The sequence below is a fragment of the Ursus americanus genome, chromosome 2 (genome assembly GCF_024610735.1).
Source record: "Ursus americanus isolate L20-20 chromosome 2, mUrsAme1.1.p, whole genome shotgun sequence".
NCBI classification, from domain to species: domain Eukaryota; kingdom Metazoa; phylum Chordata; class Mammalia; order Carnivora; family Ursidae; genus Ursus; species Ursus americanus.
Window position 1 is genome coordinate 39,359,490 of NC_142128.1, and position 126,516 is coordinate 39,486,005.

At 63.6% G+C, this 126,516-nt stretch overlaps 7 protein-coding genes and 2 long non-coding RNA genes across 15 annotated transcripts in view; 5 read left to right on the forward strand and 4 right to left on the reverse strand.

Annotated features, from left to right (window-relative positions):
* The window catches only part of UBE2I (ubiquitin conjugating enzyme E2 I), a 13,364-nt gene extending 7,589 nt beyond the window's left edge, over nucleotides 1–5,775 (reverse strand). The window contains exons 1-3 of one of the 2 annotated variants that reach the window (XM_045784794.2): nucleotides 5,643–5,775; nucleotides 724–800; nucleotides 451–534 (exon numbers count right to left, since the gene is read on the reverse strand). In XM_045784794.2, coding sequence (XP_045640750.1) covers nucleotides 451–534; nucleotides 724–789 — 150 coding nt within the window. In that variant the 5' untranslated portion in view covers nucleotides 790–800; nucleotides 5,643–5,775. Of the gene's footprint in view, nucleotides 1–450; nucleotides 535–723; nucleotides 801–4,942; nucleotides 5,196–5,642 lie in introns of those variants that run through there. The other variant, XM_045784793.2, reaches the window with a different exon arrangement.
* Nucleotides 5,776–11,070: 5,295 nt separating this feature from the next.
* On the reverse strand, nucleotides 11,071–17,304 carry LOC148110551 (uncharacterized). Of its 2 annotated transcripts, none has more exons than XR_015721175.1 (3): nucleotides 16,907–17,304; nucleotides 15,209–15,345; nucleotides 11,071–11,795 (listed from the first exon to the last, which is right to left on the reverse strand). It is a non-coding gene; the product is annotated as an uncharacterized LOC148110551 (long non-coding RNA). The 2 variants fall into 2 exon arrangements; XR_015721176.1 differs by lacking the exon at nucleotides 16,907–17,304 and adding an exon at nucleotides 16,409–16,469.
* Nucleotides 17,305–21,676: 4,372 nt separating this feature from the next.
* Nucleotides 21,677–23,817, forward strand: LOC123783773 (mastin-like). The gene is made up of 5 exons (XM_045784772.1): nucleotides 21,677–21,785; nucleotides 22,128–22,308; nucleotides 22,462–22,736; nucleotides 23,356–23,513; nucleotides 23,627–23,817. Exons 1-5 carry the CDS (start codon nucleotides 21,725–21,727, stop codon nucleotides 23,795–23,797), a joined length of 846 nt encoding a protein of 281 aa, XP_045640728.1. The 5' UTR covers nucleotides 21,677–21,724; the 3' UTR covers nucleotides 23,798–23,817.
* Nucleotides 23,818–24,897: 1,080 nt separating this feature from the next.
* On the forward strand, nucleotides 24,898–28,256 carry LOC123783355 (mastin-like). Its single transcript, XM_087865808.1, has 5 exons — nucleotides 24,898–24,927; nucleotides 26,172–26,353; nucleotides 26,674–26,873; nucleotides 27,867–28,036; nucleotides 28,143–28,256. The coding sequence occupies exons 1-5, from the start codon at nucleotides 24,898–24,900 to the stop codon at nucleotides 28,254–28,256; spliced, it is 696 nt and encodes a 231-aa protein (XP_087721934.1).
* Nucleotides 28,257–33,253: 4,997 nt separating this feature from the next.
* On the reverse strand, nucleotides 33,254–47,293 carry LOC123783750 (uncharacterized). The gene is made up of 5 exons (XM_045784730.2): nucleotides 46,907–47,293; nucleotides 45,861–45,934; nucleotides 42,551–43,152; nucleotides 39,427–39,960; nucleotides 33,254–37,801 (listed from the first exon to the last, which is right to left on the reverse strand). The coding sequence occupies exons 4-5, from the start codon at nucleotides 39,487–39,489 to the stop codon at nucleotides 36,560–36,562; spliced, it is 1,305 nt and encodes a 434-aa protein (XP_045640686.2). The 5' UTR covers nucleotides 39,490–39,960; nucleotides 42,551–43,152; nucleotides 45,861–45,934; nucleotides 46,907–47,293; the 3' UTR covers nucleotides 33,254–36,559.
* On the forward strand, nucleotides 41,477–44,983 carry LOC123783803 (tryptase gamma-like). Its single transcript, XM_087865812.1, has 5 exons — nucleotides 41,477–41,682; nucleotides 41,963–42,011; nucleotides 42,790–42,949; nucleotides 44,832–44,909; nucleotides 44,962–44,983. The coding sequence occupies exons 2-5, from the start codon at nucleotides 41,963–41,965 to the stop codon at nucleotides 44,981–44,983; spliced, it is 309 nt and encodes a 102-aa protein (XP_087721938.1). The 5' UTR covers nucleotides 41,477–41,682.
* Nucleotides 45,067–46,534, forward strand: LOC148110552 (uncharacterized). The gene is made up of 3 exons (XR_015721189.1): nucleotides 45,067–45,106; nucleotides 45,431–45,576; nucleotides 46,429–46,534. It is a non-coding gene; the product is annotated as an uncharacterized LOC148110552 (long non-coding RNA).
* Nucleotides 47,294–50,392: 3,099 nt separating the features above from the next.
* On the forward strand, nucleotides 50,393–52,100 carry LOC123783776 (tryptase-like). Its single transcript, XM_045784775.2, has 6 exons — nucleotides 50,393–50,413; nucleotides 50,615–50,675; nucleotides 50,839–51,010; nucleotides 51,121–51,386; nucleotides 51,544–51,707; nucleotides 51,781–52,100. Exons 2-6 carry the CDS (start codon nucleotides 50,615–50,617, stop codon nucleotides 51,943–51,945), a joined length of 828 nt encoding a protein of 275 aa, XP_045640731.1. The 5' UTR covers nucleotides 50,393–50,413; the 3' UTR covers nucleotides 51,946–52,100.
* Nucleotides 52,101–53,610: 1,510 nt separating this feature from the next.
* On the reverse strand, nucleotides 53,611–116,273 carry CACNA1H (calcium voltage-gated channel subunit alpha1 H). 5 transcript variants are annotated; one of them, XM_087853911.1, is made up of 35 exons: nucleotides 116,040–116,273; nucleotides 115,432–115,757; nucleotides 80,227–80,338; nucleotides 79,991–80,124; nucleotides 79,512–79,609; nucleotides 77,351–77,510; nucleotides 76,323–76,641; nucleotides 76,107–76,199; nucleotides 74,318–75,137; nucleotides 72,811–73,253; nucleotides 71,207–71,358; nucleotides 70,426–70,611; nucleotides 69,693–69,810; nucleotides 69,327–69,482; nucleotides 69,051–69,141; nucleotides 68,705–68,913; nucleotides 67,119–67,529; nucleotides 66,597–66,697; nucleotides 66,362–66,485; nucleotides 66,202–66,270; nucleotides 65,913–66,097; nucleotides 65,681–65,807; nucleotides 65,400–65,525; nucleotides 65,159–65,248; nucleotides 64,780–64,972; nucleotides 64,261–64,278; nucleotides 62,765–62,916; nucleotides 62,023–62,132; nucleotides 61,761–61,894; nucleotides 61,478–61,552; nucleotides 60,250–60,324; nucleotides 59,181–59,302; nucleotides 58,681–59,098; nucleotides 58,415–58,578; nucleotides 53,611–57,883 (listed from the first exon to the last, which is right to left on the reverse strand). In XM_087853911.1, exons 2-35 carry the CDS (start codon nucleotides 115,737–115,739, stop codon nucleotides 56,876–56,878), a joined length of 7,101 nt encoding a protein of 2,366 aa, XP_087710037.1. In that variant the 5' UTR covers nucleotides 115,740–115,757; nucleotides 116,040–116,273; the 3' UTR covers nucleotides 53,611–56,875. The 5 variants fall into 5 exon arrangements, with proteins under 5 accessions (XP_087710037.1, XP_087710035.1, XP_087710030.1 ...); XM_087853909.1 differs by having other exon boundaries at nucleotides 115,432–115,825; XM_087853904.1 differs by lacking the exon at nucleotides 116,040–116,273 and having other exon boundaries at nucleotides 74,318–75,110; nucleotides 115,432–115,754.
* Nucleotides 116,274–126,516: the final 10,243 nt, after the last annotated feature.

Here is a 126,516-nt window from a genome sequence, read left to right on the forward strand (position 1 = left end):
CCTCAGGGGCCTCCTCTTTCCTTTGGGGTCACCCAGGAAGAGCTGGATGCGGGGTTGCTGGAGACCCTCATTCCCAAATGCTTCAAATATGCTGGTCCTAACTGGTCCCGGCATGCTCAGGCCACACACGGCTTTTCCAGGTGGCCTTTGTGGGGCGTCCGCATCTGAGGGTCAGCAGCCGCCCCAGGTTCAAAGACCGCCAGGACCAGCATCACAAGATCGGGGCTGCTTCAGCCGCCACACGTCCTGAAGGACAAACGCGAAGGCCCTCAAGGCTCCTCATGCCCCAGAGCTGCAGCAGGGTCTGGCCCCCAGGCTTGGTGGGGGTGCTGTATCCACCCCCTTCCGCAGCCCAGCTCCCCCTTCTGATTTAAAACTGCCCTGGGGGTGGGACTGGGGCCCGTGAGGCCGGCACAGGGGCAGGCAGGCCAGCGGCGTGGCGCCTCTTACCCCTTTCTTCCCTGGAATGGCGCACTCCCAGTTCATGAGGTTCATCGTGCCGTCGGGGTTCTTTGTCGGGACAGCCACAAAGCCCTGAGAACACAACCACACAAGCACATCAGCGCCGCGCATCTCGTCTCACCCGCTCGCAGAGCCATCCTGTGACCCCCAGGGGCCCTCGGCACAGGGCACGCGACAGGCCCGGGCTGGACGGGGACTTCACGGTTTCCACCCAGGCAAACGGATCCACTCTGCTGCGCGCAGAAATAAAGCTTTCCTTACAAACGGGTGGTCCTTTCTCCAGGCTTTCCTCTCCTGGGCGAGTCTGCTGAGGGCGATCCCCGACATGTTCAATGTCCCTGGAAGAGACCGGGCAGAGCGTGCGGTTAGGAGAGGCAGACCTCGGCCTCTTCCTGCCCCTTTGCTCTCACACCTCACCCCACACAGACATGCTCTCAGCGAGCCACCCAGCTTGGAAGCTGCCCAGGCATCATCACCCCGCAGTGGCAACCCAGCCTCCCCTCACCCCCAGGGCCCCAGGGCACACACTGCGGCCTCCACGTCACAGTGACCCCGAGGTGCAGGGAGGCGAAGGCACCGGCCTGGGACACACAGCTGTCAGGTTCACACAGGCGGGGCTTGCCAAGGGTTCCCTGCAGACGCCGCACCCCCGTCCTGCCCTCCTCGATCCCACAGCGCCAGCCTAGAGTGACAGGGATCCCAACCCTCCTGTCAAGACTGTAGTAAACGCAAGGACAAGGTGGGGCTGTCCAGAGCACTGCCTGAAGACAGAGAGGGAGGGGGGCCGTGATCTTGACAGGGTGCTCCCCTTTGCCGGTGCAGAGATGGGGGCGGGGTGCTATCAGACCCCAACTTACAATTTAGATTCGGGTCTGGCCAGGAGAATAACCCTTATTCTTGAAGGCAACTGAGTAGAAAAGTGCCCCAGTGTGGACAGCAGTTCAACCGCATCATGGACAAGTGCCTGGACCACACCCAGCCTGCAGTACCCAAGAGACCCCTTTCTTTCCAGGGCCCCAGGCACGGTCCTCTGTCCCCTCCACTTTCACATCCCACAGCCTCTGCCTCCCCATCCCCTGGCAAGCCATGAACAATGAATGGATCAAGGCCTGCCTCCCATTTACTCTGGGAGAGTCAGCAGTAGGTGGGGTGGCCAGCAGGGAGCACCAGGCAAGCCTGGGGAAGACACCTCTACAGGCCCGCAGAAGGGCCAGCCCGCAGCCCGCCTGCTGTGTCCGCCTATCCTGTGAGCATGCTGTGGGAGAGGGCTGCTCAAAGCCCTGCTGCTCCTCCCCGCACCCCCAGACCTCAGCCCCCAAGGCCTGGTGCCTTCAGCCGTGCACAGCAGGGGCCTGCAGCCCACTGGGCACGGCCTCAGGCTGCCTGCACGCAGAGCAGACGCTCCAGGCTGCTGCTTACCCAGCAGAGCCCAACAGGCTGGCGCCCCCAGCTGCCCTCAGAGAATTTGACCCCAAGTCTGTTTGTTGATCTTCAAAGTCCATGGAAACATTGAAGATACCCAGAATCCAGCATTTACCATAAACAAGGCCTTGGTGTCTCCTGGAAGGGGATGACCAGCAGCCTGCCCCAACCCTTCAGACTTCCATGGAGAGCTGGCAACAGGTCTCCTCTCTGCTCTTGTGGGGAAAGAGGTCCAACACCCCACATTCCTGAGTACAACATGGGGTTCTCCACAACCACAAGGGTTCTCAGCCGGGTTCAGAAGAACCTCCCAGCCATGTTTCCTGGCTCAGGCTCACCTACCTCTGTCCCCAGCCAGGCTCAATGCAGACCTGGGAACAACTAGAAGGGAGACCCAAAAGGTTACTTGCTGGCTAAGCGTGGAGCCTCAACTCAAATCCAGTTCATGCCCCACCCCCGACCCCTCCCGTTACTACTCCTGTGCAACACCCCCAACCCGACTCAGGCTGACCCTTTCCTGCCCCTCAGCAATCCAACCGAAATCACACTCTCTGCCCCAGCATCCGCCTGCCCCCCATTCCCGGTCCCAGAGCAACAGAGACCCTGCCCAGAGCCCACACCACCGCGCAGCAGGGGTGAGTCCAACAACTCAGCAGAGACGGGCCCTGGACTCCCCAAGTGTGGCCCTGGGTGCTCGTCAGACATGCACGTCCCCCAGGGCCCCTGTGGCCATAAGTCAGGAACTCCGGGTGGGGCCCAGTACTCAGGGTTCGGGAGGTTCTTGGACAACTCTTTTCCCAAGAAGTCAGCCAAGTGGGAGGAGGGGTCTGGGAGTCACCGTCACAGAAAACCACTGCAGTCCCTGGTGCAGTGCAAGAGCCCAGGTCTCAGGAAGCCAGCTGAGTTATGATAGCACCGCACCTACCAGATGGGGTCCCAGTTTAAAAACCCGTGTACTGAGATTATCTTAAGAAAAAGTCAAAAGTCAAAGCCCTCCACTCAGGAAGCACAGCCGTCAGGATGATGTGACAGATCTGACCCCAGAACATACCTTACAATACGCTCCAGCTTTACCAGACCTCAAAATTACCTCCCTCCAAACTGTAAGCACCACGCTGGGACCAAAACAGAATTCCAGGTCCCCACCACATGATCCCAACCTTCTGGTCTGACCCTTCGTCCCCATCCCTGTGCAGACCTGACCACCAGGAACATGATGCCATGGGGTGTTTGGGACTGCCAAGGCACACACCTGCCCAGGATCTCCTTCACAGGACAACACACCTGTCTGCAATATTTGTTTGGGCACAGGCGGGGCCCAGGGAGTGCAACAAGGGTGGGCCCTGATCTTGAGGGTGAGGACCTGGGCTTGCAGGAGGCGGGCGGGGAGCCTGCAGGCCGGGTCGCATGTTCTCTGGTCAGAACCAGGCAGTTACCCTGATGCCTGAAAATCCTTCACCTCCACACGTTTCTCAAACCCTTGACCCAACACCAACCCCAGGGTCAGTGGAAATGCCCTTCCCTGCAGGAGACTTGAGGGCACAGCACACTCTAGCTTCGGAAGTGCTCCTGCCCCCTAGCACCCCGCCCTGCTCCCCCTCCCCCCAAAGCAACAGCGCAAGTTGGCAGGACGCTTCTGCTGAAGAAACCAGCACGGAGGGTCAACGACCAAAGACAAACAGCCTGGTAAGCAGTTCTTTAAGTGAGATACAAGGTCCCCAGGGAGTCTGAGCTCAGCCAGGCATCAAAACAAGTTCCTGAAGCCCCAAAGCCCCAGGCTCGCCCACAGCTCGGGAAAGGCCGGCAGGTGATCCTGAGTGCTGTCTGCTTGCTGACCATGTGTCACAACCCTGCCACAGGCCACCTCTTCTGCCCTGAAGACCAGAAAGAGCCGCCTCTGGAGGCCCTGTCCCGGCGCCTAGCTGTGTGAGGTTGTCCCAGCTCGTGGGAGGTAATGAAGGGTAGTCCCGTGAGAGTTCCTGCAGCCCCATCCTCAGGAGTGCTGATGGGCGAGCCTGGGCACCAAAGTGGGTTTCTGCCATCAGGGCAAAGAGCCACAGGTGCACACCTGCCCAGTCTCAAGCAGACACCTGGTCTCTATGACATGCTTCCACTCCCACTGGCCTCCTGCCCTCCAGGACAAAGCAGCCAATTTGTTACATTTTAACTACAACTTGGAAACACTCATTCAGAATCCCACTTAAAACCCAATCTCCCTTTCCCAAACTGACAGAGAGGCACTTAGGGAGCAGTTAAGTGTTACTAGATGCTACAGGGCAGCAGTGATGAGATGCAGACAACACATCTCTGAACGGCGAGAGCCAGCAGGCAGGACAGGAGTGGGGCTGCCCAGCCAGAGCGGGAGGCCTGCCCACCACCTCCCTCCAGGGCTCCCACACTGGGCTGTACTTGGAGGTGCTCTTCTCAGATTGCACTCAGCGACCTGAGGGCACAAACCTCAGAGCCACTTCCTGGCCGCCTGGGTGTGGGCAAGGTGCTTCTCTCCTCCTTCAAGTTTCTCATCTGTAAAATGGGTGATGGCAGTGACCCCAGAGGCTTGCCCAGGAGGAAATACATTATGGATGGGAAGCCGTGGACCACCCTTTCCCACCAAAAGGCAAACTCCCCAGGGCGAAGGCATTTCTGCACCTGACAAAGGCACTTGCCCCAGGAGGCAAAACCCCCAGGAGCCCAGGCTGTTTCTGAAGCAAGGTCCCTAACCTGAGGACTCACCAAAGGTCCAAGAGCAGGCACAAGTCACCCCTAACCACCCCCGCCCCCTAAAAAAGCTGTAAGCAACGCAGGAGAAAGTTAGGATCCATCCCGATTTCCTATGGAGTGGGTTCTCTACCCAAAAGCAGTGCTTCCTTTAATAGCGAGAAACATTTAGGGCTACAGGCTTCAAAAGGAAACAAGCCACAGGCCAACTGTGCAAACCCAGGAACGAAATACATTTTCAAACTACACCACGCGAACCAGGTACTGCCGTGATTTCGGGGAAACGGCAGGCCGGCATCGTGAGCCCGGCTAATCCTTCCCTTTCCTCCCTCCTACTCACGTTAACTACCAATTCCGACCTCCGTTCAATCGGTACAAAGCAACCTCCTAAGAAACTCTCCCTCCAGCGCAGCGCTCGCGTTCGGGGTCCCACCAAGTGCCAGCGGCACTCTTTAGAGGTATGAGCAAACTCAGACTGTTTTGGTTTCTAGACCCCCCGCCAGACGAGCCAGCGCTGTTGCAATCCGCCACTCTCAACTCTCTGGGCCGTGCACGCTCTCCCCGGCTGGCAAGCGCCACAGGTCTGTGTGCAGCCCGTGACCCCGGAAACGAATTTCCCTGGGGCGGAGGAGAGCCCCGGCGGCGGGGCGGCCCAGGCTCGCGTCCCTGTCAACAGCGGCCGCAGCCAGCAGCACCTCGGGGACGCCGCCGAGCACGCGCCAGGGGGCCGTTCTCCCCGCTCCCGAACGGGCGCGCGGAGGGCTCGAGGGGCCGGCCGGCCGCGACCCCAGAAAGGCCCGGCGGGGGCGGGCCCGAGGCCGGCGGGCCCCGGGATGGTGGGGGGCAGCCGCACGGCCGCGGCTCGGAGACGGACTGGGGCGCGGGGGCCCGGCCCGGAGCGGGGGTGCGTGGGGCGGGCGGGAGGTCGGGGGTGAGGAGGCGCCCGCCCGGCCCGGGCCCGACGGCGGCAGAGGCCCCCGCGCCCCGAGGCCGGCCCCCGCCCGCGCCCCCCGCCGCCCGCCCGCGTCCCCCGCGCTCACCTCGGGCGGCCGCGGCCCGGCGAGCGAGGCGGACGAGGAGGCGGCGGCGGCGGCGGCGGCGGCGCTCCCTTTGTCTCGGGACTTCCCTCCCGAGCCCGCTCCGCGCGCAGCCCGAGCGCTCCGAGGACCCCGGCGGGCGGGGCGGGGCGGGGCCTGCGAGGGCTGCCCGCCGCGCGCCTGCCCCGCGCGCCGCCGACGCCACTCCGCGTCCCGCGCTACCCACGCCGCCGCGCGCCGTCCGCTGCCCGCGCCCTGCTGCCGCGCGCCTGCGCCCCGGGCCCGGCCCGGGAGCCTGGTCCGTGTGCGGCTTTCCAGTCAGGCGGTGCCGTGGACACCTGCGCCCTTAAAGGAGCCGCGTCCCCGATCGGAGGGAGCGTCTGCAAACTCCCCCTCGCGATGCGTGCGTCCACTCGAGGACACGCCGGCGGGCAGCTGGGAGAGGGGGAGGCCGAGATCTCCAAGGGCTCCCCGGATGCCGCGCGGGCAGCTCTTCAGGCACGGGTCCCGGAGGTCTCCTTGGGGCTGGGGCTAGGGGCCGGGGGCAAAAGACCACTGAGGCCTAAGGATCCCCTGAAGCGTCGCAGCACGGTGACGGTCCCCGGAGCACGGCGCCCTGTGAAACCCCTTGCTATTGGCCAGTTCGAGGCCCTGGGCGGTGCGTCCGTCGAAGCCGCCCAATGAGTTGACCCGGTACAGGAGGCCGAGTGCTGGCCCGACCGACGGGAGGAGAAGTGCGGACGCTCCCTAACCCGGGGGCTGGCCGGGGGTGGGGGCGGGGCGCCGGGGCTGCGGGCGAGTGGGGGAGGGGAACGAGGGGAGGGGCGGGCCGGCGCGGAACGAACGCTGGGCCCTCTAGGCCTCTCCGGGCACCTCCCCGTCGGGCCCGCCTCGCTGCCCAAACTCCTGCTCACGGTGGGGAGCGGGCGCCTTCCAAGGTCAGCCTGCTCCGCCCGTGGGCGCTTTGGGGTTAGGCAGCGGTAGCTGCCCCCCTGCCCCCCCCCCGCCCCGGGGCAGCAGTCAGTGGAGGGTACCGTGGCCCCAGGCTTGGGGTGGGGAGCGCTGGACTGCCGAAGCAACTTGCATCCATTCACCCCTTCTTCCCCGCCCCCCCCCCCCCCCCGCCCAGAGCCCCTAGTTGGAACTGCTGAGGCTGCTGGCTTCCCCACTGGCAGGAACCACAGGTCCGGCGTGCAGCGGCTGCCCGGTGCATGCATTCCGTGTGCTCCCAGCCGTCCTGTGACTTGGGGGAGTAAAACGAGGGTGGCTCACTAGCCTCGAGATGGGGGAGGGGGTCTCCTGGGTGCAGTGACTGGGCTGGATTGGGGAGGGGGTTCTGCCTAGGTTACCTCCTGGTCAGCAGTGGCCCTTGGGGCTTAGCTATAGTGACCGCGGTTCCAGGTGACAAAGGCCAGAGCGCCTGGCCCCCTTGAGCAGAATATGAGCATTCCAGGTCTCTGCCGACCTCTGAACTGCAGAGGGGCTGCCCGCTCCCGGATCCCCACAGTGACCCAGCTTGGGCCTGACCTGGGGATGCTGCCACCCTCGCCCCCCCCCCCCCCCCCCCCGCCCAGGCAGCTGCAGTTCTCCACCTCCGGGTGCCAGGCCCATCAGGGGCTTATCTGAGACACCTGTTCTCTGGGCCCCCAACCCAGATTCACCAGTGCTGAGTGGTCCTGGGAGTGGGAGGCTGTGTTTTAGCAAGAACCCCAGGTGAGCCACAGGGCACATGGCTGCTGAGGACTCTAATGAACTGGCTTCCTGGAGGGGAGCGTGGGCTTGGGTTCCAGCTTTCTCCTGCAAATGCCAGGTTTGCACAGGGCTGTGTGGGGAAGGCACTGAAAGGTGGCGGCCACTGCTGGAGAAAGAGAGGAGAACCAGGGGCTCATGTGGGCTCCGCGCAGATGGGGCAGAGAGAGAGCAGGGCTGGCTACATGGGGGGTGGCCTGGGAGTGTAGTTTGGGGAGGCGGCCAATATGTGTGGCCTGGGCCTGGCCCTGTGGGCCATGGGGAGCCATGGAAGGTTGTGGAGGAGGAGACCAGGACCTGTCTTTATGTGTGGTGAAGGGATACCTGGAGATGGGGAGGTGGGGCCCCTTGGCCTTGGTTGCCAAGTTCCAAAAAGCAGGAAGAACTGGCCTCCTAGGGGAAAGTGGCTCTCATGCTGGGAAGAGAGTTAAGATTGGTGGAGGAAAACAGGGCATTTAGCTGGAGGATAGGTTGGAGGGCGCTGGGTGAGCAGAAGGCTACCTCCCATCTGGTACCCTCAGCCCAAAGCCTCCTTGAGCTCACACCTTGGCACACACATGTGCGGTGACGGCCTCCTGGCTGTCCATTCATCGGTCAACTCACACACATGTACCCAGCACTGACTGGCCTTGAGGAAGCACACGGGCATGGTATAACATGGCAGGTAGGAACCAATGGGATGGCCTCTAAGACCTGAGAATGCCACCCACCCACCCACCCCCGACAGCCTCAGGCCTTCAATAGCTGGGGGCTGAATGCTGCCAACCAGCAGTGAGTTCACAGGAAGGTGCCCAGCCTCAGATGAGAGCGGGAGACTGAGCAGGGCCTCACCAAGCCCGGATCCCCATGCACAGAGAGTGAGATAAGACAAGTGCCTTGTTGAAGGCCCCTAGGCATTCAGGGAGTTGTCCTGCAGCTAAGGAACTCCGCTGGTTTAGACAGTGCGTCAGGGAGGTCTCTGATGAGGTCACGTCCAAACAGCCCTGAAGGAGGACCGGGGCCCAGCTGTGGGGAAGCTGGGGGAAGATCCTTCCTGGCAGAAGGAATGGGAGGTGGTGTGGATGCAGAAAAGCCTCTGTGGCTGGGGCAGAGTGAGAGGGGGAGGGCAGCATGGGGTGAGTTTGGACCAGGCAGTTGGACGGGACCTCGCGTGACATTTCCAGGGTGCTGGGGACTCTGCTTTGTGTTCAGAGTGCAGCAGGAGAGATGGCATTTGACTGGGTCCAGGTCCCTCGGTACAAAGGAGAAACTGAGGCTTGGAGAGGGTGAGAATTTGTGCAGTCAGTGAATATAAGACCCAGACAAGGAAGAATGCTGGCCAGTCGCGGCAGGTCTTATGCCCACCCTGTGAGGAGGGGGCGGTGTGCCTGGGAGCTGCCTGGAGTAGGGGCAATACCCTCTGCTCCCCTGGGTGCCCGTTGGAGGCCAGGCTGTGGGCATGCAGCAGGTCTGTGTTCAGGGCCACTGCTCCAGGGGCTGCGCTGAGAAGCACATCCACATGCAAAGAGATGAAGTTGGACCCCTTACCTCACACCACATGCAAAACTAACTCAAAGACCTAACTAAACATAAGAGCTAAAACTGTAAGATACTTAGGAAAAAGTGCAGGCGGAGACCCTCACAATATTGGATTTGGCAATCGTTTCTTGGATAGGACACCAAAACCACCACAGGCAAGTAAAGAAAAAAATAGGTACATCAGGCTTCATCCACGTTAAGAACTTTTGCATGTCAAAGACAACTAAAGGAGAAAAGACTCCCTGGAAGGAGGAAGGCCTGGGCTGGACCTGCCTTCCTGAGCTGGGGACCTGTCCCTGGAGGAGGAAGAGCCTCGTTCCAGCTCTGGGGGACGCATGCGGATATCCAAGGGGGTCCCTGCATCCCCCTCTCCTCCACCCCAGGCTGGCGTTCTCCGCTTCCTCCTCTTGGCTCTGCTGTCATGCTGTCCCTGGGCTTCCTGGTTCCATCAAGGACACACCCTGCGTCTCTGAGGGTGGGGGTACAGGGGTGGGTGGGTGGAAAGGGTCTCCTTGCCGGGCCAAGCCTTTCCCAGGATGTTCTAGGTAGAAGTGACCTGGCTGGGACATTGGTCCTACTGCCTCCCCCCTTCAGGGGCCTCCCTTCGCAAGCTCCTCAAAGGGCGGGGTCATCCCTTGGATCCCCCTGCCCCCTCCAGGCTCCTCAGTCCCTGGCCTGACTACAGAGGGCACCTTCTAGCGGTCCCAAGCCGGGTCCTGGGGCCACATGAAGGTGTCACGCACCCCTTTGCATCTGGGCCGTGGTCCCCAAGCTTGCTCATCCCCGTCCACTGGATGGTTTGTACATGAGAAAAGGAGGAGCAGTCTGGGGACTTAGCTGGCCTGTGCCGAGACCTGTGGGTTTGGTGGCATCTTCCTGCCCCAAACAAGAAAGGAAGATGGTCATTGGATGCCCACCACGGCAAACCACCAAATCGCCACGTCCCCTTAGACACCGAGAACAGGCTCGGCAGGGGGCAAAGCTCCTGCCGTGCGTCCCTGGGTCTCTCTGCTCCAACCTGGCCAGTGAGGAGTGGAGTGACCAGTGTGGAAAACAGCCGATTGTCATGCGCGCCGTGAGGAGTAGAGGATAAAGGGACGGGTTGGTGGGCCGGGCGTCCCCACCACTGTGCAGAAGGAATCTGGCACCACAGAGTTTGGCCCCCAGCTTCCAGAAACCCACAGACGAGGCCGTGGGGTGGGGTGCACGGGGTCACGCGGGCGTTCATTCCTTCCCGGTGTATCGAGCACAGGGCCAAGGATAGGTTGGCCATTTCTGTCTGTCTCATGGGAAAACACATTTGCTACCGCTAGAGACCAGGGCGCTCCCTCAGCGGGACACACCACCGAGGTCCCTGGCTCCACGTGCTGGCAGGTGCACACACCCGTGGCACCATTTCCAGAGCCCTCGCTCAGCCTGTCGCCTGCATCTAAACGAGGGAGGGGTTCTGAGGACCCCAGAGCCGCGGCCAGTGTGCGTCCTTCCCACCTGGGCCGCTCAGGCCTGACCCTCTCCGTCTTCGACCACAGCCAGCCCTGCCTCAAACCTGGAGACTGAGAGCCCCAGCCCCCAGCCCCGGCCCCAGCCCACCACCTCCCACACCCCTGCACCACTTCCGGACCCCCACGCCTCAGAGCAGGTGACTCCCTCCTACCTCCCCTCCTCCCTGCTCTAAACACAGCCCCTCCGCTGCCTCCCTCAGCACCTGGAAGGCTCTCTCCCGGTTGTGTTACAACTGTCTGGCCCTCTGTCTCCCAACCCGCACCCAGGTGGGGAAGTTCAAGATACGCCGGGGAAGAAGGCAGGAACAGCTCACTCACACGGCTGGGGCTACTCCAACGTGGCTCCCTGGGGCCCAGGCGCCCCCAGGTCCACGCCCCCTTGGCAGTGGCAGGCAAGGCAGGTCTGGCCCCGGCCCGCAGAGCCACGGGCGCCCTCTGACCTGGCTGTTCCTGCGTCTGCTCACCCGTCCAGGTAACTAGGCGTGTGTTGAGAGGGGGCTTTCTGCCCCTGTGCCCTGCACCCCAGGAATGCAGCACAGACCTGGCCACGCTCTTCGCTCACAGCTGGATAGCTACCTGCCAAGATTCTGGGTGCACAGGTCCTTTCTCGAAGGGGATGGGCATGGGGAGGGGGGCTGCCAGGGCGCAGAGAGAGGGCACAGTAGCCACAGGGGCCCAGAGGGGGGCCCTTCTCTCATTTTATTCAGGATGATCTCACCCGGAGCCCGAATGCCTCCTTCATGCTGCAGTTCTGCAGTATCGAATTCAAGCTCCTCGAAGCCTGAGAGCCGCCTGTGCACTCACGTTCTCTGCGCCCCCACTCTGACCTCCTGTGAGGACACCCACGTGCTCCAAGGCCGTTGTCACATGTCCACTCCGTGTCCTGGGGCTCCGTCTCCACACGCCCAGCACCAGGTCCTGGGGATGGTCAGGACCAAGGACGTGCGTCCCGCAGGGAGCTGGGTCTCGGTCGCTGGCGGCCTATCCCTGAGGAGGGGTGCAGCCTCAGAGGAGCAAGACGCGCTGCCCAGAGCCCCGAGGCAGGGAGGGCCGCTCAGCCACAGCGCCACCACCGCTGTGCTCCCCGTTCCCAGGGGCCTGTCCACCAGGGCCTCTCCCAGGGCCTGACAGCCACGGCCACCACTTCCCCGGCCCACCCGCCAGCTCCCCCGCCCCCCAGTAGGCTGTGAGGCTGACTCACCGCAGGTGTGCCTGCTCCGGGGGAATGAGCTCAAGGTCCTGAGGTGCCTCCACCGCCAGGTATTCTCTGGCACCTTCGACACAGGGATGCTTACTGACTGTGCGCTCATGCTGGGGGCACAGCTGGGGACGGGGTATCAGGGGCCACGAGTGCCTCTGGGGCTTACAGTCCAGAGAGGAGATGGCTCTGCAAATGAGATACGCACACCTGGGCCAGAGAGGAAGGGCCCTTGGCTTTCTCACAAGTCACGGCAGCCTTCCTGGAGGAGGCAACATCTCGGCCAGTGCTGGGAGGGTCTGGAGGGTGATGGCAAAGGACGCAGTTAGGGAGGTGGGGTGGGAGTGATTAGGAAGGGCTGGAGTGGGAGGACCAGGAAGGGGGTGTGGCAAGGAATTCTTTATCCTGCGGGAAGGGGGAAATGGGAAGTGTCTTAGTAACACGGGTGGGCTTGCATACTAGGTAGGTCACAAGTTGTGCACAACAGTTTGGAGATGGCAGGACCAACAGGGAGACCAGCTCGCTGGCTCCTGGCACAATCTGGGGGGAAGGAATTTGGTGGTCTGGTCATGGAAGGGGAGAGGGGCTGGCAGGGAGTGGGATGTCTGGGACTCGTGCTCGGGAGTGGGAAGAACGGGGCAGGTCAAGGGTAACACCCCGGCTTCGGGACTGGGTAGCCGGCAACTGGCAGTTCCACTGGGGACGCGAGGGGTCTGCAGGTCCGTGGGATCAGGGGGTGGGCAGGAGCCCAGTTTGGGTCCCGCTGGGTTCCGGGTGCCATGAGACCACCCCAGAGGTGCAGATCCGGGCGTCGTCATGTGCAGGGATATTGAAGCCCAGGGATGGCGGAGGCAACCCAGGAGAGGGGCACCCAGGGGGCAAGGCCTGCATCGGGTGTGGATGCTGGCACTTAGAGCCTGTGGCCAGGGGTTCTATGGAGGAGCTGGCAGAGAGGGGGGCGTGCAGAGGGGTGTCGGGGAGAGCCAGAGTGCCACCGCAGGGTGAAGGCTGCTGGCAGGTCAGGCGATACGAGGGTGGCCCCCGTGTCCCCGTTTGGGTTTAGCATTGAAAGCCCCTTCCTGCAAGACCCAGAGGTTCCACTCCGAGGCGCAGACTCCAAAGAACTGAAACCAGGCGCTCCTACACCAGCAGGCCGCACGCGCTCACGCGACTGTTCCCGACAGGCAGAACGTGGGGACTACGCACAGGTCGTCAGCACAGATGCAGACACGTGGACGGGTCCGGCCAGAGGGCGGACAGCCGCGAGGCCACACGGGGGCCTGAAGCCCTGATGCCCGCCGCGACCAGGATAGACCTCGAGAGTGTGCGGAGGGAGAGAAGCCAGGCACAGAGCCCGCGCGGGGTGGGATTCCACGCGTGTGAAACATTCAGAGACACACACGGGCCCGCGGTCCTGGGGGGCTGGGGGTGGGGCGTGCGTGCTTTGTGAGCACAACTTCCTTTGGGGGGAAGCCCGTGTTCTGGAACCCCCCAGCGCTGCAGGCACACCGAATGCCGCTGAGCTCTTCACCTGAAACCGGTTACAGTGGCAAGTTTAGGTTATTATGTATTTTTACCGCGATGATAATAATAATACCACAAAAGGCCTGAATTCTTGCCAGGACGGTGGGTCAGGACCACCCGGTGGAGGTTGCTGGTGACTTGAGGAAACCAGCCGCAGGGCTGTGGGGTGCCGGTGTGGTGGGAGGACCAGAAACCGGTCCTGGAGACCAGAGCCACTCGCTAGGGAGCAGGGGAACAGGGTCGAGGAGGGAGTTCTGTCTGGTTTTTAGATGGGAGCCGTCGGACGTGTGTTTAGCTGCTGATGACCGGGTCACCAGACGCAATGCGGTAAAACCCCACATTTCTGGGGCGCCTGGACGGCTCAGTCAGTAGAGCATGTGACTTGATCTCGGGGTTGAGTTCGAGCCCCATGTTGGGTGTGGAGGTTACTTAAAAGTACAATCTCAAAAAAAAGAAAAGGAAAAGCTAAGTAAGCTTAATAAATAAAGCACTCACCACCACCAAGTAGAAAAACAGCAAAGCCTGAAAAGCCGGTTGGCCGAGGAAGACCAGAGACCAGTGACTCACAGAAGAGGGATCAAGATCAGGGATAAACAGAGGGGGAAACTGAGGCCCATGCAGGGTGAGATGGAGACTGTGGGCGTGGGGGGGCAGGGCAGGGCATGTGCCGGGAGTTTGGGGAGCAGACCTAACCCCGCTGCCCCGAGCACTCGCCTGCCCAGGTTCCGTGGTGGGTCAGGGCGTGTGTGGCCCCGCTGGGTTCTCACAGCTTCTGCGTGGGGTTAAACTGCGTCCCCCAAATCCATGTGTTCAGGCCCTGACCCCCAGTGCCACTGTATTTGGCGTAGGGCTTTCAGGAGGTCGTGAGGTTAAGTGCGGTCGCGGGGGGGCCCCAATCCTGCTAAGAAGAGGAAGAGAGGGGTCGCTGTCTCTCTCCTCCGTGTGAACACGGCATCTGCAGGCCAGGAAAGGACTCACCAGAACCCAACCACCAGGGCAACTTGACCTCAGACTTCGAGCCCCAGGACTCTGAGGACTGTCTGTTGCTTAAGCCCCGGGCTGCGGCTTTGTTGTGACGGCCCGGCAGACTGAGACACCCTCCCCACGGCTCCGAGGCCTCGGAAGGTGCTCGTCCCTGACGGTCATGGTGCGTGCCTGCATCCAGCCTGGTGGTGCCCACCGTGGGGCTACCATCTAAACAGTGCCCTCTGGCGGCCATGGTGGGAGAGCAAGGGGCTGGGAGCGGAGGGCTGGATGGCAACCCTGAGAAGGAGGGCGGTCAGGGGGCCGAGGGGCCCCACCCGGGGCAGGGGCAACGTCTTATTCAGGTTGCAGTTCGGGTGCTTAGGAATCAGCATGAGCCTTAGGGCAGGTGTGCTGAGTGAGCGCAGGCTGTGGGGTTCTCGGACCAGGGTGCTCTACCTGACAGGGCTCAGAGCCAGGGGAGCCCAGCTGATTGGCTGCCTCATCCTCCAGGAAGGCACAGGTTCCCAGAGCCGGTGGAGGAAGCTACGGGAAGCAGGAATGTTCTGCAGGAGCCGGATGCCCGAGGCTGAGAGCCAGCAGTGGGAGGGCCCCTGCGTGGCTAGGGACAGGTCTCCTGGTTGAAGTAAGGGTGTGGGGTAGGGAAGGGAGAAAGCCCAGACTGTGCTCCAGCCCTAGAGATCCTGCATGCTGAATGTTCAGGCAGTCTGGGTGGGCCACAAGCCACAGAGTACAGAGTTCTAGGGCCAAGTCTACCCTGACTGGCCGTGAGGCCCTGGTAAGATCATGACCTTCATGGTGCCAAGTCATCTAGCCTGGGCATTGGGGTCACTGGTGCTGGCCCGGGTCTGCTGCAAATTCTTGTCCTGGGCTGCCCTCGAAATCAGCAGGTGATATATGCGTTGTCGCTTGATAACTGGGTCGGACTATGGAGTATACTGCCTCCCAAACCCAAAGACACCTCTATTTTGGTGGCAGGACGTGCAACATATAAGTTGTCCTTCGTCCTGGAAGGGATGTCTCAACGTGCCCCAAAGCACCATATCCTAAAATCTTCACGCACGAATCGCGCCCCTGGCTGGCGTGTGTCTTACCGATGCGTGCGCTCCAGTCCAACAATCTTGATGTCACCAGTGTAGAGGACCAATGGGATGTGCTGCAGGACGGCCACGTGATCGCCGGCAAGGCCACAGGTGCGCACCGCTGTCCTTCCCCATGGGCCTTCTCCTTTCTGACGTTCGGAAAGAACACATTCGCCACATTAACAGCCACATTCCAAGTGCCCAGGGAGGTTGATCTGTCCTAGTAAAGACACCAGCACAGCATCCAGACACCCACCAGGACCCGTGTGGTTCCTGCAGGGACTAGACCGGTAAATCCAGTCAGGGCGTGAGGAGGCTGACCACCCCGTGTCACTGAAGGCTGTGAGCATGACCCTAACTCTGCCCCTCCCTGGGATGTGCCCCTGCCTCTGATTTATTGACTCAGACCAGAGCCCAGCAGAGGCATTGCCACGGGCTTCTGCTTTGCCTGGCCCAGCATCATGGCTCCCAGTGCATCCGAGAGTTCCCTCTGGGAAATCCAGAGGCTCGCTGGTCTCCCCTCCTTCCAGAGTGCTGGGATGGAGGGGCCTCAGTTTCCCCCCGACAGCAGTATGTAGTCAGTCTAGCTGCAACACCTGCTTTTCACCTCACTTTTGGTGGGGTTTCTATTTGTGACCGGGGGCCCTGGTCTTGCATTTCTGCTGGTGCTCTGAGGACGCTGATTTCAGCCCAGGTCCTAACTAAACATCTGATCACATTTAAAGAAAACACGTGGAGCCCCGGAACCAGGGGCAGCAGGGTCTGGGACCCTTCGGGTCAGAACCTTCCAGGAGCAGTGCTCTCTGCCGCCCCCTTCCGGCCGCGTCCTGCAAGCCTGGAGCCCTCACTCGGGGGAGCGGGGGACAGTCTTCTGTTCACCTTGGTGGGGGGCCCACACGGAGTGCCCAGTCTGCAGCAGGCGCCAGCTCCGCCCACGCCCCCGCCGGTCCAGAGTCGAACCAGAGACACAGCCCTGCCCTCCAAGGGCTCCTGGAAAGGCTGGTGCTTTGGGGGAACAGCAATGCAGCTGCCCCCAGGCTGGGCACAGTGGGGGACCAGTGGGGCCGCCCCCAGGGCACCGGGGGCTTGAGCCCAGAGCCGCGTCTGCAGGTGAGCTGTGGAGTGTGGGGACATGGGAACAAGCTTCTGCCAGGACTGTGGGGTGCTGACCTCCGCACCCTGACCTGTGCGCCCTGACCCCAGCACACTGACCTCCGTGCCCGGACCTGCGCACCCTGATCTCCACGCCCTGACTTCTGCTCCTTGACCTGCGTGCCCCGCCCCGAGCTGCGCGCACTGACCTGTGCCCCTGACCTCTGCTCTCTGACCTGTACGCACTGATCTCGGCGCCCTGACCTCTGCTCCCTGACCTGCGCACCCTGACCCCAGCTCACTGACCTCCGCTGCGGGACATGCGCGCACACTGACCTGTTACGGCTTAAAACGACAGGCCTGCAGTACCTCCTTGTGGCCACACGAGGGCGGCAGGGCCTGCGCGCCCGGGGCAGGAGGGGCGTGGCCAAGGCGGCTGCAGGTGGGACCAGGTCCCCTAACACCTGGCCGGGGTGCCCCTAGCGGCAGGGCTCCGGGACTCCCAGGGTGGCGATGGACAGGCGCTGTAAACGCCATCCACCGCCAACTGGAGCTTTCCCGTCGGCCTTGAGGGCCTCCAGAAGCTGCTTACGTTTGTGCTCGGGGAGGCACGCTCACCTGGTGTAAGACGTTCTTGGAGCGTAAAACTCCCACAGCACTGGTCAACCTTTGGGAGGTACAGCAAAGGAGGTGAGGCAACCTGTCCCACACTAGACGTTCCACACTCCACGAGCCCAGGGACGTCTGTCTGTCTGTGGCTACATTCTCCCAGGGTCTAGGACAGTGTCTTGCGGGGGCTGGCTCCACAGCGAGCGTCTAAGGGATGAAGGAGGGAGTCCCCCAAACCCTTGCTGAAAGGTCTGCACTGAGAGCTGAATCAACAGACCAGGACAGGAGCGGCGAAGGTTCCACCTTTGCACCCGTGGTTCTCACCGACACCTGTAGTCCAAGCTGTGCTGCTGGTCACGGTGGCGCCGGTGGCTCTGGCGCTCCGATCCTCCTCCCACCCCGGAAGGGGATGGTCAAGGCCCAGAGGAAAAGACCAAAGGCCTCTGCTCCTTGTGCTGGGTTTTAAGTGCTGGACTTTGTTTATTTGAATACTTTATTTATTTAAGAGAGAGAGAGAATGCACAAAGTGGGAGGGGCAGAGGGAGCAGCAGACTCCCCACTGAACAGGGAGCCCCATGTGGGACTCGATCCCAGAACAAAGGACCTGAGCCAGGCAGACGCTTCGCCCACTGGGCCACCCAGGCGTCCCCGTGTTGGACTTTATATTCCCCAGTGGTGTTAGATGCGCCCAGATATCCCCATCTTCCTCAGCTCGCCCCTGGTGGGCTCTGTGCTGTTGGTGCTGGGGCAGGAGGTCCTGCCTGCCCGCCTCCCCACCTCCCTCCCCGCCTCCCGCCTGCCTGCCCCGCCCCAGCTGTTTGCTCTGGGTCCTTGTCTTGGGTCAAATTCCCTCCAAGCAGAGCTCCAGTTGGTTGGTCGGGGATTCTGCGTTCGGGGATCCCCCTTTCACTGAACACGGTGCCTTTGGGGTCCAGCTATGTGGCTGAGTGAAACCTGCTTTTTTGCTTCCTCTTCTCTCGGGGGCTCCCCTGTTTTGATGATCCAGGGTCTTACCCTCCGTGTAAGAACCTTCCTGGGCTCTTGCGCCGGGAGCCAAGGTCAGGCCAGAGCACAGGGCCCTCTCACTTCACCAGGCCCTCTCACCGCACTGGAGCAGTGTGAACCGTGTCTGTATCCCAATCTCTGGGAGTGGCAGGAAGGGCGTCATACGGCAAACCACGTGATGAAGGGTCTTGCGAGGGTCTGGATTATCCCGTGGGCCCTAGAGAAGACAAGATCTTTAAAGATTTAAAGATTGTTTTAAAGATTTCGTTATTTATTTGAGAGAGAGAGAGTGATGGGAGGGGCAGAGGGAGAGGGAGAATCCCAAGCAGATCTTTTCCTTTCTAATAGTGACTCTGGTCTGGTGGTGACATTGGCTTCTTAGGACAAGGTGTGTGGGTTTCACTCTTTGCCTCTTTTTGGGGGAAGATCTTGTTTAAAACGGGGCTGATATATGGCTTAAAATTTTTATAGAACCCATCTTTAAAATATCCATGCCTGGTGCTTTTCTTTAAAATAATTTTAATGGTCCTATTTTTCATGATGATTTCCACAATTGTTATTTCCATGTTCCCTCTGTAGCACCAGGTTTACGAGGTATAATCTACATCAGTAAAATCCAGCCATTTTACTGTGTGGGTCTAGGCGCTCAGAGAAACGCACAGACCCGGGGAACAATCACTTCACTCAGACTTCCCCTGTGCCCCTTTGTGGCCGAGCCCTCTGTCACCCTGGCCTCTGGCAGCTGATGACGTGTTTTCTGCCTTATAATCATACCTTTTCCAGAACGTCATGTACATGGGACCACACGGCGTTTGCAGTCCGGGCTCCTTGCTTCACATCACGCCTTTGAGGTTTATTCGTATCGCTCTGCCCAGACTCGCTCTCTTCCGTCCATTCCGTGGATGCACTGATTGTGCACCTGTGCTTTTTTTTGTTTTGTTTTAATTTGAAGGGCTTTTGTTGTTGTTTTCCCACAAATTCCCTGTTGCAGGTTTTGGGTGACTTTGCATAGAGCCAACCTGCATGTTTGCACAGGGTCTCTCTGTGAATGCAAGCTTTCACCTCCCTCGCTCACGGCCCGTCCCTGCTTAACTTCACCCTCACCAGCCTTTGGCTTGATCAGCTTTGTAAAATACTGTTTTCATAGGTGCATTTGTCCTAACTTGCATTTTCCTAATGACGAATTACATTGAGCACTTTTCTACACTCCTGTTTGACATTCACGTGGCTCCTTCTGTGAAGTGTGTAAATCTTTTCAGGATTTCTTTCCTTGGGTTTTGTTTTCTCATTGTGGAATTTGGACAATGCTTCTACGTTCTGCGTGCAAGTATTTCATCTTCTGCAAATGTCTCCCCTCCTGCGACTTCCCTCTTCTGTTTCCATGGAGTGTTTTTTTTTTTTAAAGATTTTATTTATTTATTCGACAGAGAAAGACAGCCAGCGAGAGAGGGAACACAAGCAGGGGGAGTGGGAGAGGAAGAAGCAGGCCCATAGCGGAAGAGCCTGATGTGGGACTCGATCCCGTAATGCCGGGATCATGCCCTGAGCCGAAGGCAGACGATCAACCGCTGTGCCACCCAGGCGCCCCTCCATGGAGTGTTTTTTAATGAGCATTTTTTAAATTTGGACCAAGTCCAACTTATCAAAAGAACTTCGTAACGAATCATGCTATCTTTTGTCTAGCATTTGCCTGCAATACCCTTTCTACCCTCTTCCCTTCAACTTTTGCTTCTGTCTTGCAAGCAGTGAGTATCTGGATGTGTTTTATATCCACCTCCGATACCGGTGTTTTTTCCAGTAAGTTCGCTCGCTCTGTGTTTATTACAATGGCCAATATGCTCAGACTGATTCCTACCACCTTAATTCATTATTTTGTATTGTTCAACTATCCCCGTTTCTTTTTCTCCCTTTCTTGCCTGTTTTCTAGAATAAGTGTCCACGGGAGGGGGGACCGAGCCCGTGCCTCCTGCCTCCTGGTCTGAATTTGCTAATTCTGTCACCTGCTCGATATCATCTGGACTGTTGGTCCCAGGTTACCTTGGACCTATCTTCTCTTTGTCTTTGATACTATCTTTTAAAAAAAAGATAACAGTAACCTTAATCATGATACTTGATTTCTTTTGCTGAATATCTCTCTTGCAACATTTTCCTTGAACAGTTTTATCTAAACTGTTTCAAAGGCTGGCAAAGGTTTGCGAGGCGATGCAGTTCCTGAGGATATACTTACGTGGCTCTTAAAGGGACGTTTGCTCTTAAAGGGACGTTCTAAATGATTTCTGTTCCCCTCGAGCGACATGCAGAATGGCGAGCGTATGCATGTGTGTGTCTTGGTGCTGGCCTGCGCCTGGCCGCGGGCCTCCCTCAGCCTGTTGGAGAGGCTGGAATTCCCCATGACCAGAGCCCACTGCCTCCTCGAGGGCTGAGCTTTTTCACATTCTCACATTGAATCATGAAACATGTCCCCTGGGGCTCAAACTGGGACTATCCAGACAGACGGGGTCTCCTCAAAAGATGCCTGCATTCTGAGGGAAGACCCTGTTTGCATTTCTAGGCTTTGCATCCGGCTGCGCCTGTGGGAGGCCCCCCACCCCAGGCAACTGCTGGCACGAGGCCCAAGGCCTTTTCCAGTGCCTCCTGCCCCATTCGGGGGTGGGGGCTGCTGAAGGGAGCAGAGAGCCAGGGCCTGACAGAGGACAGGAGTGGGCCCATCACCCAGTACTCTCCTGCCCTGCCCTGGGGCTCCCCAGTACCCTACCCCATGCTGTGCGCCCTGGCCCTATTTGTCTAAAACCAGCAGGAGCAGAAAAGACCTGGGCTCCCGTCTCCTGCCCTGAGGTTGGGACTGGGGTTCTTACCCCTTCTTCTGGGCAGTGTGGGACCTCCTGGCATCTCCCTGTCCTCCCTGGGGCAGGGGGCTCCTTGGCTCAGCTGCGGTGCGGCCTGGGCTGGGCCAAGGGCCCGGGGGTCATGCCCCGTTGCCTAAGCTCTTCTTGTGACACAGTGGTGCCTCAGGGAGTGGCTGAGGCCAATGGAGTATGGGTCTCCCAGAGGGTCTCAGACAAGTTTCCTGGCAGCTTGAGGACCCTGGGCCCTGGACGCCCCCTCATTTCCCCTCTCTTGTGTGAGCACAGGAGGCCAAGACACTCTCCATGAAAGAAAGATAAAGTACAACCTGGTAGGACATTCAAGCCTGGCTCGGGCACCACCCATGAATCCCAGACAGAATGGAACAATGCCCATTGCAAGGAACTCCAGAAATTCCGGTCCTGAGATGTCCCAGCTTAGCCTCGATGTCTGATGGGAAGCAGGGCATGGAACGTGCTAGTCTGCTCAGAAGTCCCCGACCCCCAGGAGTGACTGGGGCCCAGAAAGCAGGACCGTGGGCCAGCAGGATGACACCAGGGCCAAGGGCAGACGGCTCCAAGTTCATCTCTGCCACAGCCTGAAGTCGCTTCCCTGAGACAGCAGCCAGGTCGGGCCCCCTTTTCACCAAATTTCTCACTCTCTGCAGACATCAAGCTCATGACTGTGTCCTTCATGATGGGACCCACTCCCAAAGTGCGGCCCCGGGAGCTTTCCTCCTCTGCCTGCCCAGGGTCCAGCCGGCCCGCCTGGCAGAGGACAGCAAGGCTGGGCCCTGTCACCACCGGCCCCACGGAAGGAGGAGCCCTGTTGGCTGCAGTGTGTCCCCCCGAGAAGCCTGACCCACCCTGGCCACTTCCTGTGTTAGTAGGATAAATGGGGGCCCTGGAGGGACGGCCTGGGAAGGAACTGCTGTGGAGAAAGCTAGTGTTGGGGTCTGAGCTCTCCCCCACCCTGCAGATGCTGTGGCTGCTGGTTCTGACCTCCCCCTGGCTGGGGGGCTCTGTGCCTGTGACCCCCGGTGAGTCTGATCCCCTCCAATGTGCTTGGGGCCCCTGGGACTCACCCAGGAGGAATGGGGACTGTCCCCCCCTTTTTTTTTTTAAGATTTTATTTATTTATTTGACAGAGAGAGACAGCCAGTGAGAGAGGGAACACAAGCAGGGGGAGTGGGAGAGGGAGAAGCAGGCTCCCAGCGGAGGAGCCTGATGTGGGGCTGGATCCCAGAACGCTGGGATCACGCTCTGAGCCGAAGGCAGACGCTTAACGACTGCATCACCCAGGCGCCCCTCCCTTGTCCCTCCCTGAGCTCCGGGAAGGTCATCGTCTGGGCCCCTGATGGCCCCTGAACTTGCTTCCGCAGACTCCGGCCCAGGGCATGAGCTGGTGGGCATCGTGGGGGGCTGCGATGTCTCAGCCCGGAGGTATCCATGGCAGGTCAGCCTGAGGTTCTATCGTATGGACCACGGCCTGTGGCAGCACAGCTGCGGGGGCTCCCTCATCCACGCCCAGTGGGTGCTGACGGCTGCCCATTGTGTTGAGCCGTGAGTAGTGCCGCCCCCTTCCCGGGGCTGTGCGTGCTTGTGTGCACGCGTGTGCGTGTGCGTGGTCCTTCTGCGGGAGGCGAGCTTCCTGGCCCCCCAGCTCTCAGTGCCCCCCAGCCTGCCCTGAGAAGCCCTGGCTCCCCTCTCCCCCAGGGAGGACCTGGAGGCTGGCACCTTCAGGGTCCAGGTCGGCCAGCTGAGGCTCTATGACCACGACCAGCTGCACAGGGTGGCCGAGATCATCCGCCACCCCAAGTTCAACGCGAGCCTGTCTGCAGAGGGAGGCGCAGACATTGCCCTGCTCAGACTGGAGGACCCCCTGACTCTCTCTGAGGATGTCAACCTGGTCTCCCTCCCGGTGGCCTCCCTGAGGGTCCCCTGGAGGAAGATGTGCTGGGTGACCGGCTGGGGTGACATCGCGGATGACGGTAGGTAGTAGGGAGCCTAGGAAGGATGGGGGGGGCTGGGCCCTTATAGAAAGCGGCTTACCGCATGCACCTTCTGGGATCCCCAGGGTGGGCTGTGATGCCAGGGTTTGGACAGGAAGTTTCTGGAACAGACCTCAGGAACCGGGAACTTGCTCTGGGCAGGCATGTCCCCCCACCAGATGCCACCTGGACTCTGGCCACCACAGTCAGAGGGCAGCTGGGGGCCGTCGTGTCATGGGGAAGAAATCCAGGCTCACTAGTTTGGGTGACCCACCAAGGTCACGGCTCCTCTGCTGCTGAGGCAGAATTTTCCCGGGGGGCCTGCGGGTCCTGCTGTGGACACTGCACGGGAGCCCAGACTCTGGCGAGGGAGTCCCGCATCCTGGAGCTGGAGGGGCATCCGGACCTTTAGGTGCCGTGCGGCCAGTCCTGAGCATGGTGGACGTGGGGAAACAGTACCAGGTCTGGTGCTGGACCCCAGGGTGAGGACTGGCAATGGGAGGTGCCCGTGCCCCCCACCCCGATGGGCAGGGGAGACCCCACACAAGTGGAAGGCGTATGTGTGCGATGGGAAGAAGGGGAGACCCTGGTTCTCACACAGTGGCTCCCCCCTCCCCAGTGCCGCTGCCCCCTCCCTACCACCTGCAGGAGGTGGAAGTTCCCATCGTGGGCAACAGGGAGTGTAATTACCGCTATCAGAACTCTTCTGACAGCCACGATCAGATCATCAAGGGTGACATGCTGTGTGCTGGGAGCAAGGGCCGGGACTCCTGCCAGGTGAGGCCCCAGGCGGCCCTGGCCACTTCCTCTGTCCCTTTCTAGCCCAGGAGTGTGGGACCTTTGCCACGGGGACATGAGAAGCTCTCGCTGAGGGCATCCTCTCCCCACAGATGGACTCTGGGGGCCCCCTGGTGTGCCGCTGGAATTGCACCTGGATCCAGGTCGGAATCGTGAGCTGGGGCCAGGGGTGTGGTCACCGCGACTTCCCCGGGGTGTATACCCGCGTCATGAGCTACGTGTCCTGGATCTGCCGGCACGTCCCTCTGTTCCTCGGACCCTAGGAGGGACGACGCCCCATCCTCCTTGTCTCAGCACCATGTGCTCCCTGCGGGGGGCAGGGGAGCAGGGGCGAGGCCCCCCGCAGGGAGGACAGGGTGGGGAAAGCCCAGGAATTGTGCTGGGAATTGGATTCTTATTAAACGTGGTGGGAAAACCTCCCAAGGCTGCGCCCATGCTTGACTCTGGTGCGTCTGGGGGCTCAGGGAGTCGGCTGGCCGGGCCTGCCTGTTGGGGTCCCTGGTGCAGCATCTCCAGGCCAGGCAGAGAGGAGAGGGAAGGGCTCCGGGGGCAGGTTTCTGTGCTTCTCTCCCCGAAAGAACGAAAGAAGTTGGCTGGGATAGGTGCTATTCTCAGCCCTAGGTTCCCCTCCCTCCTCTCCTCCCTCCTCCCCATCTCCCTCAGGCCCCACTTAAGTCACAGCTGAGACAAGGCTCTGGATCCAGGGGAGACCCATGGGGCCCTCCCCACTGTGGTGCAGAACCCCCCTCACCCCCGCTCCTGCACAGTGTGGCAGGCCGGTTCCACAGACCATTCCCTCCCTTTCCCCAGCTCCTTTTCTGGACGTTAAAAGTCCCGTCCGACAAGCCAAAATGTTCCTGGTTCATTCCGAAAACGTGTCCTGCAAGCCTTGGCCCCCTAAGGTCCTTCCTGTGAACAAGGACAACTTCACCAGGAAAACAGGGTCCCCTTTGGCACCTCTGCATTTTCTGGCTGTTATGGTGACGTGGCAGCCAGTCCTTCACGCCACACAGCTCTCCATCACAGTCTAGAACGATCAGACCTACCGCACTCAAGTTCCGTATCAGGGCGACCAGGCCACTCCCCACCCTGCTCCTGACCGCTCAGAAACCAGGAATCTCGGCTCGGCCCCTCCCCTCCGACCCCTGCCACCTTCACAAAAACCAGATAAACATTAAACTGAAAGAACGCTACCAGAGCCCACGGCTTTCATGCTCCTGATTCATTTGCAGCCCACAGATCAGGACACGAGAGCCTGGAGACCCCTGCATCGGCAAACAGGCTGGGGTCTCCTGCGTGTCCCTGCACTGGGGACATGGGGGTCTGAAAGCAGGACCATCCAGGTGGGGGCCCTCTCTGCAGGATGTTGGGAAACCCCTTCTTAGGGATCCAGGTGGGTCCAGGGGTCCCATGTCCTCGGTGTGGGCTGGCTGAGCCGCGGCAGGGGCCGGGAGCAGCGTGCTGGGAGCAGGGCTGCTGAGGGCAGACGAGGTGGGGGGGTCGGCTGTGGGGGTCGGTGGGGGTCAGCGGCAGCCATGTGGGTGCCTCAGCGACAGTGTGGTGAGACAGCTCCTGGTGCCCGGGAGCACCCTCCTGCCCTCTCATCCCTCACCTTGCAAGCTTCAGGACGGAGCAGGGACCCACCTGGGGTCCGTGACAACTGGACCCTTCCCCAGACACAGCACCCTCACCTCAAAAACCTCAGCGAACCCAGCACTCAGACTGGAAAGCCTTCTCCCCATGCTGGCCAAGGGGGTGTCCAGTCCCAGGAGGAGGGAGGGGGACTCCGTGCAGACCATGCTGGGTCCCCACAGAGGTCCCTACACCCTGGCCCTTGCTGGCTCAGGCCAGGTTCCCAGAACTCTTGTGAGGCTGCCTGGGGGAGTTGGTGATCCCACGGGGGCTGCCCTCCTCCCCAGGTGGGTCCAGAGGAGAGGTGTGGACCCAGGGCCTGGGGCTGGGGAACCCGGCTCAGCTCTTATCCTGAGGTCTGCACTCTGACGAGGCTCCCGGGACAGGCCTTTCCTGACCATGGGCACCTCCTGTCTTCACTGCACTCAGTACCACAGAGATGCATGGTTCACCCCAGGACGGGCACCTGTCCACTGTGTTCCCAGCACCCAACCCTGGGCTAGCCACAACATGTTCTCTGCAAATGCCAATGCACTGACCGCTTGTGCAGGGGAAGCCCTGCCCCAGAGACCCCCAGCTCTCGCCCCACCCACTTCCTGGGCAGGGAGGATAAAGGGGCTCAGAGGCCCCAGGAGCAGAAGGCAGAGGACCTGGAGTGGTAAGGACCCCGCTCAGACTCCTGCCGTCTCCGTTCCCAGACGTCCTGGCCCTGGTGTCCTGACTCCAGCCCTTCCCTCTCCCCACGCACATGCTGTGGCTCTGTTCCTGACCCTCCCTTGCCCGGGGGGCTCAGTGCCCAGGACCCCAGGTGAGTTCTAGCCCTGAGTAATGACCTTGCTGTCCTGAAACCCACTGGTGGTCTTGAGCCTGCCCTGACCTGGGGTGGGACAGGGTGGCGACCTCCACATCAGGACGGACCGGGGGAGAGACTAAGTGTGGGAGGCTGTGCTGGGCTCCAGGCAGCGGTATCTGGGTCCCTGAGGGCTCCTCACTGTGCTTCCCCAGACCCTGGCCTGGGGACTGAGCCAGGGGGGTCTCGTGGGGGAGCATGACGTCCCTGCCGGGAAGTGGCCACGGCAGGTCAGCCTGAGGGTCTTCCACAAACGGTGTGCCCAGTGGCAGCATGAATGTGGGGGCTCCCTCATTCACCCCCAGTGGGTGCTGACCGCTGCCCACTGTGCTGGACCGTGAGTGATTCACGTGGCTGCCCCCTTGGCGGGGCGGGTGGCTGCGGAACAAGCCGGGGGGCAACGCAATGTGGGGAGACAGTGTCCCGGGCTGGGTGCAGGAGACCCGGGGTTCGTGCAGCTCCGAAGGTGTCAGGGGAGCCTTCAGGCTCCGAGCCCCTAGAGACATTCCTGCTGCCGGGGTGGGGGGACCAGGTGCCTGCCCCCTCAGCCTCCTCGAGCAGCACCTGGCCTCTCTCTCCCAGGAACGTGCTAGAGCCGCAGAAATACGGGGTCCAGGTCGGGTAGCGGAGGCTCTATGACCACGACCAGCTGCACAGGGTGGCCGAGATCATCCACCACCCCAAGTTCAACGCGAGCCTGTCGGCCATGGGGGGCGCGGACATCGCCCTGCTCAGACTGGAGGTCCCCGTGACACTCTCCAGGCTCGTGAGCCCTGTCACCCTTGCTCCCGAGTCACTGGTGCTCATCCCCGTAAAGAAGTGCTGGGGGACTGGCTGGGGCACCTTTGAGGTCCACGGTACGATCGGGGGACCCAGAGGGTGTACAAGGAAGAGGACGTGGGCGGAGCGCGTGGGGACCACATGGCCGATGGCTTCAGGAGCGGGAGGGTGAGGGGACGTGCCTGGGTCACAGATGCACTGCGGGACTACGGGCCACCCGCCCCCAGCCGGGCTCTGCAACGCATCTGAAAACACTCTTTTTTAAACTGGGACAACATCCCAGGAGCAAGCGGTCATTTCTGTTTGCCGCTGGGGAAGACAGTCACCCGGGACTTGGTCTCAGGAGAGCGGCTTTATTCCTGTGTTTTCCCAGCAAAAATTGCTGGGGGAGAACAGATTCCCTTGCTTCCCTGACCTTATTTACCCAGGCTGTGTGCCCACCAGGGGTTAAGGTGGGGAGACTGAGGCCCGGGCTCAGGATCACACGTGGTCCGGGAGAGGCTCCTTCCCCCCCTCGGCTCCCGGCTCCAGAGCTGGTACCGCTGGCCGTGGGGCACCCCCCACCCCAGATCAGAGCCTGCGGGATGCACGGAAGCATGCGGCTCCTCCTCCCGCGTGGCCCCGCATGCTGGTTATCAGATGCCAGGGAGCCGCACGCTCCAGACGCCAAAGGTCGCCCGAAGCCAGTCCCAGCTCTTCCAGGGCTCTGGCTTTGAGGGGCCTCTCCTGGCGCGACCCCGCTCTCCTGCCGCTCTGCTTCGTGGCTCTTCTCAAGTAGCAACACCTTCGGAAAACCGACCACACGACGGTCAGCCCGACACGAGAGGCGCTCTGCTGTGGCTGTTTTTTCTACATGGCTTTTCTCCTATTTATTCAAGCCTGGCCTTTACTGCCACGGACTAGCTTTCAGAGACACGACACTGAATGGGCCAAGATTCCCTTCCTTTCTCCATCCAAGCTACGGTATGACGTGGGAGTCTGAGAGGTGCCGCCAGGGCTGGCATGACCTGGGGCCGGCTGCAGGGCCACGAGCCCCTGGAGCAGCCCACACTCCCCCTCCCCTCCCGCAGTGCCACCATTGCCGGCCCGCCACCTGCAGGAGGCAGAGGTCCCCATCGTGGGCAACCAGGTCTGCGAGAAGATCTTCCACCACTACCCGCCCCCCTCCGCAGGAGGCAAAGGCAGCATCATCAAGGACGACATGCTGTGTGCAGGGAGGAAGGGGCAGGGCTCCCGCCAGGTGAGAAGCATGCCCCGCCCTCTGCCTGCGGTTCAGGGCTTCCCAGAGTGGCAGTGGGGCCACCACAGCGCCCTGTGGCCAACTGACCCGTGACCGCCCTTTACAGGGTAATGCCGGGGGTCCCCTGGTCTGTTACTGGCTGGACATGTGGGTCCAAGTTGTAGTGCTGAGCTGGGGTGCGGCCTCTGGGCACATCGACTACCCTGGGGTCTACACCTGAGTGACCACCTACGCGTCCTGGATCCACCAGCACGTCCCCTTGGAGCCTTGATGGGCCTGTGTGGGCCAAGGAACAATGCACCCCCACTGCTTCCCCGTTCAGCAGCACTGTCTCCTCAGTGCCCTGTCCTTCCCTGACTCTGGGGCCCGGGAGGCAGAGAAGGGGCTCAGAGGCTGGTGACTCCCTGACAGTGGGCGGTTGGCTAAGAAGTGCCAGGGACCTCGCCTCCTACCCGCTCCCCGCCGTCCTATTAAACTGTGTGCAAAGCAGCCTCCAGGATTTCTGCGTGTACTTGACCGTGGGGGGGGGGTGCTTCCTGGTGGGGGTTCCAAGGCTCTGAAATCTTCAGGGGCTGCATCTGCTGGCAGGGCCGGCTGGCTGAGCCGGGGAGGCCCTGCTGCGGGTGGGACTGTTTTCAGCAGGCCACATTCTAGGCTCCTCCCACAGCTCAGCCTCCCTCCCCAGCCTTTCCCCCAAACCCCAAGGACGAGACAAATGTCCTCTCCCAGTAGTCCTTCCCCTGATTTGGACAGTGAGCGGCTTCATTACCTCAGGTCCCCTATCTGCACCATCAAACCCAGTTTCCCCTGGGGCCAGACACCAAGGAAAGGTGAAAGGTGGTTCTATGCCCAGCGCCAGGATGTGTCCTTCTCTAGGAAAGTGGCGGTTCACTCCTGCCCCCCCCCCCCCGCCCCGACATCCTGGACCATTGTCTGCCTACGTGGGGCCCCGGGAGGCACCAGCCGTGTGGGGCAGTGCATACACAACGTAACTAAGAGTGAATGAAGTGTGAACTCCTGTCCTGAGTCTCACAAGCGACATGCACTGGGTAGTAGATACAGAGACACAGTCCATTGTCCTGGAAAGTTCCATTGGGCAGTTCTGTTCACAGTTCAGAAAGTTGACCGTAGCCAATATAATTCAGAGACGGAGGTGGGAGAAGAACCCGCCCAGCTCCCGCGAGCACAGCTCCCTCCCTGCCCCAGTCTCCCTGCTCTCTCCTCCTTCTAACACCCGGCTCTTCCCTGCCCCTCCACCCCACAGGGTCCTCAGTCCATCCACCTGATGGACGCTGCTCCCGCCCCCTTACACTGGGAAGGAGAGAAAGAGAAGCTGCTTTGAAGGAGGGTGTGGTTAGGAATGGAGGGGTCTGGGACCGCATCTCAGTTTTGTTTCATTGAATGGTTAGCAAAGCAAGACAGAAAGTGCCCTGTGGTTTCTTGGGTGTGGGTTAGGCTGAGAGTGGTCCAGTGACCCGGGGCTTCCTGATGGGGGTCCATCTGCTCTGAGAGTTGGGTTGGAGAAATTTTTGCTCCAGGCCAAGCACTGACTAGGGGTGGTGGTGGGGATAGAAGGATGGAAGGGGTGGCAAGAGGTAGGGGGGATATTCTCAGTGACTATTCCACACCTGGGGCCCCTGCTCACAGCCCACCCTGCACTAGGCCAGCCTCATCTCAAGATTGCAACCATCCATCCACACATCCACCCACTGATCCATCCATCCACCGATCCATCCATCCACACGTCCACCAAAACACACGTCCACCCATCCACACATCCGTCTGTCCGTCCGTCCATCCGTCCGTCCATCCATCCATCCATCCATCCATCCATCCATCCATCCATCCATCCATCCTGAAATGCTATTTGGCAGACCCCGGGGTGCCTCTGGAAGACACAGATATGAATAAAACATGACCTCTGCCTTCCTCAGTCCTCCAGTCTAGCAGGAGACCACCTGTTCAACAGAGAATGCGTACAGGGCTGGCATAAAAGTGGCAGCCCAGAGGCAGAGTCGGTGGCCATGCTGACAACCTGAGCAAGCCCTCCAGAGCTGTCAGGGGAAATGCTCCAAGGAGGAGATGCCTGACTGGCTCTCAAGGACAGTTAGCGTGTCCTTGATGGACACGATAAGGCGTGATCCCCACGGGCCGATGCAGGGGGGCGTGAGTGGGTACAGACTCCCAGCAGGTGTGCACACAGTGTCAGCTCAAGGCAGGATCTGCGAGGCCCACGGGAGAGGGCACAGCAGGGGCCAAACATGAAATGCCACGAATCTAGATGGAGCCCATTTGAGGCTGTCCCTCCACCGAACACCACCTGAGTCACTCGAGGGCTTTGTCAGGTACGTATGGCTATGTCTCCTCTGCCCTCCCCCTGACTTGCAAGGAGGCTTCTGGAGTGTGCGGCCTCTCGGACTGCTTGCCAGGGGGCACAAGGCTGTTTGGCACCACAATGGACGATGGGCACCTGTGCCCAGCCCAGGACTTGGTGCTGGGCTAAGAGGCTGCTGGGGACACGCGGAGCACTGGGCAGCCTCACCTGGAGGCACCAGCATCTCCTTCTGCTTCTTTCTCTTGCAGCCATCATGAGGCGATAGCCGGACAGGAGGCCGAGAAGGTCCCTGAGCGCCCCAGAAGGGCTGGTTTACACTCACTTGCTGGAGAAGGTCAGGTGCGGGGAAGGGCCCTTCTCACTCTCCCCATGAATGAGGCAGGGAGGACCATACTCTTCCCTAGAAAGTCGCTCCCGCCCACCCAGACAGGATCTCTGTGCCGCAGGCAGGGTGAGGGCGGGAGGGGCCGAGATAGGGGTGGAGGCGCAGGGTGAGGGGCGGGGGTTCAGGGGACAGGATCGAACCTGGGGCTGTGCCGAGCTCCGACAAGCGGAAGACTGAGGGCAGGATGCTTGGGCTCGCGGTGCGGGCTGGGCGAACGGCACCTGCCCCTTATCTAACAGACCCCTTTGGCAACGATGTTGTGGGGGGTGGACCCAGGGGGGTGGGGCTGCAGGTGTTGTGGTGACAGCCACGCATGAGCGTTCTCCAGGGCCCCGTGTGCCCCACGGGGCCTGGGGTCCTGGGTCTGGGTCTGGGGATGTCTTCCTGAGGCCTTCATCTATGTCACTCCTGTCCGCTGGCTGTCTCCTGGCTCCACCAAGCCTGGGGACCAATGCGGCCACAGGGACAACGGAACTCCCACCCTGCTCACAGGGACGCAGCCCGCCGACAGGTCCTACCCCAACCCCACCTGCCCGCTGCCCTGCTCTGCATTACCGCACATCCTCTCCTGAATCCAACGGCCTTTGGCTGACTTCCAGGCTGAGCCCGACTCCACGTGATGGCTGAGGGGTGGTGGGGACAGTCACCGCGTTGTCTACTGCTTTCCCAGGAACCCATTTCCACGATGGCTGTCCTCTCACCCAGCCCTCTGCCCTGGACACTAAGGTGCCAGCTGTAACCCCGGGCCTGTCCTGGCCTCCACTGTGACCTTGTTTCCTGCAGCAGAGCTGCCTTTGGGTCCTCTGATCGCGTCTTCCGCCTGCCTGCTCTGTACGCTGTCCACTGTCCCTACCCCTGGAGACCCAGGCCCCCTGTCCTGGCCACCCTGTCCTGTCCATCCTGCCCTGGACCCCTGTCCTGGCCACCCTGCCCTGGCCCCCTGTCCTAGCCACCCTGCCCTGGCCCCCTGCTCTGGCCTCCGTCCTGGCCCCCTGTCCTGTCCACCCTGCCCTGGCCCCCTGTCCTGGCCGCCCTGCCCTGGCCCCCTGTCCTGGCCTCCCTGCCCTGGCTGGGCTCTACGGGGTCCGCAGTCTTGACTGCCAAGTGCCTGTGCTCCCCAGCGCTTGCCTGATGGTCATCCTGCCAAACCCGCTGCCCTGTGGGACACCCGCAATGTCTGGTTCTGTTTGTTGGTTTGTTTTCCCCTGAGGTCGTTCAGTTTCCCCAGAAGAAACTTCCGGCTGCTTCCCCTGGCTCCAGGGCAGGCTTGGGGGAGGGAGGCTGGAGGCCCCACCACGTGCTTGCAGATGTCGCCCTGGGCCCTGTTCTAGTCCCAGGCGGGTCTCCCTGCACCGGGAGCCTCCCAGGGCTGCCCTCCCCACGCACCCGTCACTGGGCTGTGGGATTGGGAAGGTCCAAACGCCTCCAGCAGAAATGAAATGTCTGGCCACACGAGAGATCTGCACAAACAGGTCGCAGCTGAACACGTGCGGTGAGGCAACTTCACCAGACTCGTGGCTGTCCGAATTTCCAAGGGAGGGTCCTGGGGTGTCTGATCACCCTCAGTGACTACCCAGCCTGCTTTCTGCTCTCGAGCTCACTTTCAGTTACCTTGTGTTCAAACCAAGACGGGGCTACGTTGTTATTTTAGACCTGCTCGATCTCCTATCAGATTGTGGGCGCAAACTCTCCTGCACGTGCAAACCTAAAGATACACTTCCAAAAATTCTCAGGTCGGGGCGCCCGGGTGGCTCAGTCAGTGAAGCGGCTGCCTTCGGCTCAGGTCATGACCCCAGGGTCCTGGGATCGAGCCCCGAGTCGAGCTCCCTGCACCGCGGGGAGCCTGCTTCTCCCTCTGCCTCTGCCCCTCCCTCAGCTTGTGCTTTCTCTCTCTCTTTCTCTCTCAAATAAATAAATATACAAATAAAATCTTTTTAAAAAGTAAGTAAAAGAAACACATGAAACAGACCATAAAGAAATGACAGGGCTGCAAAGCCACCAGTCGGGTCCTGGACCTGAAGCGGGAGGCAGAGCTGCAGGGCGGTGAATCGGGCAGGAGGCCAACGTCAGGAACAGGACGGGGGTGAACACACACTCGACCGGCTGTGAACCCCGAGTTTGCCGTCAGATGCAATGGGCACCGTGAGGGCAGGCACAGCTCAGCACGACTCGGGAGGACGAGGGACGCCCGGACAGACGTGTGACCACCGAGGAGCCGCGTGTGGGCAGCGGACAATCGCCCCAGACGACGGAGTACAAGTTAACACACCAGTCCCGCGTGGTTTCCCGGAAGAACGACACTCAGCCCTCCAGGGCCAGACCACCCCCACGTCGTGCAAACCCCCTAGGCAATGGAAGGAAGAGGAGGGATCCCCGGCGAGTTCTGTGAGATTCGTGTCGCCCCGAGAACAGCGCCGTGCACGTGGAATAAGGGACATGTTCAGACCACGTTCAATGATGAACGTCGATTCAAGATCCAAGAGAAAACGTGAACAACCTGACCCAATACCATCTTTAAAATGTCACAATAAGACGGAAGAGGGTCCAAGCCAGGATGGTCTAACGCCAGAAAAATCTACTGGTACAACCGGCCACCTTCACAGAGCAAGATGAACAACCTGGTAGTAATCTCAACAGATAAGGGAAACCCGTTTGATTCTTTTGGCTGATAAATTCAACCACCGCTTGTGATAAAACTCTCAGCAAACTTGGGCCGAGGGGGACTTCATAGATTCGGTAAGGAGGAATCTCGCCAGGGCCTGCAGCAAAGGTCCTGCCAAGTGCAGAGGGACCCGGGAGCCCTCCTCCGTGTGCACACGGGCCCCTCGGGAGCCTCCGGGTGTCATCTGAAACCGGCCGCACACGTGGAAGGCCGGCAGAGACTGAAGGAAGAGGCAGGCCACTCCACGGGGGTAGGTGGCAGGGTTCCTAAGCAGTGGAAACTTGTGTCCCTGTACCCGCCCGCCAGGGCCTGAGAGGTGGTGTCGGGAGAGGCCTTCCCTGGGCTCAGTCCCCATGCAGGTGTTCCCAGCACCACCTCCCTATCTCAGGGCTGTGTCCTTGGAGCAGCATCTGGGAGTGAAAAGGCCAGTGGAACCCACATCCCAAGGACAGGGGAGGGGGAGAGGAGCCTCCCGTTGTCCAGATCCAGCTCCCGGGGCAGCGGGCGGTCTCGTCGCTTCCCGTCCGGACAGAAGCCCGTGAGCAGAGCCGGCTCTCCCGTTTCCCCTCCCGGCCCCTGACAACCTCAGATCCACTTTCTACGTCCACGGCTCTGCCTGTCCCGCACATCTCTACACACAGAACAAGACTGGGTGGCCCCTCCGTGCAGCTGAGTCACTGAGCATCAGGCTTGGGACCAACAAATCCCCTTAAAAAGTTACAAAGTTCCTCACGTGCAGGCGCTTGTGTGGTTGAGTCGGTGAAGCGTCTGCCTTCGGCTCAGGTCATCATCCCGAGGTCCTGGGATCGAGTCCCGCATCGGGCTCCCTGCTCAGCAGGGAGTCTGCTTGTCCCTCTCCCCTCCCCCAGCACCAGTGCACCTGGGTCTCTCTCTCTCAAATAAATAGGTTTTCTCACGTAGATGCTGTGTGGGTCACTGGCTCCCGTGGTTCCGAAGGGCCCCTGCCTGCCGGTCCCTCCGCCACCTGCCTCTTCCTACTTGTTTGAACTCTCACTTGCGGCCGCACAGCAGGCGCTCTCGGCCCTTCCGTGCTCTGGTGTTGGGTCCGGGGGGGAAAGGTTCAAGGGGTGGTGGCCAGCCCGTCGTGGGCACCCAGGGGACTGGCACACGAGGAAGACGCACACGCATGGCCGTCCTTTTAGCTCGCAGCCCCTCCCAGCAAGAGACGTGGGGGTGCCTTACCTTGCCCGCTGCTTCCTGCCTCCTGCCAAGTTTCAGGGTCCCTTTCGACCGGAAATTCCATTCCAGCCAGGAGCACACCTGTTTGCAATGAACACTTTATCTGAACCCAACAGTTAGAGCCACGGCTGTCTTTGCTCCTTCTCCACACCTGTGCTAGCTTCCTGGGCTGCAGGTCAGCGTGGGGTCAAATCCCAGACGCCCCTCCACGTCCCGGCAGATCTGGGTGGGGCGGGGTGGCTCCCCCTACAGGCCCTGGGGGCGGCGGGAAGCCCAGGGCATCCGGGGCTCACGGCCGCATGACTCCAGCCTGGTCTCCGAAGCCTGGCCGCCTCCTCTCCGGAGTCTCCTTGTCTCAAACCCCCTCTCCTTTGTCTTCTAAGGATGCCCGTCTCTGGATGTAGGGTCTACCTTAAATCCAAGACGACCTCATCTTAAGATCCTCAACTCACAACCACGAAGACCCTGTTTCCAAATAAGGTCAGGTTCACAGGTGCCCAGGGTCAGGAAGATGACACTGTTCAGGCCACCACCCTGCTACTTCCTCCAGGGTTCATCGGAGCTTCTCCTTCAGTCGTACACCCTGTGGGACACCGAGCCAGCCAACCTCCCCGGCCTGGTCCTGGCAAAAATGCCCCATTGACCCAGACCTCACACCTGACTCCAGGTAGGCACCCCGTAAAGATAAAAGAATGCAGGCTACTCCCGTCCCATAATGACAGGACCGGCTCAGACTCCCAGACCTTGAAGTCACCTGGGCCCAGGGCTCCTCCCGCCTTCGCAGGTGTCGAGGTGCCCAGGACACTACAGGTCCCACATCTGGCCACGGCGGCCCATGGCCACTCCCAAGGGGCGGTGTTCCCGCGTCCTGCTCTCTGCACAGGCCCTTGTCCTAACCTTTCCAGGACACCCTGCGCGTCTGCGCTCCAGGCCAGTGCGGGCGGGAGGTCTGGGGTGGAGGCTCAGGGCACGTTGTGCACCCCGCCTGACACACTGCCCGCGCCGCACCACCTTCTCCCGTGTCTCTGGCCAGAGGGGTCGCCAAGGACTAAGGCTCCCTGTCTGTGTGTGTCTCCCGAGTCTCCTCTCGAGCAGGAAGGGGGCCGGGCTGGCGCTCCGTGGGCATCGGGGCACAGGGGCTCCGGGAGCTGCGGGGCCAGCCTCCCCACCTGCCTCCTCCCTCAGGGGACCCTGTGCCCCCGAGAGGCTCTGTTGGATCCGGAGCCAGGGCTGCGCAGGGAGAGCTGCTCTTTCTGGCACATCCACATGCTCATGCGCAGACTCCCACACTCATGCTTGCACACACACCCACACACATGCTGTCACACGCTCCCACACTCTGACACAGGCTCCCACACTCATGCTTACACGCACAGGCACACTCACACACACGTTACAAGCCCCACAGAAAGTAAGACTCTTGCTCTAGAGAGGTGTGCTAGCCTCCCTCCCTGGGCCCCTCGGCCCCCAGATGCGATGGGGGCAGGGAGGCAGGCGGCGGCGGTGGGGGGCCTGGCTGTCTTTGGGAGGCAGTTCCCAGCTGTCTGAGATCCCGTGGACAGTGGACTCTCTCCCTGCATGCAGCCAACGTTCGGTACACAGTATAAAAAGGGCATCCCGGCACCCAGGTGGGAACTCTGCTCTGGTGGGTGAACAGCCCCGGGCTCTGGGCTGCTGCGATGGGCTGTGGTTTCTGCACCCGCCAAGGGGAGACGAGTGCCAGGCATCCCCTTGTGGAGAATGGGTTTCTCTAGCTGCCGAGGTCTGCTGTCACCAGAATGGCCGTGCCTGGACTACAGCCATTTCAACCGGGGCACTAGACTTGAGGGCCAGAAGACCTTCTGCTGCGGGCTGCCCTGTGCAATGGAGGGCACTTAGCCGTGTCCCCAGTCTCCATGTTGGAAGGACCCCACAGTCTGGCACCCAAAACTGTCTCCAGACTTACACGATCGCCCCGACTGGGACATGTGGGTCTGGACAGGCCATCCAGCTGGTCCGTTGTGTCTCCCCCGGGAGCTGCTCTGGGCCCAGCGGGGGATGGACGGGGCTAGAGGTGCAGCCGAGCTTGGCACCATGTCCCCAACCCGGGGGGGAGGAAAGTCTGACCAGACCGCACCCACTTCCTTGGAAAGAAAGATAAAAAGACTCCCAGGGAGGGCCAGGGAGGGAGGCTGTGTGTCCATCACAGTGAGGAAGCCGACTGACTGTCAGACCCCTGAGGCTGGCTTCCCAGACCCTGGGATCTTGCCCTGGTCTCCTGACAGTGGCCGTCCCCCTCCTCCCTGCAGATGCTGTGGCTGCTGCTCCAGACCCTCTCCCTCCTGGGGGACTCCGTGCCCGCTGAGATCCCGGGTGAGTCCTAGCCCTGCACAGTGTCCCCCGCCCCGGGACCCCAGACCTGCCCTCAGGCCAGCCAGCCCTCTGACCTAGGCGAGAACGGCCCAGAATCTCTGGCTCTGCGGGACGGCATGGCCAAGTCCCTGTCCCCTGCACATTGTCCCCCCAGCATCCGTCCCTGAGAGGGAGTTGACCAGTATCGTGGGGGGCCACAGTGCCCCCCAGGGGAGGTGGCCGTGGCAGGTCAGGCTGAGAATCTACGATTACTACTGGGCCTCCCGGAAGCACATCTGTGGGGGCTCCCTCATCCCCGCCCAGTGGGTGCTGACCGCCGCCCACTGCCTTTTCCCCTGCTGCCCAGCTCTGGGTGGGACGTGGCGGGGAATCAGGAGGTATAAAATCTGGGCTCACGGGAGGATTCTCTCTGGAATTGCCAAGGCCATCCCCGCGGTGCCCAGAGGGCTGCCCTAGGAGGACCCACCGCTGTGGCTTCTTTTTGACCCCAGGAAGGATGCCGACCCCGCAGCCTACCGCATCCATGCGGGGGACGTGTATCTCTCCAGGGGCAGGAGGCTGCTGGACGTGAGCCGTGTTGTCGTCCTTGCCAGCTACATCGACGCCAGTCTGGGCGTGGACATCGCCCTGCTCCGGCTGTCGGACTCTGTGGAGAGCACTGCTGACGTCAAGCCGGTCAGGCTCTTGTAGGCCCAGCGTGAGGTCACCCCGGAGCACCAGTGCTGGGTGACTGGCTGGGGCGCCATCAGGATGCACGGTGTGTATGGGGCAGGGGCTGGGCAGGGCCTGTCCCAAGCCTGTCGTCCCCCCGAACTCCTGGTGGGCGGGTGGCTGCAGGTTCCAGAAAGGAAAGAGAAGGGGCTGCTCGCACACTGGTGGCGCCTCCGGCTTCACCTCCCGCCACCCCATGTGCTCCACTCGGGAGGGAGGTCCGGCCCCCGAGGCTGGAGGGTTCTGTGACCGGCTGACAGCTGGACTGGGCTCAGTCCTGGTATGGGGAAATGCAAACGCTTATTTTTTTCCACAGTAAAAGAAGATATTTTGGGGGGAAAACCCAGAAAAACCCGCTGCTGTTTTCTTTCTGGTCCTTCCCTAGGCAGAGTTTTGGGACTTTAGAGGTGGGCAGAGTCTCCTCCGTCCTGGGGCCCCCACAGTGGTCCGCCAGTCCCTGGTCGCCTCTCCCCCCGAGTTGCTGCCTCTGCCTTACCGCCCGCAGCAGGTGAGGGCACAGGTGGTGGACGGCGCCCTGTGCGACCAGCTGTACCACCAGCAGGGAAGATCACGAAGATCGTGGGGGACGACAGGCTGTGCGCAGGGACTGAGGGCCTGGACCCCTGCTACATGAGTCCCGCCCTGTCTCCACCCCCTGCCCCGCCCCGGCGGCCACACAGCCCTCCCTCTCCCCCTGCAGGGCGACTCCGGAGGTCCTCTGGTCTGCGAGGTGATGGGCGCTTGGTACTTGGTGGGAGCGGTCAGCTGGGGCTACAGCTGTGCCTGCGTGACCTTCCCAGGGTCCACGCGCACGTCCAGACCTACGTGCCCTGGATCAGGCAGGTCTGGAGGTACCCCTGACCAGCAGGGAGCAGCGGCACCTGCCTCCTCCCAGGGCTGCTGCTCCAGCCTCAGCCCCCTCACGCTGGCCTGGTCTCCACCTTTTCTTCTGGCCATCTCAGTGCCCAGGGGCTTCCCCGACCGCTGGTGACAGAGCAGGGAGATGCTGGGGAGCAGGGTGAGAGGCCCCTGGGGTAGAGGCTGCCTCCCTGTGCTGTCTCTGTCAGATTAAAGAGTTTGAGGAGTGACCAGAGTGTGGCCAGAGTATTTGTGGGATGGGCTGAGCACGGGCAACATGGCTTTCCGTGGGCATGCGTCCCCCCAGGCTTGGAAAGGGCGAGCAAGCATCTCAGTGTTGGCTCCACTCTGGGGTCACAGCCCACAGCTCTGTCCTGCACCGGAGCTCACCATATGGTATTGCGGGTGGTCGTAAAGGGGGCTGATCTGAGTCCCAGGATTAAATCCACCCACTCACCCACCCAACCATCCATCCGTCCGTCCATCCATCCATCTGTCCGTTTGTCCATCCAACTTCTCTTGGAAGGTCTGTTCTCTGAATTAACCAATTGCCATGCCAAATTGACCTGGATATGATGTGGCTATTTCTCCCCGTCCAGGGAGATGTTTGCTTCTCTGGCTATCACTTAGCTGAGACCCTGACCCTCTCAGGTTGCCCTCGCTGGTTGGCTATGAGTTCCAGATGCTGGGCACAGCCAGGGAGAGATGCCCATCGGCAGCTGGGCGTGGGGCTGGAGGCTGAGAAAGGGATCAGGGAGCTGGCTCAACAGAGCTGATGCTCGGGCCACAGGGAGTGGGGGCCAGAGGAGGCCAAAACGTGGGCGTGCTTTCTTGGGCTGCCCCAGAGCGGGTAGCAGGGCCACGATGGAGGAGCTCCGGGCACTCACCTTGGGAGGGGTGTCGGGAGCCGGCCCTGGGGGGGTCACACCCTCGCGGGCCTTGCCCACCATCCTGAGTAACTAGTGACCTCTGTCCTATGCATCTGTAAAGCTCACGGCTCTAGGCATCCGGCAGAACTAGGAAGATTTTTCACACAGATGGACGAACAAGTCAAGTATGAGTCCGTGCCCAGGAGGAAATGGGAACAGCTGGAGGTCTCCCTCGCTGGGGGAGGGCCGTGCAGATGTGCTCCGGGAACCCCGTGTGAGAGGAGCCCGGGGTCTGGGGTGATGAGAAGAGGCGAGAACCCGTGGCCCCAACAGGGTGACATCGGTCAGCACCTGGCAGCTTCTCCAGGCCAGAAACTCCTGGGCCTGGGTCGTGTGGATCTGCCAGCCGGCCGGGGGAGGTGCGCGGTGTTCATGACAGCCGATTACAGTGCAGAGGCTGGGGCCTTGGTGGGCAGCACGGCTGGTAGGATCTGGGGGGGGGGGGGGTCTTACTTCTTGCCCGTGACCTTCCAAACATCTGCATCTTCTGTTCTGAAACATAACATGTTTGTAACCAGAAAAAAAAAAAAGTTATGCTTTTTATCATGACGACAAGAGGGAAATTTTCTGGTTGGGTTTTTAAACCATGTAAGTGCGAGCCTGTGCCACCCCAGTAAAGCGCTCCGTGCAAAGGCCCTGGGGCTGGGGAGGGGGCGGCTGAGCGGGGCTTAGTGGGGCTAACACATCCCGGAGCTCGATGGCAGTGGGGGGGCGGCACTGGGAACGTGTTACGTGGCACCGAGCTGTGCACTTACACTGCTCACAGGGGTGGAATCGATGTTACGTGTACGTGAACATGATCAAACACCCAAAGTCCCCAGCACATGTTCCTGCATTTACGGGGGGCCCAGCGAGGCCCGGGGCCAAGGGCACAGCCTGAGCCGGACGGAGGGCCGCCCCCCAGTACGGGACGCTCTGTGAAGGGACAGACCTCTTGCCCCATGGCTAACCCGCCGGGGCTGGCCCCTTGGCCTCTGCAGGCCCCAACCTTCCACCACCCACCAGCTCCCTGGAAGGACGGAGTTTGCTGGAAGCCCAGAGGCCACGTGGGGCAGGGGCAGGAAGGGGAGTGACTGCCTGAGATAAAACAGCTCCGGTGTCTCCAGCCTCGCCAGAGTCAACAGGGACACGGCTCCCCGGGGCTGGCAGCTCGTGGAACCTCCCGGTCCTTCCTGCTCCATGTTTGTTCTGCACCCGGACCAGACAGATGCTGAAGGTCACTCTGCCCGGGCTTCTCACCTCAGATCCCACCCCACTCCGGGAAGCCTGACCCCGGACCACCGGTGTGGCCTTGCCTTGCTGGCGCGGCCTTGTCCCGGAGCCTGGGGCTGAGCCCGGGAGGGCGAGGGAGGGACCAGACCCTCTTCCCTGCATGCAGGGCAGAAGGGGACAGAGCTAACAGCATGACAGCAGAACCCCCGAGGGGCCCGGCTGGGAGGGGCAGCTATGTGATGGCTGTTGCCCACCAGTGGGTCCCAGCCTGCGGCCACAAAGGGGAGAGGCTCCAGAGAGGATGCCCATGGTGTCAGGGACAGTAACTTACTCTCAGGGGGGTCCTGTGGTCACTTCCTGGCAGAGGGGACAGGGCTCTGGCCTGATGGGTTCTCCAGCCAGAGCAGGAGGAATTTACCCCCAGCTGCTCTGAGCACGGGAGCACAGGAGCACGGGAGCATGGGGAGCACGAGAGCACGGCGAGCACGAGAACATGGCAGGTGGAGCACCCCCCCCCCCCCCACCGCCGGAAGCAGGGCTGGAGGAGGCAGCTCTGTGTCGGGAGCGGATCCCATCCCCGCCTGGGGCCTGGGCCACACAGGGCTCTCAGCTACAGCAGGGCCCACGTGACAGGGGCGGCTGACCTTTCTTATCCGCACCTGGCCAGGCACGGAGGGAGTGAAGAGCTCTCCCAGGCACATCAGGAACCAACCAGTCACCTTCGCTGGCTGCCAGCACCTGGGGAACCCCAGATCCCTGTGCCCCCAATCCCTCTGCCTGACCCCCACCCTGACACCCTGACGTGGCCCCCACACCAGCAGCCAGTAGTTTCCTTCCCTGCCCCTATGCTTCCAGGACTGCCAGGGACAGGGAAGAGGTGGGAGGCCAAGGGGGAGGGGCTGGGTGTAGCTCCAGGCCAGGGTGACATTACGCCAGAGTCAGATGTCACCGAGCCTCACGGAGAACCTGGAGTCCCCGCTGGGCCCTCGGTAGTCTGTCCAGGTAAGGAGGGGGGTCTCCCGAGAGCAAAAGGGGGAGGCTTCACCTCTCCAGCCCCAGCCCCCATCTCTTCCTGTGGTCATTCCTGGGACTGGGGTGGTGTGGACCCCCACAAGGCCAGAGTCACAGGGGCGATGCTGGCATAGGACATGCTAGCGGCCACCTGCTTCGTCCACTCTCTGGAGCCCCTGGTCTTTGCAGTGGGGAGACCTGTGGGGAGGCCGGTCCTGCAGCCCCAGTGCTGGCTGGGGCCCAACACCCTCCATCCTGCCTCTGCTTGCAGATGTGGCTCCTTCCAGTACTCCTCGGGCTCCCCATCCTCGGAGAAAGGGGTGAGTCCCAAGGCCAGAGTGCCCAGCTACCTGCAACCCGGACCTCTGACCCTGGGGACCCAGTCCGTGGCTCCTCCGAGCCCGGGGCCTTCTCCAGCCACACACACCCTCCACGGTCCCTCCTGGGCTCCTTTCTTCCCAGCTCCCCGGGAGACGGCATGGGGTGGGGTACACATTCAACCCAAACTGTCCTTGGGGCTGCAGAGCATGTGCCCAGCTGGTCTGTGTGCGAGAACCCTCATGCATGCGTGCCCTTCTGTAACCTTCAACTCTCAGAGCCCGTTCCCTTGGATCAGCTCCTCTGCAAAGGACTCCAGAGGAAGTTGAGGCACAGAATGGAAAACCGAGGCTTCCTGGTGGCCCTCCCCCGCCCCCGGTGCCAGAACCACAGACAGGGCTTTCCCCGACTTGTGCATTTAAGCTTCACAATCACAGCCGTGCAAATGCTGCCCACAGGCAGGCAGACTGGAGGTCGGCCTCCTTCTCCAGCCCCGGGGCCACCAGCCACCCTGGGGGCTGCTGATGTCTACATTACTTACAATTAAGATGAAAAATTCAGCTCCTCGGTCCCAGGGCACACGTCCTTCCCATGCCCAGGGGACTGGACTGCACTGGACCGCTGTAGAAAGTTCCGCTGGGCAGGGCTGTTTGTGATTCAGAAAGCTGACTGCGGGCTACTGAGTCCAAGCTGGAGGTGGGAGGAGGGCCCAGCTCTCCGGCCCCGACCTGGGCCCTGTTTTCCCAGAGGAGGCCGTGGGTGACCCTGTCTCTCCACCAGGGAGCAGCTTCTCCCCGGAGGCCCGCATCGTTGGGGGCGTGGCAGCGGCGCCCCGGCAGTGGCCCTGGCAGGTCAGCCTCCGAGACCGGGGCCAGCACATCTGCGGAGGGAGTCTCATCAGCCCCTGGTGGGTGCTGACTGCTGCCCACTGCATCTCCAGGTGAGTGCTGCCTCCCCCAGGGCTGCGGCCGGCAGTCACGTGGGGAAGGGCATCTGTGGATCTGGAACAGCAGGCCGGCCCCCAGGGCTCCCGGGCCTTTTCCGCTGCTGGCAGGTGGCTCGGAGCCCTGTGGGCTGGCCTGGCGCCTGCAGCTGGGTCTCCCCTTCAGGTGTGTGCCTCAGACGCTGGCCATTCCCTTCAAACTAGGAAAGAAAACAAATTTTAATTATTTGACAATACTTATAAGTCAGGAGCTTTTTTTCCAGTTTTTGCAACTCTGGTTAAATGCACAAAAAAAATTAATCATTTCAATCCTTTCTTGGTGCACAGTTCACACTGTTGAATGACCACCCCACCGCCCACCCCAGAACTGCTCCGTCTTCCCAAACTGAAGCTCTGTCCCCACTAAGCACTCACGCCCGCCCTCCCCAGCTTGGCGCCGGTCCTCCACTTCCTGTCTCCGTGGTTCTAACGACCGACCGCAGGGACCGCATGGGAGCCGAATACGACAATGTGTATTCTCTGGGGTCAGGCCGGTTGCACCGAGGAGAAGGTCTCGTGGGTCGTCCAACGGCATTACACGTGTCAGAAATTCCCTCCTCTTTATTGCTGGACACTAGCCCACTGTGAGGATGGGCTGTATTTCGTCCATTCAGTGCCCTCCCCCCCGTTTCAGCAGTTGTGAACCCCACTGCTCAGCACGGGTGTAGGAGAAAGTAGAGAATGTTTCAAGAGCCAGAAGCCCTTTGACGATACTTGAAAACGAAAAACAAAACCAAACTGTCATAAAGCAATCAGGTACCGAATTCTATATAAAGAGAATTCACAATCAAGGTCGGTCTCTCCCAAAGCCGAGGTATCGTGTCAGCTTAACCTCAGCAGATGTGATAATTAAGATAGAATCGGCTGGTCCAAGTGTCATTTTGGGGTAAATAAGCCTTTTAGGATTCTGTCGGTGCTGGGGCCTTTCCTGGAATGTCCTCGGTAGACGTCAAGTCCTGGAAATACTGACTGAGGTTACTGGGGGCTTCCCGCCCCAGAGCACTGTCCCTGAGCACACGCGTGACAACCGCAATTTGCTTAAGATGGTATGATAAGCAAGAGGCCGAAGCGGGGTATGGACCCAGTGAAAAGGGACATTGGAGTCAGGGGCAGTCCTGCTGGGACAACTCAGCCCTCCGGCCGGCACAGGCATCAGGCAGAGAGAGAGCGGCTCCCGGAGGAGCTCAAAACACTTTCATCAACAAGTTCGTGTCTCCTCCATGCTTTCGAATGGGCCCTCCCTGTGGGAGAGCCCCTTCCTGCAGCCCCTTCTAGGTCACTGCCCTCCCGCTGTCCTCAGATGCTGGGGAGGGGGCCTGCTGACGGGCTCCGTCAGTTCCGCAGCCCCCCAAACTCAGCTCCCCCAACTGGCACCCCCGCCCTCTCTATGGGGCCCTCACCCCAGCCCCTGCCGAGAACATTATCTCCCTGCCCACCACTCCAGTGCAGCCCGACCTGCTCCCCCAGGCCCCCTTGGCCATCTTGGCGCTGTGCCCCAGCTGCCCGTCTGGCCCAGGAAGAGCAGGGCTGTGTCCACTCTGTCCCCCCCAGTAGAGGCCCTGCCTCACAGAGGGTTCTCCACAGTCAAAGGCTGAACCGCCGTGTCACCTGGAGCTGGAGTTGACACGGGAGTCTCTCCCTGCAGGACAGGGTCTCTCAGGGACAAGAGCCCAGAGGCTGTGCCCTGTGTTCCTCACGCCTGGATCTGACACAGAGGGCCAGGGTAGAGCAGAGGGTCCGTCAGCACCATGCCCTCTCCGCCTCAGAGCTAGCTGGGCGAAGCCAAAGCCACCAGCGCATGTCCTCAGAGCCCACCATGTCCTTTCTGCTCCTTGCCCAGCTTCGCGAACCCGCAGGACCTGAGGATCCAGCTGGGAGAGGCTGTTCTGTACACCAGTCCCCGGGACTCCATCTCCGCGTCTGTCGTCCGCATCATCCAGCACCCCTCCTTCAACGGGGACGCCCTCCAGGGTGGCGACGTGGCTCTGCTGAAGCTGGCGCGCCCCGTGCCCTTCTCCAGCGCCATCAGACCCATCCCTCTGGCTCCACCGGGCTCCGACTTCCCCGCAGGCACCCTCTGCTGGGTGACGGGCTGGGGGGACATCCGGCAGGACGGTGGGTGAGGGGCACAGGGCTGGGGGCTGGGGCCACAGGGAGCCGCCCTGAGATGAAGGCATTGCGAGGGTGCAGTGAGTCACCCCAGTCTTCTCTCTGCCCCTCACCCACCACAGAGGCCAGCCCAGGCCTCATCCTGCGCTGCTCGGCCCTGCTTCGGTCCGGCACCTGCCTCCCCCGCCCACATGATAGGAACGTCAGCCCTGCGGAGAGGACCCGTGGAGACGCTGCTCTTAGCTCTTCCCGGAGAGCAGGCTGGGGGCTCGGTGGCACACCACGCCGCGGTCCAAGGGCCCCTAAGCCGCTGTCCCCTGTGTCCCGCAGTGGCCCTGCCTGAGCCCCATAGGCTGCGGGAGGTGGACGTGTGCATCGTTGGCCTGGAGAGCTGCCGCAGGCTCTACCACCCGGAGCCCATCACCAAGGAGATGCTCTGTGCTGGCTCCGTGCAGGGCCGAAAGGGATTCTGTGAGGTCAGTCCCCTCTGGCCCGTGTTCCTGCCCCTGACCCACCGCAGGTCTGGGAGAGTCACTGGACACCTGCAGGCCTCAGTTTCCCCATGCGTGCAGTGGGAGTGAGGGAGTGGAGCCCCCTCTTTCTCAGGGAATCTGTGACGCACCTCCTCCGTGCTTAGCAAAAGGTTCTCCCAGGTCACCTCTCTAATCCTAAGTGACCCCGGAAAGCAGGCTGGGTCCTGGACGTGGGGCAGGGGTGGCATCTTACGATCTAGCTCCACGAAGTTGGGGACTTTGCTCACCCAAAGTGGAACCGCATCTGGCTTGGAGCTGGAACTTGACAAATATTTCTTGTAAGAATGCGTCCGGGGCCATCCTGACAATAAAAAGCAGAAAGTGTGGGATCCAGCTGTCACAGGGCTGTGAGCAGGTGCTGCAGGGGCTAGAGGGAAGGGGTCCAGGCCCAGAGACGCCCTGCGCCTTGTAAGGGAGGCAGTGTGCCCTGGAAGAAGCAGGCAGGCTTGGGAATAATAATGATGAAGACTGCATCTCAGCACTGCTCTTACGAGCTGTGCAACCTTCAGCAAGTCGCCTGACCTCCCTGAACCTCAGGGTCCTCAACTGTTAAAAAGGAGGCAGCTAGAGCTGATACGGCAGCTGCCGGGAGGAACAGCTCAAAGATGGAAACTCAGGGTACCGCACCTGCTACCTGGAGCCCCAAGGGGGCTTGCCCTGTGCGTCCTCCCCTTGCCTCGGGCATCCGGCCCCTTCCAACAGGCTCCCTGATGTTAGCCTCAGTCTGGGAGCTCCCATCCCTGCTGCACAGACCTGAGTCCCACGGGACCTGTTTGTTATCCTTGCTTCTTTCAGGGCGACTCCGGGGGCCCCCTGGTCTGTCAGCTCAGGGACAGGCGCTGGGTGCAGGCAGCCGTGGTGAGCTTCAGCCGGGGCTGTGCTGAGCCCGGACTCCCGGGGGTGTACGCCAGGGTCTCTGCCTACCGGGCCTGGATCCAGCGCCACCTGCGCCCGCGGAGGAACTTCCGCAGGGGCTGACCCCGCCCCATCTGTCTGCCGTTCTTACGTCTCTCTCCCACGTTCCTGTGCACACCTTCTCCCTTCTGTCCCTGACTCTCGCACTCATCCATCACCCCCACCCCGCTCTGTGCCCCCTGTTCCCACCCACCCCCATGTGGCCAGCTGACCACGGGAGCCCAAGTCCTGGCTCTAGAGGAGAGAACGGGGAAGTGGGGCTGGCAGTTTGCCTTGCACCTGTTTGAAGCAAAGAGCCAGGACCAGGATGGAAGCACAGGTTGGGGGTGGGGGATCCCTGGGGGCTGCTAGCACCCACCTGCAAGGAATAAATGCTTGGTAACCTGCTCTTCTGGCCGGTTCTTCCAAATGTCGCGGAGAGGGGCAAGACCCACGCTTGTCCCAGGCAGAAGACCACAAGGGAGCCCTGCGTGCTGGTGGTCGTCTGGGGGGCAGGTGTGGGCGGGGCCGGCCCTCAGAGGAGAGGCCTAGGTCTCCCCCTCGGCAGGGGCGGCTACGAATTTGTAAGACCCCTTTTTAAAAGAAAACAACTATTTTCCGTTCTTTCGGAGTCTCTCTTCAAAAGTTTTCGATTTGCTATTTAACGCCTGGCTCCCCGAGACCTGGGGACCCCCGCCAAGTGAATGCAGACCCCAGGAACGCGGTGCGTAACCGGGAGGGCCGCACGCCGCTCTCCGCAGCCCCGCCCCACGGCGCGCCCAGGAACCCCGACCCCGCGGCGCCCCGCCCCCGACGCGTCCTGTCCCGCCCCCTCCCCGCAGCCCCGCCCCGCTCCCCGCAGCTCCGCCCCCCGCGGCGCCCTCACCGACCCCCGCTCCCCCCGCGGGCCCAGGACTCCCCACCCCTCGCGGCGCCCCGCCCCCCACTTCCAGGAAGCCGTCGCCAGAGTCCCTGTCCTCACAGCCATCCCGTGTTCCCGTGGTCTCCACCACAGATCAGATGGGCACGGCGCCCACCTGCCCGGCTCTTCGGTCCTTCCTAACGGTCCTCTGTGTGGCCAGGGCCTCATGACGAAGCCGATTAGGGGCCCTGCGACGGGCCCGACTTGCCTGCACCCGCCCTGGCTTGAGAAAGAAACTCCAAAGACCATCTGTGTGGCCCCTCCACGTCTCTGATACCGTGCCCTTTCTGTCCCCTTCGACAGGAGGGCAACCTGAGGCCCAGGAAGGGGTGTTCTGTCCCGGCATACCTCCCTGCCCTGGCCCCCCAATGCCCTCCTGGCCCCGTGGGGTCTCCTGTAGCCCAGTGAAGGGGGTTCATGGGCGCCTGTGTGGTTATGGTTTTCGGGGGTACAGGGACACCCCAAGTGTAGGCTCACCCGCTGCCCTGCCCCCCTCCCGGGCCCCAGGCCTGCTCCGGTCTGCAGCTGTGGGCTTAGAGGAGCCTAATTCTGTCTTTCCACCCCCACCCTGTCCCCACTGAGCCACTCTTGGTGAAATACCCCTCCCTCCACACTTCATCCAGCCCAAGGCCTATAGAGAGAGGCCTAAGAAAATTCTAGAAGTCATCACCCCAACTATGGACAATGATTACCCCTGGGTGGGATGGGAGAAGGAGGAAGGAAGACGGATTTCTCATTTTCTTGTCTTGGCATGTCTGTATCCATCATGAGTCTGCAGTGGGCGTGTACTACATTTGTAATTAAAAATAACTTCTAAATTACGTGGGAAAAGGAGCAGCCTGTGTGCCTCCCCATAAGAGGTTTCCTGTCAGTGGGCAGTCGAGGGGAGAGTCTGACTGTGCAGAGCCAGGGCCCCGGGTGTCCTGTGCTTTGCGGGGTGGACTCCCGGTGCCGCTCTCTCCCCCTCCCTTGGTGGGCTGCAGGGACAGGAGGCGTTGGGGATAAGGAGAGGCTTGGATGTGCAAAGGTGAAGAGGGCTCCTGTCTCGGCCGTCCTAGAGCCTCCCGTGACATGGAGATCAGTTCTAGAAGGATTAGAGGTAAAGCTTGTGTGTACACGTAAAGGAATAATAATTAAACCTTCAGTCTATAAACACAAACACCTCCAACTTCAAAAAGCAGACAAAACAGTGTTCAGCAACTGTGAAAAACAAAGTGTAAATGCATTCATTTAGTTTAAAATCTCCGGATGATGAAAAGAAGCCTAGAGCTCAAATGACAAAGGAGGGGCAGAGCTGCTAGAGGAGGCCAGCCACCGGCGACACAGGGAAGCTTCTAGCTCCCCCAGAAGTGAGGTGAGCACAGCCCTCAAACAGAAACAGCCCAAGGGTGCAACCTGTTACCAAAAACTTCAAAAACGGAGCATCTCGGGGTGCCTGGCTGGTTCAGTGGGTGGAGTGTGTGACTCTTTTTTTTTTTTTTTAAAGATTTTATTTATTTATTTAACAGAGATAGAGACAGCCAGCGAGAGAGGGAACACAAGCAGGGGGAGTGGGAGAGGAAGAAGCAGGCTCCTAGCGGAGGAGCCCGATGTGGGGCTCGATCCCATAACGCCGGGATCATGCCCTGAGCTGAAGGCAGACGCTTAACGACTGCGCCACCCAGGCGCCCCTGGAGTGTGTGACTCTTAATCTCAGGGCTGCGAGTTTGAGCCCCAGGCGGGGCGTGGAGCCTACTGAAAAATTTTTTTTAAAATAAAAAATACATTAAAAAATTGAGAATCTGTTGTGCTTTTCTCCCATAATGTAGCGAATAACACCTCTATTGTACTATGTCTTCCCGATCCCATGTATTATGTTACCTGTCGCAGATCCTGGGTTACAGTTGGCTCGAGTCAGAGTTAACGCGGAGAGAGCACACGTTCCTCAGAACCACGGCAGCAAGTGCAGAGCTGGACTCCGTTCTGAGCAAAGCAGAGACAGGTGGGGATTGACAGCCAAGGCACAGGGGTTTCCGAACGGGCACTTACACGAGAAGACATCTGGGGAATTCCGGCTGAACCAGCCTGTGGGGCTCCTGCACGGCCAGCGAGGACCAGGCTGGGGAGGGAAGGACCGTCATAAGATGTGGATGGTGACCAGGTGCCAAAGGCAGGGACTCCTGCTAAACTGGAGTTTGCAAGGAAGTGTGCAGATAGGCCCAGGAGAAGTTTTGACGGAGCAAAGGTTCCTGGTCGTTGGCCATTGATGGAGGGAGCACTGGGGTCAAGGACTTCAGGGAGGAGAAACTGGAGTGGCCTTCCTAGAAATAACGTGGCATAGCCACCAGGGGTTCTCTGGGAATCCGATCCAGGTCACCATCTCAGACCGTCCCTGGGGGCCTCCCTCCTCCTCTGAGGGTGGCCCACGGACATGAACTTCCTTAGGGGAGACAGGGCACACAGTGAGGACGGCACCACCGTCCCTGGGGGCAGCCATACCCGAAGGCCTCCCGAGGGCATCCTTGCTCTACATCTGGGCAGGGGAGATGAGCAGCTGCAAGGAGAGCTGCCTCAGGGCCAGGGACCGGCCTGCCGAGAAAGGGAGGGACCCTCCAACATCCAGGTCCCAGTCCACGCAGGACTGGAGCCCCGATCCACTGAGGGGAGACGGCAGGCCCTGCATGCAGACTGGAGCCTCTCTTGCCCCCACCCCAGCTCGTTTGGGATAGGTCCCTTAGCCATCCAGAGCCTAGGAAGCCATGCCCCCCTCGGGAGGTGACTCGTCCTCTGCTTGGCGGTATGCCCACCCTTGGTGTCTGGATGGTGGGGACACATGCCACATGACAGCCTTTATCATCTGAATCATCCACTTCCTTCACCCTGGACTGGAGGACGCAAGGCCCCTCCTCTGACCACATCCTGGCCAGGAAGGATAAATGGGTCAGGGACAGTGGGCTGGGTTCACAGCAGCAGTGGTCAGCCAAGGTAAGTCCCCCACCCTGAGTCCCTGACATCTGGGTGTTGCTGTGGAACAGAGCGGAGGAGCCCGAGATCCAGAGTATCGAGACCCAGCCGCCCAGGCCTTGACTGATCCAATGATCCCGGGGCGGGGGACGCGTCCTCTGCACACCGTCCCCTGCCGACCCCCAGCCCGGCCCTGCTGCCCTCCCACCTTGCTCCTTTCAGATGCCGAGTCTGCCAGTGCTAGTGCTGCCCCTCCTGGGGAGCCTGGTCCTCGCGTCCCCCGGTGAGTCCTGATGGTGAGCCTGCCCTGTCCCTGCCCCCTCACCCCACATGCCCAGTGACGATTGGGTGGTTGGGTGCAGGGAAGCCCAGGGTTGTGAGGGCACAGGGAACAGCTGAGCCTGGGGCCAGGCTGTGACCTGTGCTGACGGCGCTTCCGACCCCAGTTTCAGAGCAGGCGCTGGAGCGAGCGGGCATCGTGGGGGGGCACGAGGCCCCTGGGAACAGGTGGCCCTGGCAGGTGAGCCTGAGAGCTCACCTCGGGTACTGGCAGCACTTCTGCGGGGGCTCCCTCATCCACCCGCAGTGGGTGCTGACTGCCGCGCACTGTGTGGGACCGTGAGTGGCCGTGGGGCGTGGTGGGGCGGGGGCGGGGCTGGGCTCTACCCGCACCCCCAGGGGTCCAGCAGCCTGCTCAGACCCCCTGAGCGGCCGCCTGCTCTCCCCAGCGGTGTCATGTATCCTGAGGAAATCAGGGTGCAGCTGCGGGAGCAGCACCTCTACTACCAGGACAGGCTGCTGCCTGTCCACCGGGTCATCATGCACCCCGACTACTACATAATCGGGAACGGGGCAGATATCGCCCTGCTGGAGCTCGAGGACCCCGTCAACATGTCCGCCCACGTCCAGCTGGTCACCCTGCCCCCTGCCTCGGAGACCTTCCCCACGGGGACACCGTGCTGGGTGACAGGCTGGGGTTATGTGAGCGATGGAAGTGAGCATCGGGGACAGTGGGAGGGCTGGGTGAGCAGGGCAGGTCACATCCTTGACCCAGCCTCTGGGACCCCCCGGGGGCGTCAGGGTCCCGAGGGACCGGCTCAGGGCAGGGGTGGCTTTCCCTCCTGACGCCGCGTGCTCGCCTCTGCCCCCAGCGCCCCTCCCGCCGCCATTCCCCCTGAAGCAGGTCAAGGTGCCCATCGTGGAAAACAGCATTTGTAATATGCAGTACCACCTCGGCGTCAACACGGGGGATGGCGTGCAGATCGTCCGTGAGGACATGCTGTGCGCTGGGAACAGCAAGAAGGACTCCTGCCAGGTGGGTCCGCGAGTCCTCCCCCAGCCCCCACCCTCCCTGCCTCGCGAGCCCCACTGACCCGACCCCTCCCCAGGGCGACTCCGGAGGGCCGCTGGTCTGCAAGGTGAGGGGCGCCTGGCTGCAGGCGGGCGTGGTCAGCTGGGGCGAAGGCTGCGCTCACCCCAACAGGCCCGGCATCTACACCCGCGTCACCTACTACCTGGACTGGATCCGCCAGTACGTCCCCGAAGAGCCCTGAGCCCGGCCCCAGAGCTGCCACGCGGATGGGTGGAGAAGCCAGCCCGACACTGCCCCACGCCACTGCCCAGGCGGCGTCCTTCTGCCCACCTTCCCTGGGCCGTGTCCAGGGAGCCCCGGGGGGCGCGAATGCTCATTAAAGTGCATGACGGTAGACATGCTGTCACTGCGGCTCTGGGGTGCGGGTCACCGAGGGAGAGGGAAGGACTCCGGCACAGCCAGGGGCAGCTGCTGTCACCATGGGACCTGAGCACGGGCGGCGGGTGCTGTGAGATGCCCCCTGCCCAGCCCCTTGGACGAGGGCCCATTCTCAGCTCACGGCTCGCGCCTCTTGAGGAGTGACAGCATGCGTTTGGGATGGGGAGAGCAACACGGACCACTGAAGAGATGTTTCTAGGGACACCCAGGCACTGCGATGGGGTTGGGGGGGCACCTCCCCGACACGCCCTGTCCCGGCTCTTCCCGCGCCCCGTCATGCCCCTGCCTCTCTCCCCGCGGACACCTTGCATCCGAGTGGAAGGTGGGGCGCTTGGCCTCACGCTCACCTTTGGCTGAGTGTAATCAGCGAGCGTGACGCCCCCGGAGCCTCGCTTTCCCGGCACGCGGTCACGTCTCACGGCCGCGCCACTCCTGCCGTGCCCAGTGTGCGTGCTGCTACGGGCAGTCGGGCTGTCTGCGCTCGGGGTCTCAGGACCAGGTGGCTGTGGCCGGTCCTGTGCGCACCCCCAGTGTCCGCGGCGCATGTGGGGCAGGGGCTGCTGAGGTCTGGCGCCTGCGCGTCCTCCGCGCGCTACACGAGGCCACGGGCTTTCGCACGTGCCCCCGCCCCCGCCACACGCAGTCGCCCCACCTGGGGACAATCCAGGAGGACGCTGGCCGTTCCCGGGTTGCTGCTCACGCCCGCGGGTGGGCGTGTGTTGTGTGTGGAGCTGCTGCGCACTTAGGATTGCTCCTTGGCAATTGCTCCCAGGTGGGAGGCACACTGCCCGCCAGGCCCGCTGGGAATTGACAGCCGCTTGTGCAAACCGTTCCTGTTCTCCGCCAATTGGGAAATTCGGAGTTGCAGATTTGTCATTCATTTTTGGGTCCTTCTATAAAGTAGGGTGTTCTCCTGGCCTCTGCTTTTCTGTTTAGACACAATCATGCACATAAATGTATGGAGAACTAAATCAACACCATCTTTTTGGGAGTATTCTGGGTTCTTCAGGCCAGAAAGAACTTTCTAGATCCACATTGACCTCTCTCCTCCCAGTGATCAGATGCAAAGGTACCCATTCAATCCTCGGCATCTCTAGATAATCTCTGTCCTTAGTGGGGAGATTCTGAAAGGATCCACCAGTTTCCTCCTCCAGCCCTGACTTCTGCGTCTGCAGCCTGCCCAAAGTGGGGGGCAGAGGGTGCCAGGAGCCATCCCAGGTCACAGGAAGGCACTAGGGCCTGGTCTGCACGGTCTGACGCCCATGGAGCCCCCCACTTTGATGTAACAGCCGTGACAGAGAAGGCGCTCAGCCTCTTCTAGCTTCGATTTAAGCACAGCCGTATACACGCCCATCCCAAGACTGTGAAAAAGAACCTGGAAACCTCCCCCTTTCCCGCCCCACCCCCAATCTCACACCCTTGGGGTCACGCTCCCTTGATTGCCAGCCTCATATATGTACACTCAGACTTTTATTTTTTAAAGATTGATTTATTTGAGAGAGAGAGGGAGAGAAAGAGCGGGGGAGGGGCAGAGGGACAGAGAGGCCCTCAAGCGGACTCCCTGCTGAGGAGCTCAATCTCATGACCCTGAGATCAGGACACGAACTGACACCAAGAGTGGGGGGCTCAACCGACTGTGCCCCCCAGGCACCCCCCCCAGACTTTCTTAAGAGCAGGTTGTGAGAGGAGAGAGCAAGGGGCGAGATCCGGAAGCCCCTAGAATTCCTTGAGATGGGGGTGAGGGCCCCAACCTGGGGCGTGGGGAGGGGGCCTCGGACCCGCGGCTTTCCCTGTCTGGCCCAGGGGGCTGAGGATCGCAGCCCTGCTCGAGCAGGGGCGGTTATCAGGGAAGTCAGGCTCCTCTACAGGGGCAGGCTGAGCCCGAAGGGGCCCCGGGGGGTCTACCCTCCCACGGTGCTGGCGGGGGTCCTTCGGAGGGGTCACCACCTTCACTGGGCGACAGGAGACCCCGCCGTGCTGGGAGGGCATCCCCAGGGCCAGGGGAGGGGGCACCTTGGGACAGGACACCCCTCGAGAGCTGAGTGAGTGGGTACAGGTGTGGAGAAGGGTCCGCACTAGGGAAGGTGCGTTGATTCAGGACAGGTGAGGGCCCTGAAGTCCTGCTTTTAGGGACCCAGGGATGACACTGGGGGTTCAGGAGTTGGGGGCCTGGGCTCCTCCAGACCTGCCCTGTGGCCTGACACTGGGGGACATCGGGCTTCCTGGGCCCAGGAGGGGCGGCCTGGGCCTAACGCTGCTGCCACCCCAACCAGGCTGACAGGGGCAGGTACCCCCTTCCCCGAGGCCCACCCTCCAGGTGTGGGGCTGTCATGGGCTCAGCCCAGGCCCCGCACATGGAGGTGACGCCACTGTTGTCCTTCATCATCAGGACAAATGCTCAACTCGCCTTTTGAGCCTCAGCTCTGGGCAGGAGGGGGACAAGTCTGTGCCCCAAGAAGCCACATCCCGGAAGGTCGTCAGGCAACCACCCTGTGCCTCGGTCTCCCACCCGTAAAAGGGGATCACTGACCTAGAGGGTCTCGGAGGGACCCTGCCCACCTGGCCTGTGACCTGGAGCTGGGCAGGGAGCCAGGGCGGGTGCAGGCAAGTACGGCCCCTCCCAGGGCCCCTAATCCACTGGGTCATGAGGCCCTGGCCACACAGAAGACCGTTAGGAAGGGCCTGCCCTGAGCCAGGCAGCTGGGAACTGTGCCCATCGATCTGTAGTGGAGACCACGGGAACCCGGGATGGGTGTGGGGACAGGGACTCTGGGGACGGCTTCCCTGCCTGGACAAGGAGAGAACATGGATTTGCCCACAGGGCACCTTGGTTCTGACGCCCCACAGCCGGCCACTTACTGCCAGGTGACAGCGTGCAAGGGTGGACAAAGGGAGGTGAAGCCCCCGGCTTCAGGGTGCGCTGAAGGAGCAGGTGGGGCCTGCAAGCAGCGTCTGCCCCTCAGCACCCCCCACCCCCGCACAGCAGGCGTATGGCCCTCTCTGCCCCACCCCGGCCGAGCACATGCAGGGCTCAGGGCAGCCCCCCAACCCTGCAGAATGCAGACATCACGGGCTTGGGACACTGGCCACCTACTTAGCGGGCTGAGCCTGGTGGGGACCCAGTGAGCGGCTGGGGAGAGGGCAGGGGGCGTCTGCCAACTCTGTGGGCCTCTGGTTGGAATCACTTTTCCTATCAGTCCCGGAGCTGGGGCTTCTCAGCCAGACACCCTGGCCCCAGGGAAGCTGTGGGCCGAGATTGGGGTGAACCTAGGGGCTGAGACGAGAGAGAGACCCCGTGGGCCTTGGCGTTTGCCGTGCCCACTGGGGTCAGAGCAGAGGAGCTCTGGCCTCAGCCAGGTGGGGCCTCCCACCACCCAGACCACCCCAGAGGCAGCTGTGGTGGGCCACAGTGGGCTCCTGCTTTGCTGTGTGGCTGGAAGGACCTGGACCCCACCCTGGAGCTGGTCTGCACTGGGCTCAGCTGTCAGCCAGCAAGGTCACAGCCATTGCCGGCGGGACTCTCGAGGGATCCCAAGTCCTACCCTGTCTGGCCTTGTCTGTACTTCTTCTCATGCCTCACAGGAGCCCTGGACCCCGAGAGCCCAGCAGGGCACTGGACGGGTCAGAGGTCAGGGCCAGAGCCTGCAGGGCAGGGAGAGGGCTGAGCAGACAACTTGCACAACCCCAGGCAGAGGCCACCCGCTCTGCCCCCCAGCACCCATTCGCGCCGGGAGCCCTGGCAAAAACTTGCCTTGTGTTTTCCCAGAGTGTGAATGGTGACCTGTGAACTGGGCTCCACCCTCCGCCACCAGAGGGGACAGGCCGAACCTCTGTGGGAGCTGGAGTCGGCTGCAGGTCCGCAACACTCAGCCCCACTCCCGGCAAGGCAACCGGCTAGCCACACTCCCACGTGGTGGGTACGGATCCTGCCGGTGGTAATCCAATGTGTTTCTTAAATAAGTTAATATTTATTCTGCTTTGCTTTGCCCCCCACCCCCGCTTCCCCTTCCCTTAAGAAGCCAAATTTCCTGTATCGGATTATTGCAACATTTAACCTGAATTTATAAAAGAAAGGTCCACGAAACGCAAGGGCATCGGCGGACACCTCTCAGCCCGGGGCCCAGGCGGGGCCGCCAGCAGCGGTGGGGGCTTTATTGCACGGACCCCACAGCCCCCGCGACGCGGGTGTGTCTGGAACACCCGAGGGCAGAATGGTGGGGTGTGGGCCCAGGAGGGGAGCTGGGGAGACGGTGACAAGGAGTGGGGACGGACAGGTGAGCACTCAGACTGAGTCAGCGTGGCTGTGGCAGCCTCGGGGACCAAGCTGCCACCCGGGAGGGCACAGGTGGCCCCAAGCACGTGTTCCCTAGAAAAGTGGGCGTGAGAACGGGGCTCTGCTGGGCAGCCTCAGACTGCCTCCTTCTGGTTGTTTCCTGATCTTTGTCACGGGGACACAGCAGCTGTCAGGGGACCCCCGACCGGGCACCGGCAAGGCCTTAGACCACGGTTGTGAAACTCGGAAAAACCCAAACCTGAACCCACGGGATGCAGGCTCGCAGGCGGGGGGCTCCTCCTGATTCTGCTTTGCCCAGACCCAGCGCCTGCTTCCCTCCCCAGGCGGACGGCCTCGTGGGGCCTGCGCTGGGATCTACGCACAGCTCTGCCCGGGGCCACCACCCCGCTGGGGGCAGCCCAACCCCACTGCTAACACCTGTGTGGCGACATGCCCTGAGCTACACAGGCCTGTCTACGCTGTCATCTGGGGTGGGGGTGGCTGGGGGAGACCCCACTTTCTTTGGGGGGGTCTGGAGAACTTTGAGGTGCAGCCCCCGTCCCTTCTCTGGGGGATCATTGGGGGGCACGGGAGGCTCTGTTTTGTGGGGTTCAGGAGGTGCCACAGCCCCCGAAAAGGAAGCTCTGGGTTCTGGGGCCACACCGTGGCCACCGTCCAAAAACAGGTCTCCACCAGGGCCCCCCGCATCCAGCGGCTCAAAGGCAAAGTTGGGGACGGTCAGGTGTTCTGCACGGCAGGGGGCCTGGGCCCGACGCTCCCCCTTGGCGGCAGGGTCCACCCCTGCCCCCTCCATGGGCTCCAGGGAGTCCCTGTGTGGCGTGGCCTCACAGGACGGGGTTCGCCGCCGCAGAGTGGTGCTGCTGCCCTCGGCCGCCGGGGGCCGGGCCGTGCCCTCGTCCTCCACTGGGGGGTCTACGGAGATGCAGGGCGGGCTCATCTTCTTCTTCCTGCGTGCCCCCAAGGCTGGCTCGGCCTCCGGGGCCCGAGCCTTCACCTCCCTGGCCTCCGGGTGGCCATCCCCGCCCCCCTGCTCCCCGGAGGACCGCCTCTGCTCATCTGTCTGGTTGGGCTGGTCCAGGAAGCCCTGGGAGTCCACGCTGTACAGCCTACGCAGGTCTGGTTCACCGCCTCCCACTCCTCGGGCAGCGGGCGAGGCTGAGGGGCTTCGGGCCGAGCTGGTGATATGGCTGACCTCCTCGTCGGCAGGATCTGGGGTCTCGGCCTCCTCCCCTCCGGGGGCCGGGGGCCTGCTGGAGGCGCAGCGCTGCCCAAAAGTGTGCTTGCGGGTGCGGATGCTGCTGGGCCGCGGGGACCGGGGTGGGGACCGTATGGAGGTCCCCAGGGACACCTGCCTCACGGGGGTCTTTCCGCCAGGCTCCCCCCAGCCTGGGCCACTGTCCCTGGGGCTGTCAACGTGTCCTTCCAGCGAGTCGGTGAGCATGGCCTCCTGCAAGGAAGGACACGGGAGCCGATGAGGAACGAGGCCACGCATAGCCCTGTCGGCAGGCAGAGATGCAGAAACCGGGCTCCCCAGAGAAGCCCCAGATTGGGCTTATGACCCCCGAGACTAGCGATCAGCGATCAGGCTGAGATGTGGCTGGGGGCCACCCGTGCTGAATACACTGCTGGGGACCAGCCGGCATGCGGGTGCTCCCCACCGGCCCTGGTTGTGCTGGTGGGACCGTGAGGACAGGGCTGGGGTCCTGAACTCCTGTGGGCAGAGCCCCACCCTGCCCACCACCACCCCAAGGACAGGGGGTGGGGGGCAGAGGGTCCGAGGCTGTGGGGCTGGAAGGTAGTCTGTGGGTACAGGCGAGGCTTGGGGCGCTGCCTGAGGAGATGTGGTCCCCAGGGCCCTGAACCTTGCCTCAGGCTCCAGGGACGCACTCACTCTCCCTTCTCCGGGGTCCCTGTCCCTCACACTTTGGATGGGAGGGAACCACGGAGGAACCCCCAGGCCTGGGGCAGCTTCTCCTACCTGTCTGCAGAGCAGGCGGCTGAGGCTGGGGGAGCGGGCCGTGCCCCGAGGGGACAGGGCATGGAGTGTGTCGCTGTCCCTGGCCGGGGAGACCGTGGCCGTCGCCGAGACCTGGAGAGAGGTGCAGGGCTCCACAGGTGGGGAGTGCGCCGAGGTCGCTGGGTCTGGGGCAGGAAAGCAAGCGCCTGCAGCCGCCACCACCATGCCTGAGGCCCTGGCGCCCAGCCTGCCCGCCCGTGTCCCTGGGCCGCCTCGAGGGGCCTTACCGGCAGCGGCCGCGCCGGAGCCCGGCTCCACGTCTGCTTCCCGCAGCGGGTGGGGGTGCGGGGCCGAGGCGGGCGCCACGGGCCGGAACATGTAACTGTCATTGGGCAGGGACAGCATCCTGGACACGGACACCTTGCGCACGACCAGGAGGCCGGGGGCGTCTGGGCTGCGCGGGGCCGCGGGCCGGGGGCAGGCGGGCGGCCCCCGCGGCACCTCCAGCTCCAGCTCGGCGTCCAGCTCGGCGTCCTCGCGTGCCTCCTTGTTGCTCTCTTCCAGGTGCTTCATGAGCACAGCCACCACCACGTTGACCAGCACGAACTGGGCCACCAGCACGAAGGTGACGAAGTAGATGGGCGAGATGGCCGGCAGATAGCTGAGGCAGTGCTTGTCCTCGCGGGCGCACTCCCGCAGCGTGTCCTGAGGGGCGGGCCGGCGGCTGAGGGGCGGCCCAGCACCCGCCTCCCCGCCCGCAGGGGCGCCCACCGCGCTTGGCTGGTACCTTCATGATCCCGTTCCAGTTGTCCCCCGTGGACACGCGGAACAGCGTGAGAAAGGCCATGCCGAAGTTGGAGAAGGTGGCATGCCGACTCAGGCCCTCACAGGGGTTGTCCTCACTGCACTCTGCCAGGGAGACCCTCGCCCCGTCAGCTGTGTGTGCGGCAGCGGCGGTGTACGCCCGGGGCCCCAGGGACCACACCGACCCGCTCTGGGCCCTGCCCTCTGTGCAGACCACGTCCTTCCAAGGTGAGGTGGGGTGGGGTGGGGACAGGAGCTGTGGAGGCTGCCTTTGGGCCTGGCCTGGGGCCCTGGCCTCAGACCTGGAGCTTCCCCGCCGGACACCGTCTCCGTGGGTACACAGGCCGAGCCCCCTGCGGTAGCTGGCTCTGGCTCTGGCTCAGGCCCAGCGGATGGCACCCATGCTCCCCAGGCCTGTCTGCAGGGTCAGCACGCCCTCGGGCCTCAGCAGCAGGACAGGGATGCCTTGGGGTGGGAGGCACCGTGGATGACGGGCCTGCCCAGAATTCATCGGGTCTGGGGCACCCACCAGCTGCCGAGTCCCAGGACCCCATGCGGGCAGACCTGAGCTGGGACGGCCACGTTGGCCACCTCCTGGCCCGGCCAGGCCCGGGGGCTGTTCAGTTAGACCAGGGGTTCAGGAGATGCCACCGGGACTGGGCTATCACAGGAAGCCCCACGTGCTGCCGGCCCAGAGCCTCAGGCCTGGGGGTGAGGGAAACCCTTCACGACAATTAGGGGAACAGACGGCAGTATCTGTACCCTGGGGAGCACATGACGCTCAGGGAGCCTCGGGCATGTGTTCGTGGGTGCATATGGCGTGCTCACATGTAGCTCTGTGCTCCTGGCTGGGGCGTGAGCCCTTGTATGTGCGTGTGTGTGCACGTGTGCAGACGCTCCTGTGTGCGTCTGCTGTCCGTGCTGGGCGTGGGCAGTGGAGGGCTGACGGGGCTGGGGCCAGGGGAGGATGTGGCAGGAGGCCAGTGGCCCTGAGTCAGCCTGCCCGGCGACCCGAGGGCCTCACGCTTGTGGGCGAAGCTGTGCACACTCACCGAGCCTCCCGAACAGCTCCACCCCCAGGGCAGCATAGATAAAAAACAGGAGCATGAAAAGTAGGCCGAGGTTCCCTACCTACACGAGGAAAGAAGCAGAATGAGGTCAGGGGCCGCCTCAGCCCCCACCCGCTGGGCACTTTGCGCCTGGCGCCCCACCTCGCTGCCCTCACCCACATTCCCGGCCAGGCTCCCAGACATTGCCTCGGAGCCCTGTTCTGGACCCATCCCTCCCGGCGCTGGAGCTCTGTGACCCCCAAGGACTCCTGTTCCGCCTGACACCCAAAGCCCCCCTACCTCTGTCCCCGCTCAGCTGCTCATACCCGCCCTGCACCCTGGGCCACAGACCCCGCTGCCTACAGCTCCTCTGCTCTTCAGAGCCCCAGGGGCCTCCTGTGGGCACCAGCGGACCCTGCACGGGGCCTGTCTCCAGCCTCAGGACCCCATGGGGGACCAGCTGAGCAGACAGACCCCTGGACCCCTGCCTGCTCGTGGCTCTTGCCAGCCCATCCTCTTGCTGCACTCGGCGGGGTGCCCCAGCCTCTCCAGCACCTGTCCCCCTACTCCTCCCTTCCTGTCGCTCCCACAGACATGGGCTGAAGGGGCCACTGAGGGCATGGGTGGGGGCCGGTGAAGGGGGGAGGGTGTTAGGTGCGTGGGGGTGAGCAAGTGGCTGGACGGGGGACAGACGACTGGCTAGCAGGGCTGGATGTACAGACAGATGGACACAAAGGTGGGTGGACGGACAGATGGCAGGGCAGGTTGACAGAGGGACTGGGCACGGCATAAACGGGACCGTGAGTCTCTCTCAGCTGAAGAGGCCACAGACAGTCAGGGTCGGGCTGCAAGTGCAGGAAGTGAGGCTGTGGGGCCTGAGTTGGCTCCAAAGAGGAGCGGGACCCGCGGCCAACACGGGGTCCCCTGAAGTCCGATAAGCCCATCGGGGCCACGTCCTCTGCCCACCGCATCCAGAACCAGACGGGGGGGCGGGGCACCGGTCTCCAGTCTTCCCCAGAGGAGCGGAGGCCCGGGAAGCGCGCGGCCCTCTGTCTACCCGTGCAGGTGAGTTACTCCCCGCACACGCGGGCTGACTGCCGCGCTCTGTGCAGACCGAGGCGGACGCAAGCCAGCGACTGACCGAGGGAGGCCCTCCCGCGTCCTGTGGTCCTGGGGGCGTCCGTAACGTGCCCTTGGGGCAGTGACGCCAGACGGGGCCGGGGCTGCTGACCTACCTGGGGCAGGGCCTGTACCACCGTGTCCAGCAGAGCCCGCATGCCTGTGGCCATCTTGAGCAGCTTCAGGACTAGAGCCAGGAGCCGAGCATCAGTAGGGCGCGTGGCCCTGGGCCGGACCGACCCTCCCTTGCTGGGGGAAACCCTGGGCCACCCCCAACCCTTACCCCCCGCCCCCCACACGGTCCCCAGGCGGACGCTGCAGGGTGCACGGAGGCAGGGTACTGGGCCTGGGCCCTGGAGCCCGGCGGCAGCGGGGAAGGACGGGCGGGCGCCTACCGCGGGCGATGCGGAGCACACGCATGATGCGGATGATGGTGGGGTTGATGGGCAAGGCCGCGTTCATCTCGATCTCCTCCAGCGTGATGCCCATGATGGACAGCAGCACGATGGCCAGGTCCAGCTGGTTCCACCTGGGGGTGGCAGGCGGGCTGAGCGCCCCGGGGCACGCCCCACGCAGGCCCGCCCCAGGGGAGGAGGGCTGCGGCGCTCACCCACCCTGCCCCGAGGGTCCTCCGCGCCCTGCGTCCGCCCCGCGCACCTGTCCCTGAAGAACCTCCGGAACCCAAAAGCCACCAGCTTCAGCGCAGCCTCGAAGACGAAGACGACGGTGAACACGTAGTTACAGTACTTGAGCGCCTCGTCCAGAGACTGTGAGCAGACCGTCAAGCTGCGGGGGCCGCCCGCAGCGCCCGCCCCGCCTCCCTGCTGCACGCGGCGCCGTGCCAGGCCTGCAAGGAGCGGCCTGGGGGTACCTGGTGGTGCTCTGAGCCCTCAGTGGGGGGCACCTGACCCCCACCCACAGCCCGGGGGGGGGCCACACCAGACCCGGCTGAAACCACTCCCTTCCTCTGCGGGGGGACAAGGGCGTCCCTTCTCCAAAACACGGTGGGTGTGCAGATACAAGGGGAGCAAGATACAACGCGAACCACCTTCCACCTGCCCGCCTCCAGCCCAGCTTGCTCCTGGGCAGCTGAACGCACGGATGTTCCCGCCGCCAGGGTTTCCAGACTGAACCACTGTGGGGAGGGCTCTCCAGGCCAGGGAGCCCTGGGAGTTCCACCCGTTTTAAAAAAAAAAAGGTTGCTTTGCTCAAACCGCGCCTCCACGTACCCTGTAAACCCCAGTGAAGGCTCGGACCAGGCCGCAGACCCGGGATCCCCCAGCTCTGATCCGGGCCACCCCGCAGAGTGCCAGACCCCACCTAGGGCCCTCCGGAGCTTGTGTCCCCGTAGCCCGTCCTGGAGGCAGGCTGGGCGGGCATCCCGGGTGCTGAGCCCCACCTTGGGCTGGTTGTAGTGCTCCATGGACATGGTGATGACATTGAGGCCGATGATAAAGGTGATGAAGAGGTCCAGGTAGTGGCTGGTGCACAGTGAGTGGATGGAGCGGCGGGTGGGCGAGTAGTCTGCGTAGTAGGGCCGGCGCTGGGCCTCTGCAGGGAGAGGGGGTCCGTGAGCTGGGGCGGGGGCTGCCTGTGCCCTGGGGGCACTGGGATGTCTCTGTTCGTCTGCCGGGAGGCTGCAGCATGGGGACTGCTGGGGGAGGGCCCTGGGCTCAGACACGGGGTGTTCGCCGGAGCCTGGAGGAAAGAATTTCTCCCAGGAAGTGGGGGGGAGGCAGCTCCCTGTGAGTCCAGCTCCTACTGCTGGCTGGAACCACAGGCTGGGGGGTGGGGGCAGGTCGTAGGAGCAGATTGCCATCTGATCTCCTGGGGGCCCTGACCCCAGGGCAGGTCTAAGCATAGGCCAGGCAGCTGAGAACCACCTGGGCTCTGCTCGGTCCCCATCCTGACCCACCCAAGCTGGCCCTTGTGGTCCACTGTCCCGGGCTCACGTCAGGGTGCAGACACCTTGATGATGAAAACGGAGCAGATGGGGGCCTTCCTGGGGGCAGGACCAGTCCTGTCCCTAGCCCCAGCGGTCACAGGGCAGGCGGGCACTCCCCCTGCTCCATCTCAGTCTGGACATGAGCTGCCCCCGGTCACCAAGCCCACAGTGTCTCCCCTCCTTGTCCTCCAAGGAGCCAGTGGCCACTGCCCATTGTCGGGGCTCTGCCGGACCTCCATCCAACTGACACTGATGGCCATGACCCAGAGAGGTTCTGTGCCCCCCAATAGTTCTTCCTGCACTAAACGTTCTGTCTGCAGTAACCCCTCTAGAGCTTGTGAAAGTCCACTGAGCACTGGGTGAAGGCACAGCTACCACCACTGGACACAGGAAAACGCCTGGGCCACAGAAGCCCACGTAGGCAGTGCCCAGGGTGGCAAGAGCTATGGCTGCCCCGGATGGATGGCCCAGGGCCTGGGAGGGCAGGGGCTGATGGGAACCGACCCCTCCCTGGGACCCTCATGCCCCTGGGCTGGCGTGCAGTCACTAGAGAGCTTGGCTCAGCTCGTAAAGCCAAAGCGGCAGTCAGGCCAGAGCTGAGGACGCGGAGCAGCCACAAACGAGGTGTCCCAGAACGCAGCAGCCATGCACGCAGCCGCCATGCACGCAGCCAGGCAGAGGGACACACCCGAGCTTGGAGGCAGCAGCACTGACACCTGGCAGGGGAGCCAGCAAATCCTCTCCCCTCCCACAGACGCCTGGTGCCCCCCGCCCCCAGCCGACCCGTGCCCACCCGGCAAGGGACCCCAGCAGGCCTGGCACCAGCCTGCAACGTCCACCCCGCCCCACGGCAGCCACAGAGGAACCGAGGCCTGGCCAGCCCACAACCCCATGCGCTGGCTGGCAGAAGCGGGGGGCTAAGACATGCAGGGCGGGGGTGGGGCAGATACCTGGGCTGGGGAAAGTGCCTGGAAAGACAAGGAGATGATCTGAGCTGGCCTCGGTGGGGTGGGGCGAGAACACTCCACGCGGGGCAGGGTGGGTGGGGACGCTTGGCACGCCCCCTCCTGGAAGGAGCCCTGTCTAACTCTGACGGTTTTGCTTGCTCTTCCCGAGGTCTGAGAACTCTCACGGGGGTGAACCTGACCCTACAGCGGTGGGCGGTGAAAACTGGGGGTCTCGTTCGCGTCCTGTGCTGCTTGGGAGGAGACCCCCACCTCCTGCCACGCGGCCCTCCCCTGTCCTGGCCCCTCCTCGGGAGGCCCGGCCCCTGTGCAGGCCGCCTGGGACGGGCTGGAGGCAGGGGACTCCACCCCGCCGCACACGGAGGTGCTGCCTGGGCGCCCACCACACCCGCGGGCGAGGGAGACCGGAGCCAGATGCCTCTGGGCTGCCGCCCGGGTCCCACAGGCATGGCTCGCACAGATGGAAGGGGCCGCCCGCCACCGCCGCCACCGGGAGCGCCTTACTCCTGCGTTTTCGCTCCAGCCTGCGCTGCCGCTTCTCCTCGCGTCGCCGCGCCTCCTCGGCCTCCTGGTGCTGCCGGCACTTGTGGAAATTCTCCACCACCACGCCCACAAACATGTTGAGCACGAAGAAGCTGACGATGAGCAGGAAGGAGATGAAGTACAGCAGCATCCAGGGGTTGTGGTTGGGCACGGGCTGCGGGACACAAGCGACACGTGGGTCCCCGCCCCGCCTCTTCCAAGAACGCTGCGCTCCGGGCTCGGAGCCCGGCTGGAGATTCTGAGGCCGCAACAGCCTCTTGGGCAGAGGTCCCTTGAGACGTCCTGCGGGCAGGGCATGGTGGGTCCCTGCGGGGGGCCGGGGCTGCCCCCACCCCCGTACCTGCTGGTCTACGCCCACGGCGTCCAGCCCGTCGTACATGATGTTCACCCAGCCGTCCTTGGATGACAGCACGAACAGGGACATGAGTGCCTGCAGGGTCAGAACACGGCCGGTCACCCAACGGCTCCGTCCACCCAGAGGCACCCGGGGGCCCGCACGACCCCCGCTGAAGACCGGGTTCCCGTTTCCCCAGAGGAGGGGCGCCAGCTGGCCCGCCCGCCCCCTCCCCCGCCACGCCCACCTGGCCCAGGTTGTCGAAGTTGTACTTGCGCCGCACCCAGCGGTAGTGCGCCGCCCGGCACTCGGCCTTGGTGGAGATGTTCCTGGTGTCCGCGCCTTCGCAGTAATAAAACTTCCCTTTGAAAAGCTGACCAGGACGCGGAGGTCACCCCGCGGGCCCGGGGCTGTGCCCCCGGCCCACCAGACCCGTCCCCGCACGACCCTCTCCGGGCTGCCGGGCTGCTGCAGACCGCAGACCACCGGGCGGCGGCCGGGACACCGGCGGGCAAGCGGGGCGCGCACCTGCACCCCCAGGATGCCGAAGATGATGAAGAAGGCGCAGCAAATGAGGACGATGTTCCCGATGGGCCTGAGCGACGAGATCAGGGTCTCCACCACCAACTTGAGGCCCGGAGCGCGGCTGATGACCCTGGACGCGGAGCACAGGCACGTCCCTGATCCCAGCCCGGCCCGCCCAGGCCCCACCTCCGCCGCCCCGCCCCTGCACGACCCCGCCCCGCCCCGCCCCGCCCACCGCAGGGGCCGTAGCGTCCGCAGCAGCCGCAGCACGCGCAGGATGCCCAGGATCTTGGCGCCCCCGGCTGAGGCCATGGCAACGACGATGTCGACCAGGGACACCAGGACCAGCAGCCCGTCCAGCACATTCCAGCTGCTCTGCAGGTAGGCGTGATCGCCAGAGACCAGGCCCAGAGCCACCACCTGGGAGGCGCAGAGGGGAGGAGCCCAGATGGGTGGGGGTGGGGCAGGCACAGGAGGTAGGGGCTGCCGGGTGGGACGGGGCTGCTCCCGGGCCTGCCAGTTACCTTCACCATCATCTCGGCCACGAAGATCGCCGTGAAGATGTAGTTGGACACGCTGAGGAAGACGCGCTCCTGCAAGCACAGGGCGGTGGGAGGGGCCGGCCGCGCCCCTTGACCCGCCCCCGCGCCCCGCCCCCCGCCCCGGGGCGAAAGGGCGCCTCACGGTGCTGCCCGGGTCGATGTCGGGCCTCTCCAGTGCGATGGTGATGCAGTTGAGGAAGATGAAGACCAGGACCACATGATCGAACATCTTGTGAGCGATGACCTTCCGGCAGGAGACCCGGAACCTGGACGGCGGGGTGGGGCGCGGGGACACTGACCACCGGCGCTGAACGCAGGGGCTCGGAGGGCAGAGTAGGCCCCATGCAGGCCCGCTCCCTGCCCGGGGTGCCCCTCACCTGTTCTGCGGAGAGAAGAGGTACAGGGCCCAGGGCTCGCGGCTGCGACACCACGCGGGCTTGTAGGGTTCCAGCACCTTGCGCAGCCGCAGACAGCAACTCTGAGAAGGGAGGGTCAGTGCAGGTCCTCAGGGCCCCTCCGGGCCACCCAGCCCTGGGACTCCCAGCCGTCCCAGCCTCAGCCTCCCCACCCTGGCACTGACAAAGACCCATCCTGGGAGTCCATGGGGACACCCCCCCTCCCCAAGCCAACCCCCCTTGTGCAGAGCTGCCCTGTCCTGCCCTCCTCTCCACGGAGGAGCTCCCCCGGCCAGAGGCTGGGTCCACCCTGGGGCTAACTGGCTCCGGCACTCCCCGTGGATGAGCTAGGGCCACGTGGCCTGTGGCTCAGCCTGTCCTGCTGCCCCCGGCAAGGGATGCAGGAGACCCCACACATGACATGGCCCCAGTCCCTGCCTCCGGTTCTGCTATGGGGGCCGAGTCCACGCCAGGAAGGAGGCCCAGGGATGGGCCTGCACTCACATCCTCCATGTCGTCGTCAAACTCGGCCAGGTCCTCCTTGTGGCTGTCGATGCGCAAGAAGAACTCGGGGGGCAGGGCCAGCACCTGCCCGTTGCAGTCATGGAACTTGGCCGGCAGCAGGGCGGCCGGCCGCGGGGGACGCAGGTCCAGGGCGCCACGGTGGTCCAGGGACTCGGCACGCTGCAGTGGGACCGGGCGTGGCCCCAGCGAGGCCCCTGACCCGGGCCTGCCGTCCTCCGCCTCCTCGTCTGTGCTACCCTTGCCCTCCCCGGACAGCAGAGACTCACGCTCCCCGCACTGGCTCCGCCGCTTGAGGCTGGGTGCGCGGCCCAGGCTGTTCCAGCTTGAGCGCCGGCTGCTCCAGGCACTGTTGGGGCCCCAGTGGGCACACGGCGAGCTTCGGAGGCTGGACTGTGTGGGGGGTGAGGAGTGAGCAGAGCCAGCCCCCAAGGGCCCCCAGGTGCCCTTCCTGACCAGTGGCATGGCTGTGGACACCGTGGGCGGCATGTGCATGGGACACCTCCTTCACTGGGCAGACAAGCCTACTAGGGAGCGGCCAGCGACAGGGCACTTCTGCGGCGCGCCTGGGGCACCAAGCCCGTCCCCAGCAAGTTAGAGACGCAGGCAGCGAGTGTCCGAGGGCCGAGCTGGGCTGCGGCCGGTCACCCATGGCCACTGTGGGCTGGAGGGCAGACACGGGTGCTTATCCACAAGCCTGGGGCAGGCTTGGGCCAGGCGTCCTCAGATCCCAGTCTAGCGGCTCAGGTCCTAACTGGCAGCGTCTAGCACTGGCAAAGACAAACCGAGCTGCTGTCTCAGGAGAGCGATTTGTCTCTGTGGCCTCGTTCTCTAGGCTGTCACTCACTCGGCCTTTTGGGGCCAGCATGGCTGGGCTTCCCCCCGCTACACTGCCCGTCCCCCCTCGGTCTCCAGAAGCCGGCCTGGATGCATCTGGTTGCCACACTGCTCGGCCGTGGCTTCTCTGGTACAGACACACGGCGCCCCGCGTCCCTGTCTGCACCCCCCGCCCACCCCAGCTTCCCCTCGGCGGTGAGCTTCTCCCACTCGGCCCACTGTCCCCGCTTTCGGAAGTGGCCGCGGGCCATGCCATGGGGACACCCCCCCTCCCCAAGCCAACCCCCCTTGTGCAGAGCTGCCCTGCCCTGCAAGCAGCATCTCCCGGGTCCGCGCGGAAAGCCCCGTGGCTCCCGCTTTGTGGGACGCCCGCCCGGCTTCTGTCGTGGGTCACCTTTCCGCCGTCCCTTTTGTTTCTCCTTTGATGTACGCTCTGTGCTCTGCCAGCTTTTACCTTTTATTTCCATTTGGAAGACAGACCCCCTGCCTGACGTTCCGCTGGAGAGGCAGGGGCCACGCGCTCCCACGTCTGCTCTACTTAAGCTTCTCCTGCAAGAGCAGCTGCTCCCAACTCCGCTTACGGAAACCCAGAGCGCTGTCTCCTGCACTTGGGGACGGGGATGTGTGTGGTGTGACTGGGGAGCGTGCAGAACCCACACTCGTCCTTGGAGAGGCCACAAGTACCCGGGAAAGTGAGGTGCCCTGAGGCCGGTGCAGGGAAGGGTTCTTACCAGCGACTTCTGGTCGCCCAGCTGGGGGTCCACAGAGCTGCTGCTGCCACGCCGCGAGTCCAGGAGGCCCGGGGCCGGGTCCAGGTGTGGGGAGCTCTTGGGGGTGGGCATGGGCGTGGCCGCCGTGCGCATGATGAGGGGAGGGGGCAGGCTGCCTCGGCCCTCCAGGTGCCCGTTGGGCGTCACCGCCAGTGAGTACATCTTCATTTCTGGAGGCAGAAGGGGGAGGCTGCACCTGCATGGCTTCGGGGAAGGGAATCCGCTGGCCCGGAACCTCCCCACGGGAGTCCAAGCTGTCCCAAGGCGGGGCGGTCAGCACCACCGCCAGCCCCACGGCCTTGCTCACCTGTGGCCCGGAGATCTCGGAACTTGTCAAAATCCTCCTCCAAGCGCGTGGATGCCTTGTCTTCGTCCGTGTCGGATCTGGTGGCATCCCCCTGTGCCCCGCAGGGCAGGAGACACGCTTGAGGCTCCCCCAGGCGGGAGCCATCTGTACCCAGGCCCCCGGCAGCCTCCCCAGGGAGGCTCGGCCTCGAAGTTACCGCCAGGGGCAGGGGCGGTGGCTGCAGGATGGAGGAACCCACCCTCCGTGTGGCAGTCTGGGCGGGACCCCATCTCTCACCTCTGCCTGGAAGCCCTCCACCAGGATGGCCACCAGCAGGTTGAAGAGCACGTAGTTGCCGAAGGTCATCAGCGCCACGAAGTAGAGGGCGGCCCAGGATGAGGTGGAGGCCATGCCGTTGTAGAGCACGACATTCCAGTCCTCCTGGGTGAGGATCTGGGGAGACGGGCCGTGAGGCAGAGCGTGCCCCAGACCGGGGGAGAGGGGGCGCCGGCCAGCCCGGGGCGGGGCAGGGGCTCTGCCTCACGGCCTCTCCACCCCATTGGCCTCAGACAGGACGAGGCACACACTCTGGGGCTTCTTGGAGCAGGACGGTGGTTCTCCAGGGACCGCCATGCCCATCGGGGGATGCCTGCCAGGCTGTACCTGGAACACGGTGACGATGGCCCACAGCAAGGAGTCAAAATTCTTCCTGTCGGGGACCGTGTCTCCGGTGTCTGTCGTCAGGCTGAACTTGCAGCCAAACAGGTGCATGCCCAGGATGCTGAGGACAGGGCAGGAGTGCGTGAATTCGGGGAGGGGTGCAGGGAAGCGGGCAGCAGGTCACCTCCCACAGACAGCTCTACCATGGCTTCCCCACTGGCCCGGACCGCAGCCTTCCGGTTTACGGGGTCTGCTCCTGCCGCCCACGGCCCAGCTTTCCAAATGGTCGGTGGCAAGACTGAGGCTGGGGTGGGAGGGACCCGGGGTGCCTGTGTCACTCGGCTTCCCTGGGCCGTCCTCTGCCCCAGCCCATCCTTGAGGCTTGACCCCAGGCCAGGCTGGCTACCAGCAGGCACTCGGCACATTCCAGCTGAAGCTGTGGACCCGGGCCTGGCTGCCCCCACCCCTGCTCTGTTCTCCTCGGGGCACCGTCCCTGACCCATCCATCTGGGGGCCCGTCCCATCTCCCCATTCAGCTGTAAGCCTGCAGGGCAGAGACCGGCCTGGAGTCCTGGCACCTGGCCTGGAGTGCGGACGGTGCCAGCCAGTGACACGAGGGCCGTCCGAGCTGCAGCCTCTGCAGACGCCTGGGGGCCCACAACCCCAGCCCCGGAGGACGGGGCGGGCAGCGGGAGGGGCCCTCCTCTGCCCGAGGGCAGGCAGCAGCCGCGCCCACCTGAAGATGAAGATGAAGAGCATGAGCAGCATGCAGAAGGTGGCCACGTTGTCCATGGTCTTCATGAGCACCACGAGCTGGCGGCGGAGCGCGGGCATGAAACGCACCAGCTTCAGCACCCGCAGCAGCCGGAAGGTCCGCAGCACCGACAGCCCGCCGTCCGCCTGCCCGATGATCTCCCAGACGCTGCAGGCCGGGCCGGGCGTCAGCAGGGGCTGTCCTCCTCCCAAAGCGGGGGTGCGGCCGGAGCCACCGCGGCCCGCCTCGACCCCGTGGCCATGTCCAGGCACCCAGGGGGCTGAGGAGCAAGGCGGTACCGCCAAAGCCTCCCAGTTAACCACTGTCCCCCAGAAGCTGCCGGAATGTGGGCTCTGGCCTTCCCTGTGCCTTTTGGGGATGGCTGTGCCTACCCTCCTCCCTGCCTGGGGGGATGGGCGGACTCCGAGGGCCCTGCTTCCTCCCCGGGGACAGTGACCCCAGATTCTCCTATTCCCTCCTGTGTTGATTTGGCCACAGCAGACACCCCAGAGGCGAGCTGGCCTTCCTCGCAGGGGCTGAGGCCTAAGCGACCTCCAGCCAGTGACTGGGTGCCTACTCTGTTCCTGCAGGGAACAGCTCCCCTGTGTTCTAGAAACTTCTGAGATGCAGTGGACTGCAAGTAGCTGGGAGAGGGGAGGGACCGGGTCCCAGTGACAGCCTGTCTCTGACTGGGGCTCAGCTCTCTGGGGGGCGTCGGCCTGACCCTGGAGCCCCCCAGGCCCCGCGGGAGACGGTGGACCACCTGATGACCACGATGATGCCGTCGAAGATGTTGTAGGGGTTGCGGATGTAGCCCAGCGGGCCACAGGCCAGCAGCTTCAACAGCATCTCCAGGGCAAACATGCTGGTGAACACGATGTTGCTGATCTCCAGGGCGCTGGTCAGCTCGTCCGGCTGCGGGCGGCGGGGAGGCCGTCAGTGCCCCCTGCGGCTCCACCCCGCCAGGGACGCAGGCTCACTGCCCCGGGGAATCCAAGAGCAGATAAGGCTACACGGAGGCAGCCACTCAGAAGCGACCTAACCGGCTGCCATCTGGAGGAGACGGACCACAGCCCGCCCGGCGCTCCCGCCCTGGCTGTCCCCGGCTCCCCGGCCCTGCCAGACTCGCCCAGCAGCACGTCTGAGCACCGCGGCCAGTGCAAGCCACGGGAACTGGGCCTGGAGCATTTGCTCCCGGATTCCAGGGTGGGCACGGGGGAGCCCGGGGTGCAGATGGCCCAGGTGCCGCCTCTGATCCCTGCTGGCCTCACCCGCCCCTTCCTGGTGGCAGAGGTTCCAGGGGATTTCTTACTGGGGATATGCTGACTCACCCGTGTGTGTCTGCACGTGTGCACACCCATGCTAGTGTAACATTTCCCCATGCGTGTGCACACCCGAGCGCTTGCCAACATGTGACATGCTGTGTGCACACGTGTGTTCCTGTCCACGCGCACGCATGCCAGCACGTGCGCACCTGCGTTGGCAAGCTTTTCACGTATGCACACGTACGTGACAGTACATGAGAACGTGTGTGCGTGCACACGTGTGTATGTGTGCGGCAGCTCTTCCTCACCAGGGACTCCCCTGAAGCCTCCCCATGTCCCTGCCCGGGCTCCCCCCCGAGAAAGAGACTCCCCACACAGGGTCTGCTGAGGCTACCACTGCTCGGATTTTCCCCCGATTCTTTAAGAATAAAAAAATTGCTTATCGGCCAGAAAAGCACCAAGAGTGGGACACCAAAAACTCCCATTTGGTCACCAAAAGTGAGCTGGCCTGGTCCCTGGAGAGGACCCCTCTCCTTGCCAAATCTGGCTGCTGCCCTCCCTGCTGTGGTCCCAGTCCAGGGCAGGGGCCGAGGAGGCCCCGTGTGCACAGTCGACAGCTTCCACGGCTGCTGGGGGACCGGACACGACACCACTGCCTCCTCCTGGAGGCCACTCCCCACTCCAGCCTTTTGTGGCCACCAAGGAGCATCCAGTGGACACGACCAGTGGTCCTGGCTCTTGTAAAGGAAGCCTCCTCTGTAAGAGTTAAGCCAGGGGCGTCCCACCCTCAGAAGCGCCACTGGGGGGCCTGGTGGATGCCCTCGGCCCCTGCTGCCTCTAGATCCCTGCTGGCCGCCTCGGACCCCACATGGGGGAAGAGCCTTCCCACGGGAAGCACGGCGTGTGTCTGTGTTCACTACCTGACAGACACCAGCCCAAGGAGGAGACTCGAGCATCTGCTGAGCGACGTACAAAATCCTCCCGCGGCAGACCGCATGCACTCCGCCCCCGCCCCTGGCCCCACCCCCCAGGAGCCCATCAGCGGGGCCCCACGGGAGGACGGGCTCCCAGAGGGTCGTGCTGGCCCCGCCCCCGCCCTCACCTGCTCATGGTACTCGACGCCCATGCTCAGCGTGTTGGTGAGGATGGCCACCATGATGCCGCGGTTGAAGTACTTGCTGTCCACGATCCGGCACAGCTTGCCACTGAAGGTGGCCCAGACGTGGCCGAGCCCACCCTGCTCGCCCAGGGCCGCCCGCCGCTGCGCCCGTGGCCGTGCACCGCCCTGGCCTGCCGTGTCTGCCGCCGGGGGGGACCGCATGGTGTCGCGGCGGTCCCCGTGCCGCACGTCCTGTGTGAACTCATACACCGCGTTGCCTTCCGAGCCTCCGCTCTCGGAGTCGCTGAGCTCGAAGTCAGGGTCGTCCAGGGCGCTGGCGCAATACGGACAGTTCTTCAGCTCGCAGGTCAGCGTGCCCGCCTGGGGGCTGGGAAGGGGGCAGGGCACGCTCAGGCCCGACAGGCGGCTGGGGGCCCGGCCCAGTCCTGCAGGGAGAAGGGCACAGGCGGGGTCAGGCCACAGCCCAGCGGAGGCTCCCGTGGGGTAAACGGTGCTCGCCGCGCACGCGGGGCAGACACACGTCATCTGCCCGCAGCTGCGCCATCCCCGGACACGGAACGCGAGCCCCTTTCTCGTACCCACGTTCGACAGGTGGAACTAACTTCGACGTTCTACCTGATCCCATGTGTTTGAACCATCATCGCTCTGACACGAGAGAGACACAAAAATCACCCAGGAACCACCATACACCGTTCTCTCGTGCGCAGTCTCTGGAGCCAGAGGCGTGTCTCACACCAACAGCACGCCGTGGCCTCAGCGCGCCACAGCTCCAGGGCCCTACGGAGCAGGCCGGGCTGGACATGCACACTCATGGTGTGCCGGCTCACACACACCCCAGACACGCCGTGGCCCGCGCCCCTGCACACAGCAGCTGGGAAGGCCTCACGGTCTGCGTGGGACCCAGCGTCCCTGACTGCCTGTCTGAGGGGGTGCAGCTGAGTCCCAGCTGGGAGGGACCATGAGTACATCGGGGAACACCCTGGCCCTTTCCAGACCCTCAGGGGCTCTGTGACCTCAGTTTTACTCTCCCCACCTCCTGCCCCAGCATCCCCACCTAGAAAGGGGACCAGCCAGTCCACCAAAGTAGCCAGTCACAGACGTGGCCGTGTAGTCTCTCTCAGGGCCAGGTGGGGCAACGGGACACAAGCCTAGAGATCACGGGGCTCGTTGGTCTTGGAATTCTCGTGTCCTAGCTGGCAGAGGCGTGGGTTGCCCTTGCACTGGGGCTGCTTGGGGCTTGCTAGAGGGTGAAAGGAGCCCCAAAGCCCTCTCTCCGGGCTGGCACCGCCAGAGCCCAAGATGCCCGGGCCCCTCCCACTTCCTTCTTATGGGGCTCAAAAGGAGACAGGAAAAAGCTGGGCTCATCAAAGTACCCAGGGCCTCCTTGGGGAACACACAGGCGGCAAAGACATCCCAAGAGTCCTGTTTCTTCATGGCTCACCCAGCCCAGGTCCCACCTCCTCTCCACGGGTGGGGGCAGGGTTCTTACCGTGTTCCCCGACCAAATGCTGGATCTTTTCGTAGGGGTCAGCGCCCCTCAGGCTCAGGGGGCTGTGCTCTCCGGCGCCTGGAGGCCCGCTGGCCCGCTTCCCCTTGGGCCCGGGGCTGGTGCCGCCTTTGCTGCCCCCTGCGGACGAGGGCAGGATGGTGGGGTAGTTCATGGCACCCAGCCCCGCGGCCAGTTTGAGGCTGGCGGCAGCCGCGGCCGCGGTGTGTGCCACCCGGGCCCTCTCCTGCGGCCCCTCCACGTGGCAGTCTGCGTGGTACACGCTGTGCACCGACTCGGCATCAGGGGGCTCACGGCCTGGCAAGGGTGGCGAGGGCAAGGTCCCGGCCCGCACCAGCCTGGTGTCCCCGGGGCCGGGCTCGGGGCCGGGCCGGCGCGGGCTGCCATGGCTGAAATGGTAGTGGTGGTGGTGGTGGTGGTGGTGGTGGTAGACCAGGTGGTGGACGGAGGCGGCGTGCCTCCCCGCCCGCCTCGGCCGGCGCCCGGGGCCCTGGCCGTGCAGGGCGCCGCTGGGGTCCACCTTCTTGCGCCAACGGCTCTGCCAGCGCGCGTAGAGGCGCAGGCTCCGCCTCTTGACCTTGCGGCAGATGTGGCCCATGTACTTGAGCAGCTCCTCGTAGCAGCTGCCCGGCTCCGAGAAGCTGGCCAGCGTGCTGTCGTTGGACAGGTAGCGCGCGCGCTGCTCCCGCATGAGCTGGTTCTCGCGCTGCTTGGTCTCCGAGAACTGCGTGGCGATCACCACCAGGCACAGGTTGATCATGAAGAAGGAGCCCACCTGCGGCGGGCGGGCAGCGGTGACCTCCTGCGGCCGGCCGCGACCGGGGAGGCAGGGAAGAGGGGCGCGGGCTGTCAGGGTTGGGTAGGGCAGGCAGCCAGGGCAGGGGGCGGCTTCTACACGTCAGTGACCGCCTCCCCGAGGGAGCACTGAGCCCTCCTACGTGCTGCCTGCTCTCGGGGCCACGGACACAGCCAGGATGCAGCCGGTGTGGGCACCCCATGACGGTGGGATCCCCGCGACGCCGAGCCCCAGCACCCGCCCCGGGCGGCTCGGAGCAAGTGCTCCCTGTCCATCTGGACGGCCCACGTGGGGACGGGTGGGGTCACGTGGGGCGGGGGTTGCGGGAAGACCCGCCTCCATCATCTGCACAGCTCACCCCCTCCTTGCAGGGCAGACCTTCCCAAACCCCTCAGCTTCATTTCCTCCAAGCGGGGTCACCACACAGCACACTGCTCTGCTCCGTGCTGTGGTCAGAGACGAGGAGGCAGGACGCCCGCCTGTCTCTGTTCACAGCAGGGTCCACGCAGACCCTGCCCGTGACACCCCCATGTCTGGAGGCCTACGTGCACTGTGGAGGGCTGTGCCTGGTGGGGACACCTACACTAGAGAGAGCCGTGCCTTTGGAGCAACCTGTTCCGAGGACGGCTGTGTCCGCAGGCCCGGGAACACTGGGGGGGGCTGGGCCGTCAGAGGGCCTGGGGTGCTGCCCGAGGCCTCCTGGAGGTGGGCTCCCCCCACCTACCTCCCGCTAGGGGCCTGGCTCCGCCCCCTGCCCCCCACGGGCAGCCCTGGCTCTCTGCTGCTCAGCACTGCAGCTCAGCCAGCAGCGGAGGCTGGGACGATGTGGTGTCGGGGGGCAGGACGACGCCCACCGACAGGGACTCTCGGGGTCTGCGGCGGGCTGTTGCGCCGTCAGCGCACCTCCACCCACAAGCACTGGTGGCCGTGAACGCCCCACCCAGCCCCCGGGACTGGCCCGGCGCCCACACTCACGATGATGAGCAGGATGAAGTAGATGAAGTTGTAGAAAGAATGGGCGTCCATGACGTAGTACATTATATCCACCCAGCCCTCCAGCGTGATCACCTGGGGGGGCAGGCGGCTGCACACACGACGGCCCCGGGAGGGCACAGGGGCCTCCTCGCCCGTGCCCCCCGCTCCCCTGCGCACGCAGTGCCCCGAGCCCTCAGCCGGAGGCCCGGGACCCACCTGGAAAATGGCGATCCAGGCGTAACCGATGTTGTCGAAGCTGATGGCGCCGTTGTGGGGGTTGGAGCCGCCCGAGCGGCACACATTGTAATACTGGTTCCAGTTGATGCAGGCGTTGCGGGCGGCGCCTACTGTGCCGTCAGCCTGCGGCTGCCCGTAAGCCTCCCAGCCCAGCGTGCACTCCACGCGCAGCTCCCGGCGGCTGGGGATGTGCGAGCACTTCTGCATGCCGTTGTCTCGGCGCGAAGAGCAGATGAAGGGGTTCTCCTCGCCCTCCTCCGTCTGGTAGTACGGCCGCAGGAAGGTGAGGTTGTTATTTCTGTGGGCGGCCGGGCGGCAGACCGGAGAAACAAAGAAAGTGTGAGATACGGGGTTGGGACAGAGGAACACAAGGAGAAAAACGGGTGGACAGAGACAGTGAAGTGGACATTCACAGAAAGAGAGACAAAAGCACACATCAAAACAAAGATGAGAAACGGAACAGACCCAAGACAGATCCCCAGCTAGGAATATTCTAAGACGGGTGTGTCCCCAGAAGTAGGGCGGGAAGAAGAGAAGCCGGCGGGGGTGGGGCCGGAGGAGAGGAGCCTGGTGGGGGCGGAGCATCTGGGGTGGGGGTGCTGGAGGGGAAGAGCCAGCTGGGGGCGGAGCATCTACGGGCTAGGCTAGAGGGGTGGAGCCTGGTGGGGGCGAGGGGAGAAGCCTGGTGGGGGTGGGGCTGGAAGGGAAGAGCGGGCTGGGGACAGAGCATCTGGGGTGGGGGTGCTGGAGGGGAGAAGCCAGCTGGCGGCGGAGCATCTAGGGGCTGGGCTGGAGGGGTGGAGCCTGGTGGGGGTGGGGGCGGAGGGGAGGAGCCTCCTGGAGGCAGACCAGCTGGGGGCAGAGCAGCTAGGGGCTGGGTTGGAGGGGAGGAGTCTGATGGGGGCGGAGCACCTAGGGGCGGGGCTGGAGGGGTGGAGCCTGGTGAGGACACGCAGGCCGCAAGACCCCTTAGGTGCCCCCCCCCGCCCCGCCCCACTCCCCCGCACCTGGCAAAGGTGCTGTCCAGGAAGCAGCGGTTACGAAGCAGGCCGGCCCACAGCTGTACGCCCACGATGCCGAAGATGAAGAAGACGAAGAAGCAGAGCAGGAGAACATTCCCCAGCATGGGCAACGTGTCCAGCAGCAACGTGACCAAGATCCGCATGCCTGCAGGGCCGGGGAAGAAGTCAGCTCAGCGGAGCCCTCCCAGGGCCTCCTCTAGCCCCCCACCCCACTGGTGGGCCCTGAGCCCTCCCGTGTTCTGGCTATCAGCAACTCTGGGGGGACCTGCACTGGGTCCCCACACATTCGGCAGGCCCTGAGGGCCAGTGACGCCTGTGGACCAGACCTACATAAAGGAGAGCAAGACTGTGGGCCTAGAAGGTCTCTGGGCTGGTGGAGTCCAACAGCCCCAGCCTCAGGGCCCTCCAGGAGCTCAGGCTTTGGGTGGGGGTTCAGGGAGCATTTCTCCCCATGCCCTGCATGAATCACACTGGAGAGCCCTGCACTGGAGGGAGGGACCCCCAGGAAGGGGGCGGTTTTCTGAGAAACACTTTTGAAGCCCTGTGCCTGGGGGCTGGATGAACGCAAATTAATGTGGGAGTGGGTCAGCCAAGCCCTATGTGGCCCCCACTGACCTAGGCCTATCCCCTCCCAGACCTCAGCAAGGATGCCTCCTTTCCCCAAACAAGCAAGAGCAGGGCTAAGGCAGCAAACTGCACGCTGGGCCAGGGGGTAGGGGGCAGGTGCCGAGGCCTCTGGGAGCAGTGCCCCGGGCAAATGGCAGAACAGGCCCCTGGGGTCACAGGGGGCGAGCCACAGCCAGGAGCGGCACTGAAGTGTCAGAAATGGCCAAGAGGAAGATTCATGAGGAATGCACGGATCAGGAAACCCTTGCCCGGGACAGATATCGGCTGGCTCAAAGGGTCAGACACGACCCAGGGGTCAGAGTGAGCCCCAGGCATCCAGGGAGATGCAACCCTAAATGTGACCATTTGGGGTTCCTTACAAGGAACATTCAGGCCTGTCCAGGGCAGACTCCCTGTTTGGGATGGCGGGTGTCCCCAGAGGAGGCCAGGCTGCTGGCGGCAATGCGGGCCACTGCAGACATTTAGGCTGAAAAGTGAACATCTATGGAGATGGGCTGCGTTGCCACCACACTGCGCTCACAGGTGGGCCCAGGTGGGCAGGCAGTGTGTGCGGTGGGGACCGGGCACCGCTGGGAGCCGCACACACCACCTCACCTCACGCGGCCTCTCTGAGGTACCACTAATGAGCGGCTGTGACAGGTGGGAAAATGGAGGCTCAGAGAGGCTCGGTAACTTCCCCAGGCTCACACAGCATCTGAGGCCCGTCTGACCCCTGAGCACAGAGCCAGGTGGGCAGATGGAAAAAAGGCCCAGGGGTCCCACAGCACAGCACACCTCCATGACACCCGCCCTCTGGTGGGGCTGACAAGCCCAGGGAAGAAGTACCTGTCCCTAACGGTGTGCAACTTCTTAGGGGGAGCCGTGGGATGAGCGCTGACTGCTCGGGCCTGGTGCTGAGGACACCAGGACTCGGGCCCAGTGGCTGGGGAGGCTGTGCGCACACGTACGTGGTATCGACACGCGGTACATGCAGACCCGTGCACACACGTGGACGCGGCCCTTAGGAGGTACCACGGGCACTGCCCTCCCGCCCAGGAAAACTAACAGCAGTGAATACTCTGACGATGGAAAAATCCTAAACCAAACCCCGTGTGAGGACAGGCCGCTCTCCAAACACGCAGCCACGGGACTTTCCGGAAGCTTCTCTAGGCTTCCCGGAAGCATCAGATCCCTCTGGAAGAGTTAGGGCCTGAGGTTCCCCAGCATCTGTCAGACAATGAAGCCCCGGGGCCCGTGCAGCCCCCCGTGTTCCCCCCAAATGCTGTGTAGATGGGGAGTCTGAGGTTAGCCCAGCGCACGGGGCGGGGGGGAGCCCAGACCCCGCACAGCCTGCCTGTCACACCCCAACGTGGTCTGGCTTTGCTGTGTGCTCTCCGGAAAAGAAGTGGCCAATCTGCAGGGGCCCGTGGTGAGCGGCAGCAGGCCTGCCCCCCTCCCCCAGGGCTGGGGTCTGGGCTGGGGAGTCCGGAGAGCTCTCCGTAGGGCCGGCAGGACACATCCTGGGGCAGAGGTCACTCACTGGGCACACGGTTGATGGCGCGGAGGGGCCGCAGCACACGCACCGTCCGGATGGCCGAGAGGCTCACGCTGTGTCCGTCCAGCGAGTATTCCATCATGCTGGGGGAGGGGCGGAGGCGTGGAGAAGCTCAGGGGCCGGGCACCGGCCTTCTCCAGGGCACCTTGCCAGCCAAGGCCGGGAGGCCCGGTCCGCGGGCCTCCCTGGGGAACCCCTGGGGCCCCTCCCCGCTCACGGGCCATCTGTGTCTGTCCCGCCACCCCCACCACTGCTGGGCGGTGTCCCGTTCCCCTGCAGAGGCCGCACCGGCACCCCACCCCAGCCGCTTCCCAACGTTGGTTCCAGCGGACCCCTGCCGAGTGCACCCCCGTTCCTCTCCCTGAGGGGGGCAGGGCTCCCGGCCAGGCTTGGTCAGATAGCTGCCACTGCGGGTACGAGGGTCTCCCGGGCCAGCCCCGGCGCTGGGGGCCAGGGGTTCATACCCCGCCATGACGATAAAGAAATCCAGCCTGTTCCACGTGTCACCCAGGTAGCACCTCTGCCCAAAGAGCCCCAGGGCAATCATCTTGACAATCATCTCCACCGCGAAGAAGGCGAAGATGAAGTCGTCGAAGGCCTGGCAGGAGACAGGGCCTGAGAGCCAGTCCTGCCGGCCGGTCCCCCAGGGGCTGGCCACGGCCAGCAGGCCATCCGCTGCCCCGGCCGCGCCCGGGCCCACCTCCAGGATGCTGCAGCGCTCCGACTGGCACCCGACGTCCTCGCAGGGCCGGAACATGCCCAGGGTCACACAGTTGAGCATGATGACCAGCATGCTGATGTGCTCGAACCACGTGCGGCGGGCGCCGAGTTAAGGGTCAACACTGGAGGCTGAGACGCGGGTGCGGGGGAGCGGCAGCCTGGGACCCACCCCCAGCACCCGGTCAGCTGGGCCTGAAGAGGCAGAGCTGCGACCCTGGCCTCTGTGTGCAGCATCCGCATGCCCCCGCGCGGGCCCCCATACAGGGGCTGGAGGACAGCCCATGCCCCTCTGCCAGGCTCCCCCCAACACTGGTGCCCCAAGCTGAGGTCGGACACCCAGGGAGCCATCTCACGGGCTCCGTCCAGCTGGGCTCCAGCATGTGCCACAGACGCGCACGCAGTGTGAGGGACTGTGAGGATGGCCCCGCGCTAACCCCCACGTGACTCCAGCAGAACGAGGGTGCCCCGACCACAGCTACGGGGATGAGGGACGAGAACTTCCGATCGGCTCAGCAGCTGGGCGTGGGGACCCGCAGCCCTCCTGAGCACCCATACCAGTAGGGACCCAGGAGGACCCATCCTCGCCCCTCCCCAGCCTCCCAGTGCCAGAGCGGAAGCTGTCCATGGTAACGGCCCCGTCCAGGCATCTCCGGCTGGCGAGAGGGTGTCCGGGGGGTTGGGAGCCCCGGGAGCCGGCTCGGCAGGGAGCGCTGCAGTCCCACACACTGTGCCTCAGGGTCCCTGGTATGGGGACCAGAGCCCACCTCGGACCTCCCGGGAGCAGCCACCAGGTGGCGCCGGGGCTCCACGCAGGGTACATGGCGGCCCGGCCCAGGGTGGCGGTCTCTGCAAAGGGGTGCACCTCATGTCCGCACCCTGCTTGGTTCACTAGGGACTCGGGGAGCTCTGTGCTGGGCCGGCTGGGTCAGGCATGAAGAAGGGCCAGGCTGCGTGGGGCAGCTGGGGCTCCATGCAGACCCTGTCATGCCGATAGGTACCCCTCACAGCCTGGACGGCTTGGGGGCATTCTGTGCACCCCACACGCCATCCCCAAGTCAGGATCCCTGGACCCGTGCCCACCTGTGAGGTGGGCTTTCTGTGGGGCTGCCTGGGCTGCAGAACAGGCAGGAGCCCCAGAATCTGGGGCTGTGGTCAGGGTGCGGGTGAGGCCTGGAAGGCGAATAGGCTCAGAGACAAGGGGCAGGAGGAAGGTTGGGCCCCGTCCTTCGTCCTTCGTCCTTCGCAGGGGTGGGGGCAGGGCCAGCGGCACACAGTACAGCCCGGTGCCAGGCCGCCACCACCATTACGTTCCCGCCCAGAGAGCCGTAATCATGGTGAATGGGGTTGGCCGTAACAAGTGCCTGTGCCGTGGTCTGGTGGCGGGGAAACAGACACCAGCTTCCAGCTACAGCAGCACCCGGACCCCAGGCCCCACCCGCAGCGGCCTGGCACACGCGCCTGCTCAGGGGCTGGCTGGGACCGGGGCACCCCCGTGGGGTGGGCGGTGGGGGGCCAGAGAGCTGTGGCTGACGGCTGCACGCACTTGTCCTAGCACGGCTCTATCGGGGCATCTTGGGGGACCCTGCACAGACCCAGTCCCAGGCTGTGTCATGGGAAGCCTCCTGACCTGTGTGTCCCTTAAGTCCTGCAGTGATACCTCTAAGGAGAGAGGTCCGTGCGTGTCACCGCGGGTGGGGTGTTTCCAGTTAAACAGAATGGCTCAGCAGACCCCCCTGCAGGAGACGAACCCCCCACATCCCTACGAGGCACAGCAGGGGAGCAGGAAGTTCCAGATGGGTGACAGTCGGAGGGCAGGTGATGGTCAGACAGTATGAGGGGGGGCATCCCACCCCTGACCCAGACGGACGCAGGTGCATGCTCCCCCATCCCCCGCAGGGAGGCAGCGCACACCCGCCTGGGGCCCCCAGTGTGTGCACCCAGCCAGTGGGGGTGTGGGGGCTGTCTGCCCCTCTCTGTCCCAGCACACCGAGGTCTCCCTGGACTCTGAGTGCTCCCCTCTTCCACTCCTGCAGACGTCCTGCCCCTGCAGGAGTTCTCCAGCCCAGTCGAGCCCTGGCCCCCAGCCCCTCCTGTCCACCGGTATCATTCACACCCACCTGGGACTCTTGTCTCTCCAGCCGGCCGCCCTATTTCTCCCCAGCCTGTGCCCATGCTCACTCAGATTGCCCAGACCAGGGAGAGTGGCCTGGAAAGAAGCCCACCAGCTGCCCTTGAGCCCCAACCATCACTGCTACCTCCCCCACTACTTCAAGACACTGAGCCACGCCGTGGTGTGGCCCGTTCTGGGCAGAGCTGGGGGGATGAAAGGGGCAGGTACAGGTATCTCCTGGTCTGGGGGATTCTTGCAGGGCACCTGCCCCAGACCTCAGAGCTGGCATCAGACAAAGCTGAGGACCTCCACCCTCAACAGTGCAGCAGACCTGTCTAAGCCCTGGGCTCCCCCAGGCCAGGATCCACGACACTATTCAGGTCAGGGGCTGGCGGGGGACCCTCACTCCCCAGGACAAGCCATAAACCAGGCCCCCAGCAACTGGAAAGACAGCCCTGCTCGGGGTCCCTGAGCTGGGGTCCTATCTCTACATCTTCCCACACTGCTGACAAGCAGCGCCCACCCACCAACCTTGGCTTCCTCCTGACTGTGCTGGTCCTATGGGCCATGGCCTGCCTGCCCCACCCCTGAGACACGCCCGGCAGACTCAGACCCCCATGGGGCAGAAGCCCAGCCGGGAGGGCATGAACACAGGTTCATCCAAGAAGTGGGGACACTACTGGGGTGGCTGGGATAACCAAGCTGGTCAGCATGACCCCAGCACCTAGGAAGTTCTCCATCCGTTCCCAAGAGCCCTCGCCCACTGGAGTTACTATCCTAATGATACAGCGTCTCTCCCCCCCTCCACCCCAGACACACACCTGGGAGGAAAAGATCCTGGGGTCCTGCACCCGGGCCCCAAGACCCTGCCTTAGTCTGTGTAAAGGTGCTCACGAGTACACACGGACACCCCCGGAGCCGCCCCGCACCTCCTGTCCTGGCCAGGAGCTGCGGAAGCACGGGGCTCCAGCGGCCCTGCAGATGACCAGGGGGCTCTCCAGAGACAGGGCCGGCCGGCCCGGGGTCACAGGGCTGGAGCAGGCCCCTCCCATCCCACCTTAGCGGGCACCTGAGGACAGGCCGGGCCAACCAGCTCCTCACCCAGAGCTCAGTGACTTCCGGAGACTTAATTACACACATGGATTTTTGGGTTTTAATTAAAAATCCTTTAGGTTTTGAACTGACTTCTACAAATGAGAGTCGATTTCCACGGTGGGTCCAAGGAAGCCGAGGTCTCATGCAGCCAGGACGCAGCAGCCATGCTGGCACGGGGAAGAGCCATGGTGCCGTGCAGGGCCCGAGTCCAACGCTGAGTGACGTGGCCTCTGCCACAGGACCCCAGAGCCCCGGCAGGCTGTCTGGCCGCGAGCCCCCTGACCCACATCTTTGACTACCCTGACCCCAGATGATCAAGCTCCTGGAACCTCCCGGGGCCATGGCTGGGCCTGCCCCACCACCCAGGCTGGTGGGGGGGGGCCTCATAAATGACAGCCCCACAGAGGCTTGAGGACAGGTCCCAGAGTCTCCCTCAGCACTGGGAGCAAAGGCGTCTGTTGGGGGACCTCTCCGGCGCCATGCCCACCCTTCCAGCATATTCCCCCCAGCCTGGCCCGATGCCAGCCCCTCCCAACGCCCCCCTCCCCTTCAGGTCTTTCCAGGCCTGGTGGGGCTAGCAAGTGCCGAGCCAACGGCGCACCACCTTCCCACTACTGCAGCGACGGCCAGGCCTCCCCCAGCCAGGCTGGAGGAGCGGCCCAGTCCTGTCTTGACGCTCTCGGGGCCAGATTCATGGCCTCTCAGACAAGGGCTCCAGTGCACCCCACACAGACACCTCAATGCCAGGCCAGCGGGCGAGGAGGTGGAGTCAGGGGCAGCGCCAGGTGACCGCTGTCCATGGTGCTGAAGACGCCCTGCCCCGGCGCACGCTCAGGGCTGGGAAGGAGGCTCTGGACAGGACACTCGCTGAGCATCCCTGGGGTGCTGGTCACCCTGACCTGGCTTTACTGGAAACCACCCTCTCATTCTCAGACTCCCAGCTGGTTAAGCCAAGCACACTGACGGAGGCTTCGAAAACGATGCTGGCCTGAGAGCGCCATCTCGCGCTGTCCCTGACTGTGGGCACTGGGTGGGGACGGCCTGCAAGTGGGGGTGACCAGGGCAGGCACGGTCATCTCTGCACGAAGACACCATCCGCTGGGAACAACAGAGGCTGCTGGGACTGGGCCTGGAAGCCCAAAGGGGCTCATGGCCACTCAGCCCACATTTCGGGGGCTGTCGGCCCCTCACCGGCAGCTGTGCCAACAGGGGACCCTGACACTCTGTAACCCTGCCTCTCACCAGTGACAGTGGCTTCCGGAGTCCTGGAACGCGGTGGGGGTCCCCACAGTGGTGGGGGTCCTCACAGACTGTGTGACCCGAAGGGTGGTCCTGGACCTCCGAACCAAATCCTCTTTGTTACAGGCAGGTCCCCACGGCCACCCAGTCCTGCTGGCTCAGGGCCCCCCAAACCATGGAGTGGGACATTTCTCCCCTTGCCCAGCTCGGAGCCAGAGGACGTGAGCCTGATCCTGGACAACAGCACTATCCACCGCTCACGCTGAGCCTGTTTCCCCAGCCATACAATGGGCGTGATGGCGGTCATCTTTCAGGTGCTGAGAGACGCGCCCAGCAAGCTCTGCGTCCCCTGTCCCCTCCCTCATCCTGACGATGCCACTTCAGCTCCTCTGGCTGGCCGCAGACACGGAGGGAGGGGACACTGTGTTTTTGCTAGGGGGGCACAGACGGGAGAGCCCGACACCCCTTGCTGAGAGATGCAGACTGATGGGGGACATGGAGACTGGAAGGCTGCGGGGAGTGGCCACGATGCAGGCTTCGTGGGGACCAGGCTCTGACCCCCCACGTGGGCTCCCTGAGGGGCTGTAGTGAGATCACGTGGACAGAGCTGCAAAGCTCTGACTCTGGAAGATGCGAAAGCCCGAGCAGGCCAGCCCCACCTGCCACCCCCCAGAGCAATGTACTCCGCCAGCGAAACTCCATTAGACCAAATCCACAACTGTTTGGCCTGACTGTCCCCGTGCCCGGGAAGGCAGCGGGAAGGAGGCGGCACAGGGTGGGATGGCCCAGAGCCTCCAAACTCTCAGGCTGGCATCTGTCTCCTCTTCCTCACGGCCTTGGTCTGGGTCAGGCCAGCAGCCTCCCGCACCTCTCCGCCGTCCGTCCTATGCCCATGGCAGCCACCATCCCCTGGCCCCCGCCAGGATCTCCTGATTTGGGACATGGACGAGAGGCAGCCCTGGGCCATCCTGATGCACTGCCCATCAGGAATACTGAGCCCAGACCCCCACTCCAGGCCCTCAGGGACCAGCCTCTGACCTTGGTGGGGCCTACAGTCTTCCTGTGTGCCGACAGGCAGGGGAGGTGTAGGGATGAGCTCAGCTAGTCCAGGGGCTCCACATGCACGCGCCCCTGCCCCCATACACACAGTGGCCGACCGACGCCCAGTACTCTGTGCCAAGTGCCCCCCCCCAGCGGACGCTGGTGGGCAAACCCTTCCTTGCCCTGGGGGAGGCGGGACGAGCCCTTCCCTGCCGCTGTGCACACGGCCTGCTGCGCCCTCCTCGGGCCCCCCAGCCTTAATTCTCTTGAGCACTCAACCTTGCTTCTGCAATTTGTTCAAGGAGAAAAGCCTATGTTTATTCGTGGGGGAGAAAGCCCACCCTGCAGGAGAATTCAATCCCGGGCCACTAACGAGAAGACGTCTGCAGTACCCCACACAGCTGAGTGGGCGGCTGGAGACAGAACTGCTCTGGGGCGGGAAGAGATGCCCCACATGGGACCCAGCCAGCCGCAGACCAGATCCCGGGGCCCACTGGGCAGCATGGGAGACCCCCAGACCCAGCCCACCTCTCAAAGCACAGCGCGGCCTTCCCCAGCCCCTCCCTTCCCCAGCCTCTGCACGACCGCTGAGGCCAGGGCAGCTCCAGGGAGCCAGGGAGGCCGCCCAGGGGGTGCGTGCGGCCAGGCTGGTAAGCCAGGAAACAGTGCTGGTAACTGCGGAAGACTGAACACCATAACGTCTCTACGGACAGGGTGTGAGGCCGCAGGGAAGGCCCTGAGATTAGCACAGAAACCCATCCTAGGTGGACGGAGCAGAACACAGCAGCAGTGGGAGACCGTTCATGAAGACAGCCACCGTGCAGAGGTCCCCTTCCCCAGAACACAGGTGGACGTACGCGCACGAGGAGGCACGAGGAAGTGCTGGGAGAAGCCGTCGTGCGGGGAGCCAAGGCTTGGTGTGGGGAGCGGGCGAGATGGGGCCCGGGCTGTCCCCCGCCTCTGCCCCCCTGGGCCTCCGCAGGGCGCGTGTGACGGCAACAGTGAAGCGTCTGGAAGCCCAGGCCCGTCCGCATGGGCTGTCAGCACAGGGGAGGCCTGGGGAAGGGCCCCTGCCCGCCAGGACAGACACTCAGCCCCTTGCTCACAGTGGCAAGAGTCCACGGGCCTTCTGCTCCGCGCCCAGCTGGCGAGCCCACCTCCCGAGGTTACCAGAGCAACAGACTCGCCACAGCCTCCTTCCCGGCCCGGCATCCAAACAGAAAGCTGCGTGTTTCTATCAGAGACGCACACCATTAATGGCATGGCTTCTCCCAGACCAGCCTCGGCGCAGGACCTACTCCTCTGCACCACCGTGGACCCGACCGGGCCTCAGTGAGCACCTCCAGGGGCCCTCAAGGGGGGCATGCAAGATGGACCACGGCTGAGCTGGGCAGTGGGGCCCTCTCTGGACAGGGGGGTCTGCATGCAACTCCGATGGCTCCTGGCAGCTCCCACCCAGGGGCAGGTTCCAGCCCACTCTGCAAACTCCTCCAACTGTCCACCCTGACGTTCGCACACGGCTCGGCAGCGCCGCCCTGAGCACACCCAGAAGTGAAAACGGATCCTCGGACACACACGCACGCATGCACACACGTGTTCCCAGCAGCAGGGCACGAGATAACCAAAAGGTGGAAACCACCCCAATGTCCACTAACGCACAAAAGCACATGGCCCATCTGTGCGAGTGATCCCGCCCAGCCCACACTGACACCTGCTACAGCCCGGCTGAACCTTGAAAACGGGACACTCAGTGAGAAGCCCGATGCACGGACAGGGACTGTCGGACTCTGTCGACGACACACAACAAACGTGGACAGACCGGGGACCGGTGCCTGCCAGGGGCTGGGGAGTGAGAGCTAATGGGGACAGGCTCCCTTTGGGGTGATGGAATGTTCTGGAATAAGGGAGGGCTGGAGCTGGCACCACACTGTGAATGCACTAAACTCCCCAAGACTGCCACACTTCAAGACGGTGAATTTTACGGTACGTGTAACCGTAACAATCTGTGTATTTGGGGTTTTTCTTTTCAACGACCCCATCTTGCTGGAGTCCCAAACCCATCACTGCTGTCACTAACTCACAGGGCGGAGACTCAGACCCAGCACCAGACCTCCTCCCGGCTCCCCTGCCTCGCAGGCCCCCTGCAGGGCACAGCCACCCCCCGACTCGGGGCAGACGTGCTCCCCAGCACTCCTCATCTTCCTGGTGGCCCCCCATCGTAGGTCCAACTGCCCACGGGGAGGGCATCCGAGGACGCCTCCCAGAGCTCCCCAGTGGCCGGGGTGACGTGATCGGGGCGTAAGGGGCGGCTGGGGCCGGGGTGGCAGCAGACACCCACCAGGCAGCCACAGCAGAGCCTTCGAAGGCAGAGCAGCAGCTGCAGGCCGGGTGCTAAGGCACTGCCACTTGCCATCCACCCTGGGCCCAGTAACACCCGTGACCCACAAACCGGGCCTGGCCCCACAGGGCACCCCGGTCCTGGCAGGGTCCAGGGCTCCGGCCCACACCGCAGGGCCTCAGGAGGTCCACACCTGTGCGTTTGCCAATGATGCCCCAAGCCTAAGGGCACCCAGGCCCCGGCTGGAGCCTCAGGCAGGGGTCCGCTCCCCGGGGTCGGGGCCCCGGCGGGGACCCCGCTCTCGTGGCAGCCTGGCCTCCTGGCACTGACTCCATCCCCAGAGCACGGAGGCCCCTTAGGCAGAAGGTGTGGAGCGGAGACCTCTGTGGATCCCGCCCATGACCCGGCCGCCAGCCTCCACCTCGCTGTCCGTGGGTCCCCCGAGGGGGGAAACGTGCCACATTTCTGCCCCGGCCTGGGGGTTGGGCACAGCCCCTCAGGACAGATGGACCTTCCCTTGTTACTAGGAACACAACACTCCTGCTTACGTAATGAGTGATACAGCTGACGGATTAAGGCTGTTTCTGTACTGACGTGTTCCCCTACAGACCAGGAGCCTGGGGGCGGTGGGACGGGTGTCTGGCACAGGTGTGTACGCACCTGCTCACACACCTGGTCCCCAGGGAGCAGCTGAACGCTGCTGTGGCCTCCCTGTCACATGGGACCCCAGCCGGCGGGTCTTGGGACCACGGACCGCTGCGGTGAGCGGTGACACCAGCACGGCCGAGGTAGGCGGTGTGGGGGGGGCGTTCTCACGGCAGCTGCACTGGGTCCACCGGGAGCCCCCAAGCAGGCACAGACGTCTCTGCGGCCACACCCCACAGCGGCAGCATGGTGGGGAGTCCCCTTTCCCTGCCCAGGCCGCCCACAGGGACGTGGGGGTGAAGCCTCTGATGCGGACACTGTGCCAAGTCCCCTGACGTGGGGGATGTGATGCTGGGGCCTGGGGTGAAGCAGGCATCCTCCCCAGAGCTCTGCGCAAAGCCAGCCACCTGGGACCTGCCACTGTGGGAGCAGCAAGCCTCCTCCGACAGCGGTGGGGACAGACGGTGCCCGTGGAGCTGCCGGAACGGGACCTCTGTGCTGCCAACCCTGATGCCAGGCGGCCACTCCATGGCACGATAGAAGGAAGCTCCTCTCCTTCCCGAGGTTGTTGCCTTGATGACCAGCTGCTGGAAGGTGAGGAGGGGACTCTGGGAGGGGGACCCCCAGCTTACGCCGTCCAGCAGCCCCACAGCTCAGCCCAGAAGATCCCATAAGTGTCTGGGAAGAAGGCGAGGACGGCAGCGGGGTCTGGAGGGCCAGGGGTTCCTGCCAGGTGCAGATGCCGTTAGAATGAAAGGCTTTCTCGGCGTCTCCCCACCACACACGCTGGCTCTGCACAGGGAAGGGCCTTGGTCCTCTGCGGCCAGCTCCATCCATCCCCACCTGTGGGGACACAGGAACGCTGCCCCCAGGGGGCTGCCCACCTGTCAAGAACTCCCTGGACATGGCTCCCCGAGCATCGTGGTGACAGGACCTGCCACCGCCCCTGTGGGGTCCAGGGGGACCCCGTCCCCTCCCCACTCTGGCACAGGGGCCAGCGTCTGTGCCCAGTCTATGCCTCACAGCCTCTGCTGAACGATTCCCTCGGCTCCGAGCCCCAGCCTCCCGCCTGCTTCCACTCTGGCCGGACTCCTGACGCAGGGAGCCCTTCTCCCCGACTGTGTCCCCGTCCCTGTCCCCCACCCACAGCCTAGGCCTGCATGACTCATGCTCGCTCAGCTCGGCCGGGGTGGGGAGTCGGGATTGCTGGCCAAACATGGAGCTGTTTGTTCTCGGCCAGCGGCTCAGGGTCACACGGGGGGGGGGGGCGGAGTTCAGGGGGACTGGGCTGTTCCTGGGAGAGCACCTCCCCTGGGAAGCTGAGAGGCTGCAAGCCCACTCCCCACTGGAGCTGGCCTCCCCACGTGCGGCTTCCAGAGCTGTGCCCAGGGGCTCCCTAGGCAGCCAGCTCTGACCCCGACGTGCAAGGAACCCGCTCCCCAGACCCCTGGGCACCCCTGCGTCCCACCCAGCAGAGCCCAGCGCCTGGATATGTTGTTCTCAGCGGCTTGTGCCACAGAGGCCCCTCCTGCCTGTGTCATTTCCGAGCTAACCCGGGCACGGCATTGTCCCGGCCCTAGTGGCACCCATGCCCCTCTGCCACAGGAGGGAGGGGGCACGGAGGGTGGGCAGCCCCGTTGACCCCAGCCAGGCAGGGCCTTGGCCACCCAGACCCCAGCACCAGCGTGAGCCTGGGGCATGTCCAGGCGCGTGCGTGCCCACTTGCGTGCATACTCCTTTGTCCCTGTGTGCCGTGCACGCCCCGTACACACGGGTCTGAGGAGGACTGCGTGTGCACACGTGCTCTCACGGTCACACACACGCACTCAACGCTCACAGCTTCAAGGTGCTCGCCTTGAGAGGAGAGGGGCCCGTGTCTGGCTTTTCTCCGGAAGGAAGAGCCCCCCCCAGACAAAATGAAATACTCAGACACCATGGAGCCTGAGCACATGCCCCCAGTTCCCTCTAATTGCACACCATCTTGAATACCACGCTAATTAGAAAGAGCGCTAACGTCTCTGCTTAGCTCTTAATAAAGAGCCTGACTTAGGATTTTTTTTTTTTTTTTTCAAAAATAATTGAGTGGAAAAGCACCTCATCTCCACCTCCAATCACTGTACCTGCAGGGGGCCTGCCTGTGCTGGCCACGGACCCTCATGGAGACCCTGCCAGGACTTGGTGGTGGCATGCAAAAGGGCCTTGGGGGCCCCCGACACCCCCCTGGGGATTTTCCTGTCTGAAAATGGAGCTAGCCCTCTGCCCGGTTTCTTTCCCACAGCTCAGGCTCTCCTGAAAGGTCCCCAGGTCACGGCCCTGGCCTGGCTCCTGCCAGAGCAGCTGAGGGCTTACAGTGCTCCTAGGACCTGGCCGCCCCCTCGGGCTTTGTCCTGGATGCAGGAGGGACCAGCCTTGCCAGGAGAAGCCTCCTCCCCAGCGACAGTCCTCAGCTCCCACTGGCCCCCTGTCAGGGGTCTCTGCAGAGCCCCCAGACCCTGGAAGGGAAAGGCGTGGGCAGGGGGCACAGAGCCAGGAGGGCCCCTGGGGAAGATGACAGACCGCCCATGGGGACAGGCCTTCGGGGCCTGCTCTGGGCAGGAATTCTCCAGGCCAGAAATAGCTGTCTCAGCGCCACCGCACAGCTGCCCAAGGCCCGAATTAGCGACCCCGGGGGACTGGACGCTCCCTGCATGGGAACTCGGCCTGGAGGACGCCGTCTGCTCCAACCCCCCCCCCCCAAAACAGGCTGCCCGACACCATGGCCCAGGGTCCACAGGAAGCTGAAGGAGGTTCCCTCCGGCTAGAGAACCAGCCCAGAACATCTGGCCACAGCCCCCAGCAGCGTCTGACCCCGTGGCTGGGAGCCTGTGGCTGGGGCCCCCCGCAGTGCCGGACCCACAGTCTCACACACACCAGGACACGCGGTGACCACGGCAGGAACACGTACCACGGGCAGACACACCGCTCTGCATGTGCGTGAGCCCGACTCACCCCACGTATAGGCAAAGGGGCCCCACAGCGGGGCTGTCCCCACACCCTCCGCCCACACTGGCCGGACCCTCCCTGGAAATCCCAGCCTCCCCACAAGCGTCGCCTGGCAACTGGGTATTAAAGGAGGACGGGTCTTGGGGCCGCACCTGCCCACCTGCTCTCGCATGGCCCAGGGGGCACCCCAGCCCCAGGGCTGCACCAACCAGGGCCTCCCACTCCCAAACCTCTTAGCTGAGGTCAGGGACCCAGGAGTCCAAGCCCCACCCACACAGATGACAGACACCCACGGGGAACCTTCCCAAACTTGCTGGTGGTCAAGAATCCCCAGGGTGGGGGCGCCTGGGTGGCACAGCGGTTAAGCGTCTGCCTTCGGCTCAGGGCGTGATCCCGGCGTTGTGGGATCGAGCCCCACGTCAGGCTCCTCCACTATGAGCCTGCTTCTTCCTCTCCCACTCCCCCTGCTTGTGTTCCCTCTCTCGCTGGCTGTCTCTATCCTGTCGAATAAATAAATAAAATCTTAAAAAAAAAAAAAAAAGAATCCCCAGGGTGTTGGGTAAAAATGCAGCCCCCCCTCCCCGTACAGGACAGCCGGCTGGGGGCCTACAGGGCAGGGTGCTCTGACCACCCGGCAGGTGTGGGAAGTAGCCTGCCAGCAGGGGGCCCCGTGCCCTCCACAGCCTGCTGCCCGCTAACTCTTCCACTGCCACCATGGGGCACTGCTGTCCCGCCAGGACCCTGATGCAGCGGCTGTCCTGTCGGATGGGGCCTGCCCTCCTGCAGGCCGCGAGCTGCTCGTCAGGGGCCCCGGGGCTGCCCCAAAGAGGACACTTGAGCAGAGTGCAAGGCTGGGTGGGTGTAGGCCCGGCCACTGGGGGCAGCACCTAGAACCTTCCAGAGGAGCCCAGGGCACTGGGGGCCCCCAGAGCAGCTCCAGCCCCTGCTGGCCCCAGACGGATGAACACCCAACAGATGCTAGTCACGGGGGCTGCGGTCCTGGGGGCCCCTGCCAGCACGATGTCTCCCGCAGTGATACCCCCTGCTGTGGGAATCCTCCCCGAGCAGGGCAGAGGTTCGGGCTGACCAGGAACTCCGCGGGGTGCCCACCTACCAGAGATGCAGGCGGGGCCGCCTTCTGCTCTGAGAAGCAACAGCCGGGGACACTCTGGGGGGTCTTGTGGTGGAAGGGAACACAGGGCTTTCGGCCGTCTGCGCTGGGGCTGGGGGAGGTGGCAGCAGAGGCGAGGACCACGTGCCCCCCCCCGACCTTCCCCTGCAGGCTGGCAGGTGCCCCACACAGGCCCCTCGAAGCCCCAGCGGCCCCATCTCCGGGTTCGGATTCTGCCTCAGCTTTGTCCTTCCTCCCCGCAAGGACGCCGGCTGGCCAGACCGGCGGGCAGTCCAGACCCGCCCGTAAGGCAGCCAGAGGAGGCCCTGGAAAGGCTCCGGAACCCACGGAGGCCGACGTCCCCCGTGTTACAGACAGGACACCGGAAGCCCCGGGAGAAGCAAGCTCCCACTCGGGCACTAAGCTCAAGGCCCACTGGACACCTCTTTCAGCCCTTGGAGAGTCCCCCGCACCCGAACAGACCCCGACCTGTGCCACCGAGCCCAGCCCCTTGGGAAGGCCTGGGCAGCCCTCCTCACGCCTCACAGGGAGCCGCCTCTCCCAGCCCCCCGGCCTGCTCGGGACCCCAGAGGCCCTCTGGCCCCACCCCCAGGTTATTAATAGTGGTGACATTTGAAAAGGATGGCCCAGAACCTCAGATCACAGCTTTCAACCTAAAACCACAGAACTGAGCTCGGCACCCTGGTGCTGCTGTCCACAGTGCCTCCAGGGCACCCGGGACCCTAGCCGAGCCCAGCCCAACACCTGGCCCTGACATTTACACACAGCCGCCACCACCAGCGTCCTCGGAACGCCCGCCCAAAGCTCAGGGCCAACGTTCCTCTGAGTGCAGCGGACAGAACACAGCACAGCTCCGACCATGGCTCTGGGTCACCCACATTCATCTCCAGTACGCGTCATGTCCCGGCCCGGGCTGAGGCGGGGACAGGTCACGCTCATTTGAGGAATCCCGGGGTCCAGGTGCAGAGTCCCCAGTGCCAGACCCGAGGGGATTTTAGCCCCAGCACCCTGCGCCCAGGCCACAGCACCTTCCCTCCCAGCCCTGTTCCCCAGCCCTCCCTGCCACGGGCTGAACTGTGTCCCCTCCAAATTCCCATATAGGAGCCCTAATGCCCAGGACCTCAGAACGTGAGTGCATTTGCAAATGGGTCTTTAAGGAGGCAATTTAGGTAAACTGAGGTCAGTAGGGTGGGTCCCAATCCCATCTGACTAGTGTCCTTACAAGGAGAAGAACGCAGGACACACACGGGGACGACCACGTGAGAAGGCGGCTGTCTGCATGCCTCAGAGGAGCCAGCCCTGGCCACGCCTGGGCTTGGGCCTTGCGGCCTCCAGCCCTACGAGGAACCCTTGTGCTCGGGGGTTTCTGTTACAGAAGCCGTGCGCGGACACATACAGCCCCTCAGGTGCCATCACAGCCCTGGGGCAGCTGTGGCCCTGACACCCCATCCCCACTGAGCTCTAGAAATCGGAGCAAAGAGACACTGGGGGTGACGGCGGGGGTCCTGCTGCCCAGACAGATGGACGGTCGGGACACCTCAGTCTGACTTGCTGCAAATGCTTCCCAGACACACAGGCTTGGCCCTGTCTGTCCCGAGGTGGGGCCGCCCCAGCAGCAGCCTGCTTCTACCGGTCGGGCGTGGTCTGAACAGCTCCCCCACCTGCCACTGGGGGCCACGGACCCAGCGGCTTGAGTTGTGCCCACAAGGGGAAGACTCCCTGTGCTGCGTGACGGCAGGGGTAGCTGGCCGCCAACTCTGTGGGGACAGGCCCCCAGCCCCAGCCAGGAGGGCTGCACGCACGGCCGGGCCCTCAGAGCTTCCGTAAGACTCACCAGTGTAGGAGGCCGGGACAGGAACCACTTCTTCCCATGGACCAGGCCGAGGAGGTTCTCAAATGCCAGCAGCCGTACTTGGCCCCCAGCAAGGGACGGCCACGTTCCCACAGGGGACAGCAGCTCCAGCCAGGCACTAACCAGAGTTCTGGGCACCGGCCCGCACAACACCCACATTTCACACGACACGGTGGCCATCCCAGGCTGAAATTCTCTACGCTGAGAACCCAGCTGAGCCATGAAACCAGTCAATTTGCAGAGAAGTTGAGAGCACCACACGCAGAGCCCGGGGCAGCCCCTGTGGCTGGAGAGGGGGGCCCAGCCACAGGGGCACCACCCCCCAGATGGCCACCAGGATGTCCCCAAAGCGTGGCGGCCCCAGGCCACGTGCAGAGGATGCGGAGGCAGCGCCCAGGCTGTCAGGGGTGGTGAGGGTGGGAGGACCTGGCGGGACACGGGGGCCCAGCGGCTGCTGACACAGGCGTGGGGCAATGGAGCATGCCTGCCTGATGAGGCCGCCTGGGTCTAGTCCTGACGGGCCAGCCGTCTACACTGCACCATCTACCTTCTGCCTGCGAAGGCTTCTAGTCATGTCTCAAAACCCACACTCAGGGCTCCTCCTTCAGGAAGCCTCCTGACCTGGCCTGGGGCTCCTCGACCGCACTCGTTTGCTGAGCACCTACTGTGTGCTGGGACTGCTCCAGGGCCCTGGACGAAAGGGAGCAGTCCAGGGCCAGCCTTTGTGGAGCCAGCCTGAGGTGGGTAAGGAACAGGTGACGTGTCCAGTAAGGACGTCAGTGCGGTGAGGACTGCTCCAGGCCTATACGAGGGGAAAGGCTGAGCCTCCAGCCTGTGCCCTGGCCCAGCAGTGCGAGCCGGGGGGTGACGGCAGAGCAGCAGGGACAGGACGACCTGTGGGTGGGCAGAGCCGGGGCCAGCGACACGGCAGTGTCCTGAGTTCATCAGCCCCCACTCCTCACCCCTGCACGGCACTGGACAGTGAGGACAAGGTCCTGTGGGACCCCCTGCCCCACACTGGGGGCCTCCTGAGAGCACACCCTGCTCGACCCTCACGGAAGAACAGAGCCTCAGGAAGACCCTGCACACAGCAGACTTTGCTTAGTAGGTACGCCGGTGCACACACAGTAGGCTCTCAAATTAGAGTGGGGCTTGGGTCTGTGTACACGGCGGGACCTCACTCAGTGGATCACACACACAGTAGGGCGTCACCCCGGCTGGGGCCGTGGACACAGTCTTCTGTACACAGTAGGGTCTCACCTTCCAGGAGTCACACCCCCAGTAAAGCCTCCTGGGAAGGACGCACCTGTGTCCCTGGTGCCCTGTGACCCAGCCTCCCCCCACACAGCCGACGGCCGGCCCCGCTGCCCAGCAGCCCCAACCACAGGCCGGCCCTGGGGAGTCTCGCAGCCATGCGGCGTGCTGTCCGGCCGAGCCTGGCTCTCCTCCAGCCACCCGAGTCCGAGCTGATCCCCTAATAACTCGATCCATTATGACAGAGTGGAGTTCCTGGAAACCGGCAGGAAAGGGAAGGCTTCTGTGAATCATCTGAGCCATTTTTTTTTAACCCAACAACGGGGTGCCTCTCCCCTCCCCAGGGCAAGGGCTGGAGGCACTGGGCACCCTGAGGGGTGGGGGCCAGAAGCACCGCCGGACCCTCGCGGCCTGGGCAGAGCAGTGTCTTCCCTCCCAGCGCTCAGGGCCTCGTCCCTCCCTCCTCCAGCTTGGCCAACGCACGGCTTCCCCCCGCCCCGAGGTCAGCCTGGCTGGGGCTCAAGCTGCCCCCCAGTGGAGGGATCTGCGTGCCAGCAGCCCCCCCACCCAAGGAGGCACACAGTGGTGTTTGACACGGAGCAAAATTCACATCCAGCTGCCCACGAGTGCTACTCCCGCGTCCTGTGGTCCAGTCCCCCCCGAGGGCATGCCCCAGGAAGGAACGGGGCCCAAAGCAGGGCCGGGCGGTGGCTGCGCAGCCGAGTGACCCCCTCCAGACCCACAAGCATGACCGCTCACTGACAGGATGAACACAGGGCGTTCAGTGCCCAGTCTGGGGCGGGCGGGCAGGCCCCGCGAACTCCGTGCTCGTGTTCTCAAGGACGCGGACGCCCTTCCTCTGGATGATGGGGACCCACCCATCGCGGCCGCCCCAGGAGGCGCGGTCCGGGAAGGTGAGCACCGCTGTTCCAGGCAGACGGGGTCCTCCTCACGTCCGTCCCGCCCCAGGGGGCCTCCCCCGGCTTCCTGACCTGACCCCACAGCGGCAGGAAGGGTCCGACTCCTCCGTGGAAGCGGGCAGTGGAGACTCACAAAACCTCGAAACGCTTCTGTCTCCCTCGGCCTCTGTGTTCCCACAGGAGAAGCGCCCCGTGAACGCGTAAGGGGCTCGTCACTGTTCTGAACGGATTACCACCCGACGACATCCTGCTCTGCCGTTTCCAACTGTAACAGGATAAACGGCAAGACGAGCTCCTGGGGCCCAGTCCGTCTGCAGACCCCGCCGCTTGGGGACTCCCGTCTCCAGGGTGCCAGACACGGCGGCTTGAGGGTCGCCAGCAAACACGCACCAGCATCTGGGCGCAAGTCACTGCGAGCCGGGGGCTCCCGTGTGCCGAAGGACGTCCCCCGTTGCCCAGGGATGCCCCCCGATGGCACACAGCCCCCACACGGCCCACCCCGAGTGCTGACTGGCTTCCAGAACCAACGGGCTGTGATATGCCTCCAACACGCCCAGGGACACAAGCGTTTCTGGGCCCTTCCAGCCACACGGATGAGTGCTCCCACACACGAAGGGGTCTCCATGCCCCCTCCACGGGCAGGAACCCTGCAGCCCACCCCCGTCCCTGCCTCAAGGGCTGGCTGCCGGCAGAGGGCCGCAGTGTGTCTCCGTGGCTGTTGGAAGCCGGCACGGAGGAAGCTGGCGCTTTCATAATAAATCCCATAATTAGGGAATCCCCGAGCTCTGAGGAGCGCGGGCATGTGGTCGCGTGCTGTGCCCACGTCTCGGGGTTCCCTCCGCCTGTCGCGGGGCCTGCTTCCCCGGGGGGATGTGGGCCAGGACATGTTAGTGGGAGAGGGGCTTGGAGGGCGGGAAGCAGGCAGAACCTGGGGCCGCCGAGCTCTGTAGGAAACCCAAGGACTGTTCACCCTCGGACACGGAATGCACGTTTTGAAGGAACCTGACACTCCCCCGCCACCCCTGCACATTTCTGGAAGCTCCCATGAGGCTGAGGCTCAGGAGTGTGAGGGTCTGCAACATGGCTGCTGGCTCCATGTGGGGCGGAGGCCCCGGGGAGGCTGGGCCTCGGGACGGCAGCCAGCAGGTGGGCTGAGGCAAGGGGGTCGCCGTGGGGTCTGGAAAGCTTCAGGCAGGCCTGGCCGGCCCACACAGCCTGGCCGGCTTTTGTAGGGACAGTGTCACCACCCCCTATCTTGGTTTTGGCCTGGCCTTCGTACCTCCCTGGGAGGCCCCCCACGGCTGCAGGTCTCCGGACCTCCAGGGGCTCCAGCCCCAATGAGTGGGGCTGCCCAGGAGGCATCCGCAAGGAAGGGGCCGCAGGGGAACATGGTGACCCCCACCCCGAGTGCACTGTGTGAGAATGGGGGGGGCGTGAACCAGTGTGGGTGGGAGGCTCAGAGTGACACAGGCCTGGGCTGGGAGCACGACAGCTGGGTCGGGGTGATGGGGTGAGGAGGGCCGGGGCAGGGGGTGGGGGGCAGAGCTGGACTTGGGGACCTGGGCAGCACAGCCTGCTGGCCCCTGGGCTTGGGCCAGTCTCCCTAACCCCAAAATGCAGCTTCCCAGCCGAGAACGACGGCATGCGGTGTTGTCACAGTGCTGTGAGGGACCCCTCAGCCCCACGCCCTCGGGCTGTGAGTTACGACAGGGACACCCCACAGGCAAGGAGCCGAGGGGCAGGCCCACACAGGAAACAGGAGAGGGAGGTGTCTGCCTCAGCCCCGCCCGCCTAGCACTCCTGCAGAACAGGTGCCAGGAGGGGGCACCGGGAGGGGTGCAAGCCCGGTTGGCATGGCAACCAGGAAGCCAGCCGGGGTCTCAAGAAACGCATCTTTCCTAATTAAAGTTGAAGAGCGACATTGATCCTAGGGCAGCCGTGGGTGGGTGACGTGGGGGAGCTCTGCTCAGGGGAGCGGTTTAGACGCTTTTAATGACCTGGTCCCCACCCCCGCCCTCCCTGTCTCTCTTACGGTAAAACTCCCAACCTCACCACAGGCCACAGCAGAGCAGCCTGGCTGCCAGATTCCTCAGAACTCCCAGGTCCCACGAGCCCGCACCCCCCCAGCCCTGCTCCTGGACTGCGGGCCACGGGCCCTGAAAAGGCCGGAGAGTGTGGGGAGGGGTCTCCCCTCTTAGGGGGCAGGTGGCACCGGGCTGACCACACAGAGACACACGGGGGGCGGGGGGCTGGCTGGGGGGCTGGATCTCGAGGCAAGGCCCCCCTCCCGGTGCCCACCAGGCAGCTGGAGTGAGCTGGAGGCGGGAGGCGCCCTCGGAGGGGGGGGCACCGTCTCTTCCCGCCTGGCCTCCAGAGCTCTGCAGATAAACAGTCTAAATTAGGAATTAAAACATCCCTTGTTCCCACCAGCCGGCAGGCCGTATTTCAAACGTGCAGGAAACACGCCTGCTGCTGCCACGAGCCCCGAACTTCCCAACGTGATTCCGCAGGATCTCCCAAGCACAGGGGAAGGGGCCTGGACGGGGTCCCGCACCCCCACTCACACGGTGGGCGAGCCGCCCTGCCTAGACCTGTGGTCAGCCCCCAAGAAGACAGGAGGGAGTACAGAGCCCCACAGCGGGGCTCCTCCAGCTGCCCCCCCCCGCGAGGTCCTGGGGGCCACACAGCAGGCGTGGGGAGCCCCAAAGCCATCTATGGAGGGTAGAGCCCTGGGAACGCACACCCTCCCGACTGCCCCCACTCCCTGCCCAGAGGAGGCCCGGGTGGACATGGGGCAAAGACTCCCACCCTCGGGCACTGCCTGGGACGGGTTGCGGGGAGCCCCTTCCTCCCTGAGCTCCAGTCCAGGGCTCCCCCCCGCCGAGGCTTCCTGCCCACCCTGCTCCCCGTGGGACCTGCAGGGGTCCTGCCTGGAACAGGGTGCAGCTCTGGGACAGAGGGAGCTCTGTGGCGGAATTCCAGGCATCAGTCAGCAGAACGGAGGGGCTCATCCAGAATTCCAGACGCCTGGTCCAGGGCTGGGGGCTGTCTGCTCTGCCAGGGATCAGTGGCTGGGCCTCGGCACAGGGGAGGGTCACTGGAGCTAGTCCAGGGGATGCCACCTTCACAGGGGTGGACCTGGGCAAAGACTTGGGGCCAAGGCAGAAGCGGGAGAAGGTGGCATGTCAGGAACAGGGAGGACAGTCGGGGGGGGGGGGGCGGTGAGGCTACACCAGAGGACGGGTCCCTCTCAGAGCCCCCTGCGCAACACAGCCACTGCCTGAGTCTCCCCAGGACCGGGAGAAGGAGCTGCTCTCTGGTGTCTGCTCCAATCTCTTCCCAGCACCCCATGCAGGGGACCAGCCAGACATGCAGCCCTGGGGCCCCATCCCTCTTGGGCTGTCCCCCACCCCCCACACGAGTCAATCCCAGCCACGATGAGCACGACGACTGTGAGAGGGACGCGGTCTGACCCACAGAACCCCGAAGATCGGAGTGGACACCAGGGCTCTGGCTCCAAACACCACCCAGCTGCCTCAGGCTGGGAGGGTCTTAGAGCCCCAGAAGACACCCCGTTCACAGGGCCTCTCACCAACTGTCCACTTAGACACCCAGCCACAGAGGAGTCACGGCTGGCCAGCCTCTTCCGCGTGTGATCAACGTCTCCGTGAGCAAGCTGAGGCTGACGTTCCTTCAGGAAGGAAACCAGTTGTGCTTCGAGAAGCCGGGCTGGAACCACAGCGGCAGCTAATGGGCCGGGCAGACATCAGGCTGGGCAACGGCAGAGAGGGGGGCAGCAGTGCGTGACCAGGAGGGGCCCCTGGGTGACAATGGCAGGGTGGCCATGGGCCCCCTGGGGGGCACCCTCTGATGCGACGGCTGCCCTCAGCCCGTGGTGTCAATCCAGGGAGGGGCCGCCCGAAGGCCGAGTTGTGCTGCAGGCCCGGCAGGGTCCGCAAGGCTTCCAGGCCTCCACGCCCCACCAGCACCTGTCCCTCTGCCCACTGGCCGCTCAGCCGAGAAAGCAGAGCCATTCCTGGACCCCACTCCTCCAGCCGGGGCTCTGCAGGCCATTACTGCCCTTGGGACAAGACCCCAGCCTCCTCTCTTCTCAGAGCAGACGTCCCGTGACTCCTGGCCGGCCCAGCCTGAGAAAGGTCCCAGCCAGGCCTGGCGGGACCTGGAGACCCAGACGTAACCACGGGCTGAGGAGCTCTGTGGAGAGCGGAGACTTCGACCCAGGATCACCACCCAGCAGCCCACCTCCCTCCCTTCTCTGGCCCCCACCCCCTGGCAAAACCCAAGGACTGCGGCCCCCTGACGTCTCTGCCATCTAGAATTACCTAGAACCTTCTACACATCCTCCTTGCTGCCTGGAGCACCCCTGAGCCATCGGCCTCGGGCCCTGGGCAGAACCATCCCCAGAGGCAGGGCCTCTCCAGGACCTGAGATCCCAGCCTGGGCTCACCTCCACATGCTGCCTGGTGGGCGGGGGCACCACGGGCCACAGGGCCACTCCCCCTCTCCCCCAAGGTCAGCAGGACCCTGCAAGGGCACTGTCGTTGGAAGGAAGCCCCGGGCAAGGCCACACAGAGGCTGTGTCTACTGCCAGGGGCTGTGAGAACAAGGGCGGCCCCAGTGAGCCCGTCAGGCCCGCTGCTTAGACGGTCACTGGTCAGGGGTGTTCCTGGGGGGGCCACAGGGTGGGTAGCAAAAGCTGGACTGAGGGAGTGTGGCTGGAGGAGCCCACGTGGGCTGGGAACCCTGCTCGGTGCTCCAGAGGGCTCGGGAGGCCAGAGAGCCCCAGAGCTGACGGCAGGACCCCGCCAGGACCACGCAGGCACCAGGGAGCAGCCTTCCCCAGGACCCCCGACGCTGAAACCCTCAGGATGGGACTCTGCTTGAAGACAAGTGTTTCAACAGGACGTTTAGATAAAATGAGGCCCAATCCAGGATCCCTGAGACACAGACTGGCACAGAGGAACGACCACGTGAGGACACAGGGAGGAGCCAGCCCCGTCCACACCTGGGTCTCAGACACCGACGTCCACCACTGGGAGACCATAAACGTTCGTGCTGAAAGCGTGTGGGCCGGGGTCCTCTGTCGCAGCAGCCCAAGCCCACAAACACAGAGACCAGGCAGCCCCACACCAAGGGAGTCAGGAGAGGGGTCCCCAGCCGCTCCCTGAGCTGCACTTAGAGTGCATCTGCAGTAGGGGAGGGGGCTTACAAGGGAATCAGGGCCCACAAAACACACTGGGCACGGCCCTCCTGGAGACCCCTGTTCCTACCAGAGCTGCGTGGAGACCGCCTCCTCCAGGAAGCCCTCCCTGCACCACCACGGCTCCTACAGGGGACAACTGCGCAGAGCCGCCTGCCTCCCCACCGAGCACCCACTCAGGCAGAGTGACCGCTGAAAGCGCCCAAATACCCAAGTCAGTAGCCTCCCTGCCCGGCTGGCCCTGTCCTAGAGCTGGGCCCGGGGCAGACGGCCAGATTACCGACAGCAGCGCCGTTTGCTCCAGATGCCTAAGCTAGGGCACGAACACGCAAGGGCAGGAAGCAAGGAGGGGCTCAAGGACACGCACACCGTTGCCCAGCGCATGGAGCCCCTGGCGTCAGGCTGACGTCACAGCAGGCCGTGCCGGGTGGGCTCGCGCCGACATCGTGGATGGTCACCATAGGCATTCCACACGTGCTCTCTGCCTGTCGGGGTGGCTGGGGGCTGCCGGATGCACCCTGGCCCCACACAAGTCTCATCCACCTTTCAGGGTACAGGTGTCCACACTCCTTCTAGAACGTTCTCCCCCCGCCAGGCCTAGGCCATACGGAGGCCTGGGTGCTGGCCCTGAGTGGCACACTGCTCCCCGCCCCCACTCAGCATTTACGGAGTGCCCACCACGGGCCAGCCCGCCATGTGCAGCACGTGTGCTGAGCCCAGCAAAGACCCTCCACAGCTCCTCTTTCCAGCAAACAGCACGGGCTCCAGGTGCCTCTGTTTCCTGTGGCTGCGGGACCACGCGTGTGGCCCGTGGAGGAGGGGGGCATGGCAGGCTGCTCGTGGAAATGGGTGTCTGGGGAGGCTGGGGGCCGAGGGGTCTCCACTCCGGGAGCAGCCTCACGCTCGCTAAATTGCTTTATGTAAGTCGGGCCAGGCCAGGAAACCAGGAGCCCGACTGGGGATTAGTGACAGGCGTTGCCATGGCAACCTGATTAGTGGGAAACATGTCGTCTTTGGGAGTGCAGCGCTGCTCCGCAAAGGTAAAAGGAACCCCAGAGATTCATTAGCAACAGGTTCCCATAGCAACCGCTCCAAGCTCATTAATAATTTTCTTCTTATTCCAAGTGTGGGTGTTGAAATTCTCCAGAGAGCTGATGAAGGAATGGATGCCGGATGGACACGCACACGCACACACACGCCAGTTACACCCACCTGCCGCCCGGCATCACCCCGCCCGGAGATCCACGCCAGCACGCGCCTCACCCCACCCGTGCCCATCTGGAGTCAGGACACGACACCTGGCAGGCCGCGGGGTTCCGATGGCCCCGGCACGCCTGCACGCTCCCTCACAGCGAGATCCAGATCAGAAGGGCCGCTCTAACCTGGGAGGGGGGGGCTGCCAAGACCACCTCCCGGGGGACGCCCTAAAGTGTCCGCAGGAAGAGAGGCAGAGGGTGCCCTGCTCACACAGTGTCAGGCTGGGCGTTGTGCCTGACGCTCGCCAGTGGCCTCCTCTGTGGCGACTGCCGACGGTACGACAGAGCTGCTCAGAGACCCCAAGTTTGGCGGGGCTGGAGGTTAACAAGCAGACGCCGCCTTAGAGAACACGTTAGCAGGTCCTCGCACGATTCCACACAGCAATTCCGCTCTCGGGTACGTACCCAGGAGCACCGAGCACGGGTCCAAACAAAGCTTACATACAACTGCACGGCTGGGCTGCTCACGGCACCCCAAAGGTGGAAAGAGCCCAAGAGCCCACCAATGCTTTCACAGACACACCGTGGTCCGTCCACACAATGGGACCGGGGGGGCGGGTCAGCCACCAAGGGGAACGAAGCCGGGACACGCGCTACAACGTGGACCCAGCTGGTGGACGTGACACTGACATGGAACCACGTGGTGAGGGAGTCCACCTCTATGCAACGCCCAGAAGAGGCAAATCCAGGGACTCAGTGCAGATGGGGGGGCCGGGGGAGGGGCCGGGGTCTCTCGGGGGGATGAGAAAGTTCCAAAATTGATGTTGAGGGCTGCACAGCTCCGTGGGGACATTAAGACCAGTGAATTGTGTGCCTCCTGCGTGTGAGTCGTGCGAGGACACATCTGTGGCAGAACCCACAAGCGTCAGTGCTCAGAACTCCAGAGGCCACGCAGGGACCTGCCCTGAGACGCACTTTCCCAGCGGGACATGGAACTCAGGTGCTGAGTGCCCCCAGGGCTGACACCAAGGCAGGGGCTCCCCATGGTGAATGGGCGACTCCTCACCTCTGTTCCTCAGCCCCACAGTCAGAGGAAACGCATCTAACCCGCAGGGCGCGCCCGCCTGCCACGGGCAGGAACGTGACCCAGAGCCCAGCCACGGCCTCCCTGAACGGCAGGGACCCCCAGCTCCCTCGTGGCCACGCGGGGCGGTCTGCCCTTTGCCTGGTCCTGGCGCCCCCCAAGAAAACGGGAGAATACAGGAAATCCCTGCTGGTGCGTGGTGGTTGCCGGGTCTGAGCTGGCAGACAGGACGCTTCTCCGGGTGCTGCCCATCTGGGAGTCGGCTCCGGAGCGGAGAACGTAGAGACTCACCATCCGTGGGCAGCGGGCCCGTCACACTCTGCCCACGTACTGCCATTCATGCCCCGGGACAGCTCATGACCCAATTCGGAGCTGCAAACCGGGGGCTGCTCAGTCACACTGAGCAGGTGGGCGACGGGTCCAGCCCCAGAGGAAGAGAAAGGAACGTCGCGGGGCAGGAGGCCGGCAGATCGCTGGACTCTGCACGCCAGGACAGGGTGTGTGCAGGGATGGAGGCCCCCCGGGTGTGCTCAAGGGTCAGCCTGGGCCCTCCAAACCCCCAAAGCCTAGACACCCCTCCTCTATGCCCCCATGCCCCCTCCCCCGGGCCCACCCTGCCTCTGCCCCAAGCTCCCATGGTCCGCATCCCCCTCCTTAACCAAGCGAACCCCATTTCATGGTAGATTAAAAAAAATAAAAAGCAAGCTCTCGAACCTTAAGTGTCAGGAATGCCCCGTCCTAAAACGTTAACACTGTGGTCTGTGGCTTTGGGTCTGTGAGCTCTGTGCCCCAAGCCCGCCCGGTGGCCTTGTCTCCAGTGCTGATTCTGACTTCTACAGCGTTCCTGGGGACCGTGGCATGGGCCCCCAGCCCCCAAGCAATCATGGGTAAGGGGGGCCAGGCAGAGAGTTCCCAGGGGGCGGCCCCATCCTGAGCCCATCCCCCCACACTCGGCCAGTGTCCGCCCCACCCTGACTCTCCCCCATATTCCGTCTGCCAGCACCTTCCCCTGTGCCCCCCGCCCAGCAGCCCCCTCTTGCCTCCTGACGGCTGGGCTGTGCGCCCCGTGTGAGGTGTCCTTCAGGTACCGAATGCCCCCAAACCAGATCTCCGCAACAGGCACCTGCAGGGAACTCCCGCTAGTTCAGAACTTCAAGAGCTGGGCCTGCCACACCCAACGGCACATCACATGCGTGCCAGACACGGCGGGCCATCCCGTGGCCAGAGCTGCACGGCTGCCCTGCCAGCAGCCCAGGCCGCGTCCTCGTCCGCATCCACGAGGCGCTAATGCAGGCTGACTCATCAGACTGCGGCCGGCTGGCGGCCGATGCAAAGACAAAGGGACACAGCGGGCGGACGGTGCCGCGTGGCCCCCACCTGGCCCAGGGGACGCCCTCTGTGCCTTTAGGCACAGGCTCCGTCTCTGCGGGGGGTTGGGCCTGCAGACAGCACAGGACACTCCCAGGCCACACAGACGCCAGGGGCCCCCTTCCAGCCCCACCACCCGATGCCCTCCATGCCAGGTCGCTGTGCCCACCACCCTTCCCACGGCAACCCGGGGCCCACCCCCATCTGCCCACCCCTATGCCCACAGTCACCCCCACAGCCTGGGAGCAACCATCCTGGGCCTTCATGCCCTGGCCCCAGCAGGGCCTGGGTCTCGTCTACCCCCCCCCCCGCCCCCACCACACAGCCAAGCCCTGCCGCGGCACCCCGAACAAGGCCCCAGGAAGCTGGGGGTCACCGGGAAGGCAGCACACCCTCCTCACCCAAGGATGAAGGGCTAGGTTCTGGGGTCAGAGAAGGGCCCTCAGGGACCCCATCTCAGACTGGAGATAATCTCTTCTCCGGCCACCCCTGCTTCTCCGTGGCTTCTCAGAGGAGAACAGGGCCGGCCCCCAGAGTCTCTGCTGCCATGAGGGGGGGGGTCCCCAGCTGGGAATCCAGCCCCATCAGATGTCCTCCCTGCCCCTGCAGAAAGCCAGCCAGGCCGGGCTTGACCCGGGGCTCCGTCTGCGGCCCTGACACCCTACCTGTACCCCCCTGGGGCTGTAGGGAAGCATGGGGGGTGGGGAACACCGGCAGAGCAAGGGCCTCAGACTCCCAGAGGGGTCTCGGTGGGCCCTGTCCTGGGGGGATAGGCCAGTCCAACTGAACGACACCTGCAGAGCTGACATCCCTGCGGAACCCCTCCAAGCCGACAGCCCCCCAGGAAGCCCAGGGGATGCAGGCACAGAGACAGGAGCGGTCCCTGCCCCTCCTCACAGCGGAGCCCATCCTCTGACACCCTGACAGGGTCTCGAGCAGGAGGAGCACCCCAGGCTCAGAGCCCACCCCTGCCTCGCCGCCTGGGACTTGAGGGGCACACACTCGGTCCACCCCAAACTGCTCAGAATGACTGATTTCATGGTCGGTTTTCCCTCTCCCCGGGAGGCTCCCTGTCGGAGAGCCTGACACGGCACAGCTGAGAGTGATTCATCCTAAAAAAGGGCTCCCTCCCGTTCGGACATCCCACACCTCCTCCGTCTCCCTCGGGAGGACAGCGGAGGGCGCACCCGGGGTGTGCGAGCTGGGGCAGGGGGACGTCAGCCTGGAGGTATCAGCACGCTGGCTCCTTCTGGGCCCCCCAAGTTCTGGTGGCTGCAGGAAAGCCCGGGCATCCGCGGACCCATCACCCCAACAAGCGCCTCCACCTTCCCATGACACTCCGCGTGGTCTGAACCTGTCTCTCCCCTTCTCCCGAGCACATGGGCACTGTGCCAACACCCCCAGGTGACCCCGTCTCACCTGGCTATATCCACAAAAATACGGCTCCCACAGAAATCACGTTCTGGGGTTCCTGGTAGACGTGAACTTGGGGGATACCATTCACACCAATACGTCGGCTCACACGTGCCAACTGGTGTGGACGATGTGCACACCCCCAGAGCCACCCCCAGGCATGGCGACCCGTCAGTACTGACCCGGTCCACCCCAAAATGCCCTGGCATAGAGCAGGGCACCGCCTCTGCCAGGCCCCCAACGTCGCCACCTTCGCGCTTCTGCTTCTCTTCGCCCCCTCCATCGGCTCCCTGGGGACAGGAAGGACCCCTGTCCCAGGCCAGCGCGAGGCCAGAGCCCAGACGATGCCCCATAACCAAACCCACGAAGGTCACCCAAAAGCCACGCAGCTGGGGGCAGCTAGCTCCAGACCCTCTGGGCCGCCCGGGGGGCTGGAGGGGTTCACAGGTCGCCCCTGGGGTGCTAAGGGGGCAGTGTGGGGCGTGGCCTCAGGCCTGGTGCCAGGAACACCCACCTGAGAACCCGGGGGACTTGCTCCCACGGGCACCACCCTAAGGCCATCAGGGAAGGCCCTAACCCTAACCACCCCCGGCAAGCCTGGGCCCTCCAGCCCAGCTCTGCGGGCATCCTCCCAGGGAATACGCGGCACTCTGTCCACGGTCCAGCTGGTGGTCCCCAGCTCCCCAGCCTCCCCCGTGGCCGAGACCCCCATGCCACTGCTCCAGTGGGTGGCGGTCGAGTGGAAATGGGGGCCTGCTGGAACCCAGCGGCCCACAGACAGATAGGACAGATCGGGAAACACAACCCTAGGACATGTCCTTGTCCACCACGGCCCAGCTTCAGGGTGGGGACCTAAGTGGCCCCAGCCTCTGACCCAGGGACGGGCTCCCCCCGCTGGAAGCTCAGAAACCATCCCTGCCTCGCCGCCTGGGACTTCAGGGACACACCTCCAGTCCAGCCCGACAACTCTGCTCTCCTCCTAAAACACAGCCCCCTCAGCCTCTCCCCCTCTCCGTCATGTGTCCAAGACTGCACACCTCACATGCAGGCCAGGGCTGGGGACCAAGGGGACGCCTGCGTGCTCTCAAGAGCTGGGGACGGGATGGAGGACAAGCGCAGGGGTCTTTGGAACCCTCTCCCCGGCCAACCACGCACTGGACTGGGCCCTTCACCCGCTGATCAAGGCCCCCAGTGAACCCCACGCTATCAGTGACCAGAAGGACAATCGGGACCACACGAGGGAAAATCGAAGCAGGTGCGGGGCCACCACTGGGCTGCAGAAAGGGGTGCCAGGAACAACCAAGGAATCCTGGAAGGCTCTGGGGCCCTCCTGGGGTGAGGGGGCACTGACGTCGGGCCACACCCCCTGCAGAAACATTGTCGTTCTCCAGCCTTTCCGCCCCACGGCCCTCAGGCCAGCAAGGAGCTGAGACACTGGGTCCCACTGGAGGCCACTGAGGGCCCTCCACACCGATGTCCCCACTGTCCAGTGCTCTGACCTCCCCTAAACTGGTGGGGGGGCACCGGCAGAGCCCAGAACAGAGGACAGAGGGACCAAGCAGGCTGGCCACCACTGGCCAAGCACATCTCTGCACCCATGCCACAGTCTGGCTTCACACAGCTCCAGCAAAACGGGGGATGGCGCCCACTCAGGAGGACCCACTTGTCCCGGGCTCTGAGCAGCCCAGAGAGCTACTGGTCCCTGAGCATCCCCGAGCATGACCGCCCGGCCCACCCACACCTGCCCCTCGCGGGCCAAGTGCTCTTAGCAATGTCAGCTCCTTCTTCTGCATAAGCAGTATGGATAGCCAACGTGGGGGCTTCGCTGGGGCCACCCAATGTGAGCGAGACAGCAGGCAGGACTGGACACACCTGTCCTAGTCTGGACCTGGGGGCAGCAGGGGGCCACCAGGCTCACCCTGGGCAGTACCCAGACTTCAGGAGCCTGGGGAGGGGGATTCTGAGGTCCTCTTTCTGCCCTCGATTTCAGCTGAGAAAGACCATGGTTGAGACTGAAGAACGAGGGTGGGGGGCTGCAATGGGACACCTGGGACACGGACTTGCATCACACCAAAGAACACGGGGTGCTCCCAGAGCCTCTGAAATCCTCCCACAGCCAGGAGCTGCTCCGGGACAGAGACGCAGACAGCTCACATCACAAGGCTCCCAGCTGCTGGTGAGCACAGAGGTGGCAGCATCCCCGCCCCACCCTGCCATGCTCTGATGTCGCGCACTCATCACAGGTCCCACTAATCACAACTCCAGGCCCTGACCGCTCCGCCCTGCAGCAGAGGGCCTGGGGAGCACATCCTCGCCTCCCCTGCACGCGTGCGTCTGTTCCGGGGGGCCCCGTGCGCAGAACGAGAAGCTGCTACTCACTCGGCGGAGACAGCGCAGCAGAGGGGCCCCATCTGTCGTCCGCGGCAGGCACGGTGCTCTGGGGACGGTGCCCGGACCGGCTGCCAACCCTCAAGGGCTGGGCCGTTTGCCTCTGCACCCCATCCTGTCTGGGAATCCAGACCAGGGAATCCAGGCCCTAAATCACGATGCGGGGCTGTCGTCTGACTCCACTCCCTACCTCTACTTGCTGGAAATTCAACCTGGGCCCACGTGACTCAGGGCTGTTCCCGGTCGTATCAAAACCCACCACTGACGAAAGAGAGTAAGCGGGTCCTCCGCGACCCTCGCTGAAACACCCACTTGGCAGGACAAAGAGAAAAGCACGTTCCTGACCAGGCCTCCGGGTGGACGGGGGCGGGATGCGAGGACGCTGCAAGCACACAGATGACATTTCCTGCCTGACCTTGACGGCCTGGGGCCGAGGTCGGGCCTCGGAGAGTCTGGCAAGCAGGGCAAGCAGGGGCGCGTGGGGGCGAGCACGGCAGCCTTGTGCTCCTCTCTGGGATGTCTGATGGGCCGGCCCATCCCCCGCATTCCTCCACATCCTGACCCCGGACGAGGAGTCCTGCCAGGCGCTCTGGGAGGCGGCTGTCTGGCCCGCTGCAGCGCAGGGAGCTCCCTGGACCCCTCTGAGGCTCCGCCAAGCCAGGGAGGATGGGACACCCACAGGGTCTGAGAGCTTCCTCCGAAGGGCTGGCACCAGGCTCACCCTGGGCATCGCGGGCATGGCAGGACAGCGCCAGCACCTTCCCGTTGCCCAGCCTCTGCCCCTGCGGCACCCTCCACCTGCTCTTCTCTCCCTACCTCCCCTCGATTTTTCCCTGAGCCTGATGCCCACACCGCCCCTCCCTCAAGGAGTGAGCCCAACCCCTGCTGGGGGCAGAGCTGTTCGCTGAGATCCAAGCTAGCCCCTCTCCAGCCCACCATGCTCACAGCCTTTCCTGGCCTCCCTGCCTTTACCTCACAGCAAACCCCAAACAGCTCCAGGCTCACGGACATGTTCCACCTGCCTCAGAACCTTTGCTTGTGCCAATCCCCTACGGAAGACACTTGTGCCCCATACCCTCCCCCCACCGGTCTGTGTCCACTCAGTCCACTCAGCCACTGGAACCTCCCTGGCCCCCAGCACCCAACAGCCTCCATCCCAGCGCCACCACTGCTCTGCGGCAGAAGGGCCGACGGCTGGACACGCCGAGCGTGCGGCGGGAGCTCCCTGAGTCCTGCTGGAGAACCCCAGCGGGCCCGACGCAAGGACCAGCACACAGCTCAGCCCAGAAAAGGTTTGTTGAGTGAAGACGCCTTGCAGTGAGTGTTCACAGGAGCCCCCGCCTGGCTCTGCACCGCTCCTCCCAACCCCCCACACCCCCAGGCCCTCCCCAGGGTCCAACTGGGCTGCAGACGTGGGGGTGGCGGCCACACTTGGCCTCCCCGTGGCACACGTACAGAGCACTTAATCAGTGCTTCCCGGCCTCTGCCAACTAGTGAGGCTGCCAGTAAGCTCAAGCACACCAACTGTGTGCCCAGCTCAGGGACCCACAGGTGCCTGGGTGGGGGCACAGGGCAAGCCCGGAAGTCTAGGCCACTGCAGACAGAACAAGGACTTGGCCACGACCCCTCCTGGGGAGTCCCAAGGAAGCAACAGAGACCCAGGTCGCAGGAAGCAAGGTCCCTCCCTCCGCAGACAAACCTCGATGCGGCTAATTCCCCTTCCACAGACATTGCCACAGATCTGGACCCTTCCTCAGACTAGGATCCCCGACGATCAAACCTTTCTGCCTCCTTGTGGGAAGCGGAAACCCATAAAACTCCCTAAAAACCTCCCTATTCCTTTTCTACTACCCACTCCTACCCATCCACACAGCCCAGTCCAACCTCACTTCCTCCAGGAAGCCCTCCTTAGCAGCCCAAAAACCCCAGGAGAGGACACCCTGTAGCCCAGCTGTCACTCAGGGGCCAATGGGAGGTCATGCCCACGTCCAGGCGCCCCTCCCCAAGCCCTCCCGAGGGAGCCACACTAAGAACAGGGTTCCCCCAACCCTGCCTCTGACAGGTACTCTGAGACCCGCCCCACCCCGCTGCCCTCCCCAACTCTCGGGGGCAAAAGCCCATCCCTGTGAAGCCCCCATGCCACACCCCGGCTCTGCTCACGCCAGCCCCAGGCAGCAGGAACAGGCCCATCCCAGCCAGGCACACAGTCGGGGCTCAGCATGAACGTGAGGGAACCGCGGTGGAGTCCAGACACACAGACCGCTCGCGGTCCCTCCTTCCTCCTTCTACCAGAGAAAGTCGGGGAGCCGCTGGGAGCGCTGGCCTGCAAGGTGGGGAGCCCAGGGCCCGCGCAAGCTCACCATGCCCAGGTCAGCACACAGAGGTGAGGCCCCCCACTCTGGGCATGCCACTTCTGCCTCCACGTCCCTGAGTTCTACCAGGGACAGGACGGCCTTCCCATCAGCCCACCCCAGGCCCAGGCCTGTCCAGTGCCTGCCTGAGAACCCCTCAAGAACTCCCCCCGAGGGGCCGGCCTGGGGATTCCAAGTCCACGCAAACAGACATGTAGGTGCCAAGAGGACAGGGGCGCGGGTCCAGGAACAAGGTGCTGGGATGAAGAGGGGCGTGGAAGGGAAGCACCCCCAGGCCTGTGTCCCCAGAGCCCACGAAGGAAACCCTGTGCGTGAGGCAAATACACAGGGGATCACGGCCACAAGGTCAGGAAGGTGAGGACAGCTCGTAACTGTCCTGTTCCAATCCGGTCTGCAGGGGCAGAGTGGGCTGCAGGGTGGCCGGAGGGGCCGGCTCTGTTCTAAGTCAATGCCCCCAGTGTCCTCCCCAGGACACCCACAGCCTCTGCGAGCCGCGCATGCTGGTGGCAGCTGGACGGCCTGAAACAGCTTTCCTGAGACGCCTTTCAAAGCTTGGCCGTGTCCAGCCTTGCGCCCCTGCCCAACACAGGGGCCTCCGAGTCAGACTGGGCTCATCCAGCTCTGCCCTCCAGCAGCCGCGTGACCTTGCTGTGTCCTTTGGCTTCTCCGAGCCCCACGCTGAGGTGCACCCGGTACCGGCCCCTGGGAGGCAGCTCAAGGCGCATGCCACCCCTGAGCCCCCAAGTGCCTCCTCGGCCACCTCCTGGTCCCGTAACAGCCTTGCTGGGCGGCAGCCGGCCTCCCCCGGGCCCCCCTTCCCAAGCAGTGAGCGTCCCTGGAGGCCCCGCCCGGCCTGGGTGCTAGGACGCGCGGCAGCTGCGTGGCAGGCGGGCGGGGAGTCAGGAACCCTGGGGGAGCCCGGGCAGAACATAACCCAGCCACGCAGGCTACAACACACAGATCCCACCCACCTTCCTCTATAAATAATCCTGTGTAGGAGAAACAGCGCTTGCCCCAAAAGTTCCAGCACGGTTGTATTTCCAAAAAGCAAAGTCAATCAATAAGGACGCAGGGCTGCCCTTGTAGGCTCCTCTGCTGAGCGTCGGAGTCCCCCTTAAAGCCGACGCAGACCAGGTGGGATGGTCCGTACTGGGGTCATCCACTGGGGGCTCCCAAGAGATCGGGGGCTTAGGGAAGGCCCCTTCCCGCATTCCAGTCTCTGACCGAATCCCGGCGGGCGGGGTCCGGGACATCAGCTGGGATTCTGCCAGCCTGTGGGGAGCGAGGGTTCCACTCCGCTCTCTGACTCCATCCTCTGCAGCAGGAGAGACTCCAAGCAAGGACAGGGCGGACAGGGAGCCGGGGCACCCTCTGTGCGCCCGAGGCCAGCCTGCTGACCCCCAGGAACCTAGAGTGCTCTGGAGAGCTGTGCTGAGGCCCCACAGGCTCTGCGGGGGGAACCAGTACCCACCTGTCCGGGCACTCCAGCTTATTTTAGGTTCGCCCCAGAGCCGACACACACCCCCCCCAGCCCCAGCCTGGCGTCTGCCGGAGGTCAGCAGCCGTCCCCACAAGGCCGAAGGCCGTGACGTGCTCACCCTGCGTGACAGATGCAGAATGTCCACAGAACAAGAGTCAACTGATCCAGGGACCCGAGCCCCTCCACCACCCTGCCAGTGCCCTCGGCCTCCAGCGCGGTGGCCCTCCAGGTCTCAGAGCCACAGGGTGTCCTCCTCTTTGAGTCACGAGGACACCAGCACAGGGTCCTGCAGGCCCCATCCCCCAAGTCCCTCTGGGCTTCACCCTACCTGCGTGAGGCACCCCTGCCCCCAGTCCCCTACACACCCACACGCACGCGCGCCTGTTGGGCATCCTTAGGGACACAGCCCGCCCAAAGTGCCCGAAGTACCCAGCACCCCTGGGTCAGGCTGCAAGACTCTCTCAGCCTCCAGGGGACGGAGCAGCCAGACACGGGGGCTGTCACAAGAGACAAAGTGCAGGCCCCATTTGACTCTTTCCCTATCTGGTCTCTGCACACGCCTGGAAATGCCGAACACGCAGACAAAGCCGGCCGCCAGCCCCATCCCAGCCCAGGGCCCTCAGACAGGCACAGCCCTGTCACCCGCCACGCCACCCAACCACACCACCTTCCTGCCAACACGAGGTGGCCAGGCCACCTCCAGGCCAGAGTTCCAGAGAGGGGACAAACCTACAGGCGCCCTGTAGGCCAAGCCCCGACACCTAGGGTTGCTCCCCCACCCCGGGCTGCCGGGGGTGCAGGACGGAGGCAGCCACTGCCAGGCCTGGAACTGGCCCTTGGGCTGCAACCGTGACCCCCTTCTTCACAACCAAGAGGGGAACCGGACTCAGCCGATGTTTGGATTTGGAAACAAAAAGCAGCATGGGTTTTATTACTTTTCCTGGTACAGATCCCTTTTTTACATTTAATATTTATACAGTTAAACACACAAGGTAGGAAAAATATACACACACATTGCTGGTTTAGCCTCTGTCCCCATTCTGACAAATAAAGTTTACTTGCAGGTCCCCACCTCAGTCAACCCCCTCCACACAGCCACACCCCCCACCCCGCTGCCCCCATCTGTCGAGGATGTCCAATCCCTCCACAGCAAGGAGCTGGAGGCAGGGCACCCACAGGCCCTCCGCCAGAAAAACAGTTCCCCCCTCCAGCAAAAAGAACCATCAAGGCAGGACTCAAGGCAGGACTCAGGACAGGACGCAGGGCCAAGTAGGGCCCACGGGGACAGCCCCCAAACACCATCTGCTAGGGGACCAAGAAACCTGCCGTCTGCTTCCCAGAAGTGCCCCCCCGGGCCGACCCAACACCACTCTGGCTAAAAGGAGAGAGGGGGCCCCATCCTCCAAGGCGAGGAAAAGCCCTCGGGGAAGGGACTCGAGAGCACAGAGCCAGCTGCGTCCCTGCCCCCCACCCCCAGCTGCGCATGACTTAAATCAGCCCCAGCACCGAGTTCAGCCTGGAGAGCCGAGTTCACAACCAACGTCACGGCATGTCTCCGTGGAGAAGGACCGGCAAACTCGCACCGCCTCCCGGCCCCACGGGTCTCCCGCGACGCTCCGAGGCGCACAGCACAGGCTGAAAACTTTGCTCCCCTTACACTACTTCCTTCCGGCCTCCCCCTCCCCAGCGAGGGTCCCGCCTCTGGCTGGCATTCTATTAACCCAGGGGGCAGCACTCCCGTCCTGACCGCCACCCAAGGGAGTACAGGGAGTCCGACTTCCCGTCCTGCCGACCCCTCTTCCCCTCCAAGCTCGTGGTGGCCTCGCCGCTTCTCTCCCACCCTCTCCCATCCCGAGCTAGCTCGGGACCCGGGACGCTCCGTCTGCGTATGGAGCGAAACCCCCGCTGCCGTCACTCCCCTGCCCTACACTCCCCGCGCGCCCAGCCCGCTCCGGGTCCAACGAGTCCCGTCTCGCGGGGGCCACGCGGAGGAGGTCCCGCGCGCTGGACCCCCACGTCCCGCGTCGCCGCAGCCCGGCGGCCCTAGAAGGATATGGGTTACACACCAGCCGGAGACACCAGCTGCGCGGCCGCGTGGTCTGCCCGAGGCAGAAGAAGACCGTGGCCGCCAGCGCCGGGTACGGGACGGGCTGCTCCTCGTCGGCGCCCAGCTCCGCGCCGCGCTCGGCTGCCGGGCTCTCGGGGGGCGACGCGCCGGGCCCGGACCCCGGCTCCGCCTCCCGCCCCGGCACCCCGGGGCTCGCCGGGGCCGCCCCTGCCGCCGCCGCGGCCGCCGCCGGGCCCGGGGCCGGAGCGCCCAGGGGCACTCGGACCTCGTCGGCCGCCTGCGTGCCCTCGGTCATGGTGGCAGCGGGCAGCACCTGCGGGGTGACAGACGGTGACCGGGACACGGGAACGACACCCTTCGCCCGCCTCGGGCACAGCGGAGCTGCGGGAACAGCCGCGGTCGCCGGGATGTCTTTGTCTTCCCTCATTAGAGACAAATGCGCCCCCCGCCCCCGCCCGCCCCCTCCCTCCGGCGAGGGCTGGGCCGCCCCTCCCCCACCTCCTGGGCGGGGGCCCCAGGAGCCCCCCTCGCCGACTCCGCTAAGTTGAAGAGGGTCCCGCCGCGCAGTGGGGCGCGCGTCCCCGCCGTGTCTCACCTCGCTCCGGCTTCCGGCGGCGTCCCCGCGGGCATCGCCCGGGCGGCGCGGTCACCGTGGATCCAGCAAGGCGCTCGGCCCCGGCTGGAGCGCGCCGCCCCCGGCCCCGAGCCCCCAGCCCCGGCCCCCCGGCTTCGGCTCCCGCTCCGGCTGGCCCGGCGGCGACGGTGGCGGCCCCGGCGCGGAGAGGGACCGCTGGGCGGACAAGCCGGGAGCGCGGGGCGCGGGGCCGGGGGGCGCGGGGCGGGGGCGGGGGCGCGGGGCTGCGAGCAAGCCCGGAGCGTGTCCGCGCCCGGCGCAGGAAACTTCGGAGTGAGCCGCGGAGGGCGGGGGCGGGGCCGGCGCGGGGGCGGGGCCGCAGGGGCGCCGAGAGGGAGGGGCCGCCCCCGCCCCAAGGCACGCGCGCGGGCGACCCTCCCCCATCGCGGGGGGCGCCCGCAGGTTCCCAGGGTCGGGCGGTGGAGGGCCAGAGCTGGACCCACCGCGCCCCCAACCCCCTCTCCGGGAGCGCTGGGCGCCAGGGGGCGCGCACGGAGAGGCTCGGCGGGGGGGTGGGGGGCGGGGAGCGGCGCCAACGTGCTCCCCGCCCCCAGCTGCGGGGGCGGCCCGAGCGGCGGAGGCGGGCTCTCCCCTCCCCCTCCCCGCTGCCGCCGCCGCCGCCGCGCACCGCTCCTACACCCCGGGCGACGCGGGCCGGGGTCGCCGAGGGGGCGGGGCTGGGCGGGCGTGGGCGGTCGCGGCCGTGACTGCGAGGCTGCGTGCCCCTCCCCCTCCGCGTGTGTGTTTTGGGTGTGACCGTGCCCGTGTGATGTGCTGCTGTGTCCGTGGGTGGGATTCTGGGTGCGCCTGCATCCGCATCTCCCCCAGCACAAGCGCGCGCGCACACACATACGTACATGAGGCAGTTTCTGCGAACTTGTCCCGTGGCCACCCCTCCCGGGTGGAGACCTGTGAGGGCCTGGGGAACGGGCCGGGCCCTGAGGCAAGCCCCCTCTCCCCTCACACTGGGCACGTGCAGAACAGGTCACTGGAGCTCCTGTGTTCAGGGGTCCCTCAGTAGAGGAGTCCTCGTGGGGCCCCACTCCGCCCACAGGGCCGTCGGTATCACAGAGCCTAGACCAGAGCACGCCGCCCCCACCAGGCTCACAGAGGGACCTGCCCTCCAGGTGTCAGCAGGAGGGGGGCCGGCTCCTGACTCCTCCCCACCCCAGTGCCCTGCCTTGGCCCCTGTGGAGCCTCCTTGTTTCCCCAGGACTTGCTCTGGGAGCACCTTCCCCACACCCCAGGCAGCCCCGGAGGGGCAGCTTCCTCCCTCCTGCCAAGCCCACCCTGGGGGGGGGGGGAGAGCCAGGTCCTCTGGACAAAGAGCAGGCAGCTGGTGCTCACAGGCAGGTCCAGGAGCCTTGGCTGGGGCTCACAGCTGCTGGGGTGGGCATGGAGTGAGGGCCCACCCGGCAAGGCTCCCATTAGGTCCCCGCCAGCCTGAGCTTCCCCACCTGCCGGGTGGTACAGGGTAGCCACCATGGGGAGGGTGCTGCGCGGGGAGAAGGGGAGGCCCCAAGAGGCAGCTATGCCCTGGGAGGGGGTGGAGGAAGGGACGGGAAGGTGTGACCACAGCAGCCCCTGGCAGGTCTCAGGCGGTGCCCTGCAGAGGCTGCTCACCGCTCAGCAGCACCCCTCTTGTATACGCGAACTTTTCAAGAAAAGGAAAACATTTACTCTATTTTAATGCTGCTACTTAGCATTGGAGGGCCACAGCCAGTAATTAAGGTCCTCCAACAGCAATTAGGGCCCTAGCTACGGAGGGGAAGGCTGTGGGAGAGCCCAGGGCCTAGAACTCAGCCCTGCAGGGAAGCTGCAAGGAGGGGACAGACACCGAAGCAGACGCAGGTCCCTGATCTGCACACTCATTACATTTAGGGAGAAGCTCAAGATTGGTTTTAGCTGAAGGGATTTGCTGGACAAAAATTAGTGGGAGTGCCAGGTTTTGGGTGGAACTGGGGATGCAGCAACAGGGACTAGTACAGGCCCTGCCCTTGTTCCCTGGAGCTTCCTTCCAGGAAGAAGGCAGCCAGTAACGCATCCTTGGATGCAGGATGAAAACATTTACAAACTGTGTTAAGCGCCATGGAGAGCCGAGAAAGACACAGAGCAGCAGACATATTGAGAACAAGAAAACAGCCAAAAGAGGAGCAGAGGGTTATTCCCAACAGTGAAAGCAGCCTGTGCAAAGGCCCTGAGGCACACAGAGGAGAGCTGAGGAGTGGAAGACCCAGAGAGAGCCTGGGGTGCCTGTGTCATGGGCCAGCCATGAGGTGTGGTGCCAGGGGACGGGAGGGCAGGACAGGGCTTCCACAAGATCCATGGCACAGGGAGGAAGCTGCACGTCATTCTAAATGAGATAGACTGTCACCCTCTTCTGTCACGCTCCGTCCTCCAGATGTCTGCAGAAGGGATAGGACCATGGATTTTTAAAATAGACATTATTTTTTAAAGACAATGTCTATAACCTGACAAAGCCTATAGCCTTCAGAAATCCCATGGCCCATTTATATTCGGTGGGGCTGGGCAGACACCTGGAGGGGCATTTTCCATTTTCGACTATCTTCCTGTCTATCTGACCCAGCTGAAGACCTGCCGGAATTGTCTCCCACGTGCCCACCACCTGGGCTGGCGCTCACTGACTCTGTGTCCACGGCATCCAGGGGGGCTGACCCGACCAGCCATGGGCTTGCACTGGGCCCCCATTGGGCTCCCAGTAACGCAGCGGCGCCCGCGTTCCCTTAGCTGGGGGGGGTCTGCTCCATGTAGGGACAGCCTCACCCCAGACGGAAAATGAAAAGCAGATCATATGTTGATGGGAGAAAATGACATTAAAAACAATGAAACAGTGATACATTCACATTGCTAGAAAGGAATGTTCAAGCGAGATGAAGCATAGGACAATTTGGAAATTGGCATTAAAATTGTTTAATTAAACTGTACAGAGTGTTCAGATGTATTGTCTTTTAAATCCTCCAGGCCTCTGGAAAATTTGGTTCTGCTTTTTGCTATTTACTCTTTTTTTTTTTTTAAGGGTAAAGCTTTTCCTTGACAAAGATCTGGTGTGTGCGTGGGGGGGTGGGGGGCAAGTGGCGCACTCATTCAGGCAGCAGAAAGTAGAGACAAGACCCCGCCCCCAGGAAAAGGACTCAGACCCTGGAGGTGTGCGGCTGTGAAACGTGCCGGCTGCCTTGGGGGCCCTTCCGCCTTGGTAGGCCACTCTGTCAGGACCTGGGGGCCCCCTCCTCAGCTCAGGGGCTTGGAGGGCACCTCCATCACCCTTCCCCACCCAGCCACAGTGCTGTCTGGCTAGAACCCCCAAGGCCGCTCTCCCCGCGTCCATCCCTTCCGCTGCCCTCTCCAATCATACCCTTCCGTCTACATGCCCTCTTCCCTCCTGAAACCCCCACTGCTCCTGGGCTCTGGATTAAGCCTCCTCAAGCCAGTAGGCCCTACTTCTGGGCACTGTCCCTGTGAAGAGACCGCAGACCCACCTGCCTTGACCCTGCAGCACCCGTCCCTGGGACGCCCCTGACCTGTGTCTAGCTGTCTGTCTCATGCCAGCCAGGCCCCTCTCGGGCTCTCAGAAGGCAGCCCTGCAGCCCTCACCTCGCTGTGTGCTGGTCCCTATCTGCTTTCTAGCCAGACTGTGGCTTCCCATGATGCTTGGCACGTGCCTGCCCCAGGTGGGTGGACAGGGAAGGCCCAGCCCACATGAGATTGTTAACAGCAGTGACCTGTGCCAAGGGTGGGACAGGTGAGAGCGGGGTCACCCAGCAGGTGAGGGTGCCCGGCTGTGGTCCTCACAGCGCAATTGGCGGCAGTGGAGACTGAGTCCCGCTGAGCCCTCTGCGGTGCTGGGGAGAGCTCAGGCCTCCAAGCCGGGGCCCCGCCGGCTGCTGGTCAGCCCATCGTGGCTTGCCCCAGCCTTTCAAGCCCACCTCACCTCCTGAGCAGGCCACTGCCACCAAGAAGCGGGGCCCAGTCCCATGCTGCCTTGAAGCCAGGCCCAGAAGGGCGCCCCTCGGTGGGGGGGGGGGCTGGGCCAGGCTCCACAAAGACCCGAACCCCTGGCCAGTTGCCTTCCAGTCCCACACCTGCCTGGTGTCAGCCCAGCTCAGGGGCCACCAAGATTTCCATGTGCCCAGCGCTGGACTGCAGTGCTGGACACGGATGCCCCTCCTGTCCTGTCCCCGGTCCCCAGGACAACGCAGCAGCTAAGGGAGGGGCTGCTCTAAATTCATACTCTACACTGGCCGCACCCATCAGGAGGGGTATCGGTGCCCAGCGGCTCCCTCAGCATGTCCCTGTCCCCGTCATCTTCCGTGCTGGCCCCACCCTCTCGCAGAGAGCAGCTCTGTGTCAGCTGCCCTCACCCAGCTTGGTCCCGACTCCTCTGCCCGCGGGGTCCCCACAGGGCAAGATTGGGTCAGAGACAAGCAGGGGACGTGCCTGGGCCTCCGGCCCCCCTCCAGTCCCCCGGCTACAGAATGTACCATCCACTCTGTCACAGAAGCCTCGGGGTGGGGCCATCAGATGTGGCAGCTACATATGCAGGTTGCCCAGTTGACTCTTGTTTTGTTTTGAGAGAGGGTGGGGGAGGGGCAGCGGGAGGGAGAGAGAGAGAATCCTAAGTAGGCTCTATGCCCCGCCTGGAGCCTGACACGGGGTTCCATCCCAAGACCCTGAGATCCTGACCTGACCCAGAAACCAGAGTCGGATGCTTCACGGACTGAGCCAACCAGGCGCCCTCCCAGTTAACTTTGAATTGCAGACAAACGATGATTAATTTTCAGTACAAATATATCCCATGTAATGTTGGGAGCTACTTATAATAAAAAAATGTGTTTATATCCGAAATTCTGATTTAACTGGGTGTTGTATACTTTATCCGGTGACCTTCCTCCCTGCAGGAGGCCAGGCGTGGCAGGGCTGGGAGGGGCGGGGAAGGGGGAGGCGGCCAGGTCGCACCTGAGCCTGGCGCCCTCTGCAGGGCTCTGGGGTGCCCAGGCCGGAGTCAGAACCATCTGAAATAGCAGGCACCCAGGGAAGGGGGAGGGGAGGCACCCTCAGCGCGTGTCCTGAGTGGCCAGCTGGCCCTGCCCATCTGCTCACCCGTGCAGGCTCAGACGGCTCCGTCCCAGCTCCAGGCCTGCCAGCTCAGGTCACCTCGGGTCACGGTGCGGGGACGGTGCAGGCCGTGGGCTGTGGCTTTGGCAGTGCCCCTTCGAGCCCCCAGACTCCAAACACAGGTCACTCTGAAGGCTGGCAGCGTCTAGACCCTCATTTTGCAGCCGCACAGCGCCGTGGGGCCGTAGACGCTGGGGCAGGGTGTGGAAGCAGGTGGGGCTCCGTTGCTAGGCGCTGGGCTGGGCAGGGGCTGAGCAATGCATGCTGCCCCTGTGGCCGAAGGGGCCGCGTGCCCTGCGCTGGGAGGGGGTCCTGCCCCCCTGGCTGACTGCCGGGTCCCCGTGCCCTCCACTCGCAGAGGGGCTCAGGGGTTCTCAGCGTTTCCGATGTGGTCTAGAGCCTTCCCTCTGCCGCAGTGATCTGGTCAAGTTTTGACATTAGATGAGCCAATCGGTACCAGTGCAGAGTGCAGAACCACCCTGTTTGATTACCGCTGGGCTGGAACTAGCGTTTTCTGGTGGCACCTAGACCTCCCGCTATCACTGCCATGGGCTTGTCCTGTCCCGTCCTCCTCCTGGTCGCCGCCGTCATTGGAACAGACGGAGCTTGGGGAAGGTGGAGAGAAGGTGGGTGTGGCCCTCGCCTGCAGGAGCCCTTCGCTGCCCAGAACATGCTGTGGAAGGGGACACAGGCCCACCGAGGGGTTTGGAACGTTCCGGAGCCCTGACCATGTCCCCGGGGCTGCCTGTGTGGGGGATGGGTGGGGAGGCGGGGGCCAGGCAGGCTCAGGCCTCGCGCTGCCCGGGAAATCACGTGGGGGGAGAACGGCTGCTGGGAGGAGGACCCTGTCTCCAAGCTGGAAACGACCCAATGGAGAGACGGAATGTAGGCCGTCCACACAACGGAGCACTGCTCAGCCGTGAGCAGGAGCGGGCGGGACGGCACCCAAGGGCACGACACGCAGGGAGAGAAGCAGACAGACACGGAGAGCGGACAGATCGCCACGGGCTGGAGGGAGGGCGGTAGAGGTGACGGTCCCTTCAGGGTGGCAGAATGTTCTGAAAACAGGCTGAGGTGATGGTCACACGTCCCTGAGAAGAGACTGAGAACCACTTGCACGCTCTAAATTCTGACTGCTACCGTGTGTGGTGCGTGAATCACAGGTCCATGGAGCCATGAAAGGGGCCACGAAGGAGAAGGCTGTGCCGCCATGGGGCTGCCACACGGAGCGAGGGCTCCTGACCACTGCAGGGCCGGAGCCAGCGGTGGCGGGGGTGGCCTGGTGGGGGCTGCGCAGGCCTCAAAGGGGCTGCGTCTGGGTGGGGTGGGCCCGAGGCCTCCCGGCGCTTGCCTGTCCCTTGGGATCCTCAGGGGTGCTCGGCCCCGGGGCAGCTGACTTGTGGCAACATCTGGCCTGGGGCGAGACAGGGCGGGAGGTGGTCTTGTGGGAGGTCAGCCATCAGTCCTGAATGAGTGAGGGGAGCCTCCTGGGTGGTTTGGGTAGGACCTCCAATGGGGGGTGGTCAGCCTGCAATCCAGGAGTGCACCCCTCAGTGTGCAGTGGGGCTGGGGGGAATGCCCCCCGACAGGATCACACCCGAGGGGGAAGGGCGAGGGCTGACCTGGGGTGAGGAAGTGGGGGGGTGAGCCCTGGCTAGGGTGCTTCCAGAAGGACTTTGATGGGGCCGTGGGAAAGCAGGAGGCCGGAGGCAGATGTCAGGCTTCCCTCCCCTGACCTGTTTCCTCCATGGCTCCCCAGCCCCACCAGTCCCTCTGCCTGCAGGAAGGCCTGGGCCTGGCAGACTCGCTCACAGTGCCCCCTCCAAAATTCAGGCATTGCAGAGGGACCCTCAAAGGTGAGCACTGCCAGCCCCGCGGGCCTCAGTTCCTCAGCCTGGCAGGGGTCTGACGCTTCCCAAGAACCCAGGAGGGGCAACTCACACCCACTGGGGATTGTGAGCCCCAAAATGCAGTCTGCATGCTGGCCTCTTCCCCAAATTCTTCGTGCCTCTCACCCCCATGGGCCAAGGGCTGGAGCTTGCAGCCCAGGCAGGAGGAGACCCTCAGACCGACCTGCTACCTGGTGATTTCTGAAGGGACGAGCCAGCCAGCCCCAGGCAGGCTGGTGATGCACTGGGTGGCCCCCACCAGACACCTGTTCTCTGTAGCCCAGGTCGGCCATCGGGCTGCAGGGACTGTGGGGCCCCTCCTGGGTGGCCAGGCTGCCTCTGATCCCTGGCTCCTCTTACGCATTCGCCCCAGGGCGTGTGTTTTATCTTTACCGTTAAATGGGGATTTGGACAGCCCCTCCAGACAGATGCCCTGCTCCAGCCGTGGGGCCGTGGGGAGCCTCCCCTCGCTGCATGGTCAGGCGCCTGTGCCAGCAGTTGCGGAGCCCAAACGCCCCAGCCGCCACACCGTGGGGCCTGGCAGAGGCCGGGGCTCCGAAGGCATTTCCATAATTCACTGTAAAACGGTCCTGCTTTGTTTCCACTTAATACTGGCTTCCCCACCGCCCGCCTGCTCGCCGGACGCAGCGGGGCGCTGAAACACCCAGCCCACCAGCCCGCCCAGCTCTGGGGATGCCTGCCTCCCCTGGAAAGACTTTCAGGTTGCCAGGACAGAGACTGCCAGGGACTCTGCCTCGCCGTGCTGGGGTGCTACCTTGGACGAGTGGCAGTCTGGCCCCGGGGTCCTTGAAGGAGAGGGTGCAGGGCATGGCCAACCTGTTCCTGAAGAAAACTGGGTCCTTGCAGCCAAAGCCAGTCTCCAGCCTAAAGTGGCGGCTTCCAGACCCCTCCTGCTTCCTCACTGGGCGAGCACCAACTACGGGCTAAGTCCCGGATCGTGTCTAGGGGCTCTGCTCCTTGCCACGCACCTGGGGATGCCCCTCGAGATCGAGCCGAGGCGGATGGTGTGGAGACCGCAGGTGGAGATGGAGACCAGCCAGGGGAGGCCTCACAGCAGGTGCAGCGGGAGCAGGGGTGTATGGGACTGGCTCCCTGGTGTTCCTGGTTCCTGGACAGACCTGCGTTCTCTGAGGCACCTGCCCGGCCCCCGCCAGGGCCTCAAAAGCTGTGATGTCATCACCACGCGGTATGAGGGGCAGCCCTGCTTCATAAGGCTCAGCATGTGCCAGGGGGTGCCAGCCTTCCACGGGAGTCCCGGGGGGCAGAGGTAGTGTTGCCGCCCACGGGAGCCACAGCAAATCCCAGACGTAGGACATAGACGTTGTCTTGAAAGTGCAGGTGGCCCAGAGACAAGGGCCCAGAAAGTGACCACCATCCAGCACCCTCCTGGGCCCCTGCTTCTCAGCCCATCGGGAAGACTGGTGCCCAGGGAGGAGGGGCCTGTCCACAGAGCATAGCCTGGGCACATGTCGGTGGGGGGGGGGGCTCCCTCCTGCCAGTTGGAGGCTCTGAGCTGGCCCCACGGGTCACCGCTGTAACTCCCCCTCTCACTTGCTCCAGGCTGTACAGGGCAAGGCAACAACAGAGGCCTTTTAAATCCCCATCTTTTATTAGTAAATCATGTTCTCACTGTGGTCAGAGAAGGTGCTCCCGGCAGCGGCCCGGTGGGGCTCCTGGGTCGGCCAGCCCTTGGCGGCCAAGTTGGTTACGGGGCACATGGGACAGTCTCTGACCACAACAAAGCTGCCAGCCTGCAGGCCCTGGGAGAATGATGGGTATCTTGTCCTCCCATGGAGGGTAGGGCTCACGGTGTGTGCGGAGCACTGGGTGGCCTGGCCTCCCCGAGGAGCCTTCCCTCCAAGGTCCCACCACTAGCTGGGGGTCTTGGATTAAGTCCTGCCCTCCTTGAACTCTCCTTCTGGGAGGGGCTGTGTACCCCATCATAGCAACCACGGACATTTTAGTATGAATTAATTTCTCAAGTCCTTTCTGCATTGCTAATATGGACGGCAGAACGTTTAGGTGGCGATGGTGGGAGAAGCTTCCAGGTGCCCCAGGGCGAGCAGGGGCAGGGGCAGTGACCGGGTCTGAGCTGCCCCAGCCCCAGGGAAGACCTGGCTTAGCTCAGAGGCAGAGCCCGCCGCAGAGGCGCAGACCCAGAACCAGGCTGCATCAGGCATCCCAGACACCCTTCCGGGGAACGAGGACAGCAAGGATGGGCCAGGCCACAGGCAGCATCCAGCTAGAGTCACGAACATCCTGGGAGACCTCACGAAGTAAAGCAGGGGTTCCCTGGCACTGAGAGCCGTCCGTGGCCGGGTCTCGGGAAGGAGAGACACCTGCACCTGGACTTGCAGCAGGGGGCTCAATCCAGGCTGCGTTTGGGGCTGGGGCCAGGAGCTCAGCCCCTCAGAGTCCCTCTTTGGTCCTAAGTCGTCCTCTGTACAAGCTAGACCCTCAGGGAGCAGGCAGTGCCCTAGGGACAGGGCCCCTGGACACAGGGGGACCCCAGGACAGTCCTGTGTGGGGGCCGGGGGGCACGTCCTCCTCAGGAGCCTCGTCCAGCTCCTGCCCCCTCCCCTGGCCGGAAAGCGGCTGCAGGACACATGGATTTCTGTTCAGCGGATGGCGATGCTTTAATTTTCCTGGATTTATAGCCTCTCCTGTGGTCTCATTACTGAGATAAGGATGGAGCCCATCACTGTCAGGCTCCGCCAGCCCTCCAGATAAACACTGATACGGTTTATTCCCGATTAACACCGACACAGCAAGGCCTCTGGCCAGCGGGGCCAGGGCAGGCAGCCTCCCCTCCGGGGCCAGACGTCCCACGCACCCAGAACAGCAGGGATCAGGGTGTCTAGGAAAACCCCGCAGCGAGCGGCCCACTCGACGGTGAGAGACTGAAGCTTCTGCCCTAAGATCAGGAACAAGACAAGGACGCCTGCCCTGGCCACACCCGCTCCACATCGTCCAGCTGGAACAAGACAGAGGTTCCCCAGGGCTCGGGACCACGCACGACAGTATATACCAATAGCAAGCAATTGCAAAATAAAATTGGGAAAACTTCCATTTAAAATGTCTTCAAAAAAATAACATACTTGGGGCGCCTGGGGGGGCCTCAGTCGTTGGGCGTCGAACTCTCAGTTGCGGCTCAGGTCATGATTTCAGGGCCGTGGGGTGGAGCCCTGTGTCGGGCTCCGTGGGCGTCTGCTGGAGATTCTCTCTCTCCCTCTGCTCCCCCAATCGTGCTGTCTCTCTCTCAAATAAATAAATACAGTCTGAAAATAAAATACATAAAAATCAATTTAACAAAAGATGTGCCAGACCTCGGTAACAAACCAAATAGCCAAAGTTCCTGAGGGAAATCAGACCTCCGGAAGCGAAGACGGAGACAT

Bases quoted from the DNA above. Each gene is read 5' to 3' on its own strand.
- LOC123783773 (XM_045784772.1), top strand. From the start codon at position 21,725: ATGCTGTGGCTGCTGGTTCTGACCTCCCCCTGGCTGGGGGGCTCTGTG. The intron at 21,786-22,127 runs GTGAGTCTGATC...TTGCTTCCGCAG, and splicing joins CTCTGTGCCTGTGACCCCCG to ACTCCGGCCCAGGGCATGAG. The intron at 23,514-23,626 runs GTGAGGCCCCAG...CTCTCCCCACAG, and splicing joins AGGGCCGGGACTCCTGCCAG to ATGGACTCTGGGGGCCCCCT.
- LOC123783355 (XM_087865808.1), top strand. From the start codon at position 24,898: ATGTTGGGAAACCCCTTCTTAGGGATCCAG. The intron at 24,928-26,171 runs GTGGGTCCAGGG...GTGCTTCCCCAG, and splicing joins ACCCCTTCTTAGGGATCCAG to ACCCTGGCCTGGGGACTGAG. The intron at 28,037-28,142 runs GTGAGAAGCATG...CGCCCTTTACAG, and splicing joins AGGGGCAGGGCTCCCGCCAG to GGTAATGCCGGGGGTCCCCT.
- LOC123783750 (XM_045784730.2), bottom strand. From the start codon at position 39,489: ATGGTGGGCAAGGCCCGCGAGGGTGTGACCCCCCCAGGGCCGGCTCCC. The intron at 37,802-39,426 runs GTGAGTGCCCGG...TGGAACCTGCAG, and splicing joins CTCCCGACACCCCTCCCAAG to CCACCCGCCCACCAGGAGTT.
- LOC123783803 (XM_087865812.1), top strand. From the start codon at position 41,963: ATGTGGCTCCTTCCAGTACTCCTCGGGCTCCCCATCCTCGGAGAAAGG. The intron at 42,012-42,789 runs GTGAGTCCCAAG...TCTCTCCACCAG, and splicing joins CCCCATCCTCGGAGAAAGGG to GGAGCAGCTTCTCCCCGGAG. The intron at 44,910-44,961 runs GTCTGTCGTCCG...GACGCCCTCCAG, and splicing joins CCCCGGGACTCCATCTCCGC to GGTGGCGACGTGGCTCTGCT.
- LOC123783776 (XM_045784775.2), top strand. From the start codon at position 50,615: ATGCCGAGTCTGCCAGTGCTAGTGCTGCCCCTCCTGGGGAGCCTGGTC. The intron at 50,676-50,838 runs GTGAGTCCTGAT...TTCCGACCCCAG, and splicing joins CCTGGTCCTCGCGTCCCCCG to TTTCAGAGCAGGCGCTGGAG. The intron at 51,011-51,120 runs GTGAGTGGCCGT...TGCTCTCCCCAG, and splicing joins GCCGCGCACTGTGTGGGACC to CGGTGTCATGTATCCTGAGG.
- CACNA1H (XM_087853911.1), bottom strand. From the start codon at position 115,739: ATGACCGAGGGCACGCAGGCGGCCGACGAGGTCCGAGTGCCCCTGGGC. The intron at 66,271-66,361 runs GTGAGGCGCCCT...CTGTGCTTGCAG, and splicing joins ACATCGACCCGGGCAGCACC to GAGCGCGTCTTCCTCAGCGT. The intron at 61,895-62,022 runs GTGCGCGGGGCG...TGCCACCCCCAG, and splicing joins CGGAGGTTCTTCAGGGACAG to GTGGAACCAGCTGGACCTGG.